A 144179-nucleotide genomic window follows, 5' to 3' on the forward strand; every position below is an offset into this window, starting at 1 on the left:
CTCACCAATTTAGAAGACATGAATTGACCAGGGGCTAGATATAGTTCTAGGTATGGAGAGGACAAAGATGAATAGATCAAAGTTCCTGCCTCTTCCTCTATAGCCATCTGTAGGCTCAATAACGGCCCCCAAAGATGTCTATGTCCGAATCCCCAGAATTATGAATGTGTTACTTTATATGGCAGAAGGGAAATTGCAGATGTGAAGTTAAGGATCTTGATTTGGGGAGATTGGGATTATTTGAGTGGGCCCAAATAACTACATTTACATAAATTCAATGTTCTTTTTTTCAGACGGAGTCTGGCTCTGTTGCCAGGCTGGAGTGCAGTAGCACGATCTCGCCTCACTGCAACCTCCGCCTCCCAGGTTCAAGCGATTCTCCCGTGTCAGCCTCCCGAGTAGCTGGGACTACAGGCGCCCGCCACCACGCCCAGCTAACTTCTTTGTATTTTTAGTAGAGACAGGGTTTCACCGTGTTAGCCAGGATGATCTCCATCTCCTGACCTCGTGATCTGCTCGCCTCGGCCTCCCAAAGTGCTGGGATTACAGGCGTGAGCTACCATGCCCGGCCAGCACGAGGTTCTTTATAAAAGGGAGGCAGAAGGGTCAATGTGGGAGAAGGCGATGATGTGGCAATGGAAGCAGAAATTAGAGTAATGCAGCTAGGAATCTGTTTTTTCAACATTATCCCTAATTTTTAGCAAAAACCCTTGAGTAATAAGGATTGTTTTACAATCTTTCATGTGTTTTATTAAATCTTTTTATTTTCTATTCCCAAGTTCTTGGTTTCCAAGCATTTTTTTAAACATGAGCATTAATACTTACACCAGCACTACCATGCAATGAACACTTAGCTTTGTTACAGAAAAACATTTTAGATTATTTTAATAGAGAGTGTTAAAATAATAGCTCGAGAGTCATCAAAATCATATGTACATAAACAGTAGTAAGCAATTCTAAGAAAGAACATTGGTTATTTCTACATAACCAGCTAAAGTGATACCAACATTTCCTCTCGACAGAAACACAATTTACAGTTTGCCCAGAGAGCCAATTGTGAAATTTGTAAACATTTTTTTAATTTGGAGGGAAAAATATAAGTGTTATGTGGGGTGGGAGGAGGGGAGAGGTATAGCATTAGGAGATATACCTAATGTTAAATGACGAGTTAATGGGTGCAGCACACCAACATGGCACATGTATACATATGTAACTAACCTGCACGTTGTGCACATGTACCCTAAAACTTAAAGTATAATAAAAAAAAATTTTTTTGAATTGCTCAATTCCAAATTAATATACAATGTGACCACATTTATTGTCTTTACCACGCATTTGACCCTTGTAATACAAGGCCTTGATTATTTTAGCTGCCCAATCTCCTTAGCTATACTAGAAGCTTCCTTAAATCTTGTATCTTTCTTCCCTCCACAGCTGCTTCTCCCCTCCCCACTTCCAGCATACTAGAATGCTCTGTTTAGGTATTTTCTTCAGAAACTATTAAATTTATTGAAGACTACCTGTTTGAAGCTCTGTAAATAATCACTTACCCTAAAATTATAATTTATGTTACAGTAAAATTAAGTTTTCTTATTTCACTCTTGCACTTTCAAGAATGAAAAGAGGGAACAATAGATCAATGTCAACTCACAAGCATCTCAATTTATATGACTCTGGTACTTTAATTTGGAAGATTTGTAAATAATACCCAGTATTAGTTCCCCAGAGTTCTTACCTTTTTTTGGCCTGAAAAATCAAGTTCATAAAAAGCTGAAACTCCTGGCTAGGCACGGTGGCTCACGCCTGTAATCCCAGCACTTTGGGAGGCTGAGGCAGGCAGCTCATTTGATGTCAGGAGTTCAAGACCAGATTGACCTACATAGTGAAACCTCGTCTCTACTAAAATACAAAAATTAGCCAGGCGTGGTGGTGAGCGCCTGTAATCCCAGCTACTCAGGAGGCTGAGGCAGGAGAATCGCTTGAACCCAGGAGGCAGATGTTGCAGTGAGCCGAGATCACACCACTGCACTCCAGCCTGGGCAACAGAGAGACTCCCTCTCAAAAAAATAAATAAGTAAATAAATAAATAAAATAAAAAATAAAAATAAAGCAATAAAAAAATCTGAAACTCATTTTCTTTTAATAATAATATTTAACTGATTCTATTTCTTCCAGGACACAGCATGGAATTAATTTTTGTAAATGGAAATATAAGCTTTGTCTTAAATTAAAATTTCCCTCAAAATCTTTGCTTAATAGGTCTCAGAAGAAGTAGCAAGTTTCCATGTAGCAAAATGGAATGACATTTTAATTCACAAGTGTGATTCTTCAAAGAGAATGGACTCATCTAGTAATGATTTGCAGGTGGAACTTCAAAATACTAGTGCAAAGTAGAAGAGGATAGTTGTTATTAGTCTTTTAAATTCTACCCCAATGAAGCATTCAGAGGTAGCATATCATTCTCACAGCAGAATATTTTTGATCAATAAAACTGGTACAAATAAGATTATAGAAATACTTAGGTACTAAATTATGGCCTTTGGTATTCAGTCTGGAGTTCAACTCCAAAGGTCAAATTTTTTTTATCTGATTTTGTTGATTTTGTTGTTATCTTAATTGATTTTTATCTGATTCTGTTAACTAGGTGGCATAAAGTGAACATGGGCAAAGGAATCCAGTTACTGAGTTGCTTGGACATTTTGATTTTTAAAACTATTATTAGTCCACCTAACTAGGAAAATGAAAATAGACTAAAAGAGGCTACTTTGGGGTACTATAGTTCTCAGATACAAAGTTTTTTGTTTGTTCCTTTGTTTGCTTGTTTTTAATCATGCAGCCAAAAACAAATTGTTCTTCTTTGAACAACTTTTAGGAGATGGAATTCTTAAATTTTGGATTATGAGAGGTTAAACGAGTGAATTTTCACTTCCTTAATCCTAATGGCTAAAATAGCTTCAAAGAAGATTATGGAGGAAAAAATACTAACCTTTGAACGAGGCCATTATGACAACTTTTGAAACAATAATATTTAACTTTTATTTGGCTTTTATAACATTTCAAGCACTTTTATATGTATCACCTCATTAAACCCAAACAATAACTGATGAAGTACATAATATTGTTATTATCCCCCCTTTTGGCTATATGGAAACAAAAGTAGAGAGATTAAATAACTTGAATGGCATCACATAACTGAGAATGGAAGAGCCAAGATGTGAACCTTGGCTTTCTGCCTCCGGAGCCTGAGCACATAATTCCAGTATCACAGTTGTGTGAGGATCAAGAGGACACAACTAGAACTGCTTGTCCAGTGATCATATCTCACCATCCTCTCAGATTTTGAGTTTTGTATTAACGTTTCCATAAAGACGTTATTTGTTCCAAAACAGTCACAGTTATATTGTCATTGTGAACTGTGCTGTTTATCTTTATAAACTCATCTTCTCTATGCCATTAAATGCTTTTATCCTCATGTTAATCATGGTATGCCTGCTTTCCTTTGTTTGTACAGTTGTCAGATGCTTCTTTGACTATTCTTTAACAATCAGTCTTTCTGAGTCGGTTTATTTACGTGTATGGAAGGAAAACTGACACATTGCTGTCAGACAGAAGGATAGATGGATTCCTCAGGTTCTACTGATAAAAGGCTTTGATGAAGGTAAAAGGTAACAATACAGCAGCAGAAATAAAGCCAGGTAAATATCAGGGAGAAATGAGATTTCTAGGCACAAATTCCTGTGTCCTTTCTATTTCATAGGATATGCTTTTTCCTTAGGTCCTTACCACAAAGTTACATGCAAGATACTTGGTCTCCGAAGAACCACTTTTCAAAGAGGAGTTCTTCACACTTCTTGGTTACATAGTCAAAACCAGGCTATTAGAAATATAAACCACGTGCAAATATCTCTATGTAGATTTTCTTTTTTCTGAGACGGAGTCTCGCTCTGTCGCCCAGGCTGGACTGCAGTGGCGCAATCTCGACTCACTGCAAGCTCCGCCTCTCGGGTTCACGCCATTCTCCTGCCTCAGCCTTCCGAGTAGCTGGGACTACAGGCACCCACCACCATGCCCGGCTAGTTTTTTGTATTTTTAGTAGAGACGGGGTTTCACCGTGTTAGCCAGGATGGTCTCGATCTCCTGACCTCGTGATCCACCCGCCTCGGCCTCCCAAAGTGCTGGGAGTACAGGCATGAGCCACCGCGCCCTGCCTCTACCTTAGCATTGCTTTTTCTAAAAGCAATGCTAACAAGCTGGGATAGGTTGCCCCTATATGTCTTGGCTACTAGCACAGGAAAATAGTACATTTCACTTGTGTTAGCCAAGGGTTAGCACCATGGTTTTAGGCATCTCCAGAAATGAGCACAGGTGAGATTAAGCCAGTACTGACGTAGTCGAACCCCTGACCCTTGGTCAAGCTTTTGAAATTAAAAACTGCTCCATCATTTTTCTTTCTGCATCTTTCCCCACCGTTTATAAACCACAAAAAGCAGAATGACAAACGCCCTCTGCTTTTACATTTAATCATTTGTATCATCCAGTGAGATTTTGGACTGCTTTATTTGCTTATTTATTTACTTGTTGAGACAGGTTCTCAGTCTGTTCGTGGCTGGAGTACGGTGGCACAATCTCAGCTCACTGCAGCCTCAACTTCCTTGGGCTCAGTGATACTCCCTCCTCAGCCTCCCGAGTAGCTGGGACTACAGGCACATGCCACCACATGTGGCCAATTTTTGTATTTCTTGTAGAGACCGGGCTTTGCCATGTTGCTCAGGCTGGTCTGAAACTCCTGGGCTCAAGTGATCCACTTGCCTCAGCCTCCCGAAGTCCTGGGACTACAGGCTTGAGAGGACTGCTTTAAATAACAGATTATTTTGCCAAAAAATCTCACACAGACATTATTAATCATGCACAAGTCTAACAACTCTCTTATCTCCATCCACTACTGAAACTTGAACTTTATAAAAGGTGTCAATAGATTGATTTAAAGTAAGAATTGATTACTAATAAAATCTGGTTCTTTTTCTGGCCAATGATTTTCATCAGAAAAGTGTCTTGGAGTTTTAATTTATTCTGCCAATTTGTTTGATCATTGCTGTCAGTACTACCACAGGTTTGAATCAAATTTTTTCAGATATGAATAACGTGACATGTGTTTTGCTTTGGTTTGCAGTTGACAGATATATTTTTGCTATTCTTTTGCAATCAATCTTTCTGAATCACTTTAGCTGTGTGGAAGCAATACTGACACATTGCCCTGCTGTCATTATAAATATGTGCATCATGACACACCTTCTTCAGAAAGGAAAAAAAAAAAACGCTCTGCACTGAAATAAACCAAAAATAACAGGTCAGCTTGTCAAGTTCTGGTCCCTGAAATGAATGAAACATTGAACATTTCCTGTTCAAGGAAGCAATTTCATTCTTGGCTTTTACAATGATAATGTCTGAAGAAATGCCCTGGTCTTTGTGGCTATAATAATTTTGAAAACTTTCTGGTTTTTTTTTCAACATGTTCAGGTAGTTATAAATTAGTAATCTTTGAGATCTTGGAATTTTTTCTTTAAATGTGTACTGTGTTTTTAATTGGTGAGACAGTACTTCTGATGCCTGACTCCCTTGCACCTCTTTGCAAGCAACATTCTTTTTTGTAAAATGCTGTTGAGGCTGTTTTCCCTTGACAAACATGCCTCTTCTGGATCTTGTATATAATATTCTTTTTTGTTTATTTGGTTAGTTGCGTGTGTGTGTGTGTGTGTGTGTGTGTGTGTGTTGATGTGTTTTGAAAGAGTCTCCCTCTGTCACCCAGACTAGAGTGCAGTGGCGTGACCTCGGCTCACTGCACTGAAACCTCCGCCTCCTGGGTTCAAGGGATTCTCCTGCCTCAGTCTCCTGAGTAGCTGGGACTACAGGCACCAGCCACCATGCCCTACTTTTTTTTTTTTTTTTTTGGATTTTTTTAGTAGAGACAGGGTTTTGCCATGTTTTGTTCTGTCCCAGGCTGTCTCGAACCCTGAACCTCAAGTGATCCGCCTGCCTTGGCCTCCCAAAGTGTTGGAATTATAGGCGTGAGCCACTGCGCCCAGCCAGAACACTTTTTATAAATGATTTTTAGACCATTTATTTATCCTTGGCTTCTCTTTGATAAAAAATTGGATTTTTTCTTTTTGTGTAGGAAAAAATGAAAGAGCTATGCTTTTTCCTGCTGTCATACCTCCTAAATTCCTGCTATGAAGGAATAGAAATTTAAGAAGTGGGATGTTTATAGCCTTATAGGGCTACTTACTGTAATCCCTGCCCTCTTCACTTATTTAACACCTATTATGTGGCTGGCATACTTTTAGGCGTTGGGAATACACCCATTAACTTAAATAAATAGTCTGTAATCTTGTTCTTCCATTCATTTGAAAAGAGCTAGGCAATAAAGGAATAAATATGTGGTAATTTAGATTAAGTGCCTTGAAAAAAAAAGCATAAAAAGGGAATAGAGGGTCAAGGTGGCAAGGTATGTTTGTGATGTCTCTAATAAAGAGACACAAATGATGTAAGGAGGTGATCTCTAGAGATACCTGCGGAGAAAATGTTTCTAGAAGAAGTAGCAACAAGTACAGAAGTCATAAAGCAGGAGCTTGCTCAGGCAGTAAGTAGGACTAGAGAAAGCAAAGGAGACAGTGGTGGGAGAGGGGATCAGAAAGATGGGGTTGGTGTGGTGTAGATTTTTTAAGCGGCATGGCCCTGAACATTTATTCCAAGATGGAAAGCCTTTGATAGTTTGGAGGTGAGAAATGACAGGATCTTACATTTAAAAGGAACACTGGATGCTGTGTGGAGAGTAGTCTGCCACAAAGCAGGAACCCTAGTCAGGGGACCAGCTGGGAGGCTGTGGCAATAATCCAAGTAAGAGATGATGGTAACAATGGAAGTGGGGATAATTCATTAGATTCTGGACTTTCAATTTTTTCTTCTTTTCAATGAGAGCCTATGATGGAAAAAGTGGCTCCTATAATCTGGTTGGGACAAGGAAGACAGATGATTAAGAGAAAACAAAAAAAAAATCTTTAAAGAAGCTTATGCAGGCGGTGGTGGTTGTCCTCTCTTCCTCTATATGTCTAATTACTGAAAACATAAGAGCTTAGCTCCTGAACTATCACAAGGATATCGGTGGGGTCAGAAAGTGGAAAGATCAAACAAACTAGACCAGGTGGCTTCCACATATGAGACTCTATTGAGAAATTGTATTAACTAAAAAGGAAGAGGTAAAAATATCTGTTTAGGTGAGTAAATACCCCCATACTACTCCTAATAATAATTTTATAAGACTTTATTGAGATATCATTCACATATCATACAATTCAACCATTTGAAGTATAAGATTGGATGGTATTTAGTATATTCACAGAATTGTACAGTCATCCTCACAATCGATTCTAGAATATTTCATCACCCCAAAAGAACACCAAAACAATTAGAAATCACTTTCTATTTCCCCCCCAAACTCTACCCCCCAACCTGGGGCAACCACATGTCTACTTTCTATCCCTACATATTTGCTTATTCTGTAGATTTCATATAAATGGAATTACACAGTATATGGTCCTTTGTTACTGGCTTTTTTTTTTAACTTGGCACAATGTTTTCAAGTTTCATCCATGTTGTAGTATATATTAGTCCTTCATTTCTTTTTATGAACAAGTAATATTCCATTGTATGAAATATATGGGATATGTATATAGATATACATTTTGTTTGTGAACCACTCAGTTGAGGGACATTTGGTGGTTTGCAGCTTTTGATATTAAGAATTATGCAGCTATTAACACTCATTCATGTACAAATGTACAAGTTTTTCTGTGAACCTGTTTTTGTTTCTCCTAGGTGGAATTGTTGGATCGTATAGTAACCTACAGTTAACTCTTTGAGGAACTGACAAACTGTTTTCCAAAGGGGCTGCACCAATTTCACCAGTTTACATCCCCACCGGCCATGTGTGAAGGTTCCATTTTCTCCACATCTTCACCAGCACTGTTATTGACTGCCTTTTTAATTATAGTCTACTAGGAAGTGTAAAGTACTCATTGTGGTTTTGATTTGCATTTTCCCTAATGAATAATAATATTGAGATTATTTTCATCCATTTACTGGCCAATTGCATGTCTTCTTTGAAGAAATGTTTATTCAAATTCTTTGCTCATTTTAATTAAATTTGTCTTTGTGTTATTTGGTTGTAAGCCTTTTTAATATATTCTGGATATAAATCTTTTATCAGATATATAGGATTTTAAAATATTTTTCCCATTTTCTGATCTTTCCCTTTCTTGATAGTGTCTTTAATGTACAATAGTTTCTAATTTTAAGCCAAATTTATTTATTTTTTGGTTGCTTTATGCTTTTGGTGTCATATCTAATAAATAACTACATAATCCAAAGCTACAAAAATTTACACCTACAGTGTCTTCTAAGAGTTTTATAGTTTAGCCCTTATATTTAGGTTTTTGATCCATTTTCCACTAATTTTACATATTCGTATAGGAGAGCCCACTTTGTTCCCTTACATGTGGATACTCAATTGTCCCAGGACTATTTATTGAAAAAGGCTATTCTTTCCTTCGTTGAATTGTCTTGGCACCCTTGTCAAAAATTCACTGGCCATAAATATATGGGTATGTTGTGATTTTTTTTAAATAAAATTTAATATGAGTTTTTTTATTATGAAACTAATACATGTGCCATGTGGAGGGTTGGAAAATGCAAAAGTAGAAAATAATGGAACCTAATATTTTTATTATAAATGCATATTTATTTAACAGTATATATTGTGTGTATATGTGTTTGTATAGATATATACCAACTCATAAGGTTATTATTATGATCTAAAGGAATCAAATGATACACTACAAAATGCTGAGAAAATATTAATTGGTATAGCTAAGATTTATTAAGCACTAATACATTAAACAGTCTGTCCTCAGCACTGTGAGTAATTATCTAATGTAATTCTCAGAACAACCCTAGAAGGAAGGTTCTGTTCTTAGGTCTACTTTACAGCTGAAGAAATGGAAACTAAGCTCCAAGTACTGCCTAACCACTTGTTAGAATAAAACCCTCTAAATTATGTCCTTAATGTTCCATAGCAAGGTTTTACTCTGTAATACTTAGGTCTTCTCTATGCCTATGCTAGGCACACTTATACTCACAAACTCCTTAAAACGTGAAAGAACTCTATAGGGAGTATTTTTCATTTCCATTTCATAGATCAGGAAACAGAAATTCAGAGATTTGGCAAGTTACATGGCAGAACCAGAATGCAAATGTAGAACTTCTCATACCAACCTGTTATCTTTCTGAAACACCTAAAGTGATTGAAAAATTACATTGATATGCATAGAAACATTGCATTTATATTTAATTTGGTTACTATAAGTAATTTAAACAGTCATAGAAGCTGACTCAAAATCTGACCTTGGGCAAGATTTCTGAATTTCAATTTGTTCCTTTTCAAAATGAAGACTTTGAGTAATTTTTAACCATGTTTTCCATCATGGATTCCTTTGGGAATCTAATCTAACACTTGACCTTTGGTACTCAAGAAAAATGGATACACACACACACATGCACACACATTCGTATATTATTTCTGAGGGTTTATGGACTTCTTAAGTTCCTTCAAGAATACCAAGGACCCACAGCTCTGCGGTTTCTAAATTCCTTCTAGCTCCAAAATTTCTGTGATGTCAAAACAAAATTCAGTGAAATATTGTAAAAATATTTAGAGAAACTAGTTTTTCTCCCTGCTTCAGCAGCAAAATCAAAGTAATGCAAGTTGGCGTTAAGTCAGCAAATGGATTTATTTCCAAAAAAAAAAAAAAGATAATTGACGAACAACCCACAAGCTGAACCCACATGGCAAGTCTTCCTGCAGAAAAATCCTTGTTTCTAAATTTAAAGTGCCCCACTCCTACGGCACATAAGATAATATTATTATTAGCAGAAAGAAAATTCATCGTGACATGGGTTTCAATAAATATTTATCTGGTATTTCTGGGAAGTGGGATGTTTCTGAAAAGTAACTGAGCTATGTGGATAAATGTAAAAGGATTTCTAAATCCTTTGGGCTAAGCAGGATATGAAGCAAAATGGTGGGAAGCAAGATATGCACTTTTTCAATTTGCCTAAAAAACTAATTTCAGTTTCTCAAAAAATACTGCCCCATTTCCAAGGGGCAGCCTGTTCCTTCCTAAAGAAGGGGAGCCTGAGAATTTAGATATTTCTTAATAACCAGGATAAGTAGCAGCCCAGGCCCAACATATATGACAATCACTCAGGAATTTCTAAAATCCACTGGGCATCCTCAGTTCAGAGGCCTGAAAGCACCTTGTGGAAAGCCTATCAAGAGCAAGCAATTTCAATAAGGAATTGTTAGCAATAAGGTGCAGTAGCAACACTGTGGTGCCACCATAAATGTCCATTGGTCCTGGTGAATTAGTGGCATATAATTGCCTCACTATCATTATGTAAACCCAATTACAGGTAGGGCAAAAAGGGCAGTTACAAAACTGTATGTTTTAAAGTGATTCCATCTTTGTGAAAAAACAGAAAAGTGTTTACATGTAACAGCCATTGAAAAAAAATGGAAGACTATCTAGCAAAATGTCAATGGTTGTTATTTCCAGATGGTAAATTTTTTAACCTTTTTCTTTTTTTTTGCATTTTTCCCCAGTGAGTGTATTATTTCCATAATCAGAAAGAAAAATAATAAAATTATTCTCATTAGAAGGATAAAAGGTCTTATTATATAAAACTATCATTGACTAGATTTTTCTCCTGTTTTTGTATTTTACCAAATAGTTAAAAAAATCCAAATTGTTTTCTTTTAATGCATTGATTTTCATCTCTCTTGGTATACTCTATTTTTAATACTCATATCCTTATCCAAAAATAACTTTCAGTGTCTCTGATAAATTGAAAACAAAAAAAAGCAAAGGAAGTAATCATCTTTGATTTATTGGTTCCTGATGTTTGAATTCACACAGACAAAAATCAGGACAGATATATTTCTCTCTGATTAACAGAGCAACCACTGTATTTATAACTCTGTAACACTAAGGAATTATTGAGCACCTTTTTGTATAAGGTGCTTGAAAGGATATTTAGTTTTATAAGACACAGCCTCCACTCTCAAAGTACTATAGAATCTATAACTTCCAGATGCCAAACATGAAACTGGTGCTGAATCCAACCCGAAAGAATTTACTCCCAAAGGATTAACACTTGGCCTCTTAAGTACAGCTTTAGTGCATTCTTCCATTCCCCTCTGCCTCAGTTGAATACACTACACCCAGAAGATGTGCATGGCAGAGTCTGAAGGAATTATCAGCTGTCAAGTACATGAAGAGGGTCAGTTGGACCTTAGTTATAGGCAGAATGGGTGATGGGTTGCTTGCTGTGAAATGAAATGAGGTGTGCCAGGCCATCCTCTGGCCAAAAACTAATCTATCTCCACCAAGACCTCAAGTAACCTGAAATTCTTGTATTAGAGATATATTGCTTTGAATCTTGAAGACTTTTTACCCTTCAAATATTCCCCATGAATAGGAAAACATCCTTTGAGTGACAACAACTAAGCAACTGTTAGCTCCCATCTTGAAAAGATATAAATTTATGTGCTATTTTTTCAGAACCATAAATCAGGGTACATGGTAAGTTTGAGAATACTTTTGTAAATAGTAATATATTTTTCAAAGTGATGAATTTGCCTAGAAATTCAGGATGTATAGTCACTATATCTACCATTACCCTTTTCTATTGGCTTAGAAAAGTTTGGAGACCTCACTGAGAAACTGCCCAATCCCTTCTTTCCTTCCTTCTTTCCTTCTTTCCTTCCTTCCTTCCTTCCTTCCTTCCTTCCTTCCTTCCTTCCTTCCTTCCTTCCTTTCTTTCCTTCACTCCTTTAAGGTTCAATCTTTCCAGCTGTCCAGACATTCAAATAAAGCAGAAGGTCATCTGGCTTGAGTTGCTTTATATCCACTTGACACATAAAGACATAAAGCCCTTCAGGCCTGTGATGCAGATATTCAGGGAGGAAAGGAAGAAGAAATAATTAGCAGGAAAGGATGTTTACAAGGGTGCTGAGATCAGAGTTGACCTGATATGAATACATACATTCATATACACACACATACAGGACTGTGTCCAGGAGTGGCTCGTGCCATGAAAAGGTCTATACTGCTTATGACCTTATAGATTACCGGTTAACACTTGTTGTTTACTAAATCATAAAAAATGCCAAAAATGACTAGTAGTTATTAAGATATATTTGAAAGGGGGACATGGAGGAGCAGAGGAAAAGGAGAGCAGTCATGCTGTCTGTGCTTTTCACTTATAGATACTTTAGGAATATTTATTGAATGAAATAATTAAATGAGTAAAAATGATGGCAAGCATGATAATGGTAATATTACAGTAATAACCACATTAAAATGCAAGAGGTGAAAGACTGATAAGTAGCTTTCCATATGTCATCAAATTAAGCACACTCTTGTCTCCACATTGATATTTTGAAAAAGTACAAAACACACCAGCACTTCCCAAGGGGGAAAAATGTCTAACAAACAAACCAAAATACCAAGTCTTGAACCCTTGCCTCTGTCTTTGTTATTTTTGTCTGCTCACTTTTCCAAAACAAGTAACTACTGACATTCTCAGCCTTTATAAATTGGCCTGGAACTATTATTTCCACTGGTTGACCTTAACATGAATCAGAAGCAACCAAAACCTTTTGCTTTTGTTAATTACAGGTTTTGAACTGGTCAAAAACTTCATTTGAGGCAAGGCCAGGTGGTGGAAAGTCCGCGACCCAGACTTAAGTGAATCATCTGTCAAAAAAGGGAGAACATGCTTCTCCATCACAGTGACATTTAAGATAGGCTCATCTTCTAGTTAGGAAGTGCTTTGCACATGTGTTATGCAGAAATGAAGCAACTCCAACCAGATGACCTTCTGCTCTATTTGATTTCCTGGACAGCTGGAAAGGCTGAACCTTAAATGCGTGAATGAATGGATTGGGCCGTCTCTTAGTGAGGTCTCCAAACTTTTCCAAGCCAATGGAAGAGTAATGGTGGATACAGTGAATATACATCTTGAATTTCTAGGAAAATCTAACATTTTGACAAATCTATCATTATCCACAAAAGTATTCTCACACATAACATGAACTCTGACTTAGGGTTCAGAAAAAAATGGCCCATAAATTTATGGATCAAGTCTCTTACTGGACAGTAGCTTGTGATTATAGAAATGATGCAATAGAATTGTTAGCTTAGTTTAAATTTGTTATGTTGTTATAAACTAAGAAAAATTAATCTCGATTTAACCCACTCTGCTTCATGGACCAAATGTTACATCCCAAATGTCTTTGAATATAACTGACAATGGTCCAGGCCAAAGAACAATAGATAAAAGGAATACACTAACAAAAATAGTAAATGATAATGGAATTCTCTTCTTAATCAGATTTTCTGATTACCTAAGGATTAGGCAAATCAACTTTTGCAAAAATAAACTTTCTAAAATGTATGAGTCATCCTTAAGAGTACAAATCTGGTGAATGAAATTAAATCTGTTTTTATGGGCTCAGGGTCATTATTCTCTACTTTAATTTTTCAGGGGTCATTTCTGAAAGTAGATGGGCAGACAGTGCAAGCCATTGGGCTAATGCTGGCTTGGCTTTAAAACAGATTCCAAAAGGTATTTAGGTGAGTGAGTTAAAAAATTAGATATATGCCATAAATTATTTTGTTTTTAAAACTTTTCTCCCAGTTCTGTTTAAGATTGAAGGGTGCTATTTAATAAATCTGCCTATTTTCTCATTGCCCATCTTTTTCCTACCTGCTATTATTGGTAGATGAAGGTTTTGCTGCCATTTTTTTAGTCAGCTTCTCTGAATTCTAGATATTTCTTCTTATTCTCATTTGAATGCCTGACTGTATCTTTGTCTGGTGTTTGTGGGAGGTGTCTGTGAACCTTGAATAAGAAACACCATCTGTGGTTCACTTCCTTGGCATAAGAGTCCATTTGGAGAGCTTTTTTGCCATTTGAAATGAAACTGCTGTGCTGCCCTCTGGCTGCTTCTGATAAAATCTAACAGAACAAAAACCACCACCTTGTTCCCTATAGGTCTTTCTCAGTTTGGGATTTCATGATTGTATCACAGCCTAGTTAGATACTCACTAATCACATCAAGTTGTGATTTTATTTCTTTCTGAGGACTGCAGACACTTTGAAATAAATTGCCTTGACCCTACCACCTGTTAATGTCCTCTGTAAGACTGCATGTGCACACTTGTGGTAATTTTCCAGCCACTAAGCTTGAGTGTATCTCCTGACAGTTCAAATATGCTGCTATTTCCCATTTTCACATCCCTTTGTTTGATACCTGCAGATCAGGAAAGTACCAGGTGAAATGCTATTTTATTTCCTGTACATTTTGCAAAAGGTAGAAGATTTTTAATGGTCTATCTCTGCAAGTGTCCAGAGGGGGATAAATAACTCATGTTGCTACACTGAAAATTTAATTATGATAAACACATTATATCTCACCAATTAGCTTCACCTCAGATCAGAAGGAAACACATCTTTAGCTAGCCCATCAGACAGCAGAAGCAGTCTCTACTTTTACACTTCAAAATGCTGAAATTCCTTCCATCCTTTCCAAGATGATAACAATCTATCAAATTCACAAAATTTTAACAATAACTGTAGCTTAAATTTCTAGAGGACCATTTGTCATTGCCTCTTGTTTGAAGAAGTTTTCAAACACAAAAAAAATGAATGTTAAGAGACTTTCATGTTCAGTTCTGACAAGTAAGAGCTTAGAAATTGTCGCTCCGAACTTTAGAACAAGAAAAAAAAACGCTGAACAAACTGAAAATCAATAACTTTTCTTGGACCATCAGAAAATTGAAGTCGCAGGATAAACAGCCACTCTGAAATCTGGAGAGATGAGAATATGAAGAAACACAGCCAAGATTAGCTAGCCCAGAGCAGAAGTTACTGGAGTCATACATTAGTAGAACTACCTAAATAGTTATTTGGATAAATTGCTCTAGGCTGAATGTAGGCTAGCATGAGAATGAGAAAACCTGGGGACTCAAGTCTTAGGGAGGCCTACCCAACTTTCATAGATAGATTTTACCTCCAGGAACCTCACCAGGTTCCCACAATAAAGAGCCAAGAAAAAATCACCTCATATCTTTAGCAAGGGAAGGGGGAAAATGATCATTTTGAAATGTTTTCAGTGTGTTCTTCACAACAATTTGCTCTGCTCAAGTGAAAAAGACTTCAGCAGAACCTTATCTCATATAGGCAGAGGAGCAATACCCAATTCCAGATCTCTTTAGCCTTCTATCTCACTCGAGGAGCAAGAAGAGGGGAAAAAAAGAAGTTGTAGTGAAACTTACAGCCCACAAGACACAGGCCCACAAAAACTCAGCTAATCTTAAGATTACTGAATACGACCCCTTACTCACTCCTTAGCATCACTTCAATAGGGCCTCAGTATAAACATGGATTACCACTTAGACTGTTTTAAGAAGGAATTCTTGGAAAGCCCAAAGACAGCAATGGGGACAAAAAGAAGAACACTAAAGGATTTTGAAATTCATAGCACCTACAGCTACAACAGACATTATAAGCAACATAACTCATAGCTACAGCAGCATAAAACCTCACACTAAAAGTCTATTTCTCTCACTTGTTACTACAAGTTATATCGTGTTTGGCTTTCAACAAAAATTACCAGGAATGTAAAAATGAATTCTGAAGTGACAAAGCAAGTATCAGAACCAGATTCAGATATGATACAGATTTTGGAATTATAAGACCTGGAATCTAAAGTAACTTTGATTATTATATTAAGGGCTCTAATGGAAAAGGTGGGCAACCTGCAAGAACAGATGTGTAATGTAAAGAGAGAAATGGAAACTCTAAGAAAGAATCAAAAGGAAATGCTAGAAATAAAAAACACTGTAAGATAAATGAATAATGGCTTTGATGCACTTATGAGTAGAGTGGACACAGCTGAGGAAAAAATTCAGTGAACTTGAAGATATGTCAATGTAAACTTTTTGAAGTGAAATGGAAAAAAAAACCCCCAGAATATGCAAAAACTGTAAGGCAATTTCATAGGATGTAATGTAGCATAATTGGAATACCAAAAAAAGAAGAGACAACAGAGTAAAAAAAATATTTAAAGTAATATTATTTCTAAAGTTAATGAAAGATGCCAAATGCAGATCCAGAAATTCAGAGAACACCAACAAAATAAAAATTTAAAACTCTATACCTAGAAATATCATACTCAAACTACAGAAAACCAAAGACAAATGGGAAAACTTGAGAGAAGCCAGAGGAGAATAAAAGCCTTACCTAGAGAATAAAAAGATAAAGATTTATAGGAGACTTTTCTTTAGAAATCATGCAAGCAAGAAGTGAGCAGAGTGAAATATTTAGTGTTAGAAAAAAAAAAAGCCCTAGAATTTTATATCCAGCAAAATTAGCCTTGAAAAGATAAGGAGAAATACTTTCTCAAACAAACAAAAACTGAAAGAATTTATCTCCAACATACCTGCCCTGAAAATCATAACTTTTTTTTAAGAAAAAAAGGTCTTCAGAGAAAAGCAAAGTGATATAGGTCAGAAACTCAAATCTACATTTTAAAAAGTAAAGCATCAAAGAAGGAATAAGTGAAGGTAAAATTAAACCTTATTTCTTCTTTATTGTTAATTGAGCAAATAGATTTTTTCAAAGTAATAGTAGTAATTGTGTGATTATATCATATGTATAACTGAAATAAATAAAAATGCAGCAATTTTCTAAGGGACAGGAGAAAGAAGTTGGGAATACTCTGTTATAAGATATCTGTGCTGAAAAGTGGTATAGTATTATTTGAAAGTAGACTTGGATTAGTTGTAAATGTATATTGCAAATTTAAGGAAAAATACTAAAATAATTTTTGAAAGGAATGTGAAATGGTAGGACAGTTTGGCATTTTACAAAGCTAAACGTTGTTTTGTCATGTGATCCAGAAATTGCATTCTTAGGTAGTTACTTAACTGATTTTAAAATTTACGTCTACAAAAAAACCAACATGCAAATGTTGCTTTATTTATAATTGTGAAAAACTGGAAGCTTTATTCATAATTGTAAGAAAAACTGGAAGCAACCAATATTCCCTTCAATAGGTGAATGGATAAACTGTGATCATCTACACAATGGAATATTATTCAGTTATAAAATAAAATGAGCACCAATATTGATAGCAGCATTATCCATAATTGCCAAGCAGTAGAAACAATCCAAGTATCCATCAACAGATAAATGGATAAAATATGGCATACATATGCAATGAAATATTATTCAGCCTTAAAAAAAGAATGATATTTTGGCACATGCTACAACATAGATGATCCTTGAAAACATTATGCTATGTGAAACAAGACAGATATTAAAGGACAAATATAGTATCGTTCCATTTATATACAGTTTCTAGGACAGGCAAAATTATGGACAGAAAAATAGAGTTTACCAAGGGCTAGGTGAAGGAAGAATGGGGAGTTATTATTTAATGGGCACAGAATTTCAACTGGAAATAATTAAAAGTTCTAGAAATAGGTAGTGGTGAAAGTTCGCATTCAACAACGTGAATATGCTTAATGCCACTGATGTGTACCTTTTTAAATGGTGGTTGAAATGGCAATTTTTATGTATACTTTCCCCAATATGCATGCATAGTAAATGTACAGTAAACATTTGTTGAAAGAGGGAAAAAAATTCAAATGAGCTAATAAGCCACAGAAGTCACGGATTAATCTAAAATGCATATTGCTAAATGAAAGAAGACCATCTGAATACTCTATAACATGTATAATTCCAATTGTATGACATTCTGGAAAAAGCAACACTATAGATACAGTGAAAAGATCAGTGGTTATTAGGGGATTGGGTGGGAGTAGGAGGAAGGTTTAAATAGGTGAAGCACCAGCAATATTAAGGGCAGTGAAACTATTCTGTATGATTCTTCAATAGGAGATACATGGTATTGCACATTTGTCATAACCCATGGAACTTTATAGCACAAAGTGATATACCAACTGCATTAAAAAGTATGAAACAATTTCACTGGAGGCGATGAGGGGATAATGTGCCAACCTAAGTATTTCTGGAAATGAGTAGAGTCTGTAAGACTAAAAGCAGAAGGAACTACACATAAGCTCTGCACTCTAGTCAATAAAGTTATTTTCTATCAGAGTATGAGTGCTTATATTGCTATACATGTATACTGGAACAATTAAGTAAATAGATGGTGAATGGTGAGAGCCAGCTTTCCCACTGTTGCAGTAGGAACTTAAAGATAAGCAAGGGAAGGAGGTAAGAATGATGATCCATGTGGCAATGAATTAATGCTGGAGATAGCATTTAGAATTCATGTTTAACTTAATATAGACATGCACGATTGCACATAGAAACATGTATATTTGTAAGTATTCACACATATTTTTCCTTGCTCAGTCAGCTGAGAGAGCCTGAAAGCAATGACACCCCAGTAGCAATAAGCACACCTAGCACCCAAATCTTGGTTTCTAATACTACTCTCCAATTAAAAGAATAAGGGATCCTTGGAGAAATGTGGGATTCTGGGACACATCTGAGACTGAAACAGGTAATATAAATGAGGAGAGTGGAGTATCACGTAGTGCCATAAAGTAAGGAAGTGCTGAAAAAACAAAGAACAAAAGCACACCCCTGAAAAACCCACATTGACAGCTGTATGTCAAAGAGACACAGAAGTCAACTGAAAGATATCCCAATGACAAAAGCTGGAATGATTAAGTTACAAAATAAAATGCCACTGTAATATAACCCAAAGTACAAAATGAATATCCATGAATCCATACTGATATAAATAAATGATTAAATAAACATAGGGATTGGAGATTCAAGATGGCCGAATAGGAACAGCATGGATCTGCAGCACCCAGCGAGATTGACACAGAAGGCAGGTGATTTCTGCATTTCCAACTGAAGTACCCGGTTTACCTCATTGGGACTGATTAGACAGTGGGTGCAGCCCACAGAGGGCGAGCCGAAGCAGGGTGGGGCATCGCCTCACCAGGGAAGTGCAAGGGGTCGGGGAATTTTCCCCCCAACCCAAGGGAAGACAAGAGGGTCTGAGTCTGGGGAACGCCGACACAGATCCTGAGCTTGTCCCACAGTCTACACAACCTGCAAACCGAGAGATTCCTCTGGTGACTACCCCACCAGGGCCCTGGGTTTCAAGTACAAAACTGGGCGGCCAATTGGGCAGACACGGAACTAGCTGCAAGAGTCTTTTTTTTTTTTTCATACCCCAGTGGCGCCTGGACCTCCAGCGAGACAAAAACATTCACTCCCCTGGAAAGCAGGGCTGAAGCCAGGGAGCTAAGTGGTCTGGCTTGGCGGGACTCACCCCCACTGAGCCCAGGAAACTAAGATCCACTGGCTTGAAATTCTCTCTGCCAGCACAGCAGCAATTTGAGATACACCTGGGACAGTCAAGCTTGGTGGGGGGAGGGGCATCCGCCATTGCTGAGGCTTGAGTAGGCAGTTTTAAGGCCACAGGGTAAACAAAGCTGCTGGGAAGTTCAAATTAAGCGGAGCCCACTGCAGCTCAGCGAGGCTGCTGTGGCCGGACTGCCAGATTGCTCCTCCCTGGACAGGGCATCTCTGTAAAAAAGGCAGCAGCCCCAATTAGGGACTTATAACAGACTTAAAAGTCCCTGCCTGATGTCTCTGAAGAGAGCAGCAGACCTCCCAGCACAGCGTTCAAGCTCTGCTAAGCATCAGTGTGCCTCTTCAAGTGGGTCCCTGACCCCTGTGTGTACTGACTGGGAGACACCTCCCAGTTGGGGCGACAGACACCTCATACAGGAGAGCTCTGGCTGGCATCTGGCAGGTGCCCCACTGGGTCGAAGCTTCCAGACAAAAGAACAGGCAGCAATCTTTGCTGCTTTGCAGCCTCTGCTGGTGATACCCAGGGAAACAGGGTGGGGAGCGGACCTCCAGCAATCTCTAGCAGACTGGCAAACGGGGGGCCTGACTGTTAGAAGGAAACGAAACAAACAGAAAGGATTAGCACGTCCACTCAAAGACCCCATCCGAAGGTCACCAACATCAAAGACCAAAGGTAGATAAATCCACAAAGGTGGAGAAAAATCAGCGCAAAAAGTCTGAAAATTCCAAAAACGAGAATGCCTCTCTTCCTCCAAATGATCACAACTCCTCACCAGCAAGGGAACAAAACTGGATGGAGAATGAGTTTGACGAACTAACAGAAGTAGGCTTCAGAAGATGGATAATAAACAACTCCAAGCTAAAGGAGCATGTTCTAACCCCATGCAAGGAAGCTAAGAGCCTTGATAAAAGGTTAGTCGAATTGCTAACTAGAATAACCAATGTAGAAAAGAACATAAATGACCTGATGGAACTGAAAAATACAGGACAAAAACTTCATGAAGAATACACAAGTATCAATAGCTGAATAGATCAAGCAAAAGAAAGGATATCAGTGATTGAAGACAATCAACTTAATGAAATAAAGAGCCAAGACAAGATTAGAGAACAAAGAATAAAAAGGAACAAACAAAGCCTCCAAGAAATATGGGACTATGTGAAAAGACCAAATCTACGTTTGATTGGTGTACCTGAAAGTGATGGGGAGAATGGAACCAAGTTGGAAAATACTCTTCAGGATATTATCCAGGAGAATTTCCCCAACCTAGCAAGACAGGCCAACATTCAAATTCAGGAAATACAGAGAACACCACAAAGATACTCCTCAAGAGAGCAACTCCAAGACACGTAATTGTCAGATTCACCAAGGTTGAAATGAAGGAAAAAATGTTCAGGGCAGCCAGAGAGAAAGGTCGGGAGGTCGGGTTACCCACAAAGGGAAGCCCATCACACGAACAGTGGATCTCTCAGCAGAAACCCTACAAGCCAGAAGAGAGTGGGGGCCAATATTCAACATTCTTAAAGAGAAGAATTTTCAACCCAGAATTTTATATCCATCCAAACTAAGCTTCATAAGCAAAGGAGAAATAAAATCATTTACAGACAAGTAAATGCTAAGGGATTTTGTCACCACTACACTTGCCTTACAAGAGCTCCTGAAAGAAGCACTAAACATGGAAAGGAACAACCGGTACCAACCACTGCAAAAACATACCAAATTTTAAAGAACATTGACACTATGAAGAAACTGCATTAACTAATGGGCAAAACAACAGCTAACATCATAATCATCATAATGACAGGATAAAATTCACACATAACAATACTAACCTTAAATGTAAATGGGCTAAATGCCCCAATTAAAAGACACAGACTGGCAAATTGGATAAAGAGTCAAGACCAATCAGTGTGCTGTATTCAGGAGACCCATCTCATGTGCAAAGAAACACACAGGCTCATAATGAAGGGATGGAGGAAGATCTACCAAGCAAATCGAAAGCAAAGAAAAAAAAAGCAGGAGTTGCAATCCTGCTCTCTGATAAAACAGACTTGAAACCAACAAACATCAAAAGAGACAAAGAAGGCCATTACATAATGGTAAAGGGAACAATGCAGCAAGAAGAACTAACTATCCTAAATATATATGCAACCAATACAGGAGCATCCAGATTCATAAAACAAGTTCTTAGAGACCTACAAAGAGACTTAGACTCCCACACAATAATAGTAGGAGACTTTAACTCCTCACTGTCAATATTAGATGGATCAACAAGACAGAAAATTAACAAGGATATTCAGGACTTGAACTCAGCTCTGGATCAAGCAGACCTAATAGACATCTACAGAACTCTCCACCCCTATCAACAGAATATACATTCTTCTCAGCACCCCATTGCACTTATTCTAAAATTGACCACATAATTGGAAATAAAACCCTCCTCAGCAAATGCAAAAGAACAGAAATCATAACAGACTCTCAGACCACAGTGCAATCAAATTAGAACTCAGGATGAAGAAACTCACTCAAAACCACCCAAATACATGGAAACTGAACAACCTGCTCCTGAATGACTACTGGGTAAATAACGAAATGAAGGCTGAAATAAAGATGTTCTTTGAAACCAATGAGAATGAAGACACAACGTACCAGAATCTCTGGAACACAGCTAAAGCAGAGTTTAGAGGGAAATTTATAGCACTAAATACCCACAAGAGAAAGCAGGAAAGATCTAAAATCTACATCCTAACATCAAAATTAAAAGAACTAGGGAAGCAAGAGCAAACAAATTAAAAACCTAGCAGAAACATGAAATAATTAATATCAGAGCAGAACTGAAGGACATAAAGACACAAAAACCCTTCAAAAAAATCAATGAATCCAGGAGCTGTTTTTTTGAAAAAGATCAACAAAATAGACTGCTAGCAAGACTAATAAAGAAGAAAGAAGAATCAAATAGATGCAATAAAAAATGATACACAGGATATCACCACTGATCGCACAGAAATACAAACTACCATCAGAGAATACTATAAACACCTCTATGCAAATAAACTAGAAAATCTAGAAGAAATGGATAAATTCCTGGACACATACAACCTCCCAAGTCTAAGCCAGGAAGAAGTCAAATCCCTGAATAGATCAATAACAAGTTCTGAAATTGAGGCAGTAATTAATAGCCTACCAACCAAAAAAAGTCCCGGGCCAGACAATTCACAGTGGAAATCTACCAGAGGTAAAAAGAGGAGCTAGTACCATTCCTTCTGAAACTATTCCAAACAATAGAAAAACAGGGAATCCTCCCTAACATTTTATGAGGCCAGCATCATCCTAATACCAAAACCTGGCAGAGACACACAAAAAAAAGAAACAAAAAAAAAAGAAAGAAAGAAAATTTCAGGCCAATATCCCTAACGAACATCGATGGGAAAATCGTCAATAAAATACTGGCAAACCGAATCCAGCAGCACATCAAAAAGCTTATCCATCACGATCAAGTTGGCTTCATCCCTGAGATGCAAGGCTGGTTCAACATATTCAAATCAGTAAACGTAATCCATCACATAAACAGAACCAAAGACAAAAAACACATGATTATCTCAATAGATGCAGAAAAGGCCTTCGATAAAGTTCAACACCCCTTCATGCTAAAAACTCTCAATAAACTAGGTATCAATAGAACAAAACTCAAAATAATAAGAGCTATTTATGACAAACCCACAGTCAATATCATACTGAATAGTCAAAAACTGGAAGCATTCCCTTTGAAAACTGGCACAAAACAAGGATGCCCTCTCTCACCACACTTATTCAACATAATATAGGAAGTTCTGGCTAGGGCAATCAGGCAAGAGAAAGAAATAAAGGGTATTCAAATAGGAAGAGAGAAAGTCAAATTGTCTCTGTCTGCAGATGACATGATTGTATATTTAGAAAACTCCATCGTCTCAGCCCAAAATTTCCATAAGCTGATAAACAACTTCAGCAAATCTCAGGATACAAAATCAATGTGCAAAAATCACAAGCATTCCTATACACCAAGAACAGACAAACAGAGAGCCAAATGATGAGTGATCTCCCATTCACAATTGCTACTAAGAGGATAAAATACCTAGGAATCCAACTTACAAGCGATGTGAAGGACCTCTTCAAGGAGAACTACAAGGAAATAAGAGATCAAGGAAATAAGAGAGGACACAAACAAATGGAAAAAAATCCCATGCTTATGAATAGGAAGAATCAATATCGTGAAAATGGCCATACTGCTCAAATCAATTTATAGATTCAATGCTATCCCCATGAAGCTAGCTTGACTTTCTTCACAGAATTGGAAAAAACTACTTTAAACTTCATGTGGAACCAAAAAAGAGCCCACAATCCAAGACAACCCTGGGCAAGAAGAACAAAGCTGGAGGGATCACGCTACTGACTTCAAACTATACTACAAGTCTACAGTAACCAAAACAGCATGCTACTGGTACCAAAACAGATATATAGACCAATGGAACAGAACAGAGGCCTCAGAAATAACACCACACATCTACAACCATCCGATCTTGACAAACCTGACACACACAAGCAATGGGGAAAAAATTCCCTATTTAATAAATAGTGTTGGGAAAACTGGTTAGTCATATGCAGAAAACTGAAACTGGACCCCTTCCTTACACCTTTTAAAAAAAATCAACTCAAGATGGATCGAAGACTTAAATGTAAGACCTAGGACCATAAAAATCCTAGAAGAAAATCTGGGCAATACCATTCAGGACATACATACGGGCAAAGACTTCATGTTCAAAACACCAAAAGCAAGGGCAACAAAAACCAAAATTGACCAATGGGATCTAATTAAACTAAAGAGCTTCTGCACAGCAAAAGAAACTATCATCGGAGTGAACCGGCAACCTACAGAATGGGAGAAAATTTTTGTAATCTATCCATCTGACAAAGGGCTAATATCCAGAATCTACAAAGAACTTAAACAAATTTACAAGAGAAAAACAACCCCATCAAAAAATGGGAAAAGGATATGAACAGACACTATTCAAAAGAAGACATTTATGCAGCCAACAGACATATGAAAAAATGCTCATCATCACTGGGATGTTTATTGTTGCACTATTCACAATAGCAAAGACTTTGAACCAACCCAAATGTCCATCAATGATAGACTGGATAAAGAAAATGTGGCACATATATACCATGGAATACGATGCAGCTATAAAAAAGGATGAGTTCATGTCCTTTGCAGGGACATGGATGAAGCTGGAAACCATCATTCTCAGCAAACTGTCACAAGATCAGAAAACCAAACATCACATGTTCTCACTCATAAGTGGGAGTTGAACAATGAAAACACATGGACACAGGGAGGGGAACATCACACACCAGGGCCTGTCGGGGGTGGGGGACCTAGGGGAGTGATAACATTAGGAGAAATACCTAACATAGGGGACGGGTTGATGGGTGCAGCACAGCAAACCACCAGGGCACGTGCATACCTATGCAACAAAACTGCACGTTCTGCCCATGTAACCCAGAACTTAAAGTATAATAATAAATAAATAAACATACAAACAAACATAGGTGGGGAAGAATAGATGCCTCCTAGGCAGAAAAATTCCAGATCATTTATGTAGATACTCTACCTTCAAAAAAGGAAAGCATAACCCTCTACTCCTTAAGTGTGGGCTGTGCATAATGACTTCCTTCCAAAGAGTATAGTGTAGAAAGGAGGAAAACTATAACTTTATAGTGGAGAAACCTGACAAACACTACTTCAGCCAGGTGACTAAGGTCTACATCAGCAGTGATAAGTCATCTTGATAGTAGGAACTCTTGATATGACGTGATGAAATGGCACTTTATCTCTGTCACCTTCCGCCCAAAAACCCATAATGCCTATCTATTCATGAAGCAAATATTAGACAAATTACAATAGAAATTTGCCCTATAAAATGCTTGGCCCAGCCAGGCATGGTGTCTCACACCTGTAATCCCAGCACTTTGGGAGGCCAAAGTGGGTGGATCACCTGAGGTCAGGAGTTCAAGACCAGCCTGGCCAACATGGTCTGAAGCAACAAGAGCAGCCTCTACGAAAATACAAAAATTAGCCGGGCATGATGGCAGGTGCCTGTAATTCCAGCTATTTAGGGGGCTGAGGCTAGAGAATCGCTTGAACCCCGGAGGCGGAGGTGTAGTGAGCCGAGATCGCGCCACTGCACTCCAGCCTGGGCAACAAAGCAAGACTCCATCTCAAAAATAAATAAATAAATAAATAAATAAAATGCTTGGCCAGAACTCCTCAGAACTATCAAAGTCATGAAAAATAAGGAAAGTCTGAATAACAGTCACAACCTAAAGAAGACATGACAATGACATGTAAACGTGAATGGGATTCTAGAACACAGAAGGCATGTTAGATAAAACTAAGGAAATCTGAATAAACTATGGTCTCTAGTTAATAATAATATATCAATATTGGTCCATTAACTCTAACAAATATACAATTATAATGCAAGATGGCAATAGCAGGCAAAACTGGGTAAGGGAGTGTAAGGGAACTCACTGTACTTCTATCTTCGCAATTTTTCCATAAATCTAAAGTGTTCTAAAAATAATTCTATTTTATTAAAGAAAGCAAATGTTAACATATTGAGAACAATAGGAAAAATGAATGTGCTTACGTTATTTTTCCAGATACTCCTTAATTTGTAATTATGAGGGGAAAACATGTTCCAATTTGAAGAAAAACTATTACTTTATTAAAGAAACAGAAAAACAGAACAAAACAAAAACTGAAGTCTTTACTAAAACTTTCCAAATTGTTTAACATTTAGATTAAGGAAACAAGTTCTATTGTGTATTAAGGTCAACAGATATTCTCAGATATACTCTCAAAATTGCAGTCAAAACTCTTAATTACTTATCCACCAGTTGATTTGGAAACAGGACGTAACATCTATGAATCTGACACTGCGCCATGCCTCAGCTACAATGATAAATCAAATTCAGCAAATAACTTCAAGGAGCTCGGTCTTATAGGGAAATTCCCTATAAATAGAACACTACAACAGTATGATCAGACCTCTAATTATATGATGAAATTTTGTTATGGAAACACAGAAGAGAAAGAGACCAAAGAAGACCAGAAAAGACTTCACAGAGGAGGTGACATTTCAACTGAGTCTGCAAGGCTGAATGAAAAATCCCAGAGCCCTCATAGATGGGACTGAAGGCTCTTTACCTTCTAGTTGCTGTGGCACAAGAAACAATGTGGGCAAAGGCCCTGATGCCTGTGGGAGCACAATCTCTTTGGGAAACTTGCAATGTGGTGGGGGAGAAAAAGTGGTCATCTCATGAAGGGGTTTGTAGTCCACGCTACCCTGATGTGTATAAGGCTATTTTCTCACTCTTACCATTGTGATCAACTGCAGAGAGTTCTAAGCTTCTGCAGTAGACATAAGTGCTTTCTCTAGAACTCTGGCTATTTTTGCCTACATTGGTTTTGCAGTATGTCTGTGTGTGTGCTTTCCAGAGCTATACAAAGGCAACTCCCTTCCAGTGCTGTAGAATGACTGCTGCAACTAATACGCATGTTTTCTTCTCTGTGGAATGAGAGAAGTTTTGAGTCCCATGTGTGTTGTCAGATAAATGACCACTTCTGATCTGGGTACCATCTAGAAACACCATATCATAATATTCAGAAGTAATTTATTCTGTGCTTAATTCCTGTGTCGCTTTTCCAACAAAGCCTCTTCTCTGCAACCTCTGTGGTTTTACTCACTAACCATTTTTTGCTCCCTTTACTGTAGATTCATTACACAAGCTTCCAAAAGGAAGCAAGTTCAATCATTCATTTATTCAAAAATATTGATTGGGTACCTACTATTTTATTCCAGGAATAAACTTGGATGGCTATATTTGTTAAAGTAATGCTGTATGCTGCGGCAAATAAACTCCAAAATCTAGTGGCCTCACATAATAGGAACATATTTCTCACTCATGAGACAGTTCAGTGCAGGTGCTGGGCTGGAAGCTATTTACGAACCAGGCTTTTTTGATCTTGTGGCTCCACCTTCCTTTAGGGCCTCAAAATCCTTCACTTCCAGGGTCCAGATGTGAAGGAGAGGATGAGTAAGGCACATCTGCTTCATAATCACATCAACCTCGAAGTGATAAATCACATCTGCTCACATTCCATTAGTGAGAACTAGTCACATGGTCACAGGTAGATACAAGGGCTTGGTGGGGGGGCAGGCATGGGCAGCTGGACAATTTAGCCCTCACTGGGGCAGCACCTTCCAGCCACGAGTCTACACTGTAGAGGCAGAATATGCATCTCTGATGGATGGCTAGCCATCTCTGCAACCCTGCTGGAGATTCTAAGACCTAAGATGAATCTGACTCATTCTGATACATGTGAGACTCTCTAACCAAACAAGACAGAAAGAATTAACACCTAACCAAATCCTTTCCATCTCTGCTAACTCACACCTTCTGAGAGTTAATTTAAAGAGCTAAAAAGAACCTGGAGAAAAAGTGTGAAAGCATTTTGCTAGGATCCATAAAAGTGGGTACTGACTAGAACAGAAGACCATAGACAACAACTTGGCTTTCTGCCACCGGGTGCCAAAAATAAGGGTTTAGACCCATTGCATACAACAGAGTAGCCCATTTTCTAACAGTGTGAGTTCCCAGGCTCAGGATTAGATTTCACCTAATGTGCAACATCACACTCCATTGCCTAGAGCCCAATTACTCCAAAGCATGAGGCTGTGCCCCCCAATCACTGTGCCTACGTAAGCAGATTAGAGTCACCACATTTTTTGTATTAAAGATGATCTGCTTTTTATTTACCTCAAATGATTTCAATTTCCAGGAAGCAGGAAGATGACAGAATGTGTGCTCGAGTAGGCAGCGGGAGGCAACGGGGCGGAAGTATCATTTCTGTCAGCATTGCCATCTTGCCCCTGGGAGTTCTAGCAAAGAGCTGAGAGAGGGATTTAGAACAGCGGTCACCTTTGATTAAGAACAGTGGTCACCCTCATTTTGCTCACTGAAGCTTTAATTGTGGATTCTGATCTGCTGGTTGGGGACTTTTGTATGAGACAGAAGCATGTAGCATTATCCTAGTACAATAGTGAATATAAATTGTTATTATAGAATCCTAGCATGACTAGGAAACTGAAATTCAGTTTATCAGGATGCTCCCTTAGACCCTGGATTCATGTATCCATTGGAGGGGATTTCTATGACTCTTCCTCCTCATACTCCTCCATCCTCCAGTTGCCTAGGCAGGGCTTTTGCTCCACTCTCTACTGAGGCAGGGGGGAAAGTCTCCATCACCATCTCTCTTAGTATCTTAACTAGTTCCTTGCCAAGGGAAGGGGACAGTCTCTGAACTGAGAGTTTAGCATCTATGGAGGTATGTTTCCAGCCCTCTGTTTTCTGTTTAATTATTTTTCTGCTGCTGCTTCTATTGTTTGTATCAGGGTGGGCAAATTGAAGAAGCAACATGGACTTTTTTCCACCTTCTCTGTGCTGTCCACCTCACAGTGGCCCTCTTCTCTTTCTTGCTCCCTGTGAGGGTGAGTTCTGCCTTCTAGACACAAGGCTGAAGGTTCATATCTCCCTGGTATTCAAAATCTATTGGCAACTCTGTATATAAAGGGGTTTATTATCCTCCACTTTTAGGCAAATGAATTCAGGGTCTATTTTTGCTCCAATTCTCCCCACCAGCAAATCACAAGGTCTGAGCATGAGCAGATGTTAACAGAATGCTTCCATTTTGACTTCAGGCTAGGCTATTTTCTCCCATCCAGCTTTCCCAAGGAGCCCTGTATTTGGAGAACTGTGTTAGTCTGTTTTCTCCCCACTAATAAAGACATACTCAAGACTGGGTAATTTATAGAGGAAAGATGTTTAATTGCTTCACAGTTCCACATGGCTGGGGAGTCCTCAGAATCATGGTGGAAGGTGAAAGGGGAGAAAGACACATCTTACATGGCAGCAGGCAAGAGAGTGTGTGCAGGGGAACTCTATAAAACCATCAGATGTTGTGAGACTTATTCACCACTGTGGGAACAGTGTGGGGGAAACTGCCCACAAGATTCAATTATCTCCACCTGACCCTGCCCTCGACATGTGGGGATTATTATAATTTAAGGTCAGATTTGGGTGGGGACACAGCCAAACCATATCGGGAACCATTAGGGCACCATTTGTAAAGCCAACTTATTAATCACTATTGATTCCCTGAGTCTGTTCCCTACCAGTTAGAACCAAGTGAGAGGAGTGATGAGAGGTTGGAACCTCTACCTTTTGACATGGATAAATGAGTTAAATAAAGGATCCCAAATAATCCTACTATACAGTACTATGCACCCTCAAATCTCAAAATATAATCAATTATGTAGAAACAATACCAACTGAAGGCACTTTTTTCTACCTCTTTCTCTTACCAAATAATTGAAACCATATCATTTGTCCTTTATATACTTCAGGAAAAGTAAAAAATATGACAGGGGAATTCTGAGATGTATTGCCTACCATTTCTGGTTGTCAGTTTTAATGTTTGCTGAATACTGTGTTGGCATATGACATCTGTCTTAAGTAGCAGCAATGCATCCTCTTGGACTCCCTCTGAGGTAATGCATCTTCCCTCCACTACTGAGCTGGGCCTTTTTGCTACCCCAACATTTTGCAGCTGCTGGAACCTCTCCTCAGTCTGGGATGCTTTCCTCTATGCCATCCAGAGTCCTAAAGGGAACACTGGCGGAAGAAGGGAATTAGAAAAAAAAAAAAAAAAAAAAAAAAAAACACTTAGAATTTATCTAGTTCACACATACCAAGTTAATATTTAATTTTTTCAAATTTATATCTTTTTTCATGGATTTCCTACAACTAACAATTTATGGTACTAAATCTGAATGAAAAAAATTCTGTAACCTGAAGAATTCATGTCCTAAGTTTTCTGGGATAAAAATAAGCAGAGCAGCAATTGAAATTTGTATTTCTCAGAAGGTAACAAGTATGGGGTCAGTACAGAAATCCCCTCAGGTGTCCTGAAGCCAGCTCTCCCCACTACCTTACTGATGCTCTTATTGATTTTCTTCTCCTTAAATATGGAATGTGTTTGCAAAGTCCCTGCACCCTCCCTTTTTGGAAAAATAAAGAAAACAACAAAGATACCCACTGTAACAGAAAAATAAAATATACTGTCAGCTGGAGAAGCTTATCCAGCCCTTGCTGGAGCAAGATCATTGTGGTCTCTGAAGAAAAGGAATGATGACAGAGGAGAGAAAAGTAAGCATAATAGAAGGACCAGACTGAGAGAAAGAGGGAGAAAACAAGGGTTATGGGGATGAAAGGAAATAGTAAGAAGGAGGAGGAATAAGACTGAGGAAAAAAAGGTATGTGTTTTGTGGGATAAACTTAAAATCACAGAAGGCATAAAGTATCTGCCTGTAAGTCAGGAAGCGAATATATGGTGAGTACTTGCATCTGTGCAGGATAAATGCCATGGCAAGATATCACTAATCCAGGGGGTAAAATCCATTCTCTGTCACTCAATTGCTGAGAAAACTTCAGTAGCTCTACATGACCTGCGACTGAGGGGCAAACACTAAAGTGGCAGACACTGGAGGCGTTTGATAATATGCCTCCATTTTTCCAAATACAATGGGATATCCCTTCAGTCCCTAATGTGAACCTCTTCTCCCACCACATGCTTACGTCCTGCAAGTCCAGAGAGTTGATGGCACTGCTTGACCACACTTCTGCCCCTGCCTGTATTACCCTTTTCATTCTTCCCACACATCTACACGGAAATCCTATTCGACTATCAGGACTCACTTCACATTCCATCTCTTCCCAGAAGTTTTCCATAACCACCCCAAGCCTCAACTGATCTCCCCCATTCTTTGAAATCTGGTTAAACTAGACCTGAATTATTCTCTTTCTGAAAGAAGTTGGAGAGTGAATGAACAAATGAATGAATGAAGCAAATAAACTGTTTCCACATTTATTTACATTCTTAATTACTCATTGCCTTGCAGTGTTGATTACCGCATGTGTAAACCTTTCTCTTCTCTTACAGATTGCACACTCTAGCAAAGTCAGAACACAACAGACCCAGCATCACAAAAATACTTTTAATACTGAAATTCTTCTGCCTCTCTACCTTCAATGGATAACATTTCTTAGTGTCAATCAAAGGGAAAAGGTGTTCTATATGTGAAATTCCTCTTTGACTAAATGTGTCTGTGGAATTCAGGTTCTAGTAGATTCTGTTTTTTTAAAGAAACATCTTCTGCTTCAACTTTTAAGGAACAGGAAGCAATTTCTGAAAATCAAAGGAGGTTTCCCTTTTCCACACTAGCATCCCTCTTGGAAGGAAAGACGACTCCTGCCTGCTGAGCCATGTGGAACCAGGAACTGAGACAATGTCACATGAAAACTGTCCCACTGACTCGGCACTCATTTGCGTGATACTGTTTTTAAACAGAGTTTGAAGAGCCACATTCGCTGAGACCAACTGGCACGAAAAAAGTCTACCGAGAGTAAGCTTATAGTGGGGGCCACATTTTCATTGTTAATGTCATGATTTAAAAAAAAAAATACTTTTTAAATTCGTGAAAGTAAGTTTATTTTATTTTAGATTTAATCACATTAGACAAGATTGTAAATATACTCTATTTATTAGCAAAGACAGAGTGAACCAAACAGAGATAGCTAAGTTTTCTGACAAAACTGATTACATAACACAACATCATTCATCATACATTTAACTTACACAGTATGATTATGAAAAAAATTACTTTTGCAAAAGTATTTAAGAGTGTCATCAATTTTCCAAATAATTTCTCTCAATACTTTGGTAGGCAAAGACTGTACCTTCTTCTGAAGGTATCATATCATTGCCCTTGCTGATTCTTTCCTCCAGCATTTTCTGCTCAAATATTACCAGATTTTCTTTGTCAATGGCTTTAGAGGGATCTACCCAGCTCTTCAACATTAACTTATTATCTTCAGGAAATCCTGCATCTTTTATGAGATTAGAAGTTTCACTTTATTATTGAATTCTATGCATTCACATTATATTACCCGTTATTAAGCAGGAATAATGTTAGATCAAAAAAGACATTGACCTGTTGGACCAGCTAACATAACAGTGATAAGTAGTAAGAAATAATTGAATTGACTAATTTAATACAGGTGTTTTTCAAATGGCTATTGCTTTCCCATAGAGCTAACTAATGTCTGGATCTCCGAGAATAAACACTAGGACCATTAGGATCCTCTACTGTATACTTCAGTGCCAAAGTAAGTCTTCAGAATAAATTGATCTGCAAACAATTTGCTTCTAGTCTTTGAAAAAAATAAATACAGAAATTTAAAGTTAATTAAAGTAACTTTTATAAAAATTTAGCATTTCTGGGACAACAAAGCATGGATCAGTGAATCTGTCTAATTGAATGAGATATAGACTATTTTGGGTGTTGTTGGATTTATGCAATGAGCCAGCATGCTGCAAGCTGCATACTAGGCATTGTGCAGTAGAAAGACCATGTGTTAGTCTGTGATGAATTGGGATTTTTAAAAATTGATACTTCACCACAGATACTTTGAGAAATACTGCTCTCTTTTATTCCATATAGCATCCAATGGTTCAAAAAAACATAAACCTTACCCATGTGGCAATACAAGTCCTATAGTAAACACATCTTTCCAAGGGGGACTTTTGGTCATCCCTTTTTTTTTTTTTTAATAAAGTGACAAATCCTTTGTTTTAAATTTTTTTTCTCTCATTACATTTTACATCTGTGGATACACTTTACCATTGTAACTTTCTGAAATGAGCTGTCTCAGAATAGAATTCCTGACTTGTGAGATAGAGATCCCCATTGCTGGAGTTGTTTAAGCAGAAGCATGAGAACCACCTGGGGATGATTTTGCTAAGGGAGATTAGTATATGAGATGAATTTTGGAATTGTCAAATTCCTTCTGACTTAGAGATTCTTCAACCATATGACGGGACTTCAAATAGTTCATGGGAAACTGGAATTGAAAGATAAAATTTTTAAAAAATGAATTTTATTTCTCAACATAAGCTCTTTGAAGTTCAAGGCACTTTTGGAAGTGATGATACCAGCCATTTAGCCCATCCCTAAAGAACTGAGAATCCTGGGAATTTAATCATGTCAATTCAATCTGTTTTACATTATTAACTTAAGAAAATTGGGCACCCTTTACGGATTTTTTTAAGATTAAAAAACAAGCCAGGTGTGGTGGCTCACACCTGTAATCCCAGCACTTTGGGAGGCTGAGGCGGGTGGACTACCTGAGGTCAGGAGTTCAAGACCAGCCTGGCCAACATGGTGAAGCCGTGTCTCTACTAAAAAAAACAAAAATTAGCTGGGCATGGTGGCATTCACCTGTAATCTCTGCTACTCGGGAGGCTGAGGCAGGAGAATCACTTGAACCCAGGAGGCGGAGGTTGCAGTGAGCTGGGATCATGCCATTGCACTCCAACCTGGGTGACAACAGCAAAACTCCATCTCAAAAAGAAAAATTAAAAAATATATATATACACATATTTGTTTATTATACTTTAAGTTATGGGGTACAGGTGCAGAACATGCAGGTTTGTTACATAGGTATACATGTGCCATGGTGGTTTGCTGCACCCATCAACCAGTCACCAACATTAGGTGTTTCTCCTAATGCTATCCCTCCCCCTGCTCCCCTCTGCCGACAGACCCCAGTGTGTGATGTTCCCCTCCCTGTGTCTATGTGTTCTCATTGTTCAACTCCCACTTATGAGTGAGAACATGCAGTGTGTGGTTTTCTGTTCTTGTGTTAGTTTGCTTAGAATGATGGTTTCCAGCTTCATCCATGTCCCTGTAAAGGACATGAACTCATCCTTTTTTATGACTGCCTAGTATTCCATGGTATATATGTGCCACATTTTCTTTATCCAGTCTATCATTGATGGGCATTACAGTTTGTTCCAAGTCTTTGCTATTGTGAACAGTGCTGCAGTAAACATACATGTGCATGTGTCCTTACAGTAGAATGATTTATAATCCTTTGGGTATATACCCAGTAATGGGATTACTGGGTCAAAAGGTATTTCTAGTTCTAAAGATTAAAAAACAGAAAGAAGTCAGAAAGAGCCAAATCAGGACTGTAAGGTGGATGCTAATGATTTTCCATTGAAACATTTGCAAAATTGCCCTTGTTTAGTATGAGGAATGTGCAGGAGCATTGTCATGCTGGGAAAGAACTCTCTGGTGAAGCTTTCCTGGGCATTTTTCTGCTAAAGCTTTGACTAACTTTCTCAAAACACTCTCATAGTAAGCAGATGTTACCATTCTTTGGCCCTCCAGAAAATCATCAAGCAAAATGCCTTGAGCTTTCCAAAAAACTGCTGCCATGACCTTTGTTCTTGACTTGTTCTCTTTTGCTTTGACTGGACCACTTCCACCTCTTCGTAGCCATTGTTTTGTCTTCAGCATCATAGTGGTAAAGTCATATTCCATCCCATGTTGCAATTCTTTGATGAAATGCTTCAGAATCTTGATCTTACTTATTTAAAATTTCCATTGAAAACTGCTCTTGTCTGCAGCTGATCTGGGCTTAATGGTTATGGCACTCATTAAGTGGAGAGTTTGTTCAGCTTTAATTTTTCAGTCAGAGTTGTGCAGGCAGAATCAATTGAGGTGTCTATGGTGTTGGCTGTTGTTTCTGCTGTTAATCATTGGTCTTCTTCAATTAGGGCACAAACAAGATTGATTTCTTTTCCTTCTAAATTGATGTTGATAGTCTGCCTCTGTGAGCTTCATCTTCAACCCCATCTTGTTCCTTCTTAAAATTAGTTATCCATTTGTAAACTGCTGGTTTGGGATAGTTTTCTCATAACTTTTTGTAAAGCATCAGTGATGTCTCCATTCTTCCACCCAAGCTTCATTATAAATTTGATGTTTGTCCTTGCTTCAAGTTTAGCAGAATTTATGTTGCTCTGATAGGGGCTGTTTTCAAACTAGTGTCTTATCCTTCTTAGTGCCTCAAACTAAGTTCTGTTCACACACACTATAACAAGTTAGTTGTAGTTTATTTTGATGCAAAAAAATTTGAAATTCATTTATAGTTTCTTCATAATATGCATTTTCCAAGGACTTTTTGAAGACCCCCCTCATACTTCATCACTAAGGGAGTCCAGCTAAATGAATTTCTAGATGTTTTTCCAGAAAAAATAAGCAAGACACAAGAAACAACCACGAGCAAAGAAACTTGGAAAGTAGTGGATACATTTAAACAAACACGGAATATATAAATATAAAATAATCATAATGAATTATTTTCCAGGTTAACCCCATTACTTAGGTGCACAATTTTGAGCCTCGTAATCATTGTTCTGGAAATACTATAGTTTATTTTTGTAGCAGACCTGCTCAGTTCTCACCTGCATAACACCCCCAGGACAGGCATTTGATCACTGTAAGACTGGAGCTCACAGTTAAATTCTTCTATTTTCTTCCCCCATATAGACCAGCCTGAGATGCTATGGTTCATAAGCCTATGAGAAAACACCCCATGAAATCAAGCCATCAGTTCTTCTTGATATCAAGCAGTGGCCAAGTTTTTAAGGGACTCTCATGCTGATTCTCTTTTCTTTCCAGCCTCACTTCTCTTTCCTTTCATTCCCACTCCCCTGATATAACAGTAGTACATAAGTGTTTGCATCAGTCTCTGCTTTCTGGGGTACCAAAGCTAAAGCAAAAATAATTATATTAATGCAAGCCAAGTCTCACATGCTTTCCTGTTAGTCCTATTATGCCACTAATTTATATTGAAATTTTATCTAAAACTCTGAAATCTGTTTCTTTGTTGCAACAACATTAACAACAACAATAATATAACTAGCATACACACTGTTTATTGTAAGCCAGGTGAGTGTAGATGCTATATAGATATTAACTCATCCAATCCTCCCAACATACCTAAGAGACAATTACTTTTATGATTACCAATTTACAGCTGTGGAAATTGAGATGCAGAGAACTCAAGAACAAGCACTTAATTTGCTTGTCCAAGATCACACAGCTGGTAAGTCGTAGTCCCTGGAGTTGGACCAGACACAGTCCTCGAGTCTGTGCTCTACTCACTCTTTTAGCTGCATTTCCACTGCTAGATTTTTAAAACGAAGCATGGGCTTTTCTATTTATTTCTCTTCAATTTTATCTCATTAGAGTTCAGTTTATCGTTTAAGCCAGTCAATAATTTTGGGATGACCATTTATCATTATCTCTTTTCACCAACCTTCCAGTTTCTTACCCCATTGAAACTTCACTGGCCTTCCACTAATATTTTTTGCTAGTCATTAATAAAATGATTAGTCAGGCAGGCAGATATGAGGACAAAGTCCTATGACAAATTACCAGAGATTTACTTCCAAGTTGATCAATCTTGATCAATCAATAACAAATTTAATGTAACTATAGCATAGTCCCTATTTATTTATCTCATCTACAGAGAGAAGCAAGAAAGATATCGTTAGTCACCTTAATAAGATCCAGTCATACTACATAAAAGCACTCTCTGAATCTATTGCTCTAATAAATAAACCAATTAAGAAAGAAATTTGGTTTAGTGACATATATTTCACTTTTAGTGAATCCATATCAACTCTAAATGATCATCTTGTTTCTTGAATCATCTGTTTGTTATTTTATTCCAGAATTTTGCTTTGGAGGAATCTCTAGCTCACGAAAGAAAAAAAAAATACCTTCTTTCTTGTAAAAAAAAAAAAAAAGTTCATCTATTTTTTCCTTTGCAGTTTTTTCATATGTCTTCCAGTCCATAGAGTTCCATAAAGGGTACAGAAAATGCCTCTTACCTGCAAGCTATCTTTGTGCCTCACAGGGTTTTATCTCTTCAGATCAGAAGACTTGAATTTACTTAGAGTGAAAAATGTTCAACAGAAATCATTCCTGTCTAGATCATCAATTCTCTTTCATTGAACTGGCCCTGGCCTTTGTGTCATTTTATACAATGGAAGTTCAGTAAAACTTGTGTAGTTCTGCCTCATCTTTAAGTCACGGATGTTGCATTTACAACTACTTGGAGCTTTTTAAATTTTGATTCTCTCAAGTGCTTTTACATCACATTAACAAGCTTAAGTATCTGTAAAGTTATTTTTTATTTTAGTTAACACATAATAATTGTACATATTTATGGAATACAAAGTGATGTTGCAACGCATGTATACAATGTGTATTGATCAAATCAGGTTAATCAGCATATCCATCTACTCAAACATTTATCATTTCTTTGTATTGGAAACATTCAACATTCTTCTAGCCATTTGAAAATATACAATAAATTATTAACTATTAACTATATGCACACCACAGTGCTATAGAACAATGAAATTTAATCCTCCTATGAAATTGTAATTTTGTAATTATTAACCAACCTCTTCCTATCCTCCCCTCTCCCTACCCTTTTCAGTCTCTAAAAACTGCAATTCTCTTCTCTGCTTCTATGCAGTCAACTTTTTTTAGCTCCCATACGTGAGAACATGCAATATTTATGTTTCTGTGTCTGTTCTCCAGGCTCATCCTTGTTGCCGCAAATGAGGATTTCGTTCTTTCTATGGCTGAATAGTATTCCATTGTATATATATCACATTTTCTTTATCCATTCATCTGATGTTGAACACTTAGGTGGAGTCCATGTGTTGGCTATTGTGAACAGTACTACAATAAACATGGAACTGCAGATTTCTCTTCAGTATACTGATTTCCTTTCCTACATATAAAAACCCAGTAATGGGATTGTTGGATTATATGGTAGTTCTATTTTTAATTTTTTTAATAATCTCCATAGTTTTTTTTATTATGGCTATAGTAATTTACAACCCCACCAACTGTGTATAAATGTTCCATTTTCTCCACGTCCTCATTAGCATTTGTTATTTTCTATATTTTTGGTAATAGCCATTCTAACTAGAGAGAGATAATATTGTGGTTTTGACTGCATTTTCCTGACGATTTGTGGTGTTGAACATTTTTTCATATACCTGTTGGCCATTTGTATGTCTTCTTTTGAGATATGACCATTCGAATCCTTTACCTATTTTTCAATAAGATTATTTGGGTTTTTCCTGATAAATTATTTGAGTTCCTTATACAGTCTGATATTAGTCATTCCTTGTCAAATGAATAGTTTGAAAATATTTTCTCCCATTCTACAGGTTGTCTCTTCACTCTATTGATTGTTTGCTTTTCTGTGAAGAAGCTTTTTAGTTTGATATATTCCCATCTGTCTGCTTTTGCTTTTGTTGCTGTACTTCTGAACTCTTACCCATAAAATCCTTGCCTAAGCCAATGTCCTGAACAATTTCCCCTACGTTTATTCTAGTTAAGTCTTCAATTCATTTTTAGTAGATTTTTATACATGGTGAGAAATGGGGGTTTAGTTTTCTTCTTTTACATATGGATATCCAGTTTTCCCAGTAGCATTTATTGAAATGGCTGTCCTTTCTCCAATGTATGTTCTTGGTGCCTTTGTCAAAACTCCATTGGCTGGAAATATGTAGCTGTATCTCTGGGTTTTGTATTCTCTTCCATTGGTCTGTGTCTATGTCTATTATGTCAGCACCATGCTGTTATGGTTACTGTAGCTTTGTAGTAAATTTTGAATTCACACAGTGTGATGGTCCAGCTTTGTTCTTCTTGCTTAGTATGGCTTTGGCTATTCAGGGTCTTTTGTGGTTCCATACAAGTTTTAGGAATTTTTTTTCTATTTCTGTGATGAATGTAATTAGTATTTTGAAAGGGATTACATTGAATCTGCATGTTGCTTTGGGCACTATGGTCATTCAACAGTATTAATTCTTCCATTCTGTGAACATGGGATGTCTTTCCATTATTTTGTATCCTCTTCAATTTCTATTGTAGCTTTTACTGTAGGTTCTTTCACCCTTTAGATTAAATTTATTTCTAAGTATTTTTACAAGTATTATAAATTGAATTGCTTTTTTCCATTTCTTTTTCAGCAATTTTGTTATTAGTGTATAGAAATGCTACTGATTTTCCTATGTTGATTTTGTATCCTGTAACTTCTCTGAATTTGCTTATCAGTTCTAAGAGATGTTGCTGATGCTGAAATCTTTTTTTTCTGCATGTGAGATCTTGTCATCTGCCAGGAGAGATAATTTGACTTACTTCTTTTCAATTTGGATGCCTTTTATGTCTTTCTCTTGCTTAAATTCTCTGGCTAGGACTTCCAATACTATGTTCAGTAAAAGTGGTAAAAGTGGGCATCTTGTTTTGTTTTAGTTCCACTCAGTATAATGTTATATATAGTTTTGTCATATATGGCCTTGATTGTGTTGAAGTATGTTCCTTCTATGCCTAATTCATTGAGAGTTTTTGTCATGAAGGGATGTTGAATTTTTTCAAATGACTTTTCTGTGTTTATTGAGAGGATTATATGGTTGTTGTCCTTCATTTTGTTGATATGACATTCATTGATTTGGGTATATTGAACCACCCTTGTATCACTGGGATGAATCTCGCTTGATTATAGTGATTTACCTTTTTAATGTGTTGTTGGATTTAGTTTGCTAGTGTTTTGTTGAATATTTCTGAGTCTGTGTTCATCAGGGATATTGGCATATAGTTTGTTGTTGCTAATGTTTCTGTGTCCTTATCTGGTTTTGGTTTGAGGGTAATTGCAGAATAAGTTAGGAAGAATTGCCTATTCTTCAATTTTTTGGAATATCTTGAGAATAATTGGTATGGTTCTTCTTTAAATGTTTGGTAGAATTTAGCAATGAAATCATCTGGTCTTAGGCTTTTATTTGTTGGGGGACTTTTTATTATTGATTGAATCTCATTACTCATTAATAATCATTATTGATCTGTTCGGGTTTTTTAATTCTTCCTGATTCAATCTTTTTTAAATTTTTGTAATTATCTTAATGTATTTTCAATGTGAGAATTGAAGCTCAGTTCCTACATCAGTACTTATTCTCCACTGAAAGAATTCTTTTAAAAACACTCCTTTGGTTTTGTTTTGTTGTGTTTTTTTGTTTATTACTAGTTCAATCTTGGTAGATAATATGTGTTCAGGAATTTATCCATTCCTCTAGGTTTTCTCATTTCTTGGCATATACTTCTTCCTTGTAGGAAAAAAAAAGAAAACAAAATTTCTGGGGGCTTCAGGATGGCTGACTAGAGGCATCGGGCACTAGCCTCCTCCACAAAAGAGAACCAAAATAGAAAGTAGATAATTACCCTTTGAATAGATCACCTAAGAGAACACTGGAATTCAACAGAAAGTGACAGAAAACTCCTAAGGCCAGAAAGGAGAGGGAAGAGAAGCAGCCTGCCCAGCAAGGATTGGCTGGGAGCCCTGAGAGCCTCCTCAGTTCAGAGAAAGAGTAAGTGAGAAATTCCCAGCAGTCTATTCCCAACAAGAACTCCTGCAATCCTAGCCACAGGAGAGCCCCTCGACCCTGATGGAGCCTGAGACTAACATAAGGAGCTGCCTGGAGACTGCTTAACGGTATCATTCCAGGGATGGGCTCATTTGGAGTTCTATACACCTCCCCCAAGACCTAAGCAGCTACAGCATGGTATCATTTTGAGAGATCAGCCATCGCCAGACTGCATCGTGCCCTAGAGCCCGATACCCCTTGCATCTCCACATCCCTGGAGCCCTATCGTCATCCCCATCAGTAGTTACTGCAACTGTTGGCTGCCACCATGGTCAAAGTGCACCCACCTCTCTGGCAGCCACTCTTCCTCCCTCAGCAGTGGGACTGGCCACATGAATTTGCACATGCCCTGAGTACAGGCTCCTCTACCTAAGCTGCTGCTGCTGGCAGTTGCTACTGGGGCCAAAGTGCAAGCTACTAGCAGCAATCCCACTGCCCCTAGCTGTGTGACTGCCGCACATTTGTGTGTGCATTGAAGACAGACTTCCCTACCCATGTCCACCACCACCACTGGTTGCTGCCATCAGGATGGTAGCATGAGCCATGTGCAATAACCCCACCCACCTGTAGCAGTGAGGCCTCCGCACATTTACATGTGCCTTGAGGACAGCTCCCTCACCCACAACCACTGCCTGGTGCCAAATTAGGCTCTCCCCAGGTGCCTACCCAGGTGTTAGAGGCTGCTGCCTCTAACAACAGCCCCACCTGCCCCAGCTGCAGGGATACAGAGCAATTGCATATGTCCTGCGGGCAGGCACCCCCACTCACCACTTCCACTGCCTGCCTCACCGAAGAACTTCACCAGAGGCCTGGGAATTAACCCACCTCTGCATACCGAAGTCAGTGTTCATATGCACCATCAGGAGTCCTATGAACATGCCTGCCAGACCTGGCTCCACTATCCTCAACCAGTGCCTGAACATGCCATTTTCAGGCCTAGAGATCACCCCACCTCATCCACCACAATTGGCAGCAGAACACTCCTCTCAGAGGCCTGACGATGGGCCCACCTTGCCTGCTGCTACCACCACAGTGGGCACCCACCTGCATGCACCACCTGCTGGCCTGGAGACTGACACACCCAGCCCATTGCAGCCACTGCTAACACCAGCATGGGCCACTCGAGAATCAGAAGGCTGTCCCACCACAACTACTGCCACTGCCCATGCTATGCCCACTGTCCCACTCACTTGCTCATCACTTGCTCATCATTTGCTCATCCACCCAAGGACCTGCCCACTCACCTTGCTCATCAGTGCCACTGCCTGCACCTAAACAAACCAACTGTAATCTCAAGAACTGGCCCACATGGGCCCAATAACACAGGTGCCATAACACAGACACATCCAGCTCGTCAATGCCATCACTGGGGCCCAAGGACTGGCACACCTGACATCTCCATCACTACCAAAACTTCACCACAGCTCCTACTAACAACCACACCCTAAATCACTAGGGAAATCAGACCCCACTGACACCATTTAGAGCCAAATAAATTATACAGACTACACCATTGCATGCACCCAGAATGAAAGCCAAAGTGTCCTACCCCACCAACTCTGTAGATACATTTTCAGCTCTTCAAAGTAGTCTCTAATAATCCTTTGTATTTCTGTGATATCAATTGTAATATCTTTTTTGTTTCTAATTTCATTGATTTGAATATACTCTATTTCTTACTCTAGCTAATGATTTATCCATTTTGTTTATCTTTTTACATACCAATTTTTGTTGCATTGATACAGTATATTCTGAGTTATTTTTCTCTATTTTGTGTAGTTCTACTCTGATCTTTTTTATTTCTTTTCATCTACTAATTTGGGATTTGGTTTGTTCTTGCTTTTCTAGTTCCCTGAGATGTGTGTTAGGTTGTTTATTTGAAATATTTCTACTTTTTTTAATGTAGGCATTTATTTGCTATTAACTTCCCTCTTATTACTGCTTTTGCCATATCCCATAGGTTTGGGTACATTGTTTTCCATTTTCATTTGTTTCAATATTTTCATAAAATTTTATTCTGAATTTCATCATAGACCCATTGGTCATTCAGGAACATGTTGTATGATTTTCATGAATTTGTAGTTTCCAAAGTTCCTCTTGTTATTGATTTCTAGTTTTATTCCATTGTGATCTGAGAAGATATTTGATATGATTTCAACTTTTTTAATTGTTGAGAATTGCGTTCTAACATATGGTTGAGCCTGGAAAATATTCCATGTGCAGATAAAAAATGTACATATGGCAGCTGTTGGATAATGTGTTTTACAAATGTATCTTAGATTCATTTGGTCTTCTGTATAGTTTAAGTCCAATGTTTCTTTGTTAATCTTCTTTCTAGATGATCTGTGCAATGCTGAGAGTAGGGTGTTGAGGTCTTCAGCTACTATTTCATTGGGGTCTCTCTCTTTTTAGCTCTAATAATATTTGATTGGTTAATGTATTTGGGTGCTGTAGTATTGAGTACATATATATTTATAATTGTTGAAGCCCCTTACTGAATTGATCCCTTTATCACTAATTAACAACCTTCTTTGTGACCTTTGATGTTTTCGACTTAGTCTATTTTGTCTGAAATAAGGTTTCCATATGCACAGAATATCTTTTTTCCATCCCTTCACTTTCAGGCTATGTGTGTCATTACATGTGAAATGAGCATATAGTTGGATCTTGTTTTATTTTAATCCATTCAAACAATCTATCTCTTTCAATTGCAAAATGTAAACCATTTATATTCAATGTTGTTATTAACAGGTGAGGACTTACTTTGTCATTTTGTTCATTGTTTTCTCGTTGTTTTATGTATCTTTTATTCCTTTATTCCTCTCTTATTGTTTAGCTTTGTGTTTTGTTTGTATTCTGTAGTGACAACATTTGATTTCTTTCTATTTCTGATGTGAGTTTCATATTTTCATGTGTTTTCATGATGGTAGATATTATCATTTTTCTTCCAGATGAAGGACTCCCTTAGCACAGGGCCAGTCTAGTGGTGTTGAATTCCCTCAATTTTTGCTTGTCTTGGAAAGACTAGTTCTCTTTCATTTCTGAAGGATAGCTTTGTTGGGTATAGTATTCTTGGCTGACAATTTTTTTTCCTTTCAATGCTTTGAATATATTACCCCATTCTCTCTTGGTCTAGAAGTTTTCTGCTAAAAAATATGTTAGCCTGATGGAGAGTCCCTTGATGTGACTTGATGCTTTTTTCTTGCTGTTTTAAAAATTCTTTGTCTTTTGACAATGTGACTATAATGTGCCTTGGAGAGGAATTTTTAAGCTTCCTGTATCTGGATGCCTATATCTCTCCCAAGACTTGAGGAGTTTTCGACTATTATTCCTTTTTTTTTTTTTTTTTTTAGACAGAGTCTTGCTCTGTTGCCCAGGCTAGTGTGCAGTGGTGCAATCTTGGCTCACTGCAAACTCTGCCTCCCAGGTTCAACTAATTTTCCTGCCTCAGCATCCCAAGTAGCTGGGATTACAGGTGCTTGCCACCATGCCTGGCTAATTTTTATGTTTTTTGTACAGATGAGGTTTCACCATGCTGACCAGGCTGGTCTTGAACTACATACCTCAGGTGATCCACCCGCCCTGACCTCCCAAAGTGCTGGGGTTTCAGGCATGAGCCACCATGCCCAGCCTCAACTACTATGTCATCAGGTAGGTTTTATATGCCTTTTCCCATCTTGTTTCCTTTTGTAATTACCATAATGTAGATGTTTATTCAGTTAATGGTGCCCCATATTTCAGAGATTTTTTTCATTTTTAAATTTTTTCATTTATTTATTTATTTATTTATTTAACTAATGGGTTTTTTCTTTCTTTTTTTTTTAAGTTTGAAGCAAGAGTTTAATAGGCAAAAGGAAAGAACAGCTCTCTGTTACAGAGAGGAGTCCCAAGTGGGTTGCCAAGTTGTAGTAAAAATGTCAAGGTTTTTATAAATGGGCTAATGAGGAGGGGGCTAGTGAGGAGAGGATGTCCTGTCCTCCTAGGGCCTGAAGATTTAGTTGGGACTAGGTGTGCAATCTGTATAGAAAAGAGTTTTTATCAGACTTTTAGTCTGTGTTTCTTTGCTTTGCTTATCTGGGAGGGAGAGTTTCTGGGTCTGTGCCCATACACCTTCTGGCAGCTGCAGGAATCCCTCCACTCCAGTCTGCTTTTAGCTTCCCTATCTTAGTGTGCCTAAAGGGGAAAGAATGTGCTTATTAAGGCCCACTGTTTTACTGGGGCCCATTGTATAAGTGTGAAGTTTGGTGATTACCCAGGAGACATCCCCCCAACACCCCACTAATGGGTTATTTAAAACCTGCCCTCATGTTCAGAAATTTATTCTCCTGCTTGATCTTGTCTATTATTGAGCTTTCAATTGTATTTTTTATTTCATTCACTGAATTCTTCAGTTCAAAGATTTCTGTTTTGTTCTTTTATGTCTATCTCTTTGTTGAATTTCTCACTTATCATGACTTGTTTTCTTGATTTTGTTGAATTGTCTATTTATGTTCTCTAGTATTTCAGTTGTCTATTATGTTCTCTTGTATTTCACTGAGCTTCCTTAAGATTATTATTTTGAATTCCTTTTCAGGCATTTCACAGATTTCCTTTTTGAAGGGTCTGTTACTAGCGAATTACTGTGATTTTTTGGAGGTGTTATGTGTCTTTGCTTTTTCATGTTCCTTGAGTCCCCATGTCAATATCGGTGCATGTGGTGGAACTCTCACTTCTTCCAATTTTATGGAGCAGTTTTCATAGCGAAAAACTTTTTTCTGTAGATATGTCCTGCAGTGTCAGTTGGGTAGGCTGCTTTGCCTTTGGTTCCTGGTGAGAACACTAGTGTAATTTCTGTATGATTTCTTCAACTGCAATCAACATCAGCAGTGTCTATAAGTACTTAGTGGCCTAGGCTACAGTTGTTTGTGGAGGCTGTGGCATGGCTTTTCTGGTGATATTGATGCTGGGTAAGCTAGTCCTCAGGCACCTAGATGGTATGTGTGTTGGCCCCACTGCTGGAGGGAGTGGAATTGCCAGTGGGGCAGCAGTGCACCCCAGGCAGACTAGTGCTCCACCCCTGCATGAGTATGACACTGGAGTCAGGTAGAACTTGTATAGTTCTTCATCTTCAGACCACTCAGGTCATATTTACAACTACTTGGAGCTCTTTTAATTTTGATTATCTCAAGTGCTTTTACATAGCATTAAGAAACATAGCATTATGCTATGAAAAAGCATAAGATTCTTATTCAGCCACAACCACCCACAGGATAGTAGTCTGAGAAATACCATCTTCTCAGGACCATTCTTCCCAGTCCTCCTTGAGAGTACAGGCCATCCACTTCCGTGGTATTTATAAGAATTTGTTTATTCTCTTCTATTTTTTAATATTTAAAATCCTCTTCCACTTCATTTATAATTAATAATTCAAATTTTATCATAAAGTACATTTCTTATGCTTAATACCCAAGTACAGATTTTCAAGTAAATATTCAGCCTGAGGCTGTAATCTGCATCTAAATGGAGCTTCCTCCCACCTCCAGGTAGCATATTCAAAAGCAGTGCCAATGTGAAGTATGCATGAGATAAAAATTATTACCCCAAGGGCATTAGGATTATTGTGATCTGTTCCCATTTCCATTCCTGAGATGACAGCAAGATACATTATATCTTAATGTAATTACTCTTTCTTCAGACCATGATCTACTGTAAATTGCGTTCACTTTGTATCTGTTACACAACGGAATTATGGCATTTGAGTTTTGTTGTTGTTGTTGTTGTTGTTATGTTTGCTTTTTGAGGATGAGAAGATGATGTACAGGACAAGTGTGTAAAATATTCCTTTTTGAAGACTTTGCCATCAAACCAGAGAGTATAGCAAGCTGTGTGCTGAAAAGTTAAAGTCTTGTCTAATTCTGAAAGGGCAATATCAAGGTCAGTTTTTTCTATTGGTGCAGGCTACTTCAGGCTGCATTCATTTGCTGTTGGAGGCATTGTCAGTGAAAATGAGAGACAGAGTTAATTTTTAACATTAGAAAAATTCCTCCCTTTCATGGAAAGCAGTTTCAGCAATGGCTAAGTACTAAATAAATATTAGAAATTACTTTTATTATTTTAATTTCTTACAAATAGTAAGAAATTTTTATTTTCTTTCTAAGTTTATCTTTAGTGTTTGTTAGCACTTTTTCCTATTCAGGCCTCCACTCCAGTTCCAGATCAATATGTCTCAAATATCCAAGTATGTGCCAGCTGAATGGGTCCTATTTCTGGTCTAAAGACCTATCCATGTATTTCTCCAAGACATTTGGGTTCTGCAGCAATAAATTCAGGAAAATACTTGGCTTTGGCCAAGCATTAATCTACCTGGGATTTGGGGGTGGAAGAACATTTGGGTTCTGCAGCAATAAATTCAGGAAAATACTTGGCTTTGGCCAAATATTAGTCTACCTGAGATTTAGGGTGGAAGCACATTGGAGGTCTTTAACAATAACTATATTTGTGCCTGAGTAAGGGGGGCAATGGACCAGGCCTACCCTGTCATTGGATTCTATAACACTGAGATCAATGGGATACTTCTGGCTCAATGAGGGGGTCTACATGATACATCTTGGCCAGCCTCATTTGGGCTCAACCTCTGATCTTCTGACTGAAATTTTCTAGAGGAAGGACCTGGAAATCTGAATTTGAAATGATTTTTATCAGGCTACTTGGGGAAACCTGCATTAGTGGACACTGCCTTCTGTTTTGGTAACCATTTTACAGAAAACAGGTGCCATACAGCTTCAAAGGCCCAAGATCTCAAAATAAATAAATGGTAGAGCTGGGATTTGAGCCAAAAGCGAAGCTCCCTCTGTGCTGAGAGATGGCCTGAGTCTATTATTCCCTCTGGCTTTCCCATCTTCCTTGATTCCCTCCCTTTAGGAAACAGAAGTATAAGCATTAAAATAGAGGGTCCTTCATTACCTGAAATTCTGTTCTTTCTGAGGGCGGGATGCTAGTCACTATGACAAGACTCAATGATACAGTCCTGACTCAGAGAGTCACAATAAGAACATTGCAAATCATCAATCACAAATGCTACATTTAACCCACCCAGATCAACCCAATCCCTTTGACCTTTGCCACTACTATGTGAGAGGAGACGGGGCAAAGCAGACAGGAGGTTATAGGCTCAATCATTTAACGGATGTGGGATCAAATTTTGGCAATGCTGCTTATTTGCTTCCCATTCCCAGCCTCAGCTTTCTCATCTATAAAATGAAGGTAATAGCACATAGCTATTCTGTGGGCTACTGTGTGCTCAGGACACAACAGGTATTTAACTGATTGTTCCACTGCATCTGTGATGGTTAATATTAGCTGTCAACTTGATTGGATTGAAGGATGCCTGGATGTCTGGTAAAGTATTGATTTTTGGTGTGTCTGCAACAGTATTGCCAGAGGAGACTGACATTTGAGTCAGTGGACTGGGAGAGGAAGGCCCGCCCTCAAGGCTGTGGGCACCATTCAATTGGCTGCCAGTGTGGCTACAACAAAGCAGGCAGAAGAAGGTGGGATAAGGTTGCTTGCTGAGTCTTCTGGTTTCCTTTTTTACTGTGGTGGATGATTCTTTCCATTCCTCCTGCCCTTGAACATCAGACTCCAGGTTCTTTGGTCTTTGGATTCTTGGTCTTGTACCAGTGGTTTGCCAGGGGCTCTTAGGGCCTTTGGCCACAGACTGAAGGCTGCACTGTCGGCTTCCCTGGTTTTGAGGCTTTCAGACTCGGGCTGAGCCACTAGCAGTTTCTCTCTTCCCCAGCTTATAGATGGCCTATCGTGGGACTTCACCTTGTAATCATGTAAGCCAATTCTCCCTAACAAACTCCCTTTTATATATGTACATATATCCTATTGGTTCTGTACCTCTGGAGAACCCTGACTTAAGCATCCAAGACCCAGGTTAGAGAGCAGGGGAGGAAGAAATGTGTTGTGGGACCTCGTGACACGCAGGGTAATGGAAAATTAAGGAGAGCACTGAGATAAAATGCTTTACAGCAATTAAACTGTTTTTCCCTACAGTGCAGATCTGCATTGTAAAAGTATTTACAGGTGTCTAATTTTGTTGACTATGCAGGAAGCCACCTCGGCAGGATAAATAGAGCTGCCCAGTGCATTTTTGTGCTCTTTATTTGCAGAAAGGGAGATAATTAAAGAACTAATGACAGCCTTCAGGAGCTTGCATGCAGCAGTATCCTAGCTGACACTACATACTCCAGGCCAGGAGCCCTGAAGGATAAGCCTTTAGACTTGACAAGGGCCTATGCCTTGTGCTTCTGATTATTCTGTCTCCTGCTCATTTCTCACCAGGCAGCAAGAAAGAGGTAAGCTTCTTTTGAAGTCCTCATTCATTAATAACTGGAGTTACCTGACAAACATACTTTACATTTAACCTGAGCACTGGGAGACTGAGATGAGGACAAATAAAGGGAAGGAAACTAACATTTATCAGTGATTAGTATTGTCTAAGTATCATACTACTGTGCTCTCCTTTAAAAGAACTTTATATTTTGACATAATAGTACACTCACAGGAAGTTGCAAAAATAATACAAAGAGTCCTGTGTACCTTTCACCCAGCTTCCCTGTATGCAGAAGGCTAGGCAATGGGATGAGCAGAAGCATGTAGGTAGATGCAAGTCATTGTTAGTGTCTCAGTTCTTGATTTGGTTGGTAGTCTTATGGGTATCCATTGTATTATTATTTTAGTTATCTCTATTTTACTATTTCTATTAACATCACTAATTGGGAAGCCATTAGATTCAGTGTAACCAGTCTTAACCAATCAGAAACTGCCAACTAGCCTTTCACTAGGGACTTTCCACTGGAATGATCCAAATAAGGCTACTTTAACCAATCAAATATTTTATTTGCCCTGCTTTTTTATTCACCTTCTAAAAGCTTTCCTCACCTGCCCCTTTGGCAAATCCCTGAACCACTTGTGGTCTGAAGCTGCCCAAATCATGATTTTCTGTCTGCTCAACTAAACTCTAAATTTGAGGGGTTTTTACATTTAATTTAATTTTACATTCCAGGATATATGTGCAGGACATGCAGGTTTGTCACATAGGTAAACATGTGCCATGATGATTTGCTGCACCTATCAACCCATCACCTAGGTATTAAGCCCTGCATGCATTAGCTATTTATCCTGATGCTCTGCCTCCCCACTACCCACATCCCCCCACTGCCACCTAATAGGCCCCAGTGTGTGTTGGTTCCCCTCCTAGTATCCATGTGTTCTCACTGTTCATCTTCCACTTATAAGTGAAACTCTAGAATTTTAATGTGCCAATGTTTATCTTATAACATTTCTTACAGTTCTCTGGCTTGACTGAGACAGCTGGACATCAGCATTCTTCTGATGCTCACCCTTGGGGTCCAGTCACAGCTGGGAATGGAACATTCAAAATGGCTTCGCTCACATGTTTGTGGCCTCAACAAGGAAGAATGGAAGGCGGGTTTCAGCAGGGACAATGGGACACTGGGCTTCTCTCTCCATGTGGTCTCAGGACTTCTCCTTCTCTACCGCCTTTCCACATGGTCTCTCCTTGTGGTCTTTCCAGTAGAGTCATTGGGCTTCTTACATGATGGCTCAGGACTCCAAAGTGCACAGAAGCAGAAGTCACCAGGTCTTCTGAAGACTGCCACAGTGACCCTTCTCCTGCATTCTCTTGGCTAATGTGAGTCACAACACCAGTGCCGATTCAATGTGATGTGACATCAATACCAGGAGGTGTGGTTCACTAGGGGATACCTTTGGAGAGTAGCTATCACGTTTGAAATATAATAGAGCTTCCAAGGACCAATACTGACCCAAAAAAGTATTGTATCATATTGTATCACGTATTGTATCATATATATGTTAGTGTATACAAATAATATCTAGAAGGATCAAAATTGACAAATAATATTTACTTAAACTAAAGAGCTTCTACACAGCAAAAGAAACTATCATCAGAGCTAACAGACAATCTACAGAATGGGAGAAAATTTTTGCTATCTATCCATCTGACAAAGGTCTAATATCCAGAATCTACAAGGAACTTAAACAAATTTACAAGAAAAAAACAATCCCATCAAAAAGTGGATGAAGGATATGAACAGACACTTCTCAAAAGAAGACATTTATGCAGCCAACAAACAAATGAAAAAAAAGCTCATCATCACTGGTTATTAGAGAAATGCAAATCAAAACCACAAAGAGATACTATCTCACGCCAGTTAGAATGGAAATCATTAAAAAGTCAGGAAACAACAGATGCTCACGAGGGTGTGGAGAAATAAGAACGCTTTTAAACTTCAATCATTGTGGAAGATAGTGTGGTGATTCCTCAAGGATCTAGAACCAGAAGTGCCATTTGACCCAGCAGTCCCATTAATGGGTATATACCCAAAGGATTATAAATCACACTACTCTAAAGACACATGCACATGTATGTTTATTGCAGCACTATTTACAATAGCAAAGACTTGGAACCAACCCAGATGCCCATCAATGATAGACTGGATAAAGAAAATGTGGCACATAAACACCATAGAATACTAGGCAGCCATAAAAAAGAATGAGTTCATGTCCTTTGCAGGGACATGGATGAAGGTGGAAACCATCATTCTCAGCAAACTAACACAGGAACAGAAAACCAAACACTGCATGTTATAATTCATAAGTGGGAGTTGAACAATGAGAACACATGGACACAGGGAGGGGAACATCACAAACCAGGGCCTGTTGGGGGATGGGAAACAAGGGGAGGGAGAGCATTAGGACCAATACCTAATGCATGCAGGGCTTAAAACTTAGATGACGGCTTGATAGGTGCAGCAAACCACCATGGCACATGTATACCTATGTAACAAACCTGCACATTCTGCACATGTACCCTAGAACTTAAAGTTAAAAAAAAAAAAAAGGTCGGGCATGATGGCTCATGCCTATAATCCCAGCACTTTGGGAGGCTGAGGCGGGTGGATCACCTGAGGTCAGGAGTTCAAGACCAGCCTGAGCAACATGGAGAAACCCTGTCACTACTAAAAATTCACAATTAGCTGGGTGTGGTGGCACATCCCTGTAATCCCAGCTACTCGGGAGGCTGAGGCAGGAGCATCACTTGAACCCGGGAGGCAGAGGTTGTGGTGAGCCGAGATCACGCCATTGCACTCCAGCCTGGGCAACAAGAGTGAAACTCCATCTCAAAAAAAAAACAAAAAACAAAAAACAAAACAAAAAAAAAAACTATACCATGCTGTCAACACTGTGTTATTTCTGCAGTTGGAATTACAGGACACTTTTACGTTCGAAGTTACGTATTTTTCTAATGTTGTGATTTTAACTAATGAATATATCTGTAAAGTTGGGTTGAGCATGGGCACAGTGATGTGATTTCAAATAAATACTTTCTCAGGGACCAAAAGCCAAATTTTATCTCCTTGAAGAAAAGACATCAGCTGACGGCTTGAACAGCCTGGCAACTTGAGACTGTTTGACAGGTTGTGCATGCTACACCCATTTGTCAATCCATGTTTATAGGTGGGCATCCATCTTCAGAGAATTAGGACTTTATCCCGTTCAGCGAGGCAGTTGTGGTCACTGGCTACTGATGTGACATGTGAGGCCTGTATTTAGCATGTATCATTAAAATACATTGGGTTCATTAAAAAGAGGAATTGTAGCACATAAAATATAATGTTTGAGAACTGATATATGGAATCTGATATGGTTTGGCTGTTTCCCCCCCAAAATCTCATCTTGAATTGTAATCCCCATAATTCCCATATGTCAAGGGCAGGACCAGGTGGAGGTAATTGGATCATGGGAGGAATCTCTCCCATGCTGTTCTCTTGATAGTTAGTGAATCTCAAGAGATCTGATAGTTTTGTATGTGTCTGGCATTGGCCCTGCTTGTACTTTCTCTCTCCAGCCACCTTGTGAAACAGGACGTGTTTGCTTCCCTTCCACCATAATTGTAAGTTTTTTGAGGCCTTCCCAGTCATGCAGAGCTGTGAGCCAATTAAACCTCTTTTCTTTAAATAAATTACTCAGTCTCGGGTATTTCTTCACAGCAATGTGAGAATGAACTAATGCAGAATCCATTCAGTTATTCAACAAGTAATATGGCTTAGGGGCTGGAGGATCAGGGCTACCCAGTTCTGGCCAAAGAGAGAAGAGGAAATCTGCTAGCTGGCTTCTAGACAAGAAAAAAAATCCTCTCTGAGAAAAAGAAAAATGTATATATTTAATAATAATAGCAGCTACCTTCACCCCTAAACTTCAGCCAACTTTCTGCTGGAACCATCTGCCCTGAGTACTCTGGAGACGTCAACAGTTAGCCTTTCTTTTTTTTAATTGACAAATAACAATTATGTATATTTGTGGGGTATAATGTGATGATTTGATCTATGTGTCCATTATAGAAAGATACAATCAAGCTGATTAACATATCCATCGCCACACCAACTTATCATGTGTGTATATGTGGTAAGAATGTTAAAAAGCTATTTGGGCAACTTTGAAATATGTATTACATTATTATTATTAACTGTGGTCACTATGCAGTACAGTAGATCACTGAAACTTATTGCTCCAGTCGAACTGAAACTTCATACCCTTTAATCAATGTCTTCCTTTTCCCATCCCTCCCCCCACACCCCTGGTAACCACCATTCTACTCTCTATTTCTATGAGATTAACTTTTTTAGATTCCACATGTAAGTGAGATCATACAGTATTTGTATTTCTGTGCCTGGCTTATTTCACTTAGCATAATGTCTTCCAGTTCCATCTATGTTGTTGCAAATGACAGAATTTCCTTCCTTAGGGGTTGTCGTTTCTCAGGAGTGTGCCAGGAGGACTTCATTCTGCTTTATGAGGGTCAGACCAGAAGCCTGCCATGCTCTTGAACAGTAACATGCTGCCCACTCACCATGGTGGGTCTATCCAACAGGAAGAGGGTCTGGAATGAAACAGGCACACAAATACACACACACACACACACACACACACACACACACTTTCTATCATCTTAGGCTCCTTTAATTAAATGTAAAAGAATTATAACTATTTCCTTGGAGAACAGGAAACTAAGGGAATGTGACAGTTGGCTTTAACTGCCTGAAAGGAAAACGAATTAGACAAATCTATGTTTGAACTCAAGACAGAACAGGGATCATAAATTTAAAGGAGTTAAAAGAAAACAGATTTCAATTTTTTTATGGAATCAACCTGGAGTGTTCATCAATGGATGAATGGATAAAGAAAATGTGGTATATATACACAAAGGAATACTATTCAACATTAAAAATGAAGGTCATCCTGTCATTTGTAACAACATGGATGAACCTGCAGAACACTATGTTAAATAAGCCAAGACACAGAAAAATAATTACTGTATCTCACTTATATGTAGAATCTAAAAAAGTCAAACTCACAGAAGCAGAGAGTAGAATGATAGTTACCAAAGGTTGGTGGGAGGGGGCTGTAATAGGGGTTCTGGGGAAATGTTGCTCAAAGGATAAAAAATTTCAGTGAGACAGAGAATATGTTCAATAGATTTATTGTACAACATGATGACTATCATTAATAAGAATGAATTATTACTTGAAAATTAGTAGATTTTAAGTATTCTTACTGCAAAAAATAGTATGTGTTCATTATCTTGATTTAGTCATTGCACAATGTATACATGTTTCAAAACATTATGTTGTACACCATAAATACATACAATTTTTAATTTGTCAATTTAAAAATAAAATAAAATAGACCTGGATGCCTCATTGAGTCATGAATTCGTTGTCAGCAGATATATTCAAGCAAAAGCCAAAGTTGTTTTAAAAAGAATTAAAGTATTGGGAAGATAATTAAATTGTAAAAGCTTCTAATTCCTTTCATTTCTGAGATACTTTGGTTCTACTGTATGACATGGCTGTGGCCACAACAGCACTGTGTAAGCAGTCAAATATAAAACATTTGCTAACTAGAGTGGAAATGATTTGTTCTTAGTTATTTTGGACAAACCTTTGCTTTCTCCTATTCTGATGAGACTGAAAGTGCATTTTTCAATTATTCATAAAACTTTTAGTCACATGGTTGCTTTGACACTGAGCTTCTCCAAACACCTGGGCAATGTGGATCTCCACTGAGGGTTGATCCTGAGAAATTAATACTCAGTTTATGTAGTAGAGTCACTTATCCAATGAGAATGAGAGTCCTGTAGAGACAAGATTTCTGATATTTTGTTTTTTATTTTGAGGATTAATAAGGAGATCATATAAAATGTTCAACTTTGAGGTTATGGGACACATGAATGAGGTTTTAGAGTATTTATAAGAGAGCTCATGCAGTCCCCAGGGCTAAGCTGAGGTCCAAAGTAAATGTGGCAAGAAGACAAATTGTGAGAGATAAATTTACAACAATTAGAGCTGTCTGAAATGGGATGAAGTATCTTGTGCAGCCATGAGCAGCCTGTCAGCACTGAGGATTCTCAATCCAACTGGATGACCACTTACAAATTAGTACCAACCTCCGGGGGCTTGGATTAGAAGATCTCTAAGGTGCTGATTCTCAAAGGATGGGCCCACAGTACACTGGTTGCCTAGGATAGTTTCTGAGAGCCTAAAACCAATCCACACACAAGTCCTCTGCTCTCTTCTATGACAAATGACGCACAGCTCCCAAGATCTGTTTTGTAAGTGCAATTAATACTCATAACCTACTAAGAATTATTAAGGATAGCTAAACTTTAATTATTATGATAACATCACATTATTTTTCATTAAACAACTAATACTCAAATATATTTGTATTCATTTTGTATTGCTGCATAGCAAATTACTACCAACTTAACGGCTTAAACTAACATCCATTTATTATCTTACGGTTTCTGTAGGTCAGGTGTCTGGGCATGGTGTGGCTGCACTCTCCTGGTGTCTGAGCATTAATGAGAAGTAGAATTGCCCCAGTAATAAATTATGCACATTTCAATGCTCAGAGTATCATAAGGCTAAAGTCAAGGTGTCAGCCAGGCTGCTTATCTCATCTAGAGCTCAGGTCACATATTTGGTGCAGAATTCAGTTCCTTGCTGTCATAAGACTGAGGTCCCTGTTTGCTGGCTGTTGGCAGGGGCTTTTCCCAGATCTTAAAGACTGTCTGTATTCATTGACATGTGTCCCCCTCCAACAATGAGAACTCCTCAAAGAGAATACACTTCTTACTTTGAATCTCTGACTTCTTCCACCTCTGACCTCTAGACTCAGATGGTAAGGGCTCGTGTGATTAGGTTAGAGCCACCTGGGAGAAGTCTCTCCTTTTCCTAAAGTCTCTGTGCCACCAAACATAATCTAATCATGGGAATAAAATCCATCAAATTCACCATCCCGGGGACTATGCAAGATGTGTACACTAGGGGGAAGAGCTCCTTGGGGGCTACCTTCAAATTCTGCCACAACCACCGCAACCACAACATTTTAATTGTAAAGTCAAAGCGTCACAGAAAGGACTAGAGTTCTACTTGACCACCAGCCACAGCTACCAGAGAGATCCACTTTATCAGTTTGGCATTTATCCTTCTAAATTTTACTATGGATTTGTATACATCTCCATATATGTAAAATATGAGATGTAGTCTTTTAAAGAAAATTCTCAAACTGTTCTATAGTTATTATATAGTTTTATAGTTTGCTATTTGCACTCAACAGTATACATTGAGGATATTTTCTGTGTCCGTTTAAAAAATTTACATTGTTTAGTTTATATTGTTTACTGCTATACCATAATTTATATAATTTTCCCTCTATCGATGGACACTTTTCAATTGTTTGCCATTTTTGACTGCTATGAACAATGTTGCAGTGTGCATCTTTGAAGGTCCCTCCTGGTGTCTGAGTATGAATGAGAAGTAGAATGTCCAAGACATAAAGTGTGCACATTTTAACTTATAGAAGGCAATGCACAATTAAGAGACAATATTCTTAAATATAAAATATTGAGTAAAAGGTTAAATTTTTCTTTTTTATTAAAGCACCTCATATATGCACCCTTTTGATTCTTATCATCAAATTCCTTTTTCACTAGGAACTGTGAAAGCATGAGGTTGGTGGGCAATAGTGCTTGCTACCTGCCTAGGTTGCCAAAGATTCTACAAGTGTGGCCAAGAAGCTGAAAGCATCACCAAATGCCTGGGCTGTATCATCACACTTAACTTGTTTATTGAACTTGTGAGTTCACAAGTTTATTGAACTAGTGAGTCATTGGAAGCATCTAAAAAGTGGGAGGCCCGCTTTCCCTCTGGGTTGCAGCCACAGGTGGGGTGGGGCAGGCACACCCATAGCTTATGGTTTCTCCCAGCTGGGAATATCTCTGGGTGTCAGATGCCAAGCCTGCGGGACACAGCCTCAGCCGGTGACTCTCATAACCAACAAGTGTTCAGTGGTGGGACTGGCAGCAGGTTAACCATGTCTTAACCATGACTTAACCTATCACCTGCCAAAGTTCAATTCAAAATTTTTATACAACAAATCACATAAAATTTGCTTTCCTGGAATAAATAAGCCCTTTTCCCCTTAAAATAAGACAATGAAGTAAGCTTGTTAAATATCATTTATAGGTTGCTCAGTAACTATTCATCATATTTATCCAGAAATGAGAAGAAAGAGACTTATACCACAGAAAGAGACTTAGGTAAGACGTCCAAAAACAATTTTCTGAAGAGGGATGATCAAACCATAGAACCACTTACAAGAAGAAAAAAAAATACATTATTTTTTCCCCAGGGGCCTTAAGAAGCCAACAAACACCCATTATTGTATTAGGCAAAGTTAAGGAAGGAAAAGTAACTAAAAACGTTTGATAGCATGAACCAATAATCAGACCACATCTTATTTCATACCCAGCCAAAGCTGCACAATACATAATTTGAACTCTGTAGAACCTTCAGATAAATGTGGTCATGAAAAACCACACTCTCTCCCCACAGAGAGTTACTTGAGATGGAAAGAAACTGATACCTGAATACTTTTGGATAGACCAGGCCTCCTCTTGAACACACTAATCCTTTATGTATAAGTATGTATCAAAGTTCAAATGACCTTGAAGTTCACTTGGTGCAGGTGTAATTTTCTCCAGAGGGAAAAATTGGTAGTCACTGTGAATTTTATGCTCCATTAGCATTGCTGACTCAACATCAGTTTTAATTACTTATAATCTGTTGAGTTAATACTTTCACAAGGAGAAAATAGTGAAGCCAAAAGTGTCTCACCTTCAAAGCTGATGAGGGACCATATTACAATATTCAAAGACTGCTGAACGTCTGCTCATTCTAAACATTAGCTGACCCAGTTGCAAAGTGTGGAAATATAATACATTACTTTAAAAGTAAAATAAGAAAAATAAATAACTTGCTAGTGCTGTCGAAAACATTTCTTATTGTCTTGTAAACAAACGTTTGACAGAATTTCAAAATTTTAAGTTCTTCACCTTTTCCTACAGAGACTTCAGTAGGAAGAGGAAACAAATGCTGAATTATGAGTCAGTAAACCAGAAATTGTTCCTTGAATGAGACACTTAACTTCTCAGTGGCTCAGTTTTCTTTATTGAATTGTAAAATTAGAGAGTGGTTAGTTTTTTCTAAGTTACTGCCAGCTTTCATAGTAAAGGGACAAAAATTCAATTATCAACCATTGGGAAAAATTTATTTTATTACCAATATGTATGGAATTTCCTAATGACATGCATTCACCTTCCATTGCAGGGACATTCATGTATTATTAGTAATTACATATAAGAAGCAAAAATGTAAAGACATTAGAATTTTCCTACTGATCCCCTATTTTGAGTTTAATAAAGCAAATAAAAAAAAAACAACTAAGCACTCTCAAATTCCCCTCATGTGCTCCTTCATTTCTCTTTTAAATAACTCTGATAAAGATGATGGAATGATAATTCTACAATCATCTTTTCAATGTTTTAGGGATCACTCATATCAATAAACACCTTCCAATTTTCCCAGATGTTTTGGAATGTTATGCCCTGCAGGATTGATGGTGATAATTTGCAATGGTAGCAACTGACAATATTTGACCCTGGTCAGAAATTAGATAGATGACAGTGAAACATAATGCTATCCAACACTTGTAACATGATTTATAGTTTCTAAGTTTGGTCTGAACAAGGCCTGCAATCAAGACTTAAGATGACATTAACAGAGCACTCATTCAGCCTTGGGGTGCACTTTACTTGAAAGAACTAGCAAGACAAAGGAAAAGTTAAGGATTGGGGCAGAGGTAGGCAAATCAGCAACTACAACTCCTCGCATTTGAAGAAGGGCAAACTGCTAAGACCTCAACTTTGTTACTAGACCATAGGCACTGGGGAGTGAGTGCTCACTACACACATTTTTGCAGGCCCCCTGTGCAATTTTCTATACTGAGTTCTTTGGCTATGTCCAGCCAAATTTCTTGTAGTCTGTACCTTCATATCATTTTGCATTCATACTAATCAGCATTTTTCTTGGTCTTCCAATTTGGGCAGTTGGGCAGAATCTGGGTAAAGCCACCTAGGCTATGCTTTTACTTCCTTCATAAAAATTGTGGTGATGAAGTTTTATATGATTTATGATCCTTTATAACTTTTTGGCCAATAATTGGACTGGGTTCTGCTCTAGATAGCGTTCCTGAATAGTTACTTGTTCCTAAACTAACTGCATCACAGTCATTTGATAACCATTTTAAAATACATATTCCATAACTCCACTCCAGACCAGGTCTAACTCAGAATATGTCAAGTTTCCCAGGGAATATGTTTGTGTGTTGCTGGGGTTTTGTTGGTTTGTTACTGAGACAGAGTCTCACTCTGTTGCCCAGGCTGGAGTGCAGTGGTGCCATCTCAGCTCACTGCAACCTCCACCTCACAAGTTCAAGTGATTCTCCTGCCTCAGTCTCCCTAGTAGCTAGAATTACAGGTGTGTGCCACCACACCCATCTAAGTTTTGAATTTTTAGTAGAGATGGGGTTTCACCATTTTGGCCAGGCTGGTCTTGAACTCCTGGCCTCAAGTGATCTGCCTGCCTTGGCCTCCCAAAGTGCTGGGATTACAGGTAAGAGCCACCACACCTATCCTATTGCTGCTTTTAAAACAGCTACCCAGCTGTATGTAATATAATACATTATGTATGTAATGTAATACGTTATGTATGTAATGTATATGTATGTAATGTAATGTAGCCAGTCCAGATACAGAATATGGACAGATATGGAATCTGCTGAGAATTAACTGAGATGCAGAGGACTTGGTCCCAGCTGTGATCCTCAATGTTGTATGACCCTGGCTCAGATTTACAATTTCTGGACCTCATTTTTCCCAACTATAAAATAATAAAAATTAAAGTCCTGTCCTTAATGATCCCTCCAAATCTAACTTTCTGTAAAGCTAACAAAGCCAATAATTAAAATGCTAAGGAAATCAATTAGTGCCTTTAAAAAAAAAAAGCAATACATTAAGTTGTTTAATGAGCACATTTTCAGTGGCACAAGGAACTAACTAAAAAGAAATTGTTAGCAGAGAGGGTAAAGATTCATCTGCATGCTTATTTTAAAAACTCGTGTGTGTGTGTGTGTGTGTACATAAAATACAATGTAAATCCAATGAATAATGGAATTTGCATTACAATTTTGGCATACATTCATCTTGTTGGAATGGATGATTTTTCTATTTTCTGAAATGTGTACAGTCATGTGTCACTTAACAACAAAGATCTGTTCTGAGAAACGTGTCGTTAGGCAATTTTGTCATGTGAATGACATAGAATGTACTTACACAAACCTAGATGGTATAGTGGTATAGCCTACTACACACCTAGGCTAAATGTTATAGCCTATTGCCCTTAGGCTACAAACCTCTTCAGCATACTGCTATACCGAATACTGTAGGAAATTGTAACACAATGATGAACATTTGTATATCTAAATATATAAAAAGCATAATAAAAATACGGTATTTTAATCTTATGAGACTACCATCATATGTGCAGTCCATCATTGACCCAACATTTTTTATGTGGTACATGACCATAGAGAGCATCTTATAAATTAAGCTTTTTTTATATTAGAACTAAAGAGTGATGAAAGGTGAGAAATGATGAACACAATTTAGTTGGCCAAAGGCTTAACATTGGATATTAAACAGATAGTCCTGCATAGAGAGTTAAATAAACTTAGAGTTAACTGGACAGATTCTGTGGCCAGCAAGCAGGATCAGGTGGTGTTGCTATGCCTTACTTGGAAGTTCACAGGTGTTAAGCCTAGAGGGGGTCTGTAGAGATGCTGTGGAGTATGGGTGGGGGAGTGGAGGAACATCCCAGACCTCATTAGAAAAATATACAACAAAAATAACAGGAAAGTACTTGATACTGGGCCTCAGATGAAAAGAGCAAAGCAGGAGAGAGATGAAAAAAAGATGAGTAAGCAACAAATCACAATCTAAATCATGGACCACACAAAGGGGTTGTTTAGAACCATCCACCTAACAGTATCCTTAAACATGGTCCAGCAGAAACTCCAAGACTGAGTGTGGATTCCTAATGGGACCAAGCTGTCAGACAGACTTAGCCAAGGCCTTTCTACTTGATATTGGAAAATAACACACAATTTCAGATAAGTGACTCAAAAAGTAAGGGAAATTGAACAGAAACAAATGAAAAATCTTACAGTGAGGTTGGCTATTCCAACTGCAGAAATGTACAATGGGAGTGGTGTGTCTTAACAGCAGGCTGTGTGAAATCAACTTGGGTTGATTTGGTTTGGGAGGTGAAAACTTCACAGGAGTGCCGCCTCTTAGCCCTGGGGAGCTTGTGGAGACCGAAGTACATGGAGACTCTGTGTTACTTCTGACAATAATGGTTAATACTTATCAGATCTCTATTATATGCCAGATACTTGGCATCATTCCATTTCATCTTCTGAGGCTGACATTGCCATTTGCCCCCATTTTACAGATAAAGAAACCAAGGTTAAGCAGGGTTGATTTTCTTGCTCAAGATCACATAGCTGATGTGTGGTGAGATAGGGTTTTAGCACAAGCCACATGGCTCTTGAGCTAATGCTCACCTGTTACGCTCTCTTCCCTTCATTAGGGAGGAGTGGTATACCCATGAGGAATCCAGCTTCAGTTTCAGTTGGATTAAACGACCCCGACCACCCTGCCCATCCTTAGAAGTCTATGATTCCAGACCCTGCACTGCCATCAAATGGATGTACAGACTTTGAAAAGTCTTTTCCCTGAGCCTCATTTCCTTTTTCTATAAAACTAAAAATCAGAAGAGTCTTAAACATTTGTTAGCTGCTGGATTCTTCAAATAAAATCTTGCTGAAGCCAAACATACACATCAGATAAAACCAGGGCTGCTCTGACTGAAAAAACGGTAGGAGCCCACCCTGACCAATTTATCACCCATCCCAGTTCCCTCCTGCTGTTGCCTGAGGCCCCTGCCCTCTAGCTCCAGATTCTACTAAATACGTTTGAAATCCACTGGGCTAGATTGTTTCTAGGATCTCTTCCAGCTGCATGATTCATGCTTCATGGTCTAGATATTATCAAAATCACACAAATGTAGCAAATTAGAGTAGGCGCTCCAGCATTCAGAGTAACCTCTATGGGTATAAGTTGAAATTATTACCCCTCCTTTCTTTCAAGAACCTGTAGAGAAAGCCAAAGGCCCAAGTATTGTGAGAGATACTTGGAAAATGATTGTTTTGCATCCTAGGAAAGTGATTAATTTGAAAGAACAGCCAGTTATCAGCAATACCTGATGAAGAAGCATTAACATTAACAAAATATATGGCCAAAAGATAACATTCATTTCTTTGAGTTAGTGCATAGATCTGGGATCAGCAAATTACAGCCCTACTCCTTTTTTTTCTTGATAATAGCTTTATTGGGGTATAATTCACATATTATACAATTCAATAGCTTTCTTTTTCAGTATATTCAAAGACTGTGCAATGAGGACCACAATCAGTTTCAGAATATCTTCATCACTACAGGAATAACCTCCTTATCTTTCATCAGTCATCCCTCAACCTCCTCAACCGAGGCAAGCACTAGTCTCCTATCTGCCTCTATAGATTTGCCCATTCGGGACATTTCATTTCAATGTAATCACACGATATAAGATATTCTGTAATTGGCTGCTTTCACTTAGCATAATGTTTTCAAGGTTCATACATGTTGCAGCATATATCAGTACTTCATTCCTTTCTATGGATGAATATACCATTTATATTGTATGGATACGTCTGTTGCATTTATCCACCCATCCATCGATGGATATGTGGGTTTGTAAAAGGAAAATAAAATCTCAGGACCCCAAACTCACTATGCCAAAGGGAAAAGTTAAGCTTCAAAACTGAGTCAACAAAAACAAAAGCAAACAAACCCTCCTTTTGAACGAAGAGACAGCTGTAATTTCACATGTTTACATTATCATATGTAAAATGTAGATCTGCAAAGAACACAAGACAAATGAATGACTAATTGACTTTTTATCCCAATCCTCTCTTTTCTTGTGTAAAATGTGGATTCAGTGGTTGCTAATCAAAGCCTCAAAGAATGTAACTGCTTGTCTCACTATCTAACCCCCTTTTTTTCCCTCTTTCCTCCCTCCCTTTCTGCCCATTCTTTCCCCTTTAAATATTGAAGCTGTCAAAACCTTCTTTGGAAAAAGCACAGGCTACAGATTCTACTGTAATTTGTGTTTCTTTTTCCCAGGTGTGTCCTCAACCTTAGCAAAATAAATCTCTAAATGTATTGAGATCTCCTCACTTTTTGGTTTACAGGTTGTGTCTGCCTTTTGGAAATGGAGCAAGTGTCGGTGTCTCCATGTTGCTCCCCCACCACCATTTGCTGTCACTCTTGCCTTGAGAAATCAGATTAGGATAAGGGGAGTAGCCACAGACAAGAAGTCTCTGTGCTTTCCACCCAGAAGGAATTTTAGGTGAAAGAAGAGAAATGGCCTCTAAGATCCTTCCCTTCCTGGCTGTTATTTTCCGAAGCCTAAACTCATGTATAAGCCTATGTGATGTATCCTAGAGGGAGAGAAACAAACATCCCTAAAAAAGGCACCAGAGAGAAGAAGGTAATTCTTCCTATTTCTAGGGACACAGAGGGCCAAGTGGGAAGAGAGACCACTAGGCCTGGGGAGCAGCGGGCAGCCCCTGGCAGTGCCCTGGGACTATCAGCAGGGAATGGTCATCATTCCCCCAATGTGTCCAGCAATCAGAGGGAGAGGGCCCTGGGTCAGTGGGCAATTCCTTAAGGAGAGAACCCCAGTAGGGACAGAAATTTAATTTCTCCCTTGACTACAGGGCTAGAGGCTCAGAATTACTATCATGTTAGCCTAAAGTTGCATTCCAAGCTGAGTTTTTGGACTGAGATTCATACTCACAAGAGACAGGAATGACTACAGGAGACTAATAAAATAAATATATGTGTGATTAGGACTCAGAAGAGCAGTGCCCCAAGCCCTCCCTGTTGGAGGTAGGCAAGAACAGAAGGAAAGCAAGTATTAGATTGGTGCAAATGTAATATCAGTTTTTGCAATTATTCTTAATGGCAAAAAGAGCAATTACTCTTGCAGCAACCTAATAATTCAGACAAGTTCAGAATGGCCCCCACTCTTTGGTACTAAAGCAGAGGTTCAGGTGAATATCAGGCACAGCAGCTCCAGTAATCAATAGATGCTCAAAGACAAGACCTCTGGGCCACCTGAGTGTGTCCTTCACTTCTATTTCTCTTTGTAGTTTGTATTTTATCCTGAGCTCCACTGCAGGCTTTTCTTTTTTGTTTAAGTAAAAGACTATAGTATAGAAACTACATGTTTTAATGAATATATGTATATTTACTTATATATATAGTATATATATTTATATATATTGTATATATATTTATATATATTTATATATATACTATATATATTTATATATAGTATATATATATTTGATATATATTTATATATTTATATATTTATATATATTTTATATATTTATATAGTATATATATTTGATATATATTTATATATTTATATATATTTTATATATTTATATATATATTTTTATATATATTTTATATATATATTATATATATTTATATATATTTATATATTTATATATATTTTATATATATATTTTATATATTTATATATTTTTATATACATATTTTATATATATTTATATATATTTTATATATATTTATATATATTTTATATATATTTATATATATATATATATCTCCTTGTGACTATTAACAATTCCTTTGCTCTATCATGATGATAGATTTCTATAATCATAGCTATTTTACTCCTGCCAAAACCTATTTCACAGCCAGCTTGCAGGCACCAAAAACCAAAAGTGGGTGGATAAATGTGAATTTGGAAGTAAATTTTAGTAATGTCTTAAGATGTGCTTTTAACAGAAAATTTTCCTCCCACAGGAGGCAAAGTCATTGCTCTTGTCCTTTCCACCAAAGGAGAGTTTATTTCTTTTTTTTTATTTTAATTTAACCAGAAGTCTTCTTACCTTTGCAACTGTGTCACCAGTGACTCCCCACCACCCTTGGTCTTCAGCCCCAAGGGAGCTGCTTATCATATCCTACTGACAGTCCCCTGTATCTTTGTGCAGAATATTCAATTTGTTCCCTCTGTCTACACAATCCTTCCCTCCTTCATTCTCCCAGAGCACTTTATAGCTACTTCTGTCTCTGTCCAGATTTTCCTGACAAAAGCCAAATTATCATTTTCTAAAAGTCCATTGAATTGAAGACTCAAATACGGCCCCAATTTTATAACAATTCTGAAAGTGAATCAGTTCTAAAAATGTGACTTAGAGACCATGAGATCTTGAAGGCAGGAGAGTGTTCTGTCTCGTTAGTTGTCTCTCCAGTGCCTAGAACAGCGTCTGATGCACAATAGATGTTCAATAATGTTTGTGGCATGAAAATGTGAGATTACATAATTCAAACTTAAAGCTGTTGGAACTCTAAATTATTTTGAGCCTTGAGAGGAATATAACTATGTGGCCTAAGTCAAGCAGCATGCAGCTGCAACTTCTGTTTTTTCCTGTAAATGATTAGAAATAGCCGAATGGCGTCAGAGATTAAGAGCCCCTCTGATCATTACCCCTCCTCAAAGAATGTTAAAGCAATCTTCCTTAAAATGTAGCAAGCTACAACCAATCAAATCGCTGTAACATATACACTGGCTTTGAATGGAAAATGTTGAACCCTGTGAAAATTCTCGGTTTCTGCCTACATAAGTGAAACCTTAACTTCCCCACTTGGGAACACTGATCCTATTCTTTTGGAATCTCTTTCTTGGTGGTCATTTCTAAACTTTGTGCTGGAATAAACTCAATCGTATTTTCTGACTCTCATTGTTTCAGGCTGACAAATAAACGAAAACCTGGGCTTTATTCTGTTGATTTTACAATACCCTGTTCAATCCTTTAGGAGTTATGAAAAGGCCATATTTGTACTTCCTTTTCTCTAAGGCATCATCGTGAATGCTCTGCTTGACCCCCCCTCCTCCTTCCCACTTCTCTCCTGGAAGAAGTCGCAGGAATTTTAGCATTTTCCAGACAAATGACAAGTAATACTTAGAATCTAATTGTTATAGAAATGCAAAGTTCAATACCGGGACCAGGTATCTGACAGGACAGGAAAAGCTATTGGAAAAGCAAGGCTTTAGCTTTCTCCATCTCATTAGTGTACCACTGAGACAAGTTTGTTTTCATCTCTGTGGCTTTTTTCATAGTTCAAATTACCCGTCAGTACTTAGAGACCCATCGCTCAACTAATGCACTTTATTAACATGCAACAAACCAAGGAGAAGAATATTTTAACTTGTGAGGCACTTCAAAGGGAAAGAAATAATTTGCAGTCTTCAGAGCTACCCAGAAGCACACACTGCTTTTCATTAGAGAAAGGCAATGTTGGCAGGCATTCTGTTGGCACAACATCCTCTTAAACAAAACCTTGATGCTAATTTCTCCCTGGCTAGCAAATCCATCATGACAATTAGTTCGCTCAGCATTTCACTTTCCAAATGGCAAATAGAAACACAATTTGAGAATTTTCCTACAGATCATTTCCTGAAAACTGACATTTCCTGAAATCCTGACAGTTAGGCTTAGGGGTTTGCAGAAGGGGAAGCCTAAAAGGCAGGTGGCTCCAATACAAGCGTTTGGGAAGGGATGCATGAGCAGGTCTCTAGCTCTCTATTTGGCAGCTTTCATTCCCCAATTCTTCACCCAAGGTCAGAAGGGGTGCCTAAAAAATGTGTTCTTTCATGCCCTTCCAATGTATTTCCCCAAACCCATTTATTATCCTCTACCCCAATGGGACAGCCCAGGCGTGGGTTCAGTGTAGGTCAGTGTGGGAGCTGCCACTCTTACTTCCCATAATCCTGTCCCCTCTTATGCTGAGTGACCTTGATTTTCAGCAGTTAGATTCACCAAGAAGGCAAACTCCTGAGATGGTAACTGAGATCATACTGAGCTCAGGCCAGGGCAACAGGTAGTGTAGAAGCCCTGGAGTAGAATTCACAAGACCTGTCATCCCAAAGATAGAGCATCAGTCTCAGGTCCATAGTTAGTCCACTGGCTGAGAAATCTCAGTCAAGTCACTTAACTTCTCTATGCCTCTTCCATTTTTCATGTATAAAACAGAGATAATAAGAGATAATAAAATATAGTCTTGCTTTTTTATTATGAAAATCAGAATAGGAAAATAAATTTAGTAATTGATCATTGTTACTGGGTAAGGTCCCCACTAAAAGTACCTTCTGCAAGTTAGCAGGTGCTCAAGAAGTGATGCTCACTCTGTTCTAAATAATTCACTTATTTAAATTAGGCTGTAACATGTACCATACATTTCACCATTTTAAAGTGGCCAATTCAGTGGTTTTTAATATATTCGCAAGGTTGTGCAACCATTACCACTATTTCATTCCAACGCATCCAAAAAGAAACTTCATACCCATTAGCAGTCACTCACATTCCCTCCATCTTCTCAGCCTTAGGCAATTTTGATCTCTATGGATTTGTTCACTCTGGACATTTCATATAAATGGAATCACCTAACCTGTAGCCTTTGGTTTCTTCCATTTAGCATAATGTTTTCAAGGTTCATCTATGTTGTAGCATGTATCAGTATCCATCCTTTTCATGACTGAATAATATTCCATTGTACGAACATACTACATTTTGTTTATTCATTCATCAGTTGATGGACATTTGGGTGATTTCCACTTTTCACCTATTACAAATAATGTCATCAAGAATATTCATGTACAAGTTTTGTGTGGATGTGTGTTTCCATTTTCCTTGGGCATATTTTCCTAAGAGTGAAATTACTGGGCTATAGAGTAATTCCATGTTTACCTTTCTGAGGAACCGCCAAATGTTTTTCCACAGCAGTTGCACCATTTTACATTCCCACCAGCAACAAATAAGGGCTCCTATTCCTCCATGTCCTCACCAGCTTCATTGACTTTTAGGATGTTATTTTCCTTTGTTTATGGAACATTTCTAAAATGCGGGATGTGATCTTCAAAGGCTGAAGGGAAAGGAATCTAACCCTGAAAGTGGCTCCCATGGGACTTTGGAGGGGGCAGGAATGGGAGGCTACAAGCTCTACAGAGAGTCAGAGCCTCTGGGGTGGAGAAGCTGCAAGGTCCCCTGTGGAACATTAGTGAGGGTCCTTCTGGCCAACCTAGCACAGGCAGTGGTCTCTACTATGACTGGAGTCACCCACCTGCAGAAATTCCAGCAGTGACAATAATAGGTTGAAATCCATGGCCTCTACCCCGTTGTCTTAACACTGGGCTTTCAGAGAACTTGAAAAGTGAGCTCAGGGCTGGATACAATTTTTAAAATAAAGAAGTCATCTTTCACCTGTAGCATTATAAAGCACTTCACAACTGTTTACATCTGCATAGCATAGGGAATACATATTGTCATCCTCAGATTTTTTTAAATGTACTTTATGGATTTAGGGATACAAGTGCAGTTGTGTTACATACATCTATTATGCAGTGGTGAAGTCTGGGCTTTTATAATACCCGTCACTCATATAGTGTACCTTGTACCGATTAGGTAGTATTTCATCCCTTACCCCCTTCTCACCCTCTCACCTTTTGGAGTCTCCAATGTTTGTTATTCCACTCTGTATGTCCCTGTGTTTATACAACACAGGTTCAGAGAGGCTAAGAAATTTGCAACTAACTAGCAAGTGTAAGGGCTGGAATTCACAGCCTGGTGGGGTGAAAAACAAACCCTTTCTGTTCCCACCACACCATCCTCATCTCAACCATAGGATTCTAGGGCATGCAATCTACAGTTTGAGACTGAAGGTAATTGGGAAAAAAAAAAAAAGGAGAGGAGAAAAAAGGGCAAGGGAAAAAAAACTTCCTGTTGAGCAGCAGTTCCTCTGGCCTGCGCGTCTCTTTCTCCTCTTTGCAGTACAATGGGTTGTCTGATGTGTCCATGCTTAAAAGAGGGCAAATTTGGACTAATTTGAGTCAAAAGACAGTTTACTTTATTTCTATAAGAAGGGGGATGATAAGCAAGCTGGACATGTGTCATTTTTCAGGATCGGGAAAACGTAATGCGCTGAGGGAGAAGCATATACTCTCCTAAGTGTTCTCCAAACTAGGAACAATCTTTAATTTTTTTGTAATTGCATTCGTCAACTTACTTTATACATTTTAATTTTGTTTAGAATTTGATTTCATCTGCTACTTGTTTCTTTTTTTTTTTCAAAACAGTCTAATGCTTCCAATTTTCTTTCTCTTTTTAATCTCAAATTAAGGCCAGAAAGATTTAGTCGTTTTTAAAATTACATAGCTTCATTCATCAATCTCTTAGTTCGCTTTTCTATTGCCTAAGCAAGAAACCAGCTGGCAGGATCTTAACCATGAGAGGGAACATTAATCAAACCCCAAACTTTGAGATGATACATTTATAATGTAATGACAAATTATTAATAACATCCTCTTCATGAAGCAGAGTAGGACATTAACATGAAAAAAAATTGAGGAGCAAAATATAGGAGAAAGAGTTCAGTTCTACCGAAATAGAATGTACAATTAACTTTGTTAGAAAATGAAGGATGTTCCCTAGAGGGTTACATCTTTCCACATTTATATTATTTTCATCTCTAATTGGCATTTTTTAGAACCTGTAAACTCATGTTTTTATTTAGTGATTATGTTTTAATATTCCCTTTTGAATTTTTATCAGTTCTCCTCTGGAAGCTCTCAATATGATATCTTACTCACATTTATTGGAGGAAAGAAGCAGATTACAGTCAGGATTTATTGTACTTGATGAGAGAGACTCACTGTATAAGGACACAATTTGAACAATTAAGTTGGGGAAATTTCCAACAAAAAGATATTCCTAATTCTTTAATTATATGATTTCATGCAATAGAATAATCTTTGTAACACCTTCAAAGGGTAGTGAATTAACCAGGGTTCTTTCAGCTGAAAGTGACAGAAACCCAACTTAAAATAGGTTAAACAAGAGAGAGAGAGAATTTATTGACCAATGGAATTGAAAGGAAAAGTTTCTGAGGGGAATAGAAATTTCATCTTTTTTCTTTACCTTCTTCTCTTTGTTCATTAACTTCTTCCTTCCTCCTGTTCTCCTGCCTTCCTCTATTTTACTCAAATCTCTTCCCAAGTGTTAGGGAATACATGTCTGTGCCCCCACACCCCAAAATTCATATGTTGAAGCCCTATCCCCCAAAGTGATAGTATTTGGAGGTGAGATCTTTGGGAGATCATTAGGTTTAGATGAGGGTAGGGGCCCCATGATGAGATCAGTGTCCTTATAGAAAGAGAAACAGACCGGAGCTCACTTGTTTCCACTCCCTCTCCCCCGTCTCTCTTTCTCTCTCTCTTTCTCTCTCTCTCTCTCTCTCTCTCTCTCTCTCTGTCATGTAAGGACACAGTGACAAGATAGTCATCTGCCAACCAAGGAGAGAGTCCTCACCAGACAATGACCATGCTGGAAACTTGATCTTAAACTTCACAACCTCTAGAACCAGGAGAAATAAATGTCTGTTGTTTAAGCCATGTAGTCTGTGGTATTTCATTATAGCAGCCAAAGCTGCCTAAGATACCGAGCTAATACACTTCTTTATGTGTAATAATAATTTAAGCAGTTGATATTTTCACTGGATCATAGCTGAAGTAAGAAAATTAATGAGTTTTCTATAGCAGAGCAATTTTTGAAATGCTAATGTTTATAGAATTTAAGGATGAGCTTCAGAAACCTGAGCCTGAGGACTTAGAACTGGGGACTGAACTCAGTATATCTCTCTTACCTCAGCTCAGCTCATTTTTACATGTCAACCAGCCTCATGACCTCTTTCTGCAGATAGGCCTTCCCTAGGTGGCAGGAACAGGGCCACTGGTAATTCTGCAACCCTACCAGAAAAAAAGCACATAGTTTTTTCCAGCCATCAAAAATCAACATAATCCCAGAGAAGGCTTCTGATTGGCCCACTTGAGTGATATGGATATCCCTATGGCCAGGATCCTTTCCAGGAGGGGGATTGGAAGATTTGATGCATGGATCAAATTAGCTACACAGTCCACATGAAATGCAAATTTGTTTTGCTCCCTCCATGGCAGCTAAGTATAGTACAACATATTAGGATGTGAGAAACCTGAGCTAAACCCCCACATTTTCCTGATAACTCACTAGCCTTATACAAGTCTCCCCATCACCAATTCAAGCTCTGCAGTAAGCCACACCACTTTATCAGACCCTGGACAGCCTTTCTAGGCACTGCCACAGGCCACTAGAAACCGTTGTTTATATTGAAATAGCAGAACTTACTGTGACCTTTAAAAATAAAGTACTAATTTATATCCTTATGCTGTGGTCTGAATGTTTGTGTCTCTGCAAAATCCATGTGTTGATATCTAGTCCTCAATGAGATAGATTAATGCGCTTATAAAAAAGGCCTAAGGGAGGTTGTTTGTCTCTTCCACTGTGAGAAGGCACCATCATTGAGGAATGGTCCTCACCAGACACTGAATCTGCTGATGTCTTCATCTTTGACTTCCTAGCCTCCAGAACTGCAAAAAACAAATTTCTGTTGTATATAAGGCAGCCAGTTTATGGTATTTTTGTTATAGCAGCCTGAATAGACTAAAACACCTTATATATTCCTTTACGTTTCAACAAAAAGTGGGTGTTGCTTTTTTTTAATAAGATAATGCATGATGAGTATTTGGGCCCTCAGGGACATAATTAATTGAGAGACATTTTTTAAAGAGATTTTTATTACAGAAACTAACATTATGAGAGCACAGTCACTGCCACCTGATCCATCTGCTTATTTTGGGTGGTAGAAATTAAACAAACCAACAGAAGCAGAAGTGGCTTTTCACTAGGAAACCACTTTTAAGTTTTATATCACACATATTCAATCATCATTATGAATTATCTTAATTTCTACCAAACTCTAAAGCAACATGTTAGTTTGGTAACTGGTTGCTTGCCCCTGAAGAAAGAAAAGACTGAAATTTTCACTGGACATTTTAATGGGTTTGGAGCTTTCTAGACAGCATCAGTGGTGAGCTTAAATTCAGATTTCTGATTGGGCAGCCGAACTCTTAATTTAGAGCCAACGGTAGCAGAGCGTGGCTCAATGCTAAACATTGGACAATGGTATAGGGAACACAAAGTCACCTGCTAGTACAATTTTATCTCATACCACGCTCTGCTAGTTGAAAAGCAAAACAGGAAATGTTCATGAGATTTGCTTCAGAGAGAACATTTTATCTTGTTTGGAAGGCAGTTACTAAAGAGAAAAGAGCATGGGCTTTGCCAAAAGTGAGATGAATAATTGAATCTCAGCTCTTCCGTGCACTAGTTGTGTGACATTAATTAAGTTACTTCATCTTTCAGAGACCCTGAAAGGAATCACAGTTACTTCGCAATGTGGTTGTTAAGTATAAATGAATATATGAATGTGCTTAATATAATATACAGCATATTTTAATGTGCAATAAATGCTAGTTTATTTCCACTCTTTGAAACTGAGAAAAAGGCCAAGAGACGTAAAAGGATTCTACTCAACTGTTCAAGAAAAGCATCTGCTCTGTTGTGTTCATCCTATTAGAAAAACCCCCACTTGATCCAACATCTGATCCAGTTTCTTACCCATTTCTTGACTCTGCCTTAGAGCAAATCTCCAAAGAATTAACTATCCTTGCTGCTGCCAATTTCTTTCCTCACTTTCCTTCTCAAACTCATCTCAATTAGGCTTCCCTGCCAAGAGAAAATGCTCTTGATGAGGTCAGTAATGAGCTCTCATGGAGTCCTCCTCCTCTGCTGTTATTACTACTCTCTTGATGACGTTAAGCAATCCTTTGGCCTTAGAAACCACCAATTCTATACTGACAGCCCCAAAATTATTATCTCCTTCCTGAGCATCTCCTTTGAACTTCAGATTCTTACATCCAATTGCCTACTCAACATCCCTACCTTAACATATGACAAATATCTCAAACTTAACATGTCCAAAGCTGAACTCTTAATCTTCCCTTTGAAACCTATTCACCCTAATTCCATAATCTTCCCATCTCAGTCAATGGAAACTCCATCCTTTCAGATGTCGAAAACAAAGTCCTTGAAGGCAATCTGTATCCATGAACTTTCACTGAGTTATGTCACAATAACAACAACAACAAAAATCTAAGAAGCTTAGAGCAACAATTTCTGCTTGCTCATGTTACATATCAGCAGAATGTGGACTGTGACTGTTTCATGCCTTCTCCACTTCAGAATCTAGGCTGAAGGGATACCCCTATCTGGGACATTGCCTTTCTCATGACAGAGGACTGAAGAGGTCCCACATGATGGTGCTTAAATATTCTGCTGGACAGGGGCATATCACTTCCCAATTCACTGCATGGAGCAAGTCACATGTCCAATCCTGGTGACAGTGGGGTGCAAGGATAATTCTCCCAGAGTGATGTGCTCTGTAGGAAGGACCCGCAAATATTTTGGCAATAATACAAGCCACCACAGAATCTTTGACTCCTCTGATTCTGTCAGATCTCATATCCAATCCATGAGGAAATCCAGTAGGTTCTCTCTTTTTTTATTTATTTTTTTTTCAGACAGGGTCTCACTCTGTCACTTAGACTAGAGTGCAGTGGTGCCATCACAGCTCACCGTAGCCTTGACCTCCCAGGCTCAAGCAATCCTCCCACCTTAGCCTCCCAAAGTGCTGGGATTACAGATGTGAACCTCCACACATGGCCCCTGTAGTTTCTATCTTCAAAATAGATCCAGAATGCAACCATTTTTCATCACCTTTAATACCCTTCCCTGGTTCAACATAGCACCATTTAGTGCCTAGAGTATTTATTACATTAGCCCCCAACTGTGTTTCTGCCTTGGCTTCCATACTGCCTGTTCTTAACTCAGCAGTCTGGATGATGCTGTGGAAATATAATCCAGATCATGTCAACCTTCTGCTTAAAACCTTCCTATGTATCTCCATTTCTCTTAAAATAAAAATCAGTCTTTACAATGGGCAATGATCTACAACAGCAGCCCCCAACTTTTTGACACCAGGTAGTGGTTTTGTGGGAGACAATTTCTCTACTGATGGTTGGGGGATGACTGAATGGTTTCTGGATATAACTGTCCCACCTCACATCATCAGGCTTAGAGTCTCATAAGGAGTGCACAACCTGGATCCCTTGCATGCACAGTTCATGATAGAATTTGTGCTCCTATGAGAATCTAATGCCTCCAGTGATCTGACAGGAGGCAGAGCTCAGGCAGTAATGCTCTCTCTTCTGCCTTTCACCTCCTGCTGTTCAGCCTGATTCCTAACAGGCCACAGACCAGTAGGGGTCTATGGCCCGAGGGTTGGGGACCCCTGGTCTACAAGACTTTACATTATCTGTCCAACATTCCCCATGTCCTTCCTAACTTCATCCCCTGATATCTGCCCCCAACAACTTCAATCCAACCACATTTGCCTTCTTGCTTTTCTTTCAATCATAGGTACACCCCAGCCTCAGGGCCTCTGCACTCATTCCTTTTGCTTAGAAATCTTGTCCTTCGAATCTGTGCTGGGCTTACTCCTTCCTGTCCTTTAGGTCTTCAGGGTACCTTCTCAAGCCTACCTCAGTCACCTCATATAAAATTTTAGCTCCTTACCCCATATTAATTTTTGCTATGAAATGATACATTAATTAACAACATCCTATTAATGAAGCAGACTACAATATTTATTGCATTTTAATTTACTACCTAATTTACTTACTGATTACTCTTATTGTTACACTCTGCTAAAATGTAAGCCTCACAAATACAGGAAACTTTGTCACTATTCCCTAGTGAATCCCAAGGTAGAGGTATCTAGAACCCTAAATATGACTAGTTAGACCCAGAGCAGAACAAAGTTGGGTATGTGATAAGTGACTCAATATTTGTTAAAATGAATTCAGTGAATGAATGAAGCTTGTACAATTTTCTTTTTCTGCCTCACCAATTTTTCTCCTTAACATTGTAAAATTTAACTCTTCTGTCACTTAGGAGGTATTCCCATTAAGTATCTATAGCTGATATAAAAATCTTTGTTCTTCATTAAACTTTATACCCTTTAATTTCCCAAAGGAAAAATAATAAGTATTGGATCAAGTAAAATTGAGACTCATTTTGTCAGAGAAAAAGTTTTGCTATTTCTCTAACAGCATTACAACAGTAATATTAACATTTAAAACACTTGGGTGTTTTGTCCAGATTTGAGTCAGTGATGGGGTTTGAGGGAAAGAGGTGGGGACAATTGTTTTCAAACCAATGCTTAAGTCTTAGAGACTTTGTTAAAGAAACCCCAAAATTATTTATCTAGAAAGAGTAGCACCTTAATTATAATCATTTATGAAAGCAATAGCAGATATATATATAAAATAGCTCAGAAAGAAGGAGAAATGATAAATGCATATATTTCCAGATAATACTAAGTTATTTTTTATTTTGAATAAGACCCTATAGTTAAGCTGAGGTATTTTTGCAGCTCTGCAGTCTCCTTGGAGGAAAACCAATTTTTTTGGTTATTGTCTCCTTTTTAATCTTTTCTAAATCAATTGAGCCAATCTCTCCTTAGTATTTCAAATGCCATCATTGATAAAGTCTCAACCAATTCCTCCATATAGTAACAGATATCAAAATAATTAACCAGAGTGGTATGAATATTAAACCAAAAAGTTATAGGTAGAATTAGTACAGAGAAAATAAAATTGTGATAGCAGCCACATTGGTTCTGCATATAATGGACAAGGCCCATGGATAGATTATTGGAATTGACTGGGTAAGACCAAATGTTTGTTTTCTTCATAATGAGAAATACATAAAATGAAAATATTTCAATGAGGATGGAGGAGCTATAGGGCAAAAGGCACCAAGTCATGAAAATGTACAATGGTCATACCACAAACAGTCTATAATTACAGAGAAGACAAGCTGTTCACCCAAAATTCATGGTCTTCCTTTGAGAATGCACAGCTGTTACTAGAAAGTGCCTGTCCAACCAGACCCTCTTGTAACCAGGTGGAACCATGTGACAAGGTCTCATCAGTGGAATGTAAACAGAAAGGATGGCATCCAACAGAATGGGGGCCACTTCTTGGCAATGTGATTAAGAAACAAGTACCTTCCCCTAATCCTTCCTCTTCTGCTAGCTGGAAGCAGACTTGGAGGACCTAGGGGATGGGCACCCAAGGATGGAAGGGGCCTGGGTCTGTGGATCTCCATGAAGGGAAAGCTCAAAGTCTGAAAACTCAAATGGACTGTTATCTTTTAAAATATTCAAATTTGGAAAAGAAAAGCCATGAACATATTCATTCATAGCATTATTTATAACAAAAATGGAAATAAACCTTTATAGCAAGAGATTCATTGAGAAAATCATGGAGTTGCTTCCAATATGGCCAAATAGGAACAGCTCTGGTGTACAGCTCCCAGCAAGATCGACACAGAAGACAGGTAATTTCTGCATTTCCAACTGAGGTACCTGGTTCATCTCATTGGGACTGGTTGGACAGTGGGTGCAGCCCATGGAGGGTGAGCCAAAGCAGGGTGGGGCATCACCTCACCCAGGAAGTACAAGGGGTCAGGGGATTTCCCTTTCCTAGCCAAGGGAAGCCGTGAGTGACTGTACCTGGAGGAATGGTACACTTCTGCCCAAATACTGTGCTTTTCCCATGGTCTTCACAACCAGCAGACCAGGAGATTCCCTCCTGTGCCTGGCTCAGTGGGTCCCAAGCCCACAGAGACTTGCTTGCTGCCAGCACAGCAGTTGAGATTGACCTGGGACACTGGAGCTTGGTGGGCAGAGGGGCGTCCACCATTGCTGAGGCTTGCATAGGCAGTTCTATGCTTACAGTGTGAACAAAGTGTCAGGGAAGCTCAAACTGGGTGGAGCCAACCACAGCTCAGCAAGGCCTACTGTTTCTCTAGATCCCACCTCTGGGGGCAGGGTATATCTGAATGAAAGGCAGCAGACAGCTTCTGCAGATTTAAACATCCCTGCCTGACAACTATGAAGAGAGCAGGAGTTCTCCCAGCACAGCGTTTGAGCTCTGATAATGAACAGCCTGCCTCCTCAAGGGGGTCCCTGACCCCCGTGTAACCTGACTGGGGGACACCTTCCAGTAAGCGCCAACAGACAACTCACACAGGTGGGTGCCCCTCTGGGATGAAGCTTCCAGAGGAGGATTCAGACAGAAATATTTGCTATTCTGCAGCCTCCACTGGTGATACCCAGGAAAACAGGGTCTGGAGTATACCTACAGCAAACTCCAACAGACCTGCAGCTGAGGGGCCTGTCTGTTAGAAGGAAAACTAACAAACAGAAAGGAATAGCATCAACATCAACAAAAAGGACATCCACACCAAAACCCCATCTGTAGGTCACTAACATCAAAGACCAAAGGTAGACAAAACCACAAAGATGGGTAGAGACCAGAGCAGAAAGGCTGAAAATTCCAAAAACCAGAACATCTCTTCTCTTCCAAAGGAACACAACTCCTCACCAGCAAGGGAACAAAACTGGACAGAGAAGGAGTTTGACGAGTTGACAGAAGGAGGCTTCAGAAGGTCGGTAATAACCAAATTCTCTGAGCTAAAGGAGCATATTCTAACCCTTTGCAAAGGAGCTAAAAACCTTGAAAAAAGTTAGACGAACGGCTAACTAGATAAACAGTGTAGAGAAGAGCTTAAATGACCTGATGGAGCTGAAAAGCACAGTAAGAGAACTTCGTAAAGCATACACAAGCTTCAATAGCTGATTCGATCAAGTGGAAGAAAGGATATCAGTGACTAAAGATCAAATTAATGAAATAAAGTGAGAAGACAAGATTAGAGAAAAAAGAGTGAAAAGAAACAAACAAAGCCTCCAAGAAATATGAGACTATGTGAAAAGACCAAATCTACGTTTGATTGGTGTACCTGAAAGTGACTGGGAGAATGGAACCAAGTTAGAAAACACTCTTCCAAATATTATCCAGGAGAACTTCCCCAACCTACCAGGGCAGGCCAACATTCAAATTCAGGAAATACAGAGAACACCACGAAGATATTCCTTGGAAGAGAAGCCCCAAGACACATAATTGTCAGATTCACCAAGGTTGAAATGAAGGAAAAAATATTAAGGACAGCCAGAGAGAAAGGTCAGGTTACCCAAAAAGGGAAGCCGATCACACTAACTGTGGATCTCTCAGCAGAAACTCTACAAGCCAGAAGGGAGTGGGGGCCAATATTCAACATTCTTAAAGAAAAGAATTTTCAACACAGAATTTCATATCTAGCCAAACTAAGCTTTGTAAGTGAAGGAGAAATAAAATTCTTTACAGACAAGCAAATGCTGAGAGATTTTGTCACCACCAGGCCTGCCTTACAAGAGCTCCTGAAGGAAGCACTAAACATGGAAAGGAACAACCGGTACCAGCCACTGCAAAAACATGCCAAATTGTAAAGACCATCGAGGGTAGGAAGAAACTGCATCAATTAACAGGTGAAATAACCAGCTAGCATCATAATCACAGGATAAAATTCATACGTAACAATATTAAACTTAAATGTAAATGGGCTAAATGCCCCAATTAAAAGACAAAGACTGGCAAATTGGATAAAGAGTCAAGACCAATCAGTGTGCTGAATTCAGGAGACCAATCTCACATGCAAAGACACACATAGGCTCAAAATAAAGGGATGGAGGAAGATCTACCAAGCAAATGGAAAGCAAAAAGAAGCAGGGGTTGCAATCCTGGTCTCTGATAAAACAGACTTTAAACCAACAATGATCAAAAGACACAAAGAAGGCCATTATATAATGGTAAAAGGATCAATTCAACAAGAAGAGCTAACTATCCTAAATATATATGCAACCAATACAGGAGCACCCAGATTCATTAAGCAAATTCTTACAGACCTAAAAAGAGATTAGACTCCCATACAATAATAATGAGAAACTTTAACACCCCACTGTCAATATTAGGCAGATCAAGGAGACAGAAAATTAACAAGGATATCCAGGACTTGAACTCAGCTCTGGACCAAGCAAATCTAATAGACATCTACAGAACTCTCCAACCCTATCAACAGAATATACACTCTTCTTAGCAGCACATCGCACTAAATCTAAAATTGGCCACATAATTGGAAGTAAAACACTCCTCAGCAAACGTAAAAGAACAGAAATCACAACAAGCTGTCTCTCAGACCACAGTGCAATCAAATTAGAACTCAGGATGAAGAAACTCACTCAAAACCACTCAACTACATGGAAAATGAACAACCTGCTCCTGAATGACTACTGGGTACATAACGAAATTAAGGCAGAAATAAAGATGTTCTTTGAAACCAATGAGAACAAAGACACAACGCACCAGAATCTCTGGGACACATTTAAAGCAGTGTGTAGAGGGAAATTTATAGCACTAAATGCCCACAAGAGAAAGCAGGAAAGATCTAAAATTGACACCCTAACATCACAATTAAAAGAACTAGAGAAGCAAAAGCAAACACATTCAAAAGCTAGCAGAAGACAAGAAATAACTAAGATCAGAGCAGAACTGAAGGAGGTAGAGATACAAAAAACTCTTCAAAAAATCAATGAATCCAGGAGCTGGTTATTTGAAAAGATCAACAAAATAGAGACCGCTAGCAAGACTAATAAAGAAGAAAAGAGAGAAGAATCAAATAGAAGCAATAAAAAATGATAAAGGAGATATCACCACCAATTCCACAGCAATACAAACTACCATCGGAGAATACTATAAACATCTCTATGCAAATAAACTAGAAAATTTAGAAGAAATGGATAAATTTCTAGACACATACACCCTCCCAAGACTAAACCAGAAAGAAGTTGAATCTCTGAATAGACCAATAACAGATTCTGAAATTGAGGCAATAGTTAATAGCTTACCAACCAAAAAAGGTCCAGGACCAAATGGATTTACAACCAAATTCTACCAGAGGTACAAAGAGGAGCTGGAACCATTCCTTCTGAAACTATTCCAATCAATAGAAAAAGAGGGAATCCTCCCTAACTCATTTTATGAGGCCAGCATCATACTGATTGATAGGAAAGCCTGGCAGAGACACAACAAAAAAAGAGAATTTTAGACCAATATCCCTGATGAACATCAATTCAAAAATCCTTCATAAAATACTGGCAAACCGAATCCAGCAGCACATCAAAAAGCTTATCCACCACGATTAAGTCAGCTTTATCCCTGTGATGTGAGGCTCGTTCCACATACACAAATCAATAAACATAATCCATCAAATAAACAGAACCAAAGACAAAAACCACATGATTATCTCAATAGATGCAGAAAAGGCCTTCAACATAATTAAACAGCCTTACATGCTAAAAACTCTCAATAAACTAGGTATTGATGGAACATATCTCAAAATAATAAGAGCTATTTATGACAAACCCACAGCCAATATCATACTGAATGGGCAAAAGCTAGAAGCATTCCCTTTGAAAACTGGCACAAGACAGGGATGCCCTCTCTCACCACTCCTATTCAACATAGTATTGGAGGTTCTGGCCAGGGCAATCAGTCAAGACAAAGAAATAAAGGGTATTAAATTAGGAAAGGAGGAAGTCAAATTGCCTCTGTTTGCAGATGACATGATTGTATATTTAGAAAACCCCATCATCTCAGCTCAAAATCTCCTTAAGCTGATAAACAACTTCAGCAAAGTCTCAGGATACAAAATCAATGTGCAAAAATTACAAGCATTCCTATACACCAAGAACAGACAAACAGAGAGCCAAATCATGAGTGAACTCCCATTCACAATTATTACAAAGAGAATAAAATACCTAGGAATCCAACTTATGAGGGATGTGAAGGACTTCTTCAAGGAGACCTATAAACCACTGCTCAATGAAATAAAAGAGGACACAAACAAATGGAAGAACATTCCATGCTCATGGATAGGAAGAATCAATATCGCAAAAATGGCCCTACTGCCCAAGGTAATTTATAGACTCAATGCTATCCCCATCAAGCTACCAATGACTTTCTTCACAGAATTGGAAAAAACTACTTTAAAGTTCATATGGAACCAAAAAAGAGCCCCCAGTGTCAAGACAATCCTAAGCAAAAAGAACAAAGCTGGAGGCATCACACTACCTGACTTCAAATTATACTACAAGTCCACAGTAACCAAAACAGCATGGTACTGGTACCAAAACAGAGATATAGACCAATGGAACAGAACAGAGGCCTCAGAAATAACATCACACATCTACAACCATCTGATCTTTGACAAACCTGACAAAAACAAGCAATGGGGAAATGATTCCCTATTTAATAAATGGTGCTGGAAAAGCTGGCTAGCCATATGTAGAAAACTGAAACTGGATCCCTTCCTTACACCTTATACAAAAATTAACTCAAGATGGATTAAAGACTTAAATGTAAGTCCTAAAACCATAAAAACCCCAGAAGAAAACCTAGGCAATACCATTCAGGACAAAGGCATGGGCAAGGACTTCATGACTAAAACACCAAAAGCAATGGCAACAAAAGCCAAAATAGACAAATGGGATCTAATTAAACTAAAGAGCTTCTGCACAGCAAAAGAAATTATCATCAGAGTGAACAGGCAACCTACAGAATGGGAGAAAATTTTTGCTACCTATCCATCTGACAAAGGGCTAATATCCAGAATCTACAAACAACTTAAATAAATTTACAAGAAAAAACTAAACAACACATCAAAAAGTGGGCAAAGGATACGAACAGACACTTCTCAAAAGAAGACATTTATGCAGCCAACAAACATATGAAAAAGTGCTCATCATCATTGGTCATTAGAGAAATGCAAATCAAAACCACAATGAGATACCATCTCACACCAGTTAGAATGTCAACCATTAAAAAGTCAGGAAGCAAGAGTTGCTGGAGAGAATGTGGAGAGATAGGAAAGCTTTTACACTGTTGGTGGGAGTGTAAATTAGTTCAACCATTGTAGAAGACAGTGTGGTGATTCCTCAATGATCTAGAACTAGAAATACCATCTGACCCAGCAATCCCATTACTGGGTATATACCCAAAGGATTATAAATCAAGCTACTATAAAGACACATGCACATGTATGTTTATCCCAGCACTGTTCACAATAGCAAAGACTTGGAACCACCCCAAATGTCCATCAGTAATAGACTGTATAAAGAAAATGTGGCACATATACACCGTGGAATACTCTGCAGCCATATAAGAGGATGAGTTCATGTCCTTTGCGGGGACATAGATGAAGCTGGAAACCATCATTCTCTGCAAACTATCACAAGGACAGAAAACCAAACACCGCATATTCTCATGCATAAGTTGGAGTTGAACAATGAGAACACACGGACACAGGGAGGGGAACATCACACACCGGGACCTGTTGGGGGGTGGGGAGTGGGGGAGGGATAGCATTAGGAGAAATAACTAATAATGTAAATGACAAGTTGATGGGTGCAGCAAACCAACATGGCACATGTATACCTATGTAACAAACCTGCACGTTGTGCACATGTACCCTAGAACTTAAAGTATAATAATAAAAAAAGGAAATCATGGTTTATTCACTTAGATTGGTCATTATGTATTAAAGCTGAAGAAATTTATATAAAATATACCCTGGAGCTGGTGAGAGTGTAGTTGGAGAGGTGGTGAGGACAGATGGGTACACAGATGATTGAGAGAGAAGGGGCCAGGGGATACAACAGAGAGGGCGAGAAAGAGAGAGGAAAAAAAGCAGAAAGGAAGAAAGAAAATGGGCAAATCACTAAAAACCTGAGCTTAAGGAGAAGAATCATGTTATACTCTGAGCCCACAGACACACACACACACACATACACACACACACAAATACACACACACACACGCACAAACACAAAAGATGCTCTCATGTCTGAGAGGTTTCAACTGTCGATGGAAGGCTTCCTCACTCATGCAGTTTGGGTGACTGGTGGTTCTTCCCCACCATTTCCTGGAAGCCAGACTTCACAAATAAGGCTAAGATCAAAGGAACTCAAGCTTTCACCCTTTATACTTTAGTGGCTTAGAAATGAGTACGCTTTCACCTATCATGTACCTCTCCCTGTCATCAGTCGCTTTCTTTCAGGAATGATGGCACTCTACTTCCTTCTAGAATATAAGCTCCTTAGGAGCAGGGTCATGTCATTTGCAACTCTGCATCCATACTGGTGCTAGCACATAGCAGGCTCTCCATTGACTTATTTAGTAATTTATTCTACAAAAGTTGAACATGCCTACAATGTGCCTGGCCTTCTTCTAAGCCCCGGGTGCAGGACTGTGAGCAGTCACCGCCCTCATGCAGTGCATGACCAGTGGAAGCATGTGTCAGGTTGGTGCTACCTGTTTCCTCCCTCCCTGACACAGAATCCAACTGGGCTTCAGGACATAATTACAACACTTCAAAAATAGATTTAAGAAACTGTCCACTACATACTCACTAGGATGGCTATAAGAAAAAAAGATAGATGATAACAAGCGGGGAATATGTGGAAAAATTGGAACCCCCATACATCGCTGGTGGGAATGTCCAGTGGTACAGCCATTTTGGAAAATAGTCTAGCAATTTTTCAAAAGGTTAAAGATAGAATTACCAATGGCACAGCAATTCTACTCCTAGATGTATACCCAAGGAAAATGAAAACATATGTTCACAGAAAAACTTATACATGAATGTTCATAGCAGAATTAGTCCTAATAGCCAAAAATGAAAACAACCAAAATCTCCATTCATAGGTGAATGGATAAATAAAATGTGGTATACCTGTACAATGGAATATTACACAACCACAAAAATGAATGAAGTAGTGATACATGCTACAATATGAATAAACTGTAAAAATATTATGCTAATGAAAAGAAGTTAGTCACACAGGACCACATATTGTATAATTTCATTTATATGAAACTCCCAGAATAGGCAAAGCAATTGAAACAGAAAGGAAATTAGTGATCGCCTAAGCCTTGGGATAAGTTGGGGAAATAGGGGGTGGTGATAGCTAAGGAGAATGGGACTTCTTTCTAGGGTAATGAAAATGTTCTAAAATTGATTATGGTGATGATGATTACACAAGTCTGTAAATATACTAAAAAACATTTAATTGTATGAATTATATTATCTGCAAATATATCTCAATAAAGCTGTTTTAATAATAGAAAAACTTGTTCAATGAATAAAATATTAGTCTTTGGTTTGAAGGTTGGGTGTTTGGAGTTAGCAGGAAACCTTCTACATGAAGTTTGACAATGATTTTGAGAATCTAAAGCTCCTTTCAACACAACTCAATGGTGTTAGCAAGAGAGTAATTCAATTCATCATAGATTTTTAACGTTTTTAAAAAACTGATAATTGGCATCCCATGACAATAAACTGTCTTTTTTTTTTAATGGCAGAGGCATTAGAAAAAGTCACCAGCTCTTTTTTCAGTAGAAATACAATATCCAAAGTTGCACAGCTGGAGTACATCAATAGACTGAACGTTTTTGCTTCCCTGACAACTGTTAGCAACAATGAGTCAGACAGGAAACAGCTAGCCCTGTCTTTCTGTCCAGCTGGAATACACTCATTAAATAATAGATGACAACAGAAGTAATGTTAGCAATATTTCAGTATAAACCTTAAAGTAAAATAGTAATTTAAAAATCTGTAGTGGATAATGCAATATGTATATTACAGAATAGTGTGTTGGGAGCATATTTGTTTCTACAACAAAAATGCCAATGAAAACATGGGTTTTATCATTTGCAGCATTCTAAAGTTAGTCCATTAGCTGAGTTATGACACTGAAGGTTAGACTAGCTCGGAAGGGAATTGGCCATTTATTTGTGTCCCGACCACAGGCAATCTGCCCTTCCTAGATGATGGGAGAGGAAGAAGCTGTGGCCTGTGGCCTCAAGGGGTCTCATTTCAGTGCCTGGTGTGGCTGCAGCTTTTCAGCCTGCTGGGAGGGATGGTGTTTCATACCCAGGGGCAGGTCAGCCTGAGGAACGCTGTGTGCCCTCACCACATACACTATCCCATTGCAGCAAACCCTTGTAATGTTTACTTTATAGTTTTGTTGATATGATCTCAACACCATTTCCATGTTTTATTCTGACAGGGCCTTGCCCTGGGTTCAGTGTCTGTGTCTGTTGATTTAGACACTTCCATGGTATGCAGAGATCACAAAACTCTCTTTTCTAAAACTAAGGCTGGCTACAACACTAGGTAAACTGGTTCAAATGGCACTCTTTGTTTACATTCAAAATGGGCTTTTGAATGTCAACAAAGAAGTCCTCTCGGGTGGCAATGCTGCACATTTGGCATTATTTCTTTATTTTCTACTATTAGTTCTAAGGAATAAAATCTTGTCCTTGCCACAATCCCATGCAAATAATAGCAGAGAGCCTTATTAGTAATGGAAAGTCAGGATTGATACACCTGGTTGAGATACATTTTGACACAGATCAAAGTCCTCCCTGAGCACTCAGTCAGCTGTATGCTCAAGGGCAAGGCTTTCATCCTCTCTGTTCCTATAAAATGAAGGGATTAAATTACATGCTTTCTAAGGTCCTTGCTGCCTCTAAGGTATTTTTCCTTTAACTCAGCTAGAAATGGCCTCTGTAGAACCCAATCAACTCTGTTTCTCATTAATATGCAAAATTATTATTATGTGAGAAATTGGCTCTTGGTTACTCATTCAAGAGAAATAATCAGAATTCATAGCAAATGGCACTTATCTTATTGCATTTAGGATTTTGGCTTTAATTTGAGACTCCCTTCCCGAAATGCAAAATGAAAGAATTTAAAACAAGCAACAGCTAAAAGATTCCTGGCCAAGAAATTGCTTCGGCAGCATCTTGATTTCTCAACTCATTTTTTTAGACCTTTCTCTGCAGTTGTGTTCTGGCAAATCTGATGGAATCAATATGTCCTTTATGGCCAAACTGTTTTCTGGCTTCATCTAATCATCTGTTCTAGAAAAAGCCATTAAGTCGGTAAAAAGAAGTTGGGGAAAGTTTTACTGCAGAGAATGAGGTGTTTTTTTTTTTTCCAATACAAAACACTGACCCAAGAGGAAAAGTGCGCATGTAGGAGTTTCAGAAATCAAAGTCAAGATCAGTCTTAACCATGAGCAGAGTTAACTGTGGCCCTGTCATGTGTTGGTCTAGTGAAGACTACGACAATAAACTTTTTTCCTCCCTGACTTTCACTCAAAACCTCAGAATACAATAGGAAATATCTCCTTTAGATCAGCAAACATCCCATTTTAAAATATACATTTTCTGGTGAGGTGTCAGAGAGGAAGATGAGCACGCAGGTGAGGAGTTCAGGGCACTGCCGGGAGTGGTGAGATTGCAGTGCTGGGCTTTTGGAAAAATCCCCCAAGAACATCAAACAGCAAAAAAGAAAATATCTCCTGAGACAAATCTCCTCACATTTTGGGTTTCATTTCTTCCTCAATAATCTTGATATTTGTTTTTCATTCCAAACCATCTCATATACTTGTAGGAGAAAGGCAAAGTATGAAATTGAACTATTAACTAGGGCTGGGTGCTGGCTGAAGCAAAAAGATGGCTGCTCTTTCTTAAAGTTGAAAGGAAAAGCCTTTGCCCTTTCTTATTTGAAAAGATTCTGTAGTTGTAAAAGCCTTTTGAGGCCCAAACTTTGAAGAGACAAATTCTGTGTTTTGTTTTGTTTTGTTTTCCTAGCAGATGTGCCTCTAAACAAACCAAAACAACAACCCCTCTTCTTGAGTGGTGGTACCATCTTTCCAGATTCTGCCTTTAAAAAACTTAGACGATAAGCAGAGTAGTAGGAGGCTCAGTCCTTTGATTGTGCTGTATTACAGGCACACCACACAGCTCGGGGCTGTTCTGGGCACAGAGAAGCTCCACTTACCCTGATTCTGCAGAGTGAGGAGGAGTGGCAGCAGCACTGGTTTTCTCCCCTTTCAGAGACGCTTCACTCGCGGAAGTCAGTGCTCAAGCACGCTAACCAGACAGACAGAAAACCTTGGCTGGGTTGTATCCAGCCACTGTAACCCAGGCCCAACCCCTGCAACGTCATCGTTCGCCTCAGCAAGGGGCAGCTTTGGTTCGGAGGAGAGTCAGTAACAGAAACTACAGAAATGGAGCCGATCGACAGCCAGGCCCTTGAGGGATGCTGAGCTGAAGCTACCTAGGATGCTGTAGGCTTCTAGTATGAGACCCTCAGATCTATCGCTGGTACAGAGCCCGTGCGTGAAGACATAATTTGTGTTCTCATCAACTCACCATCTCCATGAAGCCTCCCCAGACCCCTGAAACCCACGTCGATCTCATCATGACTGCCTCCCTTCAACTTTCAGCGCTTTCAGTGTTCATCTCGCCTACTGATGCCAGTTGTTTAGTGTGGCTCACTCAAGGACTTTGAGGGAAAACATCCTGAGCTAGTTTGGGGCCTCGTAGGAAAGAGTCCCATGACGCCATGGCTGAGTAGGGATGTCCACCATGAGCGGACAGGAAGCAGAGCAGTGATATTCCAGCCACATTTCCTGGCAGTGTGCCGATGACATTCTCACTTACCTTAGTTCCCAGTGGGGAGATGAAGTCCTTCAGCTCTAAGGCCATGTATTCTGCCTCTCTTGTACTCTCCCCCAGCGCCCAGCACAGTGCTAGAAACATTTATTTACTTGTTTTGAATTGTCATTGCAAACTTTCAGCAATTCTAGAATCACTGGCACAGAGTCTGCACGACCATTCTATTGGTTTGCTACGCAATCTCAGTAATCATCTCAGAACCTTTCAAATCACATATCCTTTCTCTCTCTCGCTCTCTCTCACTCTTTCTCTCACTGCATTAGTACAGATGATTGGGGTGATAAAATGCCACACATTAGAGAACATTGACATATGGTATATAATCAAGTGCCTAATTACGTGGCACACATTGCAGGAATTCAGGGATAACGAACATCGGTATGTAGGCATACCCAGTTTGTGAGTGGGTTCTCTTGTTTCACAAATATTTATTGAGGGACTGTTATGCGCCAAGACAGTGCTAGGCACTAGAAACAATTATCTCAAAATAATAAGAGCTGTCTATGACAAACCCACAGCCAATATCATACTGAATGGGCAAAAACTGGAAGCATTCCCTTTGAAAACTGGCACAAGACAGGGATGCCCTCTCTCACCACTCCTATTCAACATAGTGTTGGAAGTTCTGGCCGGGGCAATTAGGCAGGAGAAGGAAATAAAGGATATTCAATTAGGAAAAGAGGAAGTCAAATTGTCCCTGTTTGCAGATGACATGATTGTATATCTAGAAAACCCCACCGTCTCAGCCCAAAATCTCCTTAAGCTGATGAGCAACTTCAGCAAAGTCTCAGGATACAAAATCAATGTACAAAAATCACAAGCATTCTTATATACCAGTAACAGACAAACAGAGAGCCAAATCATGAGTGAACTCCCATTCACAATTGCTTCAAAGAGAATAAAATACCTAGGAATCCAACTTACAAGGGACGTGAAGGACCTCTTCAAGGAGAACTACAAACCACTGCTCAATGAAATAAAAGAGGATACAAACAAATGGAAGAACATTCCATGTTCATTGGTAGGAAGAATCAATATCGTGAAAATGGCCATACTGCCCAAGGTAATTTATAGATTCAATGCCATCCCCATCAAGCTACCAATGACTTTCTTCACAGAATTGGAAAAAACTACTTTAAAGTTCATATGGAACCAAAAAAGAGCCTGCATCGCCAAGTCAATCCTAAGCCAAAAGAACAAAGCTGGAGGCATCACGCTACCTGACTTCAAACTATACTACAAGGCTACAGTAACCAAAACAGCATGGTACTGGTACCAAAACAGAGATATAGATCAATGGAACAGAACAGAGCCCTCAGAAATAACGCCGCATATCTACAACTATCTGATTTTTGACAAACCTGAGAAAAACAAACAATGGGGAAAGGATTCCCTATTTAACAAATGATGCTGGGAAAACTGGCTAGCCATATGGAGAAAGCTGAAACTGGATCCCTTCCTTACAACTTATACAAAAATTAATTCAAGATGGATTAAAGACTTAAATGTTAAACCTAAAACCATAAAAACCCTAGAAGAAAACCTAGGCATTACCATTCAGGACATAGGCATGGGCAAGGACTTCATGTCTAAAACACCAAAAGCAATGGCAACAAAAGCCAAAATTGACAAATGGGATCTGATTAAACTAAAGAGCTTCTGCACAGCAAAAGAAACTACCATCAGAGTGAACAGGCAACCTACAAAATGGGAGAAAATTTTCGCAACCTACTCATCTGATAAAGGGCTAATATCCAGAATCTACAATGAACTCAAACAAATTTACAAGAAAAAAACAAACAACCCCATCAAAAAGTGGGCAAAGGATATGAACAGACACTTCTCAAAAGAAGACATTTATGCAGCCAACAGACACATGAAAAAATGCTCATCATCACTGGCCATCAGAGAAATGCAAATCAAAACCACAATGAGATACCATCTCACACCAGTTAGAATGGCAATCATTAAACAGTCAGGAAACAACAGGTGCTGGAGAGGATGTGGAGAAATAGGAACACTTTTACACTGTTGGTGGGACTGTAAACTAGTTCAACCCTTGTGGAAGTCAGTGTGGCGATTCCTCAGGGATCTAGAACTAGAAATACCATTTGACACAGCCATCCCATTACTGGGTATATACCCAAAGGACTATAAATCATGCTGCTATAAAGACACATGCACACGTATGTTTATTGCGGCACTATTCACAATAGCAAAGACTTGGAACCAACCCAAATGTCCAACAGTGATAGACTGGATTAAGAAAATGTGGCATATATACACCATGGAATACTATGCAGCCATAAAAAATGATGAGTTCATGTCCTTTGTAGGGACATGGATGAAATTGGAAATCATCATTCTCAGTAAACTATCGCAAGGACAAAAAACCAAACACCGCATGTTCTCACTCATAGATAGGAACTGAACAATGAGAACACATGAACACAGGAAGGGGAACATCACACTCTGGGGACTGTTGTGGGGTGGGGGGAGGGAGGAGGGTTAGCATTAGAAGATATACCTAATGCTAAATGATGAGTTAATGGGTGCAGCACACCAGCATGGTACATGTATACATATGTAACTAACCTGCACATTGTGGACATGTACCCTAAAACTTAAAGTATAAAAAAAAAAAAAAAGAAAAGAAGCAATGGCCAGCAAAACTGGCACATGGGACTGTTTCATACCTGATCCTGTGACATTTACAGGCTCTTCCACTCCCAGTTGTGTGGACATATATGGGTACCCAGAGCAGGGAGCAGGCTACTGCCACCCTGAACCACCGAATGGGGACCTCAGTGCCCAGTTTCCAGCAAACCATCTTCCACACAATAGGCAATCACCTTTTCAAGTTTTTTCACCATAGGTTAGTTCTGCGTATTCTACGAGTTCATATAATTGGAATCATATAGTATGCACTCTCTTGTGTATGGCTTGTTTCACTCAGAATATTGCATTTAAGATTCATCCATACTGTTGCATGCTATAGATGTTTGCTCTAGTATTGCTGAGTAGTATTCCATCACATGGATGTACCACAATTCACAATGTACCACTGCTATTCGTGAACATCTGGACTATTCCCAGCTTGGGGGCCTACTCCCTTCTTGCCTCTCATTTTGCCTTCTGCCTGCTTATATGGGCCGTCCTCCCGTATTGAAGAGACTGGTCCATGGAGACAAACTGACAAGGGTTGGAGCTACTTGCAGAGTGACATTAACAAGTTGTTAGGCTTCTCTGACTCTCCATTTGCTCTTCTGGGGACAATAGTGATAACACCTAGTAATACCTTAGAGTGGGAAGGAACTCAAAGAACCAGAACCTGGAACATCGCAGTATTTAATAATAACAGCTTTATTTTTATGACTATTATATTAGTTTCCTATGGCTGCTATAAGCAAGAACCACAAACTTGATAGCTTAAAATAACAGCAATGTATTCTCTCACAGTTCTGGGGTCTAAAAACCCAAAATCAAGGTGTAGGCAGACTCACACTGTCTTTATAGGCTCTAGAGGAAAATTTGTTCCATGTGTTTCTCTGAGCTTCTGGTGTTGACAGTAAACCCTGCGGTTATTTGGCTTGCAGGCACATCATTCCAGTCTCCACCTCCATCTTCACATGCATCCTTCCAATGTTTTTTGTCTCTGTGTCTCTTCTCTTTGTGTCATAATGACACCAGTCATACTGGAATACAGGTCCACCCTACTCCAGTATGACCACATTGTACCTAATTACATCTACAATTACCCTATTTCCAAATAAAATTCACATTCTAATATTCCAGGAAAAGCATGAATTTGAGAACATTATCCAACCCGGTACAACTACTCCCCAACTAAATTGTAAAATAATTTACTTAAAGGATTGTGTTTTATATCATATTCCTGTGCGTCCCTCAGTGGTCAATAAATGTTTAAGTGAAGCAGAAATGGATAATGATGATGGATTTAAGCTCTACTTTGAGGATTGGTAAGAAGAAAAGATCAAACAGCAGAATAAAGCATAGAATTTTAGCCTCAGTTTCTGTAGATTTCATTGTATATTTTTTGGGAAGTTTTGGAGTCAAGAAACTAATATACTTCCACAAGAAGTTAGCATTTTCATGTAGCTAATCAGAGATTCATGTTGTTCCACCTAGGAGACTTAATAAAAAAATAAAGTTAGAAAAAGATTGAAAGTGATTTTCAGATTTTATTTCAGCTATAGTAAGACATTTCTTTAACATTTGTTCTCAGATAAAACAGTGCTCTGACATTCTCCTAGACCTGGTGAATTCCCTCTAGGAGCAGAGGTTGCTGAAGTATATAAACACTGCACCACAAAATCATTCCCTTCCCAGTTCTTCAGGTAAGAACGGAAAAAAAAATAAAGTTCAAATTCCCTGTTTACACAAGGGTAGATATTAATAGGGACCACATATATCCTGATTTATTTTGTACCTTCTCTGTTGTTTACGTAACTTTGCCCTGATGGCCAAATTCCATAGGAGTAGGGTATGCCAAGTGTTAGAATTACAATTAGATATAAATTAGACAAAGTTTCAGTCTTATTATCAATAATATCCAATTATAGACATATAAAGGATATATGAAGCCTACCTGGTTCTTCTTATGGTCTTCAATCACTTTCTAGAATAAAAAGATATAAAACCTCCCCAGTAGTGTTATATCTCAAAGATTATGAAACATTTCTAGTAGCAAAAAAAAAAAAAAAAAAAAAAAAAATACCCCACAAAATGACCATTTTCTCATTGGTAGTCTTCTATGTTGTTCTGCAACCTGGTTATAGGAATATACATTTTTCCTAAAGGACTCAATAAAAATGCTTTTATTTTGAAAGTAAGCAAAATAAACCTAAAAGCATTTATATTTTTCTGAACTCACAACAGTTCTAAAGTAGTTTCTCTTCACCCCACTAAAATAATTGCTTGAAAGTTTGCCTAACTATCCAAACCAATTCCCACACGTCATAAGAGAAAAAAAACAGCAAAGCCAACTATATAGTTAAGCAAAAAAGGCCACCTGCTTACATAGTGAAGGTATGGAGCAAAAAAACAAAGGAGCTCCTCGCATGTCAAATATGATCCATGCATGCTCTTCCACTTTTACTAAATTTTGTCAATTATAATCTAGTTTGATTTAAGCCTCAAAGAGTTAGATTAAAATTCAAACTCTTGCTGAGAGAGATAACAAATAAATAAATAAATAAATACCTAGACATTTACATGTCTAGGTAAATTTATAATATCAGATGATGCCTTGGTAAGGACCTGAGAGAATGAGACCTTGTGCAAATACATTTTTACAAGTAGGAGAACTACATTTGCAATACTCCTTATGGTTCACAGAGTATCTCCTTATTTTTTTCGTAATATCTTTATAAGAATCCAATAGAGAGGTTTTTTAAAAATTGATGTTAAATTCACATAACATAAAATTAAGGACTTAAAAGTGTACATATCAGTGGCATTTAGTACATTCACAATGTAGTGAAATTACTTCCTCTATCTAGTTCCAAAACATTTTCATCATTCCAAAATAAAACCTCATACCCATAAAGCCGGTGCTCCCCATTTCCGCCTCCCCTCAGCCCTAGGCAACCAGCAATCTGCTAACTTTATGGATTTACCTCTTTCTGCTGTGTCACATCTATAGCCATTACATTATGCATGACACAAAACATTAAGAAAATATTCTCTCAATGTTCGAATATTATTCTCTCATTCAACAAAGAAGTCACTCATGTCATTGACAGATGGAATAAGTAAAGTTCCAATACATGACATTATATTTAGTTTAATGAATTTGTATGCATATGAGAAATAGGCTAACAGTGGGCCGAATATAATACTTAATGACAATAAATTTATTGTGAAAAGAATTAAAGCATTGGATGCAACTTCATTTGTCAAATCATTGTTGAATTACAACATTTGGCTAAGGATACAAGAATTAGACAAAAATCAACAAAAAATTCTGGCAGAATCAGTTAGCTATGTGGAATTCACAATGAAGAGTATTTTTATGATAGTTTTTAAATGTGGCTACAAATTCTGAACAATAAAATTGTAATAATTTGTGTATGTATATATGAATATTTTGGGAAAACTGGTTATTAGACATTTACCAGTACAGCAATACCCTCAAGCATTAATGACTTGAGTCTTTAAAAAGAGAAGAAGAAGAATACTGATTGCATAAGGTTAGCATGAGTTTCTCCTAGTGCAATTTCTGGCAAAGAGTAAGAGCGGTAAGGGTTAGCTATTGTTATTTACAGACAACCAAACTGAAGTTCATTGGAGTTAAGTAATCAGCCAAAGGTAGTTTAGTTTGCAAAATTATACACTCTACTATAAGCTTCTTGAAGACATGGACTTCATCTCATTCAACTGGAAGACATTCCCAGCACCTTGAGAAAAATTCACGTATTTGATACTCCAATGTGCTACAGAAAATTATTTTGAGGATTCTAATCCAGAAGAAAGAGCACTAGATTGATTGTTGGGAAGACTGGGCTTGGGTGTCACCGTTGCCACTAATTCAAGAGAGAATTTTCACAAACCATTTATTGATCATCTCAAACCCTTCACATTTGTGTTCAACTTTGATCACCCTAAAATTTGTACTAACACATTTATACTGTTATAGCAGTATCAGTCAGACTCAACCGCAAGCTTAGCAGGTCATGTAATGCTATTTAATATCGAGTATAACATATTGAAAGTCAAGGATAAGAGTTACAGGGTTAAGTTTACGCCAGTAAAAAATTAAGTATTTGGTACAACAAGCAAGAACTTTGCAATGTGACTGTGTAAGAGAGGGTGGTCAGGGCAGAACTGGTTCTACTCTAATAACAACAGCACTACAAGAGTATTTAAATATCACAATAAAGTTGGATGCTTTTTGTGTCAGTGTGAGGCTACACTGTATTATAATTATTGCAATTAAAATATTATACATACTTATACAAATAAAACAATTACAATTATAATTATTATTCTAAGTAATTATATGTAATATATTTGATTGTATGTGTGATATATTTAATTATATAATAAATATAAATTATATAATAAATATATTATAAACTATATAAGTAAAATTATTATTGATTTCTGTGCTACTTGATCTCAATAAAACTTCTGGCATAAATGCCAATATTGAAAACTGTGCTGTGAACACACAGAAGTGAGGACACCTATGCCAGTCCATGTTCTTCTAGTGTGCTTTTTACTCTGGAAGCAGTTTTGATGTCTTCCTATCCAGCTCTTTCTTCTATGGGTAGGTTTGGTTCATCCTGGTATTCACAAGGAAGGTTATATCTTCCAGCTGAGGGTTCCTACAGGATGGTAAAGGCCTAGAGGTAGCAGAGACTGATCAGTATCCCAACAGGCTTCTATCTCCACTTCCAGCCTTTTGAACCAAATGAAATTGACAATATTTGACTGCTTCTAACCTTCATAGAATTCAACTTAAAATTTCTACTTCGTTCTCAAGGAAAATTCCGGAAACACTTGGGTTTTGCTATTTGGACTTCTTTTTATTTGCAGTGTTCTGCTTCATTTGTAACTTGAAAAAGACAGTTCCTAATATATGAATCAGGGTTTAAGGATATGTTTTCTAAATGAAAAGAATTCCTTTCTCATACTCAAGCACTAGCTAAAATCACTCTAAACAAACATAAGATAGCTATTTGATAAATAAAGAAGGGACTGCAGTGAAAAATATCAGTAACCTCTTAATGGTAAATAATTTGAAGAAAGAGCACAAACCACCAGATAATGAATATCTGTTCAGTCATGACTAAATTTTACTTTACCTGTTAAATGTTTTAAATTATTAAATTTAACCAATAAAAATAGGCTCACACAACTCAAATAAATGCCACATGAGTTGTAGATATACATACATACATACACAAATAGCAAATGTATTTTCTAGTTTTGCCCACTGGGAGAGCCTAGAAACAGCAACATTCCAATAGTAATGAACTCATAAGTGCCCAGATCTTGGTTTCTAAATATCATTCTCCAGTACAAAGAACTAGAGATCCTTGGAGAAGTATTTAATAGTTAATTTCAGGGCTGTATCAGGGAAAACATAAAAATAAGCCTGCTTCATTTTGTGATATCAGAAAGTAAAGAAGTGCTCGAAAAAATGATGAAGATGGCTGGGCACGGTGGCTCATGCCTGTAATCCCAGCACTTTGGGAGACCAAGGGGGGCAAATCGCAAGGTCAATAGATCGAGACCATCTGGTCAACATGGTGGAACCCCATCTCTACTAAAAATACAAAAATTAGCCGGGGGTAGTGGTGCGCGCGTGTAGTCCCAGCTACTCAGGAGGCTGAGGCAGAAGAATCGCTTGAACCCGGGAGGCGGAGATTGCAGTGAGCCGAGATCGTGCCACCACATTCCAGCCTGGGCGACAGAGCAAGACTCTGACTTAAAAAAAACAAACAAAAAAAGATGATGATGAAGACATGATGAAAGGCACAGGGGCCAACCCAAAAGTGCTCCCAACAGCCAAAGTTTGAATAATTTGAACAAAATAAAGAATGATAGTTTGGGATTAGAATAAAAAGAATAAAATAAATATTCATGAGTCCATCCTGATATTAATTTTTTAATGAATAAAGAAATAAATGGGAAAAGGAAGAACCACTGTTTCTTTCAGAAAAATTCCAATTAATAAATGTAGAAAGTATGAAGAAATAGTATATCATCATTAGACTACCACAACAATAATAATGGCGGCTGGCTCAATCCACTGACAACTACTAAAATTCATGGGCAAAGATTTAAAAAGAAATAGAGTATTTGCATGGTCCCAATGTATCTTCTCCAAAATAAATACTTATTAAGTGCAAGGAAAAAACAATAACTGCACAGTGGAGAAAGGGGCAAACACCACCTAACCAAGCAATCAAGGTGGGCATCACTATTAACAAAACTTATTGACGAAGTCATATACCCTTTTAGGATGCGATGCACTAAAAAGGGAACATTGCCTTTTTGGTATCCTTCCCAAAATGCAAAACCTCAGTCTAACCTTGAAACATATTAGACAAGCCCAGATTGAGAAATGTTCTACAAAACGTCTGACCTGAATTCTTTACAGCTGTCAAGATCATGAAAGACCAGGAAAAACTGAGAAACTGTCACAGATTGGAGAAGAGACAATTAAAAGCAATGTGGGATCCTGGACAAGTTTCTGGAACAGGAAAATAAGGACATCAGTAAAAAAAAAAAAAAAAATACATATATATATATATATATATATATATATATATATATGATCTAAATAAAGTCTAAAATTATATTAATAGGATTATATCAATGTTAATTTCTTAGTTTTCATAATTGTTATGTGGTTATACAATATGTTAACAATAGAGAAGGCCGGGTGAAAGGCATATAAGAAATATGCTGAATTTATACATTTTCTATAAGTCTAAAATTAAGTCAAAATAGGAAAAGTGCAATTTAAAATAAAAGAAAATATAATACAGTATAACAAATTCTACAAGGATGTCCCCATATTTGCATTCTAGTCTCAGTAGTATCATTACTTTATTCTGTGCCTTTTGGCAAATCTATTCCCTCCCCTGGGCCTCAGTTTCCTCTTTTGTAAAATAAGGGGAAGAGACAAGATAGTCTTTAAGATTCTACAATTAATTCAAAGAGTCTTGTTCATTGTCTTAGAGTATGAGAATATTGCCTATGCTCTACTCACCAGGCAAATAATTTTAATTGATTCTCATTACAAAGAAATAAATGATTATTATAGAAAATTTGGAATATTCAGGAAATCAAATCACAGCTAATATGTTAGAATATATTCTTCCAATCCTTTATTAATGTATGCCCATATGTGTGATATGACTTTTATGAAAATAGTATCATAAAAATAGTATCATAGAATACACAATATTTTTCTTGCTTCTTAAAACTTTTCCCCAGCTTTACTGAGATATAATTGGCATATAATAAACTATACATATTTACTACATGTTTTGATGATTCTTGACATATATACACACCAGCGAAACCACAATCAGTGTAATGATTTTCATCACCCCAAAAAGTTTTCTTACATCTCTTTGTAATCCTTTTCTACACCCCTCAATGTCTCTTTTTCCTCTCCACTTTTTTCTTAAGCAACCACTGATCTGCTTTCGATTCATCTGCATTTTCCAAAATTTTACATAAATGGAATTATAAATTATCTACTTGTTTTGTTTGGCTTTCTGTAATCCCCTAATGGGTTATTCTTGCCTGCTGCACAGACAAAACCAATTCACTGAGACCATGGTATTGCAGTAAAGAAATAGTTTAATTAATGCAGAGCTACCCATGCAAAAGGACTGGAGTTATTATTCAAATTGGTCTCCCCAAGAACTCAGAGATTAGGGTTTTTATGAATGATCTGATGGGCAGGGGCCTAGGGAATGGGTGCTTCTGGTTGGTTGAGGGTGAAATATAGGAGTGTAGAAAACAGCCCTTGTGCACTGAATCCATCTCTCAGTGAGGTCCACAGTAACAGTTGAGTCATGAGTCCCAGGCCCAGATGGAGTCGGTCAGTTGCCAGAATGCAAAAGTCTAAAAAACGTCTCAAAAGACCAATCTTAAGTTCTACAATAGTGATGTTATCTATAGGAGCCATAAGGGAAGTAACAAATCTTGTGACCTCTGATGACATGACTTGAGCAGCAAGGAATTATAGAAAAGCAAGCTAGGAGACAATAGCTGGTTATCATTTAACTACATCGGCATTTCAGAAGAATTTAGGTCCCTCCCATAATTCTAATCTTGTGACCTTTCATTAGTCGTAAGAAAGGTGGTTTCAGTCTCTGAGCAAGAAGGAGGTTCATTTTAGGGAAGGACCTATTATTATCCTTGCTTCAAAGTTGAACTGTAAACTAAATTCCTCCAATGTTTAGTTTGGTCTATGCTCCGGGATGAGCAAAGACAGCCAGCCTGTGAAGCTAGAAGCAAGACGGAGTCAGCCATGCTAGACTTCTCTCACTGTCATAATCTGCAAAGATAGTTTCATTTTTTCTCTTGGCATAATTATTTTGATATTCATCATATTCTTATGTGTATCAAGAGTTCATCCTTTGTTACAGTTGAGCAATATTCCATTTTGTAGCTATAGCACAAGTTGCCTATCCACTCACCTGTTGATGGACCACTCGGGTTGTTTTCAGTTTGGGACTATTATGTAGTGAATCACTATGAATATTTATGTACAGTTTTTGTTTGGACATATGCTTTTTTTTCCCTTAGATAAGTACCTAAGAGTGGAATGACTGGGTCATACGGTAAGCGTATGCTTAACTTTTAAACTGCCAAGCTGTTTTCTAAAGCAATAACAACACTTCACATCCCCACCATCAGTGTATGAGACTTCCAGTTACTTCACAGACTCAGACACAATTGGTATAGTCAGTTGCTTTCATTTCAGCCATTTTTTAACACTTTAACCAACCTTTAATTTCAAAAGAAATTAATCTAGAATGGTCAGTAATATACAACATCGTTTTATGTTTCTTTCATAGGTATCTATGTAATACAAGTTTATTTGTATATTTGTAATATATAATAACCTATCTTAGATATGAGCCCTAAAAGGATGAACATATTTTCTTGCAACTACTACTACTACTTTATGCCTATGAAGGGTCTGAGCTTGTAATATCCTCCTGTCTCACACCCAAGTTAATGACAGTGTCCTCTCAAAGTTTTTCATAAATTATTAATGACCTAATTTCATTTAAAAAATGATTTCAGCAAATATGAAAATAGAAAATCCTATTATTCTTTATCCATTCATAATATGAGAAAAAAAGAGATGATACATTCCTCTATAGAAAAAGTGGGTTTAGAGAACAGTTCTGATAATATTTCACATGGCAAAGTATCAAAAAGCCTAAAAAGCAGCCCCCTTGCTCAGGGGGATAAAATGATTTCAATGTATTTCTCTTCTGAATTGCTTAGTAACTCCAAGTGATTTTCAAATTGGGGGGCAGATTACTGGCATTGAGTTCATAAAATTTAGATCTATCTTGAATAGGGACATTATAGAAACCAAGAACATCTCTAATCCTGCACAACTGGTGGAGTCTGGAATTAGGGACTACATGACCCAAGTCATAAGCTAAATGTGCCAAAAGATTGAACTGTAGACAACCATCTTCCAGGGAAATGTCTTGCCAATTACTAGGAAAACATGAGCCAAAAACTTATTTAACATAAAGATTCCAAACGACTCTGGAGACCTTCAGGTGGTGTATATGTTTGGCTTCGTAAGGGTGGACGCACTGGGATAGGTTCTTTTTTCACCTCTTTTACTGTCTCAGCAACCACTGGCTCTTTCTCTTTTCTGGATTGAGACCAAAATTCTCTTCAGGTGCCCCTGAGACTGTCCACATAAAGACTCTTCTGATAATGCTGGACACAGATTGCACCACCATCTTCAATGAGATCCATTTCAGCCATTCTAATGAGAGTGTAGGGGTATCTCACTGTGGATTTAATTTGCATTTCCCTAAAGTCTAAAGTTAGTAAGCCTCTTTGCATGTGCTTATTTGCCATCTTTCTATCTTCTTTGGTGAAGAGTCTGTTTAAATCTTGACCATTTTTAATTGGGTTGTCCCTCTTTTTATTATTGAGTTGTAAGATAGCTTCATATATTCTAGGTGCAGGTCCTTTGTTAGATACATGTTTTACAAACATTTTTTCCCAATTTGTGGCTCATCTTTTCATTTTTTTAACAGTGTTATAATTAGAGTTCATGCTTTTGTAGAATATTTAAAATTTTGCAAATCTATCGTCACTAAGATTTTCTCACCTGTGTTTTTCTCCAGAAGTTTTGCAGTTTTAGATTTGACAATGGGTCTATAATCTATTTTGAGTTGATTTTTATGTACGATATGAGGTAGAGATCAACATTCTGTTTTTTGGGGGGGTTTTTTGTAGTTTTTGCATATGAATATCTAATTATTGCAGAGCCATTTCTTGAAAAGATCATCATTTCCTAATTTGCTTGTCATAGCATCATTACCAAAAATAGGTTTCTATGTACTGATCATTTCTGGATTCTCTGTTTTGCTTCATTGATCTTTGGTTTATCTTGACACCAGTAACACATTGTTTTGATTACTATAACTACCTATAATAGTAAGCCTTGAAATCAGGTAGTGTTAGCCATTCAACTTTGTTCCTATTTTTAAAATTTTGATTTGACTATTCAAAGCCCCTCGAACTTCCATATATATTTTAAATCAGTCTGTCAATGTCTACAAAGAAAAGCCTTCTGGAATTGCAATTTGAGTGTGTTGAACCTATAGATTACTTAAGAGAATGTTGTTTTAACAATATTATGTTTTGACTCATGAACATGATATATATTCCCCACTCAACTAAGATCTTCTTTAATTGATCTCAGCAATACTTTATAGTTTTTAGTGTACAGGTCTTGCATATCTATTGTCAAATTTATTTCTAAGTATTTCCTGTGTCTCGATATTACTATAAATGATATTTTGATTTTCAATTGCTAATTCTTAGTACACAGAACTATAACTAGTTTTTGTATATTGACCTTGTATCCAACAACCTTAATGAACTCATTTATTATAGCAGCTCTTTTGTAGATCCTGTAGAATTTTCTAAATAGATAATCATGTTGTCTCCAAGTATAAGGCAATTTTACTTCTTCTTTTCCTGTGTGTTTGCTTTCAATTTCTTTAATTTCCAAGCAGCTTTGCTCTCACTGTCTGAATTGATAAAAATGTGTGTGAGGTTTCATGGGTCAAACAGACATTGCTCGAAGTAGTTAGACTTAAATCATTTTACTGGAAGCCACCCAGAGTCTCAAGTACAGAAGGAAACCATGGCAGCAGCAGGATATGAAGTGGATGGCCTGGCACAGGAGCTGGGAGCAGGGAAATTGAGGGTGATTGAACTAAAGCCAGACCTCCAATGCCAAGGAACCAGCCCTGAGGAGGCTTCCGCCTTGGAGCCTCTACCCCCATGAAATCGAAAATTTAGACACTCGCCATCCAGTGGGCATCAGTGATCAGGCAGTCAGTGTTGGACAGGGAAGTATCAACAACCAACAGAACAACAAAACCAGTTAGTTAAATAAGGGACTCTTGTCCTCTTCCTCCCTCCTCTCTGTTCCAACACAATGAAGGGTTTGAGCCCAGCAGAGGGGAGTAGGAAGGGTTAACTGAGTTCATTTCCCCACCCACCCCCGCGGTAAGGGAGACAAATGTAGAATAAAAGATTACATCATGCAACGTCTACCCTGACACACACATATACACAGCAGTCCCTGGAGCCACAAGCCTTTCCAATGATAGAGAGAAATTTTTAAGTCAGTTAGGAGATTAGAATTTCAAAAAGATCAGATTTCCAATAATCAAAGTGACCAGGAAATTGTAAAATTTTCCTAAGTTGTCATTAAGGGATCTGCTATCCAGCATGAAAGGGAGGTTCAACATAGGTCAACATGGGTCAATGGGGGGCTGTGACAATTGAAAAATAACAATTCAATGTTGTACTCCAACCAGTTAAAAGGTTAATAATCCAGATGTATCTGACTTAAATATGTATCTCTATTAAATTAGTTGACTCAGTATAAATAATGAATTTATCTGGACAAAACTCATTAAAAAGACCTTCCTGCTTGATGCTAGAACAACCTTTGCCAAAGTGGCGGACCCTGATATGGTTTGGCTGTGACCCCACCCAAATCTCATCTGAAATTGTAACTCCCACAATTCCCACATGTCATGGGAGGAACCCGGTGGAAGGTGATTGAATTATGCGGGCGGGTCTTCCCTGAGCTGTTCTCATGATAGTGAATGAGTCTCAGGAGATCTAATGGTTTTAAAAATGGGAGTGTGCCTGCACAAGCTCTCTTTTGTCTGCCACCATGTGAGAGATGTGCCTTTCACCTTTTATCATAATTGTGAGGCCTCCCCAGCCATGTGGAACTGTTAAGTCCAGTAAGCCTCTTTCTTTTGTAAATTGCCCAGTCTCAGGTATATCTTCATCAGCAGCATGAAAACAGACTAATACAGACCCCATGCCCTGGGACCCATTGAACAGGGCTGGAGGAAGCAGCTGCAAGCTCTAAAAGCAAGTAGTCTTACAGAATGAGAAGATTTAGGTAAAATGCATTTGTTGGACCTCTATCCCCTTAGCAGTAAAGTGAAAAAGATTGCAGTGTATTCTCTCTGATCATCTTAGCTCCACTTTCTTTGCTTTTATAAAATGGCCAATTAATATTTTCCTCCTGCTTTTACATGTTTGGGATTTATCTCAGAAAGAATCATCCATTCCTCAAATACACCATGCCTATGCATGCCTATGAACTTCAGCACGTTTCTCCCTTGCTTCTTTCCCACTCACCACCTGGAAAACACTCCCTCATCCTTCAAGCTCAGCTTCTGTGAATCTTTCTCACCCCCTCCCCATGTGAGAATGTCTGCTGCCCTCCTCTGATTCTCACAGCACTCAGTTTATTCCTCCATGTAAAGAGTTTTTTTTAAGATATTGAGTCATATCTGCTGTCTTCTCTTTAATCCATCCCTCCTTTCTGTAGAAAACCCAGCTTCCAACCAGTTTACAAGCAATTCTCCACGATATAAACTTTAGGTGATGGAAAAACAAAAATAGTGAAAGTGATCAGAGAGGCTATGCTGATCTATTATAGTAGAGAGATAACCTGAGAGGGAACTGGAGAGCATCAAAGAATCCTGCATGAGCCAACTTTGAGGTAGAATTTGGGGGAGTTTTCAGTGAAAGAGGAAAGAGCTTTCAACAAATGGTGCTGGAATGGTTAGATATTCCTATGCCAAAATGGTACCTCTGTACCATAGCAGCTTTGCAGATGTGAGGCATGCAAGTAGGAGAGGAAGAAGATGTTTTGTTACATTGTATAAATGAGATTGCTTTTGGCATTGTTTTTTTTTTAATTTTTGTGGGTACATAGTAAGTGTATATATTTACGGGTTGCACTGGAAATCTTTTGATACAGGCATACAATGCATAATAATCACATCAGAGTAAATGCAGTATCCATCACCTCAAGCATTTATCTTTGTGTTACAAACAATCCAATTATACACTTAGTTATTTTTAAATGTACAATTACATTATTTTTTACTACAATCACCCTGTTGTGCTTTGGCATTCTTAAAGAACCTTCCGGCTGGGAGCAGTGGCTCACGCCTGTAATCCCAGCACTTTGGGAGGCCGAGGCAGGCGGATCCACGAGGTCAGGAGATCAAGACCACCTGGCTAACACGTGAAACCCCGTCTCTACTAAAAATACAAAAAATTAGCCAGGCATGGTGGCGGGCACCTGTTGTTCCTGCTACTCAGGAGGCTGAGGCAGGAGAATGGCATGAACCCGGGAGGTGGAGATTGCAGTGAGCTGAGATGGCGCCACTGCACTCCAGCCTGGGCGACAGAGTGAGACTCCATCTCAAAAAAAAAAAAAAAGAACCTTCCATAGAGTTGAAATTGCTTTTCAGTCATTATACACTTAAACTATTGTGCCTTTGAACATGATGATGTAGTGAGGTTGGGGCTTTATTCTGGTGACATCTGTCTCGTAAGTCTTAGCAACTTGAACTTTTTACTTTCATGTCTGTTCCCTTCTTTTAACCCTCCATTCCCGCTCCACACTCTCCTTGAGAGCAAGCACTTTGTCTTATTTATTCATTTCTCCTTCCCCAAGACTAGAATTTGATGACAGCAGTGACTGAACGATTCCCCTAGAAAATGAGACTTTTTCTGGAACTCTACATACAGTCCACAATGGGTTCTAGAGGAATTGCCTGGGAACTCACCAAATGTATACACAGGGGAAGGTAATATTGTTAGGATGCTTGTCCTTTCCAAATCTCATGTTGAAAGGTAACCCCCTAGTGGGAGGTGTTCGGGTCATGGGGGTGGATTCCTCATGAATGGCTTGGTATCATCCTTGTGGTAATGAGTGAGTTTTCACTCTGTTAGTTCATGTGAGAGCTGGTTGTTTAACGAGCCTGGTTCTCACCATGTGACACCCCTGCTCCCCTTCACCTTCCACCATGATTGTAGGCTTCCTGAGGCCTCAGCAGAAGCAGATGGTGGTACCACGCTCCTTGTACAGTTTGTAGAAGCATGAGCCAAAATAACCTCTTCTCTTTATAAATTACCCAGCCTCAGGTATTCCTTTCTAGCAATGCAAAACGAACTAACACAGAGGCCTTAAGGGCTCTGGAGTCAAAATGTCTGGATTCTAATACCAGTTCTGCCACTTAGGAGTTGTGGGACTTCTAACTCTTTAAGTCTCTCTAGAGTTCCCTCAACTATAAAATGGTGGCAATCATTGTGCCTGCAACATAGAGTTGTTATGAGAATTAAATACATTAACATATGTTAAATACTAAGTACAATGCCTGACACATGCAAGCATTCATAGTATAGAGAAAGATATATAAAGACATACTATATCTATTTATATTCAAATATATACAAACATATTCAGCTTCTGTTCTAAACCCTCCCTTAAAAATGCCCTTAGCTTCTAGATATGTATATATTAAATCTGCTATTTAATATATTATGTATATGTATATTAATATACACAGACATTTTATTTCTATAAAGAAAGAAACACATCAACAATAATACCATCACAATTATTTATAAGTATGTTTAATTGACTGAAAGAGCATTAGGCACATGAAATCTGAATGTATAAATCACTTTAAACTATTAATGTAACTCATTTTGCATTATACACATATCTGTCAGGCAAAGGTTAATAGAGAGTTTATGAAATTTGGAATGCAATTAAGTCTCACAGGAATCTCAGCGGGAGGCCATGCCAGTTTCTATGGCAACCAAAGGGCTCAGGCAAGAAGTGGGGGAGGGGGAATTAATTTAAAGGCAAGATAAGCACATAAATATAGCTCTTGCCTACTTTTTCTTCTGCACTCTAATAAACAATCCTTTCTGCCTTTAAATTATTATGCATACTCAAGTGTAAGTCAGATTGGTTTTTCATTTCCTAGAATTAAATACATTTTCCCAAATGTTTAAAGGTGATTTCAGTTTTTTAAAATGTATCACTTCTCTGGATATCCAGTTTATAAGTGTGTCAGGTGTAGTCTCAAATTCCTTGGGGGAAAAAAGGAGAGGAGATAAAAAGAGCAGGACAAGATGTTGAAGAGGATTAGGGGATACTGTGAATAACCTTCTCAACACCAGCTAATGAGGCTGTACTTAGGATCTCAGAGTTGCAATCAGACCAAAGGGAGAAAATGTGGCCACAAACAAAATTGGTTTTCCTGTCACGAATTTTATAACATCACTGAATTGAAGGAGACTTTAGCGATCACCTAGTCAAAAGATTTGATTTTATCACCAAAAACACTTAGCTTAAGTAGTTAACTAAGCACAACTATGGCTGGAATTCAGGAATCTCAGACTCCTGACTGCAGCTTGCTTTGTGTTCCATACTCCACTTTATTCTCTTTCACTTCTTTCTTGTATGTAGAATTCAGCAACGTTGTTAACCATTTTCCATCACAAGTAGTTTCCAACTGTTGAATTTCCTGATATCCAGATTACTGCGTATGATCTGATTTGTTTTTTAAAACCAGATGAATCTTATTTTGGTATACTCCACCTAAGCTCTTAACTTGGTTCACATTTGGCAAGTAACTTCCACTTTGCCATGAACATTGGTTTATGGAAGTTCTACAATTGTTCGTCTGTTTTATGCTGTCAAGCCAGCAGCTGCGTGTTCATGGGCAGCAACATGCACCTGTACGTGCCCCATGCAGTCTTTATAAGGACAGACTGAAAAAGAGAAGCGTTTGGGGGAATTCCCATAAGAGACACAAGATATTGACAAAAAATAGACATGACAGCTCTTCCAAATCCAAGTCTCTAAGAGGAAAACTAGCAAGTGGAAGTCATCCTCCAAGCTTTAAAACTGTGTTTGGGCTGTATTTGTTGTGGAGTTATGAGGACCCCAAGATTTTGACATAGTAAGGAAGATCAAATTGCCAAAAGAAAGAACCAACTGTGATGACAGTGGTTGGAGTGAAAACCTCAGGCTCACTTGGCTGAATCTCTTGTCAGGAATCTCTCCCAACCGTCCAGTGATTGATCAGCTCTGGTAAAGCTGGGCTGGCTTGAAAAGTTTCTGCTCTGTGCACCTTTCCTCAGCACCAAGGTCATGGAATATTTGAGATTACTATGGGAAGCTGGTTGGAATGAACCAACCCTTGCTCTGGTGAAATTGAGAGTCAAGAACACAAGACAGCCAAAGACTCTTAAGAAAATCCTGTTGTATAGTCTCAAATTTTTATTCTGTGACCTCAAGTTATTAGGGGAAGAAAAAAATGTGATAAGGAAAAATAGAATAGTGTGTAATTCAGCCAGCATTGTTAAAACAGTGAGTGCCTGCTACCTTCCCAGGGTTTAACAAAATCTGTTGTTTCTTTGTTTCAAATAAATAAAATAGATAAATTCTGTAGTGGAAAACTTATGGTGACTTCTCTGGGTCTCTGCCCATGTGTAAAAAGGGTGTTTGGTACAAGTGAGGAGACAGACAGCTGGACTAGAATCCAAATCTCAATCTCAAAGACTGAGAAAGGATATCAAAAGTTCAGATCAGATGTTGACCTTACCAATCTCTATAAGCCACAACTTCTTTCTTCTCATTCATAAAATGGGAACTATCCCTGCCAAGCCTACATCACAATGTTATTATGTAGGTAAAATAAAATTGTGATTGGAGATTTTTTTTTAATTGTGACAGGCACCCTGGGTGTAGAGATACTGTTTGCCCTCCCTCTAATAGGGACACTTGTGTTTTATTATTTATTTATTTATTTTGAGATGGAGTCTCACTCTGTCACCCAGGCTGGAATGTAGTGGCTCAATCTCGGCTCACTGCAATGTCCAGCTCCTGGGTTTAAGCGATTCTCCGGCCTCAGCCTCCCAAGTAGCTGGGATCACAGGTGCCCACCACCATACCCAGCTAATTTTTGTATTTTTAGTAGAGACGGGGTTTCACCATGTTGGCCAGGCTGGTCTCGAACTCCTGAGCTCAAGCAATCTGCCCACCTGCCTTGGCCTCCCAAAGTGCTGGGATTACATGAGTGAGCCACCATGCCCAGCCAACACTTATGAAGGACACTTCTCTACCCACAGCCTCTACTGAATAGACGGCCATGGTTTTTCATGTGACCATATCAATTTTCACATGCCCACTCAGTCCCAGATGACACAAAAGGCTGCTACTCTAACATTTGGCCAAAGATCTTTGTGGCCTTGCTCAAAACAATAAACTGAGTCAATCAGACTAAATTTCCCAGAAATTTGAACCAAAACACATGGAAAACAATTTGTGTGTGACCGGTGGGAACTGTAGCTAAAAAAATCCGAACAGACTGAGCAAGCTCACGTTAAGAGAAACAGAAAGCATGAGGAAGGAGGAGTCAGCTGGTAGCAGGACAGAAAAGAGACGTGAGGAGGGGAGCCAAGCCCACCGAGAGCAAAGCGCAGAACTGGAGACCCAGAAGCTGCTGCCACCAGGGTTCCGAGAGGCCTCCTGGAAACAGCAGGCACCAAATCTTGCTTATCCCACATTCTGGATAGTTCTCTCCAGTTCTTCCACTGTCACCTGGGTCCATTATTTTAAAATTAATTAATTAATTAATATCCTCCCATTATTCAACATAAATTCTTAAACTCACTTCACAAGAGCTAATTTGAGTAGGTCTCTGCAACCAAAGAGTCTGAAAAATGGTTGCTGGTTAACTGACACTCACTCTTGGCTTATAAAAATGGCTTTGTTCAAGTGTTATAGTAACAGTTTATCTGAGTGCCTAGACCTGATAAGTTTGTGTATAGCCAAACAGGCAGCAACTTGGTGAGTGGAGCCTGATTGATCACAGATGTTCTCCCTTGCAAGTACAGCCCTCTTCCCTGCCCCTGCCCATACCCACACATACCCCTATACAATTTCTTCGAGTTTCTGGCATTAGTATGTCTTATCCTGGACACGGCATCTTATTTTCCCCATTTGGGAAGGTAACACATTAGTTAGCTAACCCATTAAAGGTATTTGTTTATATGATCAGACCTTTTCCTGTCTGTTAACACAAAAACCGTACATGAAATAGTAACTTAGGGATGCAGGAATGACTCAGTGAGGTTAAAGGGACTGTAGAAACCAGGTGAATTGCCAATGGCCAAATAAAGGTCCCAAGAGAGCAGGAACTTGGTTTTTACCTGTGGATCAGATATTACCACAATCCACAGAAAAGGCACAGAAAAAAGCATTGTAGAATGTTAGAACCAGAAGAGACCTCTGAGATCACCCATTCCATCCATCTAAGGGTAAGAAAATGGGCACGGCAGGCAGGTCCCATGACTTATCCAATACACATCATCATAATAAAAAGCCTTATGAGCAGAGATCAGAGAGAACTCAAGAGCAGAACCTGCTTTCCTGGCTGAGACCCTCCCCAGTGCTATCTCATTCAGCCACTGACAAAGTTTTATCAAGATCTTGAAGGCCAACATTTTGGAAATAAGACTTCCTGAAATATCTCTGCATATCTCACCTACCTGAGGACAGTGGCATTCTAAAAGTAGAAGCTTGTTGCTTGAGAGGGACTTATCAAGACTCACACAGGTTCTGTAATGCCACATTTCCCAGCCTGACCTTTCACAACCAGGGACACAATCCAGGGTGATTTGCAGGGATTGACTTATGTTTACACATAGATAAAGGTCAACGAAGCAAACTGCGGAACTTCTTTTCCAGTTTCTACTTTTCTAGCTTCAGTGGAGCTGCCTCTACCATACCTTATTTTTAGTTTGAGAGAAAAGCAGCTAATGACCATGAACTTTCTGATTTTCTGATTTGAATCTCCCACTCAGCCTCTGCTGATAATTGATGGCTCTTGGAATTTTTTCTCTGCTTTCATTCTCTCTTTGCTTTCATTCTTTCTCCTTGTAATACTCACAGGATGGTGACTCTTTCCTACGGCTGCTCCATTTTCTTGCCTTCTCTATGTCACTCACACAATATACAAAGAGATGTTCTCACTTGGCTCTGCATTCTCAGGTTTATCCAGTAATTGGGTCCCTAAAAAAGTTTTCTGAGTATTTCAGGATACTTTCCAGATGGCTGTGTGATTCATACTGTTAACTATTGAACAATTTTCATTGTTCCAAGCTTCTCTCCAAAAAGATTTTAAGGTATAATCCTTCAGACTTTCAGTTATAACAGCATCATAATGACAATCATGAGTAATAAATTGCAAAATTTCCAAGGCAATTCTCCTGATGAGTTCTGAATGAGTCCTTGTATTAGGCCATTCTTGCATTGCTATAAAGAAATACCCGAGACTGGGTAACTTATAAGAAAAGAGGTTTAATTGGCTCACAGTTCTGCAGGCTGCACAGGAAGCATAGCACTGGCATCTGCTTCTGGGGAGGCCTCAGGAAGTTCTTACTCATGGCAGAATGTGAATCAGGAGCTGGCACATCTCTTGGCCAGAGCAGGAGCAAGAGGAAGAGAGTGGGGCGGGAGGAGCCACACAGTTTTGAACAACCAGATCTCATATGAACTCAGAACAAGAGCTCACTTACCACCGAGGAGATAGTCTGTCATTCATGAGGAATCTGCCCCAATGATCCAAACACCTCCCACCAGGTTCCGTCTCTAACACTGGGGATTACATTTCAACATGAAATTTGGGTGGGGACAAATATCCAAACTATATCAGTCTTTAATATTATTCAGTAATATCTTTCAGGTCTCCCGGAAAACTTCAGTTGCCTTTGCAAAGTTATGCACTAACTATTCAGAAAGCATGCCAATATTGCAATGTTAACTGCATTGCATTCCATAAATGCAATGCTGGGTATGCTTCACTGCAGTCTATTTCTGTGGCAGTTGATGCTTGATGGAATGAAACCAAAATGTTCAGTCGTTCTGAGGAGCACCAAACCTCATGGGACAAGATATTTAACTTTTCTGAGTCTTGATTTTGTTATTTTTTCTAAATAGTGGGGAATTTCAAAGTTCTCTGAAGTTCCTTCTAGCTCTGTAATTCTATCATGATGAGATGAAGGAAGAACTTTAGAATCACATAGTGCATAAAAGTCATTATTCAATTCAATAAGTGTTTATTGTGAACCCTAGGGCAGAATACCAGAAAAGAATCTATGAGAGAAAAAGGGCTAAATAGGACATGATCACTGCCCTCTGCTTTGCCCCAGCCTAAGAGAGAGGAGGGATGGGGTGGAAATCATCAAACACAATGTGTTCACTCAAAACGGCATCATGGGGAAGCAGCAGTGGCCCAGACTGGGGTAGCTGTACCTCTGTGACTGCATCCCAACTTGACCCTCTGGTCCCGCTGATGTGTAATCAGTAGCCATGGGGTTGTAGCTGCAAGTGGAAATCATATGACACAGAGCGACATAGGGTGATACCTTCCTGATAGATACTCAAGGATTGCAGAAGACAGAACAACAAATGCATTTGAGAAATCAGTAAAATTTGGAGGCAGGGGAAACAATCGTTTCCCTCATCTATAACTTGGCTGGTTGTTAAGTTGTCCAGCAATAAGAATAGCCAGGGATATGACAGGAATAAAGAGTACTATAACTCAATTTGGAAGGAAGAGGAGGTGGAGGATGAAAACAGCATGAAATCCTGGGGAAAAGAAGACTATTATTAGAGGGGGGTGGTAACCAGTGATCTGAAGCAGCAGATGTCTGATGCCTTTGAACGTGATGCCCACTAGGAGTCTGTGGGCACCTTCAGTGAGCACAAGACCAGCTGAACCTCCGTGCTAAACGCTACTGATGCTCACTGCCATCAGCTCACTGCATCTTCCCAATGGCCCTGAACAACTGATTGCAGCCATGAGTCCCAATAAAAGAAGAAGAAAATACACACTGAATGAAGTTCAAGCATACAGCTGGGCAGCAGGTTGCAAAACTGGCTGAAGGATAAGCCCCCAACCAAATCACTGCTAACCCTTATCTAAGTTCCCAGGAATCCTGGAGCTATCTCCTTATAAAGAGCAGGTCACACAGTTCCAGGATTTTCATCTTACCAAGGTTATCTCCATCCCAAGCCAACAGATCGATGTTAACCCTATGTCAGTTTTCTAGTCTCTGAAACTATTAGATCATTGAAAAAGTGCCCCTGGAATATCTTATGAAATGCTGTGGTTGTGGATTTTCATGCTGTTACCATATGTGGCAACAGAAGCTGAAAGATTCATATACACATGGTCTTCATTACATCTCTGTGAGAAAATCTTGGAATCACTGGACTGCATCCTACATTTCTCTCTGCTTCCATATCCCCACTTCCCATCCCCATTTCTGAATCAGGGGCAGGGTTGTGTGATACATTTACTTTATTCTTGTATGAAATACAACAAGGAGAACTTGACTCCCCAAAACCCTTGAAGAAGTGACATAGCCATAAATGGTAAGTGCTGAACATATTTTGAGGGCCTGTGTTGGGCAGATGCCTTTAAGCTTCTATGGTAAACATAGACTATGAAGTTTAGCCAACACCTTTGGCAATGTCTTTCCTAGGAATCACTCCTGAACAGCAGCACATTCTTTTAGACATGGATGTAACTACAGGCCTCCTGAAATAAAGATCTAGAAACCATCTGGGGTGACAAACAAACCCAGATTGGATTGAGACCTGTGGGCCATGTGAGGCTGTGTGCAGGGAAGGGGGAAACAGTCAGAGGTGACCCCAGCACCTTTCCAATGGTGCAAGAGTTGGAGGGCACAGGGAAAGAGAAAAGGAATCCCAGGAAGGTTTCTTTCTACTGTCTTTATAGACGTCATCTCACCACTTGTCCTCCCTTTTCCTGCTCCCCAGAGAAATAAGAGGGAAGCTGTAGTCTAGAAGCTTATGTCTCCACTGACAAAGGCTCAGGCACAAATGCGACTACTCAGAGACTGTCCAAGGAAGGAGAAGAGGGCAGGCCTGAGAGCTGTCCCCTACGCAACAGCAACATTTAAGGAGCTGGTGAACCAGGAACAGAACACCTAACTAACCGAAAAAGCCCGGCCAGGTGGTCCAGGCACAGCCAGAGGGAATGGAAAGAAGAAGCAGGTGTGGGCCACAGCATCACTTTCCACAGGGGTCCTGGTGACTGTAGATGACTTTCTACTGAAATTCACATTACAAAATCAATTAACCTTTGGTCAAGACTATGCTTAAACTCTAAAGGAGAATTTTGCATTTGAGGTAATATATAAGTAAAAGGTCAAAATGAACTATTTGATGCAATGGAATGGGGAATCTACCCTTTGTATATTGTGACAGTTGTTTATGTAAAAAGTTGTCATTGAATTTAATTCGGCAGTTTTTCCTCCAGTATTTTATTACGAAAATTGTAAAACAGAAAAGTTTCTTTTTGGGGGGTTGCTGAGTTGGGAGGTATGAACCTGAAGCTTTTGGTGATTGTTTTGCTTGCCAACTACAGAATGCCTGCACACAGAATGAAGACAGGAAGAGAAGAGAAGGGCCAGGGAAAAACAGAAGGCCAAAATAGGGTCCTGACAGTTATTGTTTGAGCTCTTGAATCCATCAGGCTTTGAAATTGGGTTGAGACCTATACTTTGTTTACCTGAATCAAAATTATTTTCTTTTCTTGGGAATTTATTTTTTATTTATTATCTTTCTTTTTTAATTATACTTTAAGTTCTAGGGTACATGTGCACAATGTGCAGGTTTGTTACATATGTAAACATGTGTCATGTTTGTGTGCTGCACCCACTAACTCGTCATTTACATTAGGTATTTCTCCTAATGCTATCCCTCCTGCCTCCCCCTACCCCATGACAGGCCCTGGTGTGTGATGTTCCCCTTCCTGTGTCCAAGTGTTCTCCTTGTTCAGTTCCCACCTATGAGTGAGAACATGCGGTGTTTGGTTTTCTTTCCTTGCGATAGTTTGCTGAGAATGATGGTTTCCAGCTTCATCCATGTCCCTACAAAGGACATTAACTCATCCTTTTTTATGGCTGCATAGTATTCCATGGTGTATATGTGCCACATTTTCTTAATCTGGTCTATCATTGATGGACATTAGGGTTGGTTCCAAGTCTTTGCTACTGTGAATAGTGCTGCAATAAACATACATGTGCATGTGTCTTTACAGGAGCATGATTTATAATCCTTTGGGTATATGCCCAGTAATGGGATGGCTGGGTCAAATGGTATTTCTAGTTCTACATCCTTGGGGAATTCCCACACTGTCTTCCACAATGGTTGAACTAGTTTACAGTCCCACCAACAGTGTAAAAGTGTTCCTATTTCTCCACATCCTCTCCAGTACCTATTGTTTCCTGACTTTTTAATGATCGTCATTCTAACTGGTGTGAGATGGTATCTCATTGTGGTTTTGATTTGCATTTCTCTGATGGCCAGTGATGATGAGCATTTTTTCATGTGTCTGTTGGCTGCATAAATGTCTTCTTTTGAGAAGTGTCTGTTTATATTCTTTGCCCACTTTTTATGGGGTTGTTTGGTTTTTTCTTGTAAATCGTTTCAGTTCTTTGTAGATTCTGGATATTAGCCCTTTGTCTGATGGGTAGATTGCAAAAAGTTTCTCTGATTCTGTTGGTTGCCTGTTCACTCTGATGGTGGTTTCTTTTGCTGTGCAGAAGCTCTTTAGTTTAATTAGATCCCATTTGTCAATTTTGGCTTTTGTTGCCATTGCTTTTGGTGTTTTAGACATGAAGTCCTTGCCCGTGCCTATGTCCTGAATGGTATTGCCTAGGTTTTCTTCTAGGGTTTTTATAGTTTTAGGTCTAACATTTAAGTCTTTAATCCATCTTGAATTAATTTTTATACAAGGTGTAAGGAAGGGATCCAGTTTCAGCTTTCTACATATGTCTAGCCAGCTTTTCCAGCACCGTTTATTAAATAGGGAATCCTTTCCACATTGCTTGTTTTTGTCAGGTTTGTCAAAGATCAGATGGTTGTAGATGTGTGGTATTATTTCTGAGGGCTCTGTTCTGTTCCATTCGTCTCTGTTTTGGTACCAGTACCATGCTGTTTTGGTTACTGTAGCCTTGTAGTATAGCTGGAAGTCAGGTAGCGTGATTCCTCCAGCTTTGTTCTTTTTGCTTAGGATTGTCTTGACACTGGGGGCTCTTTTTTGGTTCCATATGAACTTTAAAGTAGTTTTTTCCAATTCTGTGAAGAAAGTCATTGGTAGCTTGATGGGGATGGCATTAAATCTATAAATTACCTTGGGCAGTAGGGCCATTTTCACGATATTGATTCTTCCTATCCATGAGCATAGAATGTTCTTCCATTTGTTTGTGTCCTCTTTTATTTTGTTGAGCAGTGGTTTGTAGTTCTCCTTGAAGAGGTCCTTCACATCCCTTGTAAGTTGGATTCCTAGGTATTTTATTCTCTTTGAAGCAATTGTGAATGGGAGTTCACTCATGACTTGGCTCTCTGTTTGTCTGTTATTGGTGTATAGGAATGCCTGTAATTTTTGCACACTGATTTTGTATTCTGAGACTTTGCTGAAGTTGCTTCTCAGCTTCAGGAGATTTTGGGCTGAGATGATGGGGTTTTCTAAATATACAATCATGTCATCTGCAAACAGGGACAATTTGACTTCCTCTTTTCCTAATTGAATACCTTTTATTTCTTTCTCCTGCCTGATTGCCCTGGCCAGAACTTCCAACAGTATGTTGAATAGGAGTGGTGAGAGAGGGCAACCCTGTCTTGCGCCAGTTTTCAAAGGGAATGCTTCTAGTTTTTGCCCACTCAGTATGATATTGGCTGTGGGTTTGTCATAAATAGCTCTTATTATTTTGAGATACATCCCATCAATACCTAGTTTATTGAGAGTTTTTAGCATGAAGGGCTGTTCAATTTTGTCGAAGGCCTTTAACAGACAGAAAAGTTTTAAAATTTGTTGGCCGGGTGCGGTGGCTCATGCCTGTAATCCCAGCACTTTGGGAGGCTGAGGCGGGCGAATCACAAGGTCAGGAGATCAAGACCATCCTGGCTAACACGGTGAAACCTCGTCTCTACTAAAAATACAAAAATTAGCCAGGCGTGGTGGCAGGCGCCTGTAGTCCCAGCTACTCAGGAGGCTGAGGCAGGAGAATGGCGCAAACCTGGGAGGTGGAGTTTGCAGTGAGCCGAGATCACGCCACTGCACTCCAGCCTGGGTGACAGAGCAAGACTCCATCTTGAAAAACAAGAAACAAAAAACAAACAAACAAAATTGTATGGTGGACATTAATATACCTAACACTTAGATTCTACAATTGCCAAGCATTGGCTACTTTTGTTTCATTCACATATGTATCTACTAATTTGTTTTATTTTTACCCACTTTTTGAAGATAGAATTTATACATCATAAAATTTACCCATCCTAAGTGTACCTGATTAGTTTTACAAAAACTATACAATTGTGCAACCATCACCACAATTAGTCTCTGCTCCCTCTCCTTGCCCTAGCCAACTACTGATCTTTTTGCCTCTACAGTTTTTGCCTTCCCCAGAAATTTCATATAAATGGAATCATACACTATGTATCCTTTGGTACTTGGCTATTTTTCAGTTAGTATAATGTTTTTGAGGTTCATCCATACTGTTTTATGTATTTATTTTCATTGCTGAATAATCTTCCATTGTATGGACATAACTACATATGTTTATTTCATTAGTTAATGGATATTTGTTAGTTTTTTTCAGCTTGGAGCTATTATAAATAGTCCTACCATGGGTCTTTATGTAAGCATATATAAGCATGTATTTTTGTTTCTCTTGGGTAGCTATCTGGGGGAGTGTTATTACTGAGGCACATGGTGCTTGTATGTTTAACATTTTAAGAAAGTACCAGGTGTACCATTTTACAATTCACTAGGCAATATGTGAGGCTGCCGGTATCTTCCTCACTACTACTTGGTATTGTCTTTTTTATTGCAATCATTTTAGAGGGCATGAAGTGGATCTCATTGTGGGTTTAATCTATATTTCTGTAATCACTAATGATAATGAGGATCTTTCCATGTGCTTACATGTGCTAACTTACTATTCTTTTTTCCTTTTTTTTTTTTCTTGGTGAAATATCTGTGGAAATCTTTTTTTTTTTTTTTTTAAGAAGATGTTGTTCTGCTGCCCAGGCTGGAATACAGAGAGTGCAGCTCACCATGTCCTCAAACTCCTGCACTCAAGCAAAGTTCCCACCTCAGCCTCCCAAGTAGCTAGTACTACAGGTACACACCACCATCTCTGGCTAGTTTTTTATTTTATTTTCATTTTGTAGAGATGGTGTCTAGCTACATTGCCCAGGCTGGTCTTGAACTCCTGGCTTCAAGCAATCCTTCTTCTGGGATTACAAGTGGGAGCCACCATGCCTAGCCTTTGTCTATTTTTTAGTTGGGTTTTCAGCCTTCTCATTACTGAGTTGCAAAGGTTCTTTATATATCCTAAACTCAAGTCCTTTATTGGATATACAATTTGCAAATATTTTTGCCCAGTTTGTGCTTTGTCTCTTCATTTTCATAATGATTTTTTTAAATAATGAAAGTTTAATTTTGATAAATTCAATTTATTACTTTTTTCTTATAAGGGTTGTGCTTTTGGTGTTTTAAGAAGTCTTTACTTAAACCAAGATCACAAAGATTTTCTTCTATAGTTTTTCTGTATATGTTTTATAGTTTTAGGTTTTACATTTTCATCTATGAGCTACTTTGAATACGTTTTAGTGTGGTGTGAAGAAAAGGTCTAAGTTATTTTCTAACGGAACAATATTCAATTTTTAACACTCTTCCTCCAGCTTTGGCCACTTGCCCTCTGCTGTTTGTTCCAGCCAGACTGACAGTCCTTTGATGCATGAGCAGCCATGTTCCTTCTCACCTTCTGGATTGATCTGTGCCAAGTCTCTTTGCAGAGATACATATTCATCTTTGGTACCTGTCTTCTTCCACTTGGCTAACCTCCACTTACTGTTCTGCTTATTAAAGTACGCAATCACTTTCTAAATTTCCTTCACCATCAAATCATGAGCTCTTAGAATAGAGACTCTTAGCTGGATGTGGTGGTGCATGCCTGTGAGTCCTAGCTACCAGGAAGGCTGAGGAAGGAGGATCACTTGAGCCTAGGTGGTCAAGGCTGCAGTGAGCTGTAATTGCATCACTGCACCCCAGCCTGGATAATAAAGCAAGATCCTGTCTCTTAAAAAATAAATTAATTTTTTTAAAAGAAAATCAAAAAGAAGAGAGACTCCATCTTTTTTGTTTCCTCCATATCCTCAGACCCTAGAGCAGTGCTTGGCACATGGTAGGTCCTCAAATAACTTCTGTGAATGAGAGAATGAAAAGGTCCTTCTGGATTAATGAACAATAATAATTTATTTACTTGCCATTCCCCATGAATGTCAAGCTGCTTGCAGTTCAGAGACTATGTTTTATTTAATTTCATGCATTCAGTGTTCAGTACATGCCATAACACATGATAAGTGTTCATGAATATTTATTGATAGAATGAATTTATTGAATGCCTATGTACTCGGGATGCACTAGACATAATAATGGGTAATGTATTCATGATCCCTGAACATTTTTAAATCTTCCATTTCCTACATGTAATACTTTTTGATATTTTAGTCACATTGTAAGCAAGATTTTCTTCTTGTTAAAGGTTACAATTTTCTCATTGAGTACTTGAACCAAAAGCAATATCAGTTCAATGACTTTGTGGATATAAGTAAATTTTATTTTCATAACTTTAGTACATATGTGGATTTGGATCTGATTAGAGTAGTCAGTTATGTTGTTTGCAAGTAAAAAAAAATCTATAACTCTTTCAGGGAAAAAGGAGAAATTATCTAAAAGTCTTTGGATATCTGGTATAATCAAAGCTAACTGCAGAAATTTTGAGAGTTCAAGTGCATTGTGAATCCCTAATAAGGACAATATTATTCATAAATTTCATTTGACCTTGAAATGGTATTTTGTGATTGAGATTTTTCCTAAATAGTTATTGACATCTTGTGAAACACTGGGGTTTTATGGAACACACACTAGGAAATGCTTTATTAGAGAGGAACTCCTCTATCATTTCTCAACTTCCCACCTACCTTAAGATCAGTAGTATGTGTTTAGACTGTCTCAAATCAGCAAACTCTCCGGATGAGTAGATGATCCCATCCTAGCTTATCTGAGGGTCCTGGAACTAAGACTCAGACCTGAAGAATGTGGAGTTTGGCTTCATCGGATTGTGCAGCATGATACTGTGATTCCTTTGGTTTGCTTTGCTTTGTTTTAAGTCATGATAGAGGGACTTCTACTCCCTATTTTGAACAATTTACATATTAAGTCAGGCCAGACGAGGTGGCTAACACCTGTAATCCCAGGACTTTGGGAGGCCGAGGCAGGCGGATCACTTGAGGCCAGGAATTTGAGACCAGCCTCAGAAACATGGCGAAACCCCATCTCCACTAAAAATACAAAAATTAGCCAGGTGTGTTGGCACATGCCTATAGACCCAGCTACTTGGGTCTACTTGGGTCTATTCAAGCAATGAGAATTGCTTGAACCCAGGAGACAGAGGTTGCAGTGAGCTGATTGCACCATTGCTGTCTAGACTGGGTGACACAGTGAGACCCTGTCTCAAAAAAAAAAAAAAAAAAGAATAAATTACCTTTAATAAAGAACGAGTTTTGAAGTATATGAAAAATTCACTTTAATTTTATATGCTTGGAACTTTTGAAAGGGATCAGCATTTTGTGGACTTACAGTGTAACAGGGATAAGATTTACCCTCTCATATGAAACAACAAAGAAACTAGACAAAAAATAAGAAACCGTGGTTCTCATGACATTCAATATCAGGCAACAAAAGATAGTGATCCCTGAGAGATGGTAAACAAGAGATGAGCTTACGATTCCCCCAGCTTACTGCCTGGGAAAAGTTTTCAGGCCATTGAACAGCAAGGGAGATTCAGGCAGAGCCAGACAATGTCCATGAGTTGGGAAGAATGAACTAGGTCTGAGAAGATAAAGGCAGCTAGAGTTTGCAAGCCTTAGGCAAGACAAAAGAGAGAGACACAAAGAACTCTGAATATTTGAAGAGATTTCTCTCAAGTATTCAGTTGAGTACTGATCAGCACATATATGTGGGATCAGAGAAAGAACCACCCAACGGGACTGGAGGAAATAATCACTGGCACTTACATAAGGCCGGGAATGGTGGCTATTTCTAATATCCAGGGTAGAAAATCTCATAGTCCATGGAGCACTGGGCATTGTGCTCAAAAGTATGCTTCCTCAGTTATGAACTCTAAAATAAATGCTGGTCTGGTTCTACCTAAAAGTCTTAAAAAGCAATACATGAACAGATCAAACTATTTTCGACTAACTTAACTATATCCTAGAACTTACAAATTCACAAAGTCTGCAGCCGATAAGAAATTACCATGCATGCAAAGAAGAAGAAAAATATGACCCAAAATGATGAAAAAATTAATCAGAAGTCACCCAGAAATGACACAAATTATAGAAATAACAGACAGGAACATTAAAACTCCTATTAGAATGCTATTTCATATATTCAAGAAGCTAAAGAAAAGACTGAAAAACTGAAATAGAGATATAGAAGATATAACAAAAGGTCCAAATCAAACATCTAGAGATGAAAACTATGATGTCTGAGATAAATACACTGGATGTTTAAGGGCAAACTAGAAATTGCAGGAAAAAAACTGAAAGATGTAGCAATATAACCTACTCAAAATGAAACACAAACACACATACACACAAATACTGGGAAAAAAATGAACAGAGGATTAATGAGCTATGGGAAAGCTAAAAGCCACCTAATATACATCTAATTGGAGTCCCCAAAGGAGGAGAGGAAACAAAAACATAGATATATTTGAAATAATGAACTGAAATTTCTTCCAAATTTGATTTAAAACTCCAAACCCACAGATTGAAAAAGCTGAATGAAGCACAAGCAAAAGAAACCTGCAGGAAATTATACCAAGGCACATTATAGTCAAACTGCTGAAAACCAGAACCCTTTAGACACTAACAACCACACTTCTAACTAACCTGTAGGTGAGATGAAAACTAAAAAAGAAATTATGAAGTATTTTGAACAGAATGAAAGTGGAAATACAACAGATTCACAATTTATAGACTAAAGACCAATATTAGAAAAGACAAAAGGTCTCAGGTCAATGAATCGGTTTTCACCTTAAAAACTAGTAAAAGCAAATAAACAGAAGAAAGAAAATAACAGATATCAGAACAGAAATCAACAAAATAGTAAACAATCACAATAGAAAAAGAATGAAATCAAAATTTTGTTCTCTGGGATCAATAAAACTGTTAAATGTCTAGTCAAAGTGATCAGGAAAAAACAGAAAAGACAAATTACAACAGAAACAGGAGAGGTGACATCACTTCAGACTCTGCAGATATTAAGAGAATAATAAAGGAATATTATAAATAGTTGTATGTCATTAAATTTGACAATGTAAATGAAATCTATAGGCTTTTTGAAAGAAAAATTACCTAAGGTGACCCAAGAATTAGATTAGTGAATTGCTCTATAACCATTAAGGAAATTGAATTTGCAGTTAAAAAAACATTTAATTAAGAAAACTATAGGCCCCAGATGTCTCCACTGGTAAATTCCATCAAACATTTAAGGGAGAGATAATACTAATTTTACACAAACTCTTCCAGAAAATTGCAGAGGAGGGAACATGTCTCAATTCATTCTATAAGGATACCATTATTCTAATACCAAACCAGACAAAGACATTACAAGAAAGAAAACTACAATCCAGAATCTCTCTTGAACATAGATTGCAAACATTCTTAACAAAATGTCAGCAGATCATACTTTAGTGTAGTTAGCATGGAAATTAATCAGTGTAAATCGTCACATAAGTCTGAAAAATGAAAAACCATACGAGCACTTCAATAGCAGCACAAAAGCATTTAACAAAATCCAACATCCATTCTTCACTAAAACTTTTAGCAAACTGGAAAAAGAAAGGAACTTCCTCAATCCTGCCATTTGTAACAACATGTATGAACCTGGGAGACATTATGCTAAGTGAAGCAAGTCAGACACAGAAAGACAAATACTGTATGATCTCACTTATATGTGGAATCTAAAATAGTCAAAACTCATGAAAGCAGAAGGTAGAATGGCAGTTGACAAAGGTTGTGAGGAGGAGAAAATGAGGAGGTGATGGCTAAAGGGTACAAATTTCATCATGTATAAGTTCATCCAGAACTTATACAAGATAAATAAGTTCTGGAGACCTACTATATAGTATAGTGCCTATAGTTCACAGTGTGGTCTTGTATACTTAAAATTGCTAAGATGTAAATCTTATATTGAATGTTCTTATCAAAAACCAAAAAAGAAAAAAGAAAGATAAAAAAGAAGGAAGGAAGGAAGGAAGAAAGGAAGGAAGGAAGGAAGGGAGGAAAGAAGGAAGGAGAAAGAAAGAGAGAGAGAGAGAAAGAGAGAAAGAGAGAGAGAGAGAGAAAGAAAGAAAGAAAGCCCTCAACCTGGTAAAGAACATTTATGAAAACCCTACAGCTAATATCATACTTAATGGTGAAAGACCAGATGTTTTCCCTCTAAAATTTAAGAGAAGACAAGAATGTCCACTCTCACTGCTTCTATTCAATACCATGTTAGAGATTCCAGCCAACACAATAAGGTGAGAAAAGGCAATACAAGGCATCAACATTGAAAATGAAAAGATGAAATTCTCTTTACTCACTAATATATCATTTTCTACGGAGAAAAAATCTGGTGCACTCTGCAAAAACCTTGCTAGGACTAATAAGTAAATTTAACAATTTTGAAGGCTACAAGGTCAGTGTACAAGTATCAACTGTATATGCTAACAATCTAAAATTGAAATTTAAAAATTATCATTTAAAATAGCATCAAAAAATGTAATCCTTAGGAATAAATCGGACAAAGAATGTGCAAGATCTTATCCTGAAAACTTAAAAATTATTGCCAAAATGAAAGCAACCTAAATAAATTGAGAGATACACTAATCTATAGTGACAGAAAGCAGGTCAGTGTGGGAGAGGGATCAAAAGAAGTGGGAGAGAAATTACAAAGGGGCTAAAGGAAATAGTTTGAGATAACGTTTATGTTTATTATCTTGAGTATATAATAGTTTCTCAGGTGCAAATATTTGTTAACACTTATACTTTACATATAGACACCTCTTTGTATATAAATTATACTACAATAAAACCTTTTTAAAAGATCAGTTCAGAGTATACCACTAACTCAAAATGATTATGTTTAGAAATTGGTTAAATTCCATATAGTACTACTAAAAATTGAGTCAACATGTTGCTTATAACTAGAGGAGGTAAAAACCACAAGGTTATTTTTCCTTTTGGCACATTTCTCATCTTATTCCATTTCTATGTTCAGTCTTATTTCTTAATCTTAAGAGAAATCAAATAACAGCAACAGATATAATTAAAATAAAAACAAAGAAGTGTGAAGGGGATTACTTAGATGGGCGAAGCAGAATCTTGGCACTATTTGGCTAAGAATGTTGTGTATGAAGCATTATTTAGTCAGAGGGGAATGGTTGCTTTGTCTCTATCCCCTCAAAGGACAAGAAAGCAATCTTCACAAAAGTGAAATGTAAAGAAAAAAGTTGCATGAAAGTGATGGCTTTGAATGGTGGAATGGGTGCTCATGAGAGCAATTTATTTGTACACAGATGAAACACCTGGTACTCATGGAGAAAAGAGGGATGAACAATCTGACTCAGGCTTCCTTTAGCCTTCCAGATCTTACTTCTTGTGTCTTTATAGTCATGCACTGCAGGTGTATAGCTTTCCCACATTTTTTCATTATCAACCAAGAAACCCAATCTGAGTACATTGGCTTTTTATTTTTGGCAAGGCAGATGACTCAACCTCTGGAGAATGCTCCCCTGGCAAATCACTCAGGCAATCCCCAATCCACTTGCTGATTGCTCTCATCACAGGAGACCTAGAACAATTTCCTGAGCTGGGGGAGGAGTGGGCAGGTGAAGGGGATTAGATGGCTATGACTGATGCTGCTTTCTCACTGGTCAATGGGGTGGAGTGGAGGACTTGGGGACTCTGGAGATTTCAGCCACACTTTCTAGGGATCCCTGTTGCATCCTATAAAATAAAATGACATGTCACTCTGCATCTCTGGTCACTTCCCTAAAATGTGCCTCAAAACCATCTACTACAGAGGCCCTAAGTTTTTCTTTCCTTAAACAATCCACCACTGCATAAAATGTATGCTTTATTCACGTGGCTTATCATCCATGCCCTCATCATCTGTGTGATAACATTAGCTAGGTGAGGACATATCCTCACTTCTCTCAGTGGTTATTGCATTTCCTGTTAAGTCCTGGATCATTACATTTCCTAATTGATTGCTACCCCATCTTTGAAGCTGCAGCTGCTATTTTAAAATCCCACCACAAAACTGTTTCAGTTACTTTAATTTTTGAAGATTCTCATGATGATGTCAGAGAAGCATTGATTTAGGAATCCATAATTACTACCACCAGTGGGTCAAAAGACTTGGAGTCCACTGTTATGAAAGGAGAAGAATCGGCGTAGTCACTCATCCCTATGTAAGTAAATAGAAACCTTGGAGAAAACAAACCAAAAAGCCTCAATTCCATCACTTACTGCTCTTTTCCTTCCTAAACCTTACATATGCCTGTTAGCAGACAAAGCAGGCTTTTACCAAAAATGATATCTATACGAATAAACAAGGTCAGCAATCAACTAGCTGTACTTACCAAGTAGAGTCTAGTATAGGAATACTGTCCAATGTGGCACTGGCCAGATCCCCAACTTCTGCTCTGAGAGATCACCTAATCCTTTAAAGAACAGCTGGTTGTCCAGAGAATTTTGGACAATAGAACAATCTTAGAAATCATCGTGGGGCTTGACAAGACTAAGAACAATTTTTCTTTTGTTTGAGCAAAATTTACAGCTGATACTGAACATGTGGTATGAAGAAATGCACCCCCCTCACCTCGAAAAGGGGTGAATCTGATCAGTCAGGAAATTTAGAAGGCTGAGAATATGAGGTGTCTAGGTAGCAGCCTGGCCTGGGTACATCAGCAAATATCTATGTCTCTTGGTGGCTCCCCTTTCTTCACTTAAAGGTCAGGTCAGGCAGGAAAAAATCTTTTCATTCTCAAGTACGATGGGTTTCTGAGAAGACAATAGAACATTGACTTTGGTTGGCCTTAGTTGGAAAGGGGCAGATTATGCAACATTATGATAGAATTTTTGCTTTGTTCCCAAGCATAGAGCCTTTTCAGGTTTTTCTAAACCTCAATTTTAATACTATCAATTGTGGGAAACTAAGTCGAACTAATTCACTTTTCCTACGTGTCCTAAAGAGGAAGGAGGCCAGATGACAGTTGTTTTCTATTAATAGGACTTATGCTTAAATGGGTTAATAATATTGAAATGGGAGAGCTCCCTGGCCTCCTTGCAGGACATGCAATGTGGGTGTGGCTTTCTGTTAGGCCACCTCAGGCTCAAACCCCTTATGGAGCAGGTGCAGGAACTGGGGCAAGTGCTTTTAGGCTCCAGCCCCATGGCAGTGTCTGAGGGTGGGTGTCTGTGACTCCCAACACCCAAGCGGGTGCATGTTACAGTGTGCACCTTTAGCCTTGCTGTCCACAGATGGCTTAAGTGTTAACCAGCTCAATGGACCCTCTGCCTTTTTTCAAGGGCAGAGGGCCAGGTGTGACAGCTTTCTGTAACCCAAGCTCTTGTCCAGGGTCCCAAAAGAATCAGGTCACACATGGACTTGAAGGATGAATGCAGAGTTTTATTGAGTGGTGGAGGTGACTCTCAACAGGATGGATAGGGAACTGGAATGGAGATGGAGTGGGAAGATGATCTTCCCCTGGAGTTGGGCCATCTTAGCAGCCGAACTCCTCTCTGACCACCCCCAGCCAAACTCCTCTCAGCATACAGACTCTCCTTCTCTTCTCTCTTTCTCTGCCACACCATTCTGCCATTTGTCTGCTTGTCTCCTCATCTCCTCATATCCTCATCTGCTTCTGGAGCCTGGGGTTTGGGGCTTATATGGATGGGGTTACAGGATGGGGGCGTGGTGGGCCAAAGGCAACTTTTGCGCAAAAAAACAGGAATTCCTGTCCTCATTTAGGGCTAGGATATCCAGGCTTGAGGGTAGGGCCTTTGCCAAGGAACTGTCCTCTTCTACCCAGTATTTCCCTGTCTCCTGTCCATATCAATATTACTTTATTTTAAAAGAAAACTTAGCAAGAAGCATTCTTGGGTGTTTTATTGTAGGAATGTGAAGCCTATGAAAGAAGTAACTGGGTGAGATCTGGGGTGGGTGTGAGTGTTGGATTTTGACAGAAGTAAGGCTAGGAAAGCTTCTAAAGGGTGTTGTGTTGAGTTTCCAGTAAAAGTGGTAGCAGGAAAAGGAGAAGTAGGGGCACCCAGTCTCCCCTTCCTCCTTCCCCCATTTTCCTCCAAGTGCCATAAAAATGGCTGTCACTGAATCATCCACAAAATCCCCCTAAACTGACTCTGGGTGGAGTAGTAAGCAGATGGTAGAGGGGGTATGGGAGCTGCAGTCAGTAAGGAAGAGGAGGGAAGTCGTGGTTCCTATTAAGAGTTGTAGCTTAAGTAAGATATGAGCTGGTCAGAGACAGCTATAATTGGATTCTATATACGAAGTGATGTCACTTCTCAGTTCCTTAAATCTTTAGCCATAATGGCCAATGAGGTTGACTGTGTCCCTATTCATTCTATTTTAATATAAGATTGCCAAGAAGTAAGTTGGAAACATTCAGGAGGTATTTAACACTAAGCCAACTTAGGCCCTCAAAGAAATGATTAGAGTTTAAAAAACAAAAACCTAGTTGACCAGCTGCCTCCTCTCTTAAAAAAATACCTGAACTTCCCGAAATGGTGATCTTCACATGTTCCATGATGGGCACAAACATCGCCTGAACAGTTTGTTTCCATTTGTTTCAGAGATGTTTACAAATGCTCATTAAAACATTTTTAAGACATCTTCTTTAAAATACTTATCAGATTATTCCAACATCTGTGTTGTCTCAGTAGTGTCATCTGTTGATTTCCTTCTCTCATTCCAGTTGAGAGTTTCCTGGCTCTTGGTATGATGGGTGGTTTTTTATCCTATTCTGAACATTTGGGGTGTTACATTATGAGGCTCTAGATCTTATGTAAATTTTTTGTTTTAGCTGGCCTGTGCTGAAACTGGACTGGTGGTGGAAGCCGGGCACTAACTCTTTATCACTGGAAGGAAGTGGAAGTCCAGACTCCCCAGCAGCCTCCATTGGTACCACCATGGCAGGGAGCGGGGAGCTATTCATTACCAGCAGATGAGGGTTAGAAGTTCATGCTCCCTGGATAGTCTCCACTAAACTGAAGGAAGGCATTCAAGGAAGGGCAGCTCATCGCCACAGGGCGGAGGTAGAAATCCAGGCTGCCTACTTGACTTCCTGGGAGACCACCTCAGCATGGATGGAAAAGAGCACCTCATCACCTCCAGGTGAGGATGGAAGTCTAGGTTTTCAACCTATGCTTCTCAGCCTTTTCTACAAGGTAAAGGTATGACATGGATTCTTCCCTGGTATTTTGTTGGAGTAGATTATTTGTTGTCAAAATTTTAAAAAGAATATTGCATACATGATGTCCAGGAGTTTAGCTATAGTTAGTGATTAGTCCCTAACCAATCTACCTTCTTCTCTCCACCTTTCAGAGACTTTTTATGTTTGTTTTATGTATAATGTCTGGGTTTTTACCTGCATTTTATAGGAAGGCTAGGGAGAAATGCATTAAGTTCATTTGTCTAGAACTGGAAGTCCTACAGTTTGTCTGCTAAAATGTAAATTCCTGCCCACAACCCATCTAGGAAATTCTGTTTCCATTACATCAGCATGAAGCCCAGGAAACACTGAAGAAGTCAAGCACAGAAAAAAGGAAGAGGACACTGGTTAAGCTCCATAAATACAATAAACTGAATAATATGGTTATAAAAATGACCATAATAATAAGAATCTGTTTTCAAATGATTGTCACATTCCATTCTCTTTGGCCCTTATGCCATTTACAGAAGAACCCAAGGTAGTGATATGACTTCTCCAAAGTCACACTGATAATCAACAGAAGAAAACAGAATCCAATTTGATTTCTGGCTTTTTGTTTTTGGCCTGCCTTAGCTCTGGAATTCTTCTGTGTTTATAGTCAGCTTCAGCCCTCCAAATTTTGTTAGGACATTGGTTCTCAACCTAACCACATTACTAGGGATCTTTAAAAAATGCTTATACCTGAGACCACCCCACCCCTCACCCTCTCCTTCTCGGAAATTCCCATCTCGGGTCTAGGTTATGGCCGGAGCATCAGTATTTTACTTATTATCCCTAGATAATTTCAGTGTGCAGCCAAGAATGAGACCACTGTTTGTGTTTTTTTTTCTTCCTCAAGTAATTAATTGTAACCTTTCTCCTTTAAAGAAAAACACTAATTTTTTGCTAATAGCAATAAGGAGAAACAGCTGGAGCTAAAATATTGCGTCCAGGCCCCCTTTTGGCTAAGCCTTTGTCACAATTGTGTAGATGCTAAGCTGTCATGGCAAGTCATGTCTCAACAGCATTTAAGAGGATGAAAACATTCAGATGGCATTAAAAGAAGACACGGAAACAAGGGAGTGATAATGAATTGGCTCCCTAGTTTGCTACAAAGTGAATGTAGCTAGCCATCAAGACAGGGGTGGGAGTGACAGCAGCCAGAGCTGGATCACCTTTGCATCTTCCCATGTTTTCACTGGATGGATATTTCCACTGAGATTCCCAAATTAATATTTGTAAGTTATAAAAACAAGAAGACAGCAGCAATCAGGAGCACAATACTGACCCCAAGTGGAATAAAATCTAAACAGTACTTCAAGTCCCTGCAGAGGTGGGAGCTACAGGTTCTGATGGAAGAAAAACACCATCAGCTGGACAAAGCTGTTGAGTTTTAAAGATGCTTGGAAGAAACAAATGTGTTGATTTCTTTATCGGTAATAAGTTTTGATATAGAAGATAGTGAAGATAGTGGTGATTCATGAGGGACTATTTACTTTCAGGTGAATGTCCCACAAGTTAATTGTATACATAAATTTCTAATTATCAGTGTTTATGGGTATGCAGATAAGGTTAATAATCTTAAGGTAAATATAATCTGAAGCTTTTTCTGAAAAAAAAAAAAGCAAATTCTGAGAAAACTCTCAATAATCTTACCTAAGTGGAAATTAAATATATATATAATATATATATAATATATACTCTATATATATATAGTAATTTGGCTTCTCAAAGCTTTGAAACTCATCTCTGGGTTCAGTGTTTATGAGTAGATATTGAAGAGCAGAGAAAGGCAAGTGCTCTGAAAGAGAAGATGGGATTAGGGGTTACTAAGACAAATATTGAAGGCTGCAAGCCCAACTCGGGGGCTTTTCCATCTCCTTCTTTGGTTACCCAAATGTGTTCACTTACCTGAGTGTGTTAAGAGGGGGATGGAAATTGTGGAGGAGACTTAGAAAGTAATTAAATAAACTTGTAACATCACTCTAGAAGGCTCTCTCTTGTTCTCTGCATCAGGTTTAGCTCAGCCTATGGCTTTGTGCCCATCTCTTGGGAAACACTCTATGGCCAATGAACTCCCCAAAAATCCTTCTGGTGAAAGATGCTGTCTTTATTTGTTACCTTAAGGCCTCTTGAGTCCACAATATGGGGGGCAGGGGTGGAGAACCTCAGCCATAATAGACTATCAATGAAGAGGATGTCAACCAGTATTATTTGCAGAAATACAAAAGGCATACAGGTTAAAATAGGTGTGACTAAGGCCCTCAATGAGAATAGATTGTTGCTATGCACTCTCCTCATCCAGAAGTTAAATATCTTCATCAGTCTTGATCAAAAATGTAACATATTATTTTTAAAAGGACAAAGTTTTCTACAAAATACATGAAACAAAACCAGAAACTAGATTGGAAAATATTGTCTCTTCCAACACTCTGCCAAGTCTCTGCCCCAGACCAGTGACATATGAATCTCTGGGGAGCTGGGACAATGTCTCCCAAGTGTTCTTGATGATGAGAATTGCCTGGGTCCTTGCTACATCTAGAAACTCCCAGTCCCCCAGGCCATATCTCAGACCCAGTGTTGAATCTCCAGGGCTTGGGAGTCTGTACATTTCACATTGCCCAGCTGGTCCAGAGCGGGAGGTAGACCTTTACAAAATAATTATATAAATATATGGTGCTGTGACAAAAAGTGAATAAGGAGCTATGTGAGCACCTAACTTAGGCTGAGGAATCCAGAAGACTTCTCAGGAAAAGCCCCTTTTGAATGCTGATGTAAAGATGAGTAAGAGTTAATTAGGTATGGTGAGGGCAAGGGGAGAAGGTAAATGTATATTTCAAGGATACAGGAAAAAGTGTGAGCAGGCTCTGGGAGCTTAGAGTCTAATAGCAGAAGTAGAACATGTACTCCAAACACTGGGAAACAGGGTCATATATTTTAAGTGCCATGGGGTAGGAAAAAATACAAAATGCAATAAAAATCTGGAGTCAGAATTGTGATTGGGAAAGTGCGGGGGTGGGACTGTAGAAGGACTCAGAGAATTTCTGTCCTCAGAGATGTAGACTTTCCGAGTAGAAGGCTGAGAATAGGCAGAGATGACAAGGGAATAGCAGGACTGTCTGTGAGCTGGCAGCAGTACAGGGCAGTGCAGGGAAGACGGCAGAGAGAATGGTGACCTATGGGGGCAGATCCCAGAGAGACTTGAGTGACAAGCTTAGGATTTTTGTTTTTCTTTCCTATTTTTTCTTCTCCTGAGCCCTGCATTGTTTTGAAATTCCATTTCTAGTCTAACCCTTGGAATAGTTTCACCTATTATCAATATTCCTACTTAAAATCTTCTCATCCTTTCAGTCTTTAATACTTCCATTTTATAATCATTTGAAAATACTCAGCTATGACACACCTCTCTCCAACCATCTTAAGTTTCCCAGGAAATAAGGAATTACAGATAGGCTATGTAGGTCTCTGTGCACCCAAATAAAAGCAGTAGTACAAAGCTTTTACTGGTTATTTTCCATTATTCTTTGTATTTAACTTAGCTTAAATTAACTATGATTTTATTTTCAAATTAGTGTTCTCAAAGGAAAATATATTAGATTGAGGCTTTTCATTTGGAAAACCATAATATTCTCATTACCATTTCAATGTCCGTTTGGTTATTAAAAGTGATAATTCATGCTGATGGGCAGCAGCCCTGAATGAAGGCCAATAATGAGAGAGGAGAGCATTCTTCAGGCTGCTAGGCCTCAGCTGCTAACCTCATCTACCCTCGCCACAGTGAGGGTCTGTCATCTCATAGTGCCTGGAATGGTCATGCAGATGCAGTCAAAGATATCCATGGCATGGTGCCGCTTACAATATATTTTATGATTTCAATGTGTCTCTTGTTGTAGTTTAATTTAAATGGAATGAATGACTACTGGCTTGAAGCCATACTGATTCTTCTGGCTCTTTTATATCAAAAACAGCTTCACTCAGGAAATGGGATTTGGTTTAGGTACCCATAGGGAATTTTCTGTGGTCTGAATGTGTCCTTTAAAATGTGTGTAAAGGACACAAATTGGAACTGTAATCTCCAGTGCAGCCATGTTGGAAGGTAGGGCCCTTGGGGCAAGTGTTTGGGTGAAGGCTCTGCCCTCATTAATGGATTAGTGCCTTATAAAAGGGATTGATGGAGGCAGTTCTTCTCTTTTTTTGCCCTTCCACTTTCCGCCATGTGAGGATGCAGCAAAAAGACCCTCACCAGATGCCACTGCCTTAATTTTGAACTTCTCACCCTCCAGAACTCTGAGAAGTAAACTTCTGGTCATTATAAATTACCCAGTCTGTGGTATTATGTCATAGCACAAGTGGGCTAAGATACAGTCTAAAGAAACTTAAAAAATAACCAATGACTGAGGTGGATCTTAGGACCAGCCCCCGCTCTGGTCCTCTCCAGGGCCGCTTGTTCTCTCAGGGTGTCTCTGCTTCTCTCTGTAGATATGCTCTCCCTTCACTCTCTCCCCTCCAGCCTTTGCTGCTCACTAAATCTTCTTGCATCTCAGTCTTGCTCAGAGCCCATCCTGGCCACAACCCTCTTTAGAATCCTCTTAAATTCCAACTCCCACTGTTGAAGGACCCAACGTCTTTCTTCCAGATACAAATTCTTAAGAAAGTATGTGATTGGCTCAGCTTATCCCAGTGTACTGAAGTAGTGAATGCCCACACAAGGTGGTATTCAAATTATTATAGTTAGCAATTAGCTCTGCACTTACACAGAAAAATCAGAATCAAAGCTGCCTGAGGCCTGCACCAGGGTCCTCTAAACCCCTTAGTCTCACAGGGGTTAACTCTTTAATTCCTGGAAAGTTGAGAAGAGAGATGGGCTTAGACAGCCAGTTCAGTGGGAGGGTACCAGGAAGGCTTAGGGTAGCCATCATTTTCAATAGAGAAATACTCCATTATTTTAATTACCAATATGGCCGTACTGGTATGGACCATTGAAAACTCTGAATCACTGAGGGTAGGGAGGCACAGGGCCATGAAATACACAATATGACCACCATAGACAGTGGTCTGGTTTTAACAGGCATTTGAGACTCAACCTGTCCAATACCTATGGGTATATTTGAAAAAGTTATGAACCTTGAGGACAGTAAGAACTTAAGGTTTTAGTTTTCATTAAACTCCCTCATAGAACTATTCATGTTCTCCTACACTAAGGGGACTGAATCAATTCAGTGTCATCTGACCAGTGAGTGAGGGCTCCCCTGGGTAGGAGACCAGGTGTTGCATATATCCAGCTATGGGGCTTTGGACGCAAGGTTTTTAGCTTCCACAACTTACAAGTGATGAGCTTGTATTGGACAGACGCTGCAATCCCTTTGCCACTTCAGATTCCTCTTGTGTTTATGGGGGATTATTTTAAGATTTGTGAGCAAAGGTACAGGCCGTGCCAGCTTCAGGAAGGAGGAGGAAAGGCAGAAATGCAACTTTATTTGGATAAATTCAGCACAGCAATGAAGTACATAGGCTCTAGGATCCAATCCTGACTCAACCAATTGTAGCTGGCATAACCTTGAACAAATTATTCAGTCTCTCTGCCTCCATTTTTTCATCTGTAAATGGGAATAATGAAAAGACTTCACAGTGTTGTTATAAAGACAAATAAGACAGTCCATGTAAAGTATTTAAATCAGTGCCTAGCACACAGCAGGCACTCAATTAAATATTAAACAATATTATCATTAGAAGTCACCCCAGGAAACTTCTATTCATTACCTCATTTAAATATTTAAGTATTTAAAAGATAAATATACTTAAATATTTAAATGAGGTAATTAACCACACAAGATACTGTTTTTATTAATTTCATATTATCCATGAGAAAAACTGAGGCTGGGAGAGATATTTTAATTCACCTAGGTAAAAGGTTGATCAGCTTTTCTCATAAAGGGCCAGACAGTAAACATTTTGGGCTTGGCAGTCTGTATAGTCTCTGACGTAAGTACTCAATTCTGCCATTATAGCTGAAAATAGCCACAGACAATAGTAAATGAATGGACAGAGCTCTGATTCAATAAAATTGTATTTATAAAAGCAGGCTGGCTGGCCCTTGGCAAGCAGCCATCATTTGTCAACCCCTGGCTAAAATCATACAAACAATTGGCAGTTAGGATTTGAACTCAAGAGAATCAATCTATCCACTACACCAGAGATTTTCTAGTTCTTCTTTTGGTAAAAACTTTTTTTACAATGAAACTTTATGAAGAACCCAGGGTATAAATTAGAGCCACTTAACACAGACTTCTCTTAACCATCACAACTACTTTCCTTGAATAAGTCTGTGGTTTTCAAACCATACGGGTTTGATACAAATGCAGATCTGGGCTAGGCATGGTGACTCACGCCTGTAATCCCAGCACTTTGGGAGGCCAAAACAGTTGGATTGCTTGAGCCCAGGAGTTCAAGAACAGCCTGGGCAACATGGTGAAATCCCATCTCTACAAAAAAAAGAATACAAAAACTAGCCAGGCATGGTGATCCACGCCTGCAGTCTCAGCTACTCAGGAGGTTGAGATAGGAGGATCAATTGAGCCTGAGAAGCTGAGGCTGTAATGAGCCGTGATCATGCCACTGCACTTCAGCCTGGGTGACAAACAAAGCAAGACCGTGTCTCAAAGAAAGAAAAGAAAAATGTAGATCTGGAGATCCCTACTTCCATGAGCCCAGGTTCAGATGGCCTGGAACAGTGTCAAGTGATGTATATTGTTTACAAGCTCCCAGGGGATTCTGACCCAGGGAGTCCTCAGACCACTCTTTGAGAAACATGGATATAAGGATATTCCATTAAATGTGAAAAAATTTAATTATCCAAGCTGGTTTCATTGAAGATAGAAGAACAAAATAACAGGTATCAAGACATAGAACCTGAGTTTCAACACTGACTTCACAGTTTTGCCTTGGATTTGAGACAGGGATTAATCTATTTTGGTATAATCGGTGTCATTGCCTAAAAGCCCGTTAGGTGCTTTGAAACACAATGAGCCACTCCTACTATGTCATAGATTCCCTTGGCACCAGATCTTATTAATATGAAGTACACGTTGAATCTTTCCTTAACTCTGCTATGAATCTAACAAGAAGCTACAACAGTCGTACAAGAATTCCCTCAAGACATTAGGTTGGAAGATTGGTGATAGGAAATTACTCCAGTAGCTTCATTGAAAAGAACTCTGACAAGCTCTGACACATGTCCAGAGAGTAAAGGCAATATCGAGTTATAGGACAAAGAGGTATCAAAAGAGTGTCTGCTCCAAGCAGCCAGGGACAGCTCAGTACAAGGAGGGCTCAAACAGGACACCCAGCGGGCAGATGCCTGAGAAGCTTGGGCTGTTACCTAGTTACATTTCTAGAAGAATACTTTTAGCTGAACAAAGCACAGGCAATTAAATGTTCAATATCATTGTAAGTGCTGAAATGTCCTCATAAAACTTGAAGATCTGTGCTTTCTGAGTCCACAGAGAACAGTCTGCACTTTTCTGGGCTATAAACTTGGCCTACAGGGAGAGCTAGTAAGAAGGGTCTGCCTTTTTTTTTTTTTTTTGGCTGGACTCCTTCTTCCTTGGCTTCTCTGAGGCCACCTTCAGGAGACATTTGGATGTCCATATCTGGCTTGTCCCCAGGCAACTGGAACTGCTAAAAACAGACCCACTAAATAACCACTCCCCACATAACTAAAAGCTAGAAACAGCATGAGGTCCCTGCCTGTGAGGGTCTCCAAACATTTCCTTCTACCTTAGAAAAGCTTCCTCCCAGTCTTGCTAAAGCTTAAAGGGGCACAGCTCCATAAACACTCTGTCAAAGGCTCTTGCTTTTCCTGAGAAGCTGACAATCTGGCCCCCTTTTAGGGCTGCTTCAGGAGATAAAATAGAGAACCCACCAGCCTCAAAGTTGGAATAAAACAATAATGGCAGCAGTTACAATTTATTGAAGGCCTATACTATGTGTCAGACTATTTGCTAAGCACTTATCTATACTAACTCATTTACTTTCACCACAACTTTAGGAGGTTGTTTTATATAGGTTCTTGCCACTCAAAATCTGGTCCAGGACTAGAAGCATAGGCCTCATTGGGAGCTTGCCAGAGCTGCAGTCATGGGCCCCACCCAAACCTACGAAACCAGATTCAGCATTTTTAACAGGCACTCCAGTTAATGTTTGTGCATATTCAGTTGGAGAAGCACTGACTCAGTTCACAAATGAATAGCTGAATCATCTTCCTTCCTTACTACCTTCCTTAATCTTCAGGTAAGCACTGGTTTTCTTACCTGAAAAAAAATGGAGTTACCAATAATCACTTCCACTTGCTGAGCACACTGCCATGCGCACACACATTGCCACTCATCCTCACAACAGCCCTGAAATGCTGGCAGATTCCCATGTTGCAAACCAAAACCAAGGCCACAAGCAGTCAAACAGCTTCCCCTTGCAGAGTTAGAAAGCAGCAGCCTTCTCTGCATGTCTAAAAGATAATGCCTTTTCCTCTCCACCATGCCACCTCTCTCAGATGATCCTTGAGATCACTCAGCTCTTGGCCAACATCTGGGTTGACCCAATGGCTTAGTCAATGGACATATTAACCAGCGATGTTCCCTAACCTCTCTCCAGTCAGCTCCAAACAGTCCCTTGTTCTTGCTCAGCTCCCTCCTCTCTCAGCACATCTCATTTGTCCAGCCCCAAGAGGGCTTGGGCTCTTCAGACCTCAGATCAGCAGCCTGCTCATTACCAGACCTGCTGCGTGCTTTCCCAAGTGCTTCACCATGACTAGCTCATGATGACTAGCTCACCATGGATCATTGGTCCCCACTGATTCCCAATAACATCTGTTCTTCTTTAGGTCAAGACCCAGCCTCACTTCAAAACTCACTAGGAATGGACCTCCCTTTTCTTTTCCCCTTTTAGAGCCCAGAGTAGTCATAGAGTAGTCTCTCATTAATATATTAATAGACTGTCAGAGCTAGCCCAGTACAATTTATCACTACACCTGATTCATTTTAGTGAGGGAGACACTAACATCTGAAGCTCCATCGTGCATCATCCTGACCAACCTTTCATTTTACAGTGGGACAGTTCGAGATCCAAAAGGCAGAAGTCCATTTTCTTTCTTCTCTTGGTCGGAAGAGCTTTGTAATGGTTGCCCTAAGTCTCTTTGATGCAGGGCAGGTGAGCCCCAGAATTGGTGCTTAGTCCAGGAGGGTTCTTAGCTTTGCCCAGGGAAGAAGTTGAGCATGAGCAGGTGGTGTTAGACAGCAATATTTTATCAAATGGTAAAATTTGCTCCTTGTGGAGCAGGACTAACTCATAGACCATGCACAGAGTCAGCAGGGTATGGGCTCTTGGCAACTGTATTTATGCTCACTTATACCCACTTTCAATTACACACAAATTAAGGGGCAGGTTAATGCAAACTGAAGGATGGGCTATTCAGAACTTTCTTTTTTGGGGGGAAGAGAGAGGGAATGGTGTTTTGCTCTTGTCACTCAGGCTGGAGTGCAATGGCACAATCTTAGCTCACTGCAACCTCCGCCTCCTGGGCTCAAGCGATTCTCCTGCCTCAGCCTCCTGAGTAGCTGAGATTACAGGTGTCTGCCACCACGCATGGCTAATTTTTGTTCACCATGTTGATTACACTGCTCTTGAACTCCTGGCCTCAAGTGAGCCGCCTGCCTAGGCCTCCCAAAGTGCTAGGATTACAGGCGTGAGCCACCACGCCCAGCCAGGTTACTTAGAACTTTCTAGGAAACGGGTGATAACTTCTGGGTCATGGCCATGGAAAGGGGTGGTAACTTCCAGGTCGTTGCCATGGCATTTGTAAACTGTCATGGCACTTGTGGGAGTGTCTTATGTGAATGAACAATGAGAACAGCCAGGAATGGCTTTTGTCACCATCTATTGGTTCCTGCCGGTTTCTTCATTTCATCTCATCAGGACCAGGAAATAAGTCATTCCAGTCCCCAGCCTCATCTTGAAATGAAATTTTAGCTCATCCTCTTATATCCTGAAGTGTTATCATTAGTTGTTGATTCGTTATTTACATACAACAACAGCAACAAAAAATTTTGATGTGTCCTATTTCTCTAGTAAGCCCAGTAAAATTATAAGGGCTTAAAGAGCAGACAAAATAGAAGATAGAGAAATAGACAGAAGAAAAATGAAAGGAAGAAAGGAGAAAATACAGGTAGAATTGTGCATTTGTTTTCATCAGCTCAGAAAGGGTGACATCAATTAAAATTCTTCCATAGTAGTAGTAAAAATAACTACCATTGATTGTAAATATACTAGGCATTAGGCACTCCTAAACATTCTCCAGCTATGACTTTATCGAATTCTTACAATTCCATGGATCAGGTACAGTTATCAGCCCCAAAAAGAGGAAAGTGATTCAACCTAGTGGTTGAACAATTAACTAAAGTTAGTATGTGATAGGACATATCTAAACCCTAGACAAAAGCCTACCCTCTTCAACCTGACACTACAGGCACCAGGAATTTTCTCTCCCTTCACTACAAACTTCCATAGGTACCTAGGAATATCAGCTTTAACATGACCTTACTGGCCCTGAAACCCAGAAATAGCAGTGAGATTGTAAATGGAAGAGCTTTAGTTAGGGATAGCTTGGCCAAAAAGGCAACATTCTATCTTCTCTTGGATTCCTGTGCGGCTGCGGATGCTTCAGAAACAGATGTTGAACACTGCTTAACTTCTGCCCTTCCCCCGCTAGAAAAACAGAAGGTTCTCTAGTTTCACATTAGCTGATTTCCCATTATGTAGACTGTCTGAGCCATCTTCATTCAATTTATTGCTACATTAGTCCCAAACCTGGCAATGGAAAATACATTAACTTTTAATAACACGCCTTTGATGACTCGTAGAAATCGGTTTCTGCCAGCTCCTTCTTCCATTTATCCTTGTGGATCAGGGAGCAGTGGGGAAAATGGCAAATTAAACCTAATGTCATTCTACAGCTGAGAGAAAGAAAGGAACTTTGAGTTCATGGGACAACTTAAAAAATATAACTAGTGCTTAATCATCTGCTGGAAGCATATGGTAATAAGAAGTAACTTGTGGTGGGGTGCAGTGGCTCACGCCTGTAATCCCAGCACTTTGGGAGGTACTGCACATACCTTTACTCAAAATCCTGACAAAGGCACAACTAACAACAGGGTAAAAAGAACGTTACTTAGGAAATCTCTGGAGCTACATTTCCTGATCACAGCCCTGCTTTCCAAGGTGGGAAGCAATTTAGGTTTTATGTACTGCTATAATAGACCCGAAATTAATTCAGCATCTAATCACAACAAAAGCCTTGAGAATCAATCCAATTTTAGTCAACATCATTATCATCACCATCAACAAATGTTTCTTGAGCATCTAGGACACTAGATGCTGGGAATACAAAGAAGCCAGAACTCCTCTTTCTGCTCTGAGGGGGATTCAACAGAGAGAAAAGGAACAACGCATATTAGAATTCACTCAAAAGGTATTATAAAAGATGGCTGACTAGAGGCATCTGGAACTTGCCTTCTCCACAAATAAGAATCAAAACAGCAAGTAGATAATCATACACCAAATAGATCATCTGAGAACACTGGAATTCAACAGGGGAATGACAGGAAACACCTAAAGCAAGGGAGGAGAGGGAGGCAAGGCAGCCTGCTCGGCTGGATGAGCTGGGAGCGAGGAGAGGCTCCCCAACATGGAGAAAGGTGAGTGAGTGACCCCAAAGGTCCACTGTCCCACCATAGACTCTGCAAGCCACGGACAGTCCCTTGACTCTCATGGACCAAGACTAACATAGGGAGCTGCCTGGAAACCATGAGACAGCATTGCCCCAGAGAGGGAACTCACTCTGGGTCCCACACACACTGTGAGCCTTAAGCAGCCACAGCAAGGTGCCATATCGAGAGCCCAATCTCAACCAGATTGCACCTTGCCCTTGGACCCAACAGCCCCTGCATCTTGAAATCCCTGAAACCTACCCAGAGCCCCCTTCACAGCTGGCTTCTGCTTCCAGAGCTGAAGCCATAAGCAAAGACTCTACTACACCCAGCAGTGAAGCCACAGCATATCTCCATGTACTCCAAGGACAATTCACCTGCCTGTAGGACTGCCACAACCAGGGCACTAGCAAAGTGCATGCTCCCCAGCCGTCTCCATATGGCTGCTGCTGCTGCTGAAAGCAACCCCCCGCCTCCCCAGTAGCAGGGCTGCAGTGAAGCCACTGACTCCCCCACCAGAGAATTCTACCTTGGGCCTGAGGATCACACTGTCCCTGCCTACCACAGTTTGTACACACCATCAGGGGCCCTTAAGACAGTTTTCCCTGGCCCAACAATGTCTTCTCAGTGATCAAGCACTCTGTCCATGGGCCTGGTGATGACCCAGCCCAATTCAATACTGTTGGCACCTGAACACCCCTCCCAGGGGCCTGAGGTCAGGTCCACTCAAACTGCCACGACCACCACAGTGGGCACCCACAAGCACATGCTACCTGCAGACCTGGGGACAAGCCCACTCAGCCCATTGCAGCCACTGCCAAAACTAGCATGAACCGCTTGGGACCCAGAGGTTACTCCCACCACTGTTACTGCCATTGCCCATGTCACACTGGCTGCCCAGGGCCTAAGGACCCACCCACCCACTGAACCCACCACTGCCACTACTGGCACCCAAGCAAGCCACTTGGAGACCTATGAATCAACCCACCTGGACCCGCTAACACCTGTGCTAGCATACGCTGCCCTGGGTCCAAAGGACAGGCACTCTGAGCCTACTGCTGCCAACACTGGGGCCCAAGGACTTTCCCACCTGGTGTCCTGGTCCCAGGCAAAACTTTACTGCAGTCTGCATGAACAACTGTACACTAAGCTACTAAAGAAGTCACAAACACCACTGATGTTCTTTATAGCCAAAGAAATCATAAGAAGACTCCACTGCTGCACACATCCAGAATCAGAGCCAAGTGCCCTACCCCCAACCAACACCACAGGAAAAAGCCCTCCTCTACAAAAACAAATTCAAATAATTGAAAGAAGTGACTGTAACACCAGATATGCAGATATCAATGTAAGGAAAGAAGAAACATGAAAAAGCAAGGAAATATGATGCCTCCGAAGAAACATAATGATTTCCCAGCAACAGATTTCAATCCCAGATAAATCCCAGATAAATAATTCAAAATGATGATATTAAAGAAACTCAGTGAGATACAAGAGAATAACAGAAAAATAATACAAAGGAATCAGAAAAACAATTCATATTGTGAATGAGAAATCTATCAAAGAGATAGATATTATAAAAAAATAACCAAACAGAAATTCTAGAACTGAAGAATTTATTAAGTGATATAAAACACATTCAAAAGAAGGGGCTTCAAGAACGCTGACTAGAAGCATTTCATGCTCACCTTCTCTACTTTGAAAAGAGCCAAAATAATGTATAGACAAGCACACTTTATTCAAGAGAGAACACCAGAATTCAACAGAAAAGTGACAGGAAATACCAAAAGTAAAGAAGCATAAGAAAGAGTGGCAGCCTTATTGGGCGGGATCAGCTGCGAGTGACTTCTCAATGCTGGGAAGGTGGAAATGAGAGACTTCTAGCGGCCCACATCCTCACTATTGAACCATGCAATCCTGGCCACAGGAGATCCCCTCAACCTGCCACCCCAAGCCCTGAAACTAACACAGGGAGCTGCCTGAAGACGGTGGGATGGAACCACTCCAAGGAGGCAGCTTCTGCTGAGACCCACACACTTTCCTAGACCTAAGCAGCTACAGCAAGATGCCTGTTTCTAACCTAGCCTTTGGAAGACTGCATGCTCTCCTGGATCCCGGCAGCACTGGAACAGAAGCATTAGGAAAACTTGGGCTGTTGTTGCTGAGACTGGGACATGAGCTGGGAGAGTGCTTTCATAGCCAGGGTTGAGAAATGAGTGAGGCATGGGCTGTGGCTGCCAGTGCTGAAAAGTGAACACCACCAACACTGAGATTAGTACGCAGTGGGCATGAGTCGCCACTTGGACCTAGTTGCAAGCTGGGCAGGGACTCCTATCACCAGAGCTGAGGTGAGAGCTAGGGGGAAGGTACTGCCACCAGGGCTGGGGCGTGAGCCTCACCAGGACTGGGACATGAGAGGGATGCACACTCCCCACCCACTAGCCCAAGCTGTGGCCACCAAGGGTTGTCCAGCACTCTCCCGTGGCAGGGTCTCAGTGCAGCTGCTATCACCCTTCGCCCAAGCACTTCACCAGGATACTAAGAGACTTGCCCCTGCCAACCATGGCTGGTACCTGCTTTCACCTTTGGGAAGCCTGAGCACATGCCATCCCAGCACAGCTTAGCCATGCCATCTAAAACAGCATATAGCTGGGGGTCCTAGGGATTGCCCAACCAGTCTACCACTTTGGGCACCTTAGCACTCACCCTGGAAGCCTGAGGTTGAGCCTGAACTCCTGGCTGCTACCACATCAGCTGACACCTACCTGCAAGCACCGCCTGTGGTACTGGGGACTGGCCTACCCACCTCATCACAGACACCGCCAACATCAATGCATGCTGCTGGAGACCCAGAGAACATCCCACCACTGCTACTGCCATTGCCCATACCACACCAGCTGCCCAGGGGCCTGAGAACTCACACACCTGCCTGGGGCACTGCTGCCACTACTGGCATCTGAGCAAGCACTTGGAGGCTTGAGAATCAGCCCGCTGGTGACTGCCAATACAGGTGCCAGCACACCCCACCCTGGGACACAAAGATAGGAACATTCAACCCACTGCTGCCAGCAATGGGGCCTGGAGACTGGCCCACCTGGCATCCCAGTCCCCAGCACAACTTCATCACAGCCTCCATAAATAACCACACCCTAACCCACCAAGGAAATTACAGACACCACTAACATTGTTTACAGCCAAAGAAATCATATAAAGACTGTACTACTGCACACACCCAGAATCAAAGCCAAAGCGCCCTACCCAACCAACACTATAGACATGTCTGCAGGAAAAATTTCTTCTCTACGAAGGTAAATTCAAAAATAGAAAGAAATGACTGTTAGACCAGATGCACAGAATATCAACATAAGGACACAAGAAACATGAAAAAGGAAGGAAAAATGGTACCTCCAAAGGAACACAATAATGATACTGCCATAAATCTTAATCAAAAAGAAATTTTATTTTCTTTCCTTTTTTTTTTTTTTTTTTGAGACAGGGTCTCGCTCTGTCACCAAGCCTGGAGTACAGTGGTATGATCATGGTTCACAGCAGGCTCAACCTCCCCAGGCTCAGTTGTTTCTCCCACCTCAGCCTCCTAAGTAGCTGAGACTACAGGCATATGCCACCACGCCCAGCTAATTTTTGTATGTTTTGTAGAGATGGGGTTTCACCATGTTGCCCAGGCTTGTCTCAAACTCTCTGGGCTCAAGCGATCCACCCACCTCAGCTTCCCAAAGTGTTGGGATTATAAAAGTGAGCCACTGCCTGGTCGAGATATTTTTAAATAATCCATTCAGACAAAAATAGAGAAAAAAGAATGAACAATGGCTATAGTTAACAACAGTGTATTGTATATTATATATTTCAAAATATCAAGAAGAGAGGATTTGAAATGTTCCCAACCCAGAAATGATAAGTACTCAAAGTGATGGATACCCCAAACACCCTGAGTGGATCACTACACAGTTTATGCTTGTAACAAAATATCACATGTACCCTGTAAATGTGTACAAATATTTGTATCAGTTTTTTTTTTAAAGGTATTATGGGAGATAGGCTGGGACAGAGAAGGAAAGCCAGGAAGAAGAGACAGCATGAGCAAAAGCATGAAGATCAGAATTCAAAGAGGATGCTGCTAAGGTAAGAAGGATCATCTGTCTGTAGCACAGCGTTCGTGCCAGGGTTGGTATACAGAGGCCTGGAAGATGTTAAGAGACTATGATACTTCATCCTTTGGCACTAGGGAATCACTGAAGGTTCTAGAGTAGGAGAGTGATTTATGCAGAGTGCACTTAGGAAGATCTGCAGTGGGCTTGTGCAGCATGAGACCAGGAGAACTTAGTGTAAGAGGTACTCATTTGGAAATGGTCCCTGGGATAGGTAAGGCAGATACCTATCCCAGATAC

The 144179-nt window shown here is 39.0% G+C and overlaps 2 long non-coding RNA genes and 1 pseudogene across 2 annotated transcripts in view; 1 reads left to right on the forward strand and 2 right to left on the reverse strand.

Moving 5' to 3' along the window:
* Window positions 1-28405: 28405 nt before the first annotated feature.
* Window positions 28406-87659, reverse strand: LOC107984235 (uncharacterized). Its single transcript, XR_001747457.1, has 3 exons — window positions 87576-87659; window positions 30092-30313; window positions 28406-28532 (listed from the first exon to the last, which is right to left on the reverse strand). It is a non-coding gene; the product is annotated as an uncharacterized LOC107984235 (long non-coding RNA).
* A 12401-nt stretch (window positions 87660-100060) lies between these two features.
* Window positions 100061-100755, reverse strand: MRPL50P4 (mitochondrial ribosomal protein L50 pseudogene 4; annotated as a pseudogene).
* LOC105378318 (uncharacterized) overlaps window positions 127443-144179 on the forward strand; it is a 17783-nt gene continuing 1046 nt past the window's right edge. Inside the window, exons 1-2 of the long non-coding RNA XR_945990.3 lie at window positions 127443-127938; window positions 143814-143913. This is a non-coding gene — a long non-coding RNA (uncharacterized LOC105378318). The remainder of the gene's footprint in view (window positions 127939-143813; window positions 143914-144179) is intronic.

Source organism: Homo sapiens, chromosome 10 (genome assembly GCF_000001405.40).
Source record: "Homo sapiens chromosome 10, GRCh38.p14 Primary Assembly".
Taxonomy (NCBI): Eukaryota; Metazoa; Chordata; class Mammalia; order Primates; family Hominidae; genus Homo; species Homo sapiens.